Here is a 144,179-nt window from a genome sequence, read left to right as displayed (position 1 = left end):
ATGTAGTCTGTTGACATGACTTCATGTGGACATGTTCCCTTTTAGGCAGTATACATGTGTGTACTCTCAGCCTCGCACACATGTGTTACATGTACTGCAGGGTCGTTGTGCACCTGACTGACAATTGTGGCCATTGGATCTGTGGGTACTCCTCCCTTTTTCTTTCCATGGGCACTGCTGGGGGCCTCTGCACCTACCCCTCCTATGTCTGGGGACTGCTGGGAGTGATAGGCACCCACCCCTCCTGTGTCTGGGCACTGCTGGGGGGACTCTACACCCACCCCTCCTGCGTTTGGGCACTGCTGGGAGGACTCTGCACCCACTCCTCCTGCGTCTGGGCACTGCTGGGAGTGATAGGCACCCACCCCTCCTGTGTCTGGGCACTGCTGGGGGGACTCTACACCCACCCCTCCTGCGTCTGGGCACTGCTGGGAGGACTCTGCACACACCCCTCCTGTGTCTGGGCACTGCTGGGGGGACTCTACACCCACCCCTCCTGCGTCTGGGCACTGCTGGGAGGACTCTGCACACACCCCTCCTGTGTCTGGGCACTGCTGGGAGTGATAGGCACCCACCCCTCCTGTGTCTGGGCACTGCTGGGGGGACTCTACACCCACCCCTCCTGCGTCTGGGCACTGCTGGGAGGACTCTGCACCCACCCCTCCTGCGTCTGGGCACTGCTGGGAGTGATAGGCACCCACCCCTCCTGTATCTGGGCACTGCTGGGGGGACTCTACACCCACCCCTCCTGCGTCTGGGCACTGCTGGGAGGACTCTGCACCCACCCCTCCTGTGTCTGTGCACTGCTGGGGGGACTCTGCACCCAGCCCTCCTGTGTCTGGCCATGTACGCTCCATACATACACGGGTGGGGGTACGGTCCGTACATACACTGTTGGGGTGGGGGTACGCTCCATACATACACTGTTGGGGTGGGGGTACGCTCCATACATACACTGTTGGGGTGGGGGTACGCTCCATACATACACTGTTGGGGTGGGGGTACGCTCCATACATACACTGTTGGGGTGGGGGTACGCTCCATACGTACGCGGGTCTGGGTACGGTCCGTACATACACGGGTGGGGGTACGCTCCGACCATACGCGGGTCTGGGTACGCTCCATGCATACACAGGTGGGGGTACGGTCCGTACATACACTGTTGGGGTGGGGGTACGCTCCATACATACACTGTTGGGGTGGGGGTACGCTCCATACATACACTGTTGGGGTGGGGGTACGCTCCATACGTACGCGGGTCTGGGTACGGTCCGGACATACACGGGTGGGGGTACGCTCCGACCATACGCGGGTCTGGGTACGCTCCATGCATACACAGGTGGGGGTACGGTCCGTACATACACTGTTGGGGTGGGGGTACACTCCATACGTACGCGGGTGTGGGTACGGTCCGTACATACACGGGTGGAGGTACGCTCCGAACATACGCGGGTCTGGGTACGCTCCATGCATACACGGGTGGGGGTACGGTCCGTACATACACTGTTGGGGTGGGGGTACGCTCCATACGTATGCAGGTGTGGGTACGGTCCGTACATACACGGGTGGGGGTACGCTCCGAACATGCGCGGGTCTGGGTACGCTCCATGCATACACGGGTGGGGGTACGGTCCGTACATACACTGTTGGGGTGTGGGTACGCTCCATACATACACTGTTGGGGTGGGGGTACGCTCCATACATACACTGTTGGGGTGGGGGTACGCTCCATACATACACTGTTGGGGTGGGGGTACGCTCCATATGTACGCGGGTGTGGGTACGGTCCGTACATCCACGGGTGGGGTGTTGGTACGCGTCGTACATACACGGGTGGGGGTACGGCCCATACCCAGGCCTTTGGAACATGGGTACGGGCCGTACCGCCATTATTGGGGTGACATATGGGTGGGCATGGTAGGACTCGTACCCACGCTCTTAAGGCGTGGGTACGGTACGTACCGGACTTGTTGTGTTGCCGGTTCGCGTGTACATCCACTTCCGTTGCTGGAAACGCCCCCACCCCCTCAAAGTGACCAGGCCCTAAAGGTCAGGTATGTCCAGGGCATGTATGATTTGTGACTTGGGTGGGGGTTTTGTGTCCTGCCCCTGCCCCCCCTTTGCCCCTGGGTGTTGTTCTGACCTTCTGCGGCATCTGCGTCGGTTCCTGTAGAGCAGGTGGACTGCTATGAGTGCTGGGATGACATGTAGGTTCGGGTCCATGGCTGTCCGTCGCGTACAGGTGCTCCTTGTGCGCGTCGTCCTGATTTCCTGGCAGTTTTTGGCAGGCGGAGAATTTTATCCGTGCGGGGTGACATCGGTGCGGATCGTACTTCCTGGTTCGTGAAACGCAGCCTGCATGCATCTCGACGTCAAGTCGGCGCTTTCCCGGATCACATTTGTATGTATATTTTCGTCGGTCGGTGTTTTTTACTATTCGTAGGGAAATGGTGTTTCAGTGCGAATCGTACTTCCATGTTTGTAATGTTTTTTTCCCGGGTACGAGTCGGACGGAGAAAACGCTCCAACCGACGGTTCGTACCCGGTTTTTCCAGGATCGGAATCGGCACCTATATCTCTGTGGAACGATATTTCTGCACACAATATTCTGATATACAGTCATTTTTTTTTACCCTGAAGTGACTCCACCTTTGCTGGTGGGAAACAATCCCCACCTGAAGGGTGAACACTGCAAAGTGTCACTGCCTGGCTGGTGCAGCCATTGGAGAGGCGTCCACTCAGGCAGCTTCCAGATGCACAACGAGACCATACATCTCACCACACCACTTTCCTTTCCTTAAGGTACTTCCGTTTGCTTTTGCATCTAGAAGGCTGACCAGTTCTTAGCCTTTAGCTAAAATAATAATAATAATAGTAACAATAATAATAAACACGTTCTCACCATGAAATAGATGGTTGAATATCTGAGAATAGAAAATCTAAGTTGTCAGGTGTTCTTTCCTTGATTACTTCACAGAGAAAATCTATTTTTGCCAATGTTATAGGAATCATTCTTATATGCAGACAGTGTTAGTTACATGCTGCATATAGTAGGGGAGTTGTACAGTCATTTGGGCCTGTTAATTTCCCTTCCAGCCTATGTTATGTACCATATGCTGTATTGCAACTTATCTTATAGTAAGGTACGATGATGAGTGTGTCATTACTAACCACTTTTCCTGCCCATATCTCCTGACACAACATATGTGAAATAGCTAATAATAAAAAAAGACTGCCTAAATTAATACACCTCCAGTATAATCATTAGTTTCTGAAAGATGAGAAGTACCTCACAACTAAATAAATATTAGCCTATTTTTTCTCCCTTATATTCATCAGACATCTACTCTGAATCTGTGCATCCCACACTGAACAAATACAAAATATAAATACAGTTAACAGATCATGCAAATCAGAAGAGTGCGGCCGTGGAATGACAGAGGATGGAACCTGTGATTCTTCTGCATGTGTACATGAGTATGCAGCAAGGTAAATCACCCATTAAGTTTATCATAAATGCCCAAAAAGCAAATAGGTTCAAATCTGTTTATGCCAAGACTATGATGGTGCACAGCTTTTTCCATTGTTGTCTACATTTTGAGAACCTCAAGTCATGGCTAGGCTTGGATTACTTTGCAGATTTCCACAGTTTAAATACTATTTTCTTATAATATATGTTCTAAATATGAAAGTGGTCCACCTTTGTGCATTCTTTTTTTTCTTTTTTTTTCTTCTTTACCCAGAGAGGAACACATGATCAAAATACATTATACAGACAATCATGGATAAATACCAGTAGTAAAAGAGCAGTTGACATTGATTAAAAAAAGATAATTTAGGGAATGAATTTCATCAATATTGGCAATGGGATGCTAATTGTTCATGGGGGGGGGGGCGCAGAGCGGCCACCCCTGAGTTTAAACAAATAAGGATTATGGAGAATATACATTAAAATAAGGGTGCAGCCATTTCTATCCATCCGGGAAATTCCAAGCTTAAGTTAGTAAGTTAATTAAAAGATATACATCTGCTATGTACACAAGGCAAGTGGATTTGTGTGGTCGCTGTGGCTGTTCATCCAAGTTGACAATGGGGCCCAGATTTTCTCACCCAGCCTCTTGACCTGCCTGCCCTTGCATGCATAAAGTACGGTCTCTTGGTTATAAATCCCCAGCGATCGGGCAAGCCAGGAACGAGGGGGGCTCTGGATCCTTCTATCTGGCGGCGATCAACAATCTAGAGACCCAACTGATATAAAACCAAAATAAGTCTGAGACATATCTAGCCTGCTGCTGCTATCGTGGCCTAAAACCATCATGGAGGGGCTGAGGTTAATCCTTCGCCCAAGCAGTCTTTCCCAAAATGACTCCAGGTCCTTCTTCAGGGGAGATAGCTTGTCGCAGCTGTAAAACATGTGTACCAAAGCGGCTGGGCCATCCCCACACCTGGGGCTTTTATCATCTATCCTTTGTGCCCACCCAAACAACTTGGCGGGGGTAAAATAGAGATTAAATACAGTTTTATAGTGCTGGGCCTTCAAGCTGGAGGACAAAAAGCTTTTTGGAGCTAGTCCAATTGCCATATCAAATCAATATCAAGATCGCCTAGCCTCCTGGCCCAATCAGTTTTGATCTTTTCCAAAATTGTTCGAAAGGTTGTCAAGCAAGATGCAATAGATATTTCTTATTTTACAGTCAGTGCGGGATTAATGCCTCCAGGAGAGGAATTTTATCCAAAGATATATACGCTCTGCGGTAATTAAAAGATTCCTTAATTTGCACATATTTAAAATATGAGCTATCTGGGATACCAAACCCTTGCTGCAAATATGGAAAGGGAGAAATTTGATCTAGGACATATGGGTCCCCTATTTTTATAAGGCCGTGTTGCGTTCATTGTCTACCCATAACATCATAGAGTAAAGGTGGAAGAATGGGGACTCGCCACAGAGGTGTATATCTACATTATTTTAAAATCTTCATACATTTACGAACCTTGCTCCATAATTTCCAGGCACTGAGTATAATCTTAAATCGGACTTTCTTAAAGTAAGCTATAGTTATCGCAGGAGCAGTCCGTCTGCTTTTTTCCCTAGAGCAAGCTTGTAGATAGTTGGAATAATAGGGCTTTCCGGACCTGTCCTGCCAGTATTTTTGGCAAAGAATAATATACGCATATATTGTAGGAAGGCTGCCCAATACTACAGTGTGATATTAGGAGCCAACCAGCCAACCAGCCACCTCATCCCTGTGGGAGAGAGAGACATTTTAAGGAGTGCCTCACCTTCCCATACTGCCAGATGTAATTTATCAAAATAGAGTCCAATATTTTCAATATTGACTCATCAATAGCTACCGGTAGAGATCGAAATAAGTATAAAATCTTTGGAAGCATTATCATCTTGAGGATGTTAGACCTGCCAATGATTGATAAATGGAACCCATTCATACGCGTAAATCAATAGAGATTTATTTAACCAAAGGGTCAAAAATCAATGTTGCTAATTGTGTCTACCTTAGAGCTGATTCTAACGCCCAAATACTGTGTATCAAAGTAGGCAATATTATCCGTACAGATAATTAGCATTTTCCCTTATTCAGTGTAAACCCAGAACCTGGCCCATACTCCCCGGCAATAGTTTCGATCTCCCTGATTGCCCCTTCGGGATTGGTGGTAAATACGGCGATATCGTCGGCGTATGCTAGCGCCTTGGTTTCATAACCCTTACATATAACCGGCTTTATTTTCTGATTCCTTAAAATTTTCTCAATCAGCAGGTTTATGTAAAGGGTGAACAGGATGGGATGCCTTGTTCCTCTAGACACCTGGATCCTTAACGACTCTTCACTCATTAGTTGTAGCCAGGCGTGTGGATCTAGATACATAGCCTTAAGGCTGTGATCATTCGAGGGCCAAAACCATTTTAATTCTAGTATACCCCATAGAAAATTCCAAGCTACCTGGTCAAAAGCCTTTTTCGGCATCAAGGGGGACCATGGCCATCTGTCCCCCTGTCTCTGCTGTAACGTCAAATAGCGTTATAGCCTGCCTTATGTGGTTAGTTGTTCCTCTACCCATATAAATCCATGCTGCCATTGTGACACCAGATGGGCTATAACCCTCGGCAACCGACCTGCCAAGATTTTCAATGAAATCTTGTCATCTGTATTTATCAGTGGTATTGGCCGGTAGGAGGTAGGCCCGTTCAGGGGCTTGTCCTTCTTAGGGAGGATAATAATATCCGTACCTTTCCATGACTCCGGTGGGAGCCCACTGTATTGAATTCCCGGAAACAAGTCTAATAACAAAGGGGCTAGCTCTGATTGAAGTACTTTGTAGAACTCAAGGGGTATTTTGTCAGGGCCAGCCGCTTTACCCGAGGGTAGCTGGTGTAAAGAAGTTAAGACCTCTGCAAGTGAGATATCAGCCTCTAGCTCATCCCTGGTGGATTGATCGAGAGTGGCCCCGAGGTCCAGCTCTGACACTATTCGAAGGGGGTCCAGAAATGCACCGTTATCTTCATTATATAGTTCCTGATAGAATTCTTGGAACACCTGGACTATGTCATTGACCTCTGTGAAGGTTGACCCATCCTTTTTAATTGCGGCTATCATATTCCTTGTTGTTTTTTGTCTTGTTTGTAGAGCAAGCATTCTACCTACTGATTCTCCATACTTGTAGGTCTCGTTTTTATGTGTCGGGTACTCTTCGGCTGTTCTCTAAGTATAATATATATTTATTTCAGCGTTAAGCATTATAATTCTAAGCTGGGTTTTCACAACTCCTTCCCCCTGAGTGATCATTACCACATGCTCCTGTTCTGCTTCGGCTAGTTCCCCCAAAAGACACACAATTGATGGACGGAATGCAGGACAAATCAAAACAATCACACCCAGTCAAGAGATCTGGGTTAAATCCACCATTCTTTTGCTCACCATGCCTCCCCATTTTAGACCTGGCCATGTGCAAATCAATCTTGACCCTGTGCCTCATGGTAACAGTTCAACCCGAACTGTCAAGCCAGGTCCTCCCTGGACTGGAAACAAGCATCCTATGACCGGTTTCAGACTTTCAACCCTCATCAGCCAGGATATCTGGAATCCAGTGGCACAGTGAGCCTGGGACCCATGTCTGGGCATACCCGGTGCACTTAGGGCAAGAAAGCAAAATACACACAATAATGGATGGAATGCAGAACAAATCAAAACATTCACCCCCAGCCAAGAGATCTGGGATAAATCCATCATTCTTTTGCTCACCATGCCACCCCAGTTTAGACCTGGCCATATGCAAATCATTCTTGACCCTGTGCCTCATGGGAACAGTCCGGCCCAAACTGCCAAGCCTGGTCCTCCCCGGACCGGAAACAAGCATCCTAGGACCAGTTTCGGAAATCCCCCAGCAACCTCTCATTCTCAGCTTTATGCTGCCTCCTAATGTAAGCTACAAAGCTCTTCCCGCAAGCTGGCTTTAAAAGCTTCCCAGGCTATGCCCATTGACACGCTATATCTATTAGTATCTAAATAGCCAAGTGTCCAGTTCTTTATATATTCAACAAAGGCCTCATTCACCAGTATTTTCCTGTCAACGGACCATTTATACTGGCGTTTTGGATTCCTATCCAGTATCACCTCTAAAACCAAGGGATTATGATCTGATATTATCCTTGGAAGCTTCCTGATCCCTGCTTTATCGACCAAGCCTCCCGATATTAAGAAATAACCCAACCGTACATACTTCTTCTGTGGACACGAATAGTAAGTATACCCTGGATCCGCAGGGTGTGGCCATGGCTAGCTACAAAGGAAGACAGGGCCCTATATACTCGTGTTTTTCCCCCTGATATTTCGAAGCTAATGTGCTCCTGACTGCTTGATATATGTTCAAGTCTCCCCAAACAACCAATGGGCAGGGCCAGAATGCTAATTCCATCTCAAGGTCCTGCAATACTTTAGGGTCATCCTGATTTGACCCATATCTGGTACAAACAGTTAATCCTACCTCAAACTCAACCAACACCCACCTTCCTAAGCTGTCTGCTTGTTTACGCCTTATCGCCCGTTTTATGGGCTTAGCTAAAATAGCTACTCCCCTGATGTTCGAGCTCTGGGAGGAGCAGGTCAGCACAATATACCCTCTAAATGATAGCAACTCCCTCCTGTCCCATGGAATATGCACCTCCTGGAAACATTCTATATCAGGGGCAATAGCCCTCATAAACTCAGCTACCCTTGATCGTTTGGTTTTCTCGTTCAGGCCTCCCACATTGACCGAACATATAGTTATTTTTTGCATCTAACAATAGTCAAAATACCATTCCATTCATGCTCTCAGGTCGTCTAATAAAAAATTCGGTATAGTCCTCATTATTCCATATCTAGGTAAAATTTTCATATCCCCCCCTACACCTACCTTCTACCAACGTGACCGGCAGCCCCATCAGATCCACCCCTCCCAGCCTTCCAGCCCCCACACCCCCTAACCCTGAGAAGCTTCTAGATCGAAAGACGGTCTATGATAAGATGAGTGCGGCACCTGTGACCTGTGTGATTTAAACGTATATTTCTTATAACAATACAAAAATAAATAATAAGCCCTAAATCCAGCAGCAGAGCTTTTTTTCTTAGGAAGCACCTAGGAGAGTGGTCAGAGGTACAGGAACCAGAAAATGATGCAGACACAAGTTAACTCTTTATTACCCCCTGTTCATATAATTCTTATAATTTGATACCATCTAGGAACACCTTTGTCGTAATTTAGGATGCAAAAAATCGTGTTTGACCCCACTATATCACTTTCAAGCGTGCTAAATTAAACAAATATGCTGGCGCATTTTTGTTGTTGAAAGGATTAATTAATTGCTGTAGCCGCCACCGTCTTTCGACCGCGGCATGGCAGAAGTCAGGTCAGACAAAAAACAAAATATTGCAATTAGACCGCTTCCCATCAGGTTCTTGCTTTCTCAGAGATCAATCGATTTAAGAGGAAGTTTCTGAAGTAAACTAAAATGGCACGCAGCATGACGTCCTCTCTAGCTGGTTGTCTCAAGACGAAAAGTACTCTATGGGCTCACTGCACCTCTTTGGACCAGTTCCATTCTGTTAGCCCCAGGGAAGGCAGTTTTTACTAGCTCCATCACATAGGTCCAGAAGTCTGTGCCCTCGACTCCTTCTGGAACCTCAACAGGTGGAGGTTATTAAGCCATTCGCAGTTCTCCTGATCTTCAAGCTTCCATTGTATGTCAACGAGCTGGGATTCATGTGCCTCCGACTGTACATGAGCGACTGCCAGGTCTGTTTCTACCGCAGTAGTTCTTGTTTCAAGTTCTGTCAGTTGCTCTCCGATAGTATTACATACTTGAGCCAATTTTCTGACTGCCCCATGTTCTGTGGGTGAGTAGTTCCAAGCTAGGTCTTTACCCTCTAGTATTTGTTGGCCTGTCATCTTAACAATTTTGCGTGCAGTCATGGCACTAGCCCCTTTGCCATCACCTGGATCACTGTCATTCTCGCTAGAAACAGTGGAGGAACCGGACCTGGCCACCGACCATTTAGCTCTACCGAAAAGTGAGAAGAAACAGTTGCTTGGCTCCTTATCCAGGTCGAAGTTCACAATCTCTGCCCCCCCCCCCCCCCCGGCTTAGTCAGTAATTGCTGAGTGTTGTTTAGGGATTGATCACTGGTTACTTGGACTGGCTATACCAGGTCAGGGCTAATAGGGTTATACAGACCGGGTGGGGGGCAGGTCAAAGAAGGGCCGCTCAGGGATGCATTGCTTAAATCCGAGGCTGCCTTCAGCAGACGGACTCCCCCTTATCCGCTGGTTGCCAATTCCCCTCTTTCTCATCGCTATGGTCAATATTGTTAATATTCTCAGCGTGTTCACCGGTGCACTCCCCCAATCCCTTAGCCTGGGGCTGAAAAGAAGAAGGAGCCAGCATACCTTTGTCTAAGGCAGAAGAGGTCCCAGCCTCCAATATCACCTTGTCATCCTGTGTCCTCAGCTTTGGTGCTGCTATCACCATCAAATCTTCTATGGCTGCTGTGTCAGGCCGGTCTGTGTTAGTTACTCCAGGCATTCCCTGTGTTTGCTGATCCCATTGTTTCCCGGCTGCCCCTTTCAGCAGCTCCACCACCGTTGGACCAGCCGGGCGTTGGTTGCTGGCGGTCCCACCTTTACCCTTCCTCTGCGGAGGAGGCTCAGTTTTTGGCACTAAAGGAGCGCATCTCCCTGCATTCTTCTTCTCCAGTGAACCGACTGTAGTAGTCAACGTGGAGGGGTGGGTAGCTCTCCCCTTCTGTACTGCTTTGGCTGCTTTGGGACCCATCCCTGACGTTGGAGGCGTGGGGTGGCAAAAGGTGCAGTCAGAGTGATTCAGAGCAGCAGCTATGAGGCGCTTAAAGACAAGCGGGTTTCCAAGGATCAGCACTATTCGAGAACAGCCTCTGGCAGCTGGGTAAGCATCTGTTGGGGCTTCGAGGGCCATAAGTACTTCTCAGGTCAGTTTTTATTTATCTTTATCCATTCACAGGTCAGGCTGCTTCTACCCGCCGCCTCAAGCGGCCGCCATCTTGCTTCTCCTTGGGAAAAAAAGCGCAACCTTTGTACATTCGAAGAAAGTTCTCAGCCTGACTCACAAGCACTAATTGGACAAATCTCTGAAACCTGTAGCAGATAATAAGTAGTAACATCTATAAAAACTTCCCTGCAGAACAATGTCACTACTCACAATACAAGAATATACAGTAATTATCTTCTGTGTTTGTCACCAGGGGTGTAGCTACCATTGGTGTAGTATGTGTAATGGCGCAGGGGATCAGAAGTCTGAGGAACCCATTGAACCCTGCTAATTGCTGTATATGTTACAGTCAAAGTGTGAAATCCCGCATTCTATAGAATGCCTAGGTAGTGTATAGAATGCCTGAAAATGCCTGAAAATCGAACGTCAAAGTATGAAATGATTGATATTTTATACATTGCCTAGACATTGTATACTTTGCCGGATTGTCTGCCGACAAAGTAGATAAAACGCCTAATCCCGCCATTTTATTCCCGCCCGGCAATGTGTGAAATCCGGTATTCTATAGAATGGCTAGGTAATGTATAGAATGACTGAAAATCGAATGTCAAAGTCTGAAATGATTGATATTTTATACATTGCCTGGGCATTGTATACTTTGCCGGATTGTCTGCCGGCAAAGTATATAATAGACCTAATCCCAGAGACAGCACAAGTTATCAGCAAGCGAGGGGCAGAGACAGCATAAATTATCAGCAAGCGAGGGGCAGAGACAGCACAAGTTGCCTGCAAGCGAGGGGCAGAGACAGCACAAGTTGCCAGCAAGCGAGGGGCAGAGACAGCACAAGTAACCAGGCAAAGAGCAGGTGGCAGCCGTGCGGTGGTATGGGGAGCGACCTGCCTGCAAGCAGGGTCAGAGGTCGTGTATAGCATCCGGACGAGGTTCCACAGATGCTCTGCTGTCATCCGTCCCCGTGGTTCTTGTATCACCATGTCGGAAGGGAGTGTAGTGCCAAGACAGGAATCACGCCATGCTGACATGCAACGACGGTTCTGCGATGAATTATCTCAAGTAAGCGCTAATGCTGCTAAAAACGGTGTTTTCCTAACCGAAACCAGTTGCCAAAAGTTAGTGGATGATGTGAAAAAGGCTAAGACGTCCATTAAGAAGGAACCACGGGGCTGGTGAAACACTATGATGTAATGATGGTCGAGAATACTAACCTGTTAAGAAGTGGAGAAGTGTGGCTCAATAGTTAGAGCGGCAGATCTCGATGCAGAGCACTGGTCCGGGACCAGGGTTCGAATCCCGCCGCGGCAGGGTCTCGGGCTATAAATTACTCGGACCGGATATTCTCGCCTCAGTGCCTATTCTAATCATGGGTCCCACGCTGCAACTCTGGGCAATAGCTTGCTTAATCTCCACAACAGCCCCAACAGTGCTGGGATGCCTGGCTTCACCATGGGGGTGCCCAGGAGTGGACACTTCACAGAGAAATCCAGGAAGGGTTCCTTCAGTGGTATGAGTACAGCGCTGAGATGCCCCTAGGGGTGATTTGGTGCTATATAAGCACATACACATTTAAAGAAGGTACGAGTGCTATTCAGTTTTACGTCGCGGACTCCGAGTTATTTGACGTACTCCATAAGGCTCTATTTGGCTATTGGTCATGGAGGACGGGACAGGATGTTGCAAGAACTTTCACCCAAGTATAAGAACATTACCCGTCATGATATTGAGCTGTACATTCACCTTTGTGAGCCTTGCCAGAAGAAGCAAAAAGGTGTTAAAAAAGGTGTTGTGGTCCAGCCAATGGTTTTTTTCTGAATTCAACTCCCATTGTCAGGTCGATCTCATCGATTTTCAGTCCCATCCTGACAGAGAGTACAAGTTTATAAGATAATCTCACTAAGTTTGTAGTACTCAGGGCTCTGAAATCAAAAATTGCGGAAGGAGTAGCCTACAAGCTCGTCAACATATTTACGTTGCTTGGTGCTCCAACGATTCTACAGTCTAATAACGGCAGGGAATTTGCAAACAATGTGGTAAGCAGCCTAAAGGAGTATTGGCCTACCTTGAAGATCGTCCATGGTAAGTCGCGCCACTCACAAAGTCAGGGGAGCGTTGAAAGAGCTAATCAGGACATTGAAAATATGCTGTGTGCTTGGATGCAAGATGAAAAGACTAGCTGCTGGAGTGAGGGATTGCGGTTCGTCCAACTTATGAAGAACAGAGATTTTCATTCTGGGATTAAGAGGTCACCGTACGAAGCTCTGTTCGGCTGCAAAGCTAGAGTTGGTCTCTCGACGTCGTCCCTGCCTGACGACGTTTTACAAGACGTAGAGACTGAGGAAGAGCTCAAAAAATAATAGAGAGCGTACAAACAACACAACAGCAGGAAGAAAGACGAGATGAATCAATGCAAGAGGTACAGCTCCCTGCAGAAGACATAGCTGAGAATGCAATCCATGATGGAGGAAACCAAAACAGTGATGAAGCCATGGTTATCGAAGAGCCTTCCATTTCCGTGGTTACCGAAAAACCTCCTTCTTCCGCTATCTGTTGCGTCTGCTTAAAAGAAACCAGCGGTGCTCATACATGTCGAAAGTGTGGCCGAAACGTTCATGCCATCTGTGGACATTCTCCTAAAGACGATGACGGTGACGAAGTAGAAGGTTATGGGGTTAGCATTTTGTGCAATGTTTGCTTCAATATTGAGAAAGCTATCCAAAGTAAAATGGAATCGAAATCAAACCTTGAGATTCAGGACAAAAAATGAAAAGGGATTCTGACAAAAAAATTCCTCCTGTGCCTTTGGGTGCCACTGTGCAAGTTCCGATTCCCGACGTCGACAAAGGGCGGGGTGACTCACGCAATCTCTTGGCAGTTGTTATGAACGTGACGGAAGATGGCTTTTACCGACTTGGAACTGCACAAGGAATCTTGAAGCAACTCTACGCCAGATCACAATTTACCATATGTCCAAAGAACTTAATGAGAATTGAAGACGTTCCTGACCACGAAATACCTCTCTGATCTGCAGTTTCTTCTCAGTTCACAGGAAGCGGCCAAGGATTCGTCAGGTGTATGTGCAAGACAAAATGCCAAAATATGAGGTGCCTTTGTGTGAAAAAGAAAATTAAGTTCAATTCAAAATGTCACTCTAGCCTTCCCTGCTGCAACAAGTAGGTCATGCCAGTTCTGCTTTGTGTTTCACCGGTAACAATATTCTGTTCGCATTTTTCTTTAAGTCGTGAAATGTATGTACAAGATCAAAGTGCCAAAATAGAAGGTGTTTTTGTGCTGCAATAAGTAGGTCATGCCAGTTCTGCTTTGTGTTTTACTGGTAACAATATTCTGTTTGCATTCTTCTTTAAGTCGTGAAATGTATGTACAAAATCAAAGTGCCAAAATATAAGGTGTTTTTGTGTGAAGAACAAAAGTGAGTACAATTCCACATGTTACTCCGGCCTTTCTTAGTGTAACAAGTACTTCAATCTCGGTTCTGCTTTCATTGTTTTCCGGTAAGAATATCCTGTGCTTTATTTCGTAGTTTTGTTCTTTCAGCTTCAAATGCGTATTAATTAATAAAGGCTTCTCATCTTGTGCCCTTTTAACACTTTGCGTAAATGGTACTGGTCATTCTGTATAATGCCTAGGAATTGTATAGAATGCCTACGAAAAGTATGTAACATTTTCACCAAAAACGTATATTTCCTAGTTTGCCTCTAAACCATCAGGCATTCTATACACTACCTAGGCATTCTATACAATACCGGGATTTCACACTTTGACTGTAACATATGTATTACCCTAAAAGCAGTCAAAGGGGGCATTTTCCTTGCAAGCACCAGGGAGTTGCGGCCGGTGCAGGTAAGAACGGTGAAGCAGTGGGGCAGTGGGACAGGGTGGGGGCAGGGCAGGACAGGGGGAAGTCAACAAAATAGGTAATAGGTAATAATAAAATAAAAAAGAAATAAAACCACTTACCTTGCGCTCACGATGCGGCGAGCGCAAAGTAAGTGGCTCTCTTTTTTTAAATTTTTCCTATTCCGTCATCTGTTGACTTCCCCCCCCTCACCGCCCTACCGCTCTTACCTGCACCTGCCGCGACTGGCAGCAGGCCCATGGCATCATTACGACGCTACTGTTTATCACAGCCCCACAGTTGCCACTGTATTGGAGTATCACATGTTTCAGTCATTTTGGTATATAGTATTTTTGAAAGATGGCTCTCATGTGAGACCGCAGACTAAGATTAAGAATTGAAGAAGACTAATTGTTCCTAAGAATATTTTGTTGAATATTTTGTCATTGCTGCTCTTCAGTTTGAATTCATAGTTCCTCAGACCAAGTAGTACAAGCTGTCTCGAGAGCACCTTGTGGTGCCTTAAGAGATTTGTAGAAATGACAAACTAAAATTATCGATTTGACAAAAACTTTTTGTGAAGTGGTGCGTTTTCACACTCTCTAGTCATGTCAAACCTGGCGAAATGGTTGTAACCTAATCCACTTATGTGCAAATAAAGGGACATCTTAAAAAAGGATTACGGAACAGATTAGCTATGTCACAAGAACTGTTACATAGTCTTCAGTACTCCAGAAGCACAAGAGTTGCAATATATTGCCTGGGCCTAGGCTTGGGAATATGGCCTTGACACAGCAAAGTCCAATTGCTGCATTTTTTCATCATTTGGTGGGAAATCATTGCCCTGGCCATTGAATTTTAATTTCATTTATTATTAATTGATTAAATAATAGTAATAACGAACAAAGAGAGGTGCTTATATGAGCCATTGATACTGATCTGGACAGCCATCTTATAAAATGGCAATATATGAAAGTGTCTTGAGTGTAATGTTTCTTGTGGATCCAAGTAATCACGATATGCATTTTCTTCAAATGAACTTTTATTCAATCCTTTTAATTCGATTTGTTGAGTGCCAGAATTGTCCAATGAATATTCTTGTTAAAAAATTATGTTATTAAATGATTTTCAACATATCCAATTGAGCAAGATCAGCCAACACGTGTTTCGCCCCTTTAATGATTGGCTCACCTGGAACTTTTTCAAGGGTCCGTCGATTGTAGGAGTCTCTCCTTATTAAAAAATAAACAACCTGGCTATTCCTAGGCTTAATTGTTTAATCCAGTCTCTGAGGTCCATCCTGTAGCCACGAGTCCCGAACATAAATATGTATTATAGAATTAGCTTAACTGTCAATGTCATATTAATCGTAAATAATGTATTAACATTGAAAAGCCTGTTTTCTATATTGAGCTGTTGTTTTGCACAAGATGTTTTTCTCTTTTGCTGAAAATGCTGTAACTTTCCAGAAGCCTTCTTTTAGTTAGTGAATAGGCATTTACTTTGCACTGGACAACTGTTAAAGAGGTTCTCACAGGTAGGGGGGAGGCAACCGGAAGGATGATTCATGGAAAGAACTGCTGAACTGCAATATATGGACTAGGTATCTTTTCAAGGACTTGTGTCTGTAGCTCATTATGCAGGTGTGATCATTTGGAGAGTTTACCAATTCCTAAGTGTTCGTTGAAATCCTATTAGATGAAGAAAGAAACCATCTAGAATATTGTTTGTTTATATTAGTGTGTGTTCCTAGAGCAGGGAGAGGCTTTTCTTTTGAGCTTTTATCTTAAGGGGCTTCACTCACTCGCATTTACTGAGATCCTTCACTGAGTTTCTCTCTTCATGAGAGATTGCCTAGCATATTCTTATTTTATTAGATGTCTGCCGAATAACAGCTGAGAATAATTTCCAGCTTGATCTATTCTTTTACTTGATGGGCTTCATGCCTATGCATTTATTCTCTCATCAGAACTCTTTATTGGGATTTTTGACCGACTCTTTATTCTATTCCATCCAAATTAAATTTGTCATTAGTAAATCACTGTATAGAACACGCTTGTTGTATGGTTACAATATTAACTATTATACTTACAAATGTTGTATTATTTCATATATTGAAATATCGATTATTGGATTATATTCACTTTTGATGCTGATGATTAAAAGACTAATTCTTATATGATAAATAATGAAAACATAAGAAATTGATAATAACACTTTTAACTCACAAACACATCTCTCTATTGTCCGTACTGAAGTGCTTTAGTGATATTTATTGCTTCTATTCTTTGATGTAGGTGACCGCTCCTTTACACTTCTCTTTGTCGATGAGCAAGGGTCCATACAACCACTTTTGGGGTTTATTTCATGATTGCACTCAAGGATTAAGGTTTAGAAAACCTCTCTCCATCAATACATATAAGTCACCCCTAGGTTAGGTCCTAAACAACCCATTGGGCAGTGTTAAAAACTGGTTCACTGGTTGACTGTGGTGTGAGCTCTGGTCCAGTAGCAACCACAATCCTAGTCAGGGTAAGACACAAGCAAACTTAAATTAACCTGTGCTCAACACCCTGGTAGCTTGGCAAAAAGCAGTCAGGCTTAACTTAGAGGCAATGTGTAAAGTATTTGTGCAACACTGCAAACAGTAAAAGAGTGATAAACACCACACAAAAAGGATCGCACACTAGGTTTGAAAAATAGAGTTTAATTTAATTACTAGAAACAAGACAAAAACAGCGAAAATCCAATCAGTAGAACAAGAGTTATGAATTTTTATAGAATAAACTGCAATATAACATCTAAAAGCATAACGCGCCAACCGTGGTTATCTGGTTGTGCTGGACTGGGTCAAAGTCAAATGTTCAGGCTGACAGCGATGGAGTTCTGGTCGGATACCATCCCAGATTAGTCCTGCTGAAGTTTTACCTTCTCAAGTTTTGTTTCAAGAGTCCCATTCACATTGGAGGGGGTCGCGAGGAGCAAGGACAGCATCACAGGTGATGATCGTGTGGTGCAAGGAGCAGGCCAGGCATCGCGGATGGGTGGGCTGGTGCTTTGCGCTGGTTGTCCCCCACGAGCGGTTGATGCTGCTGTGTGAAAAGATGGACTGCTGCCGGCCTGCGCTGATTTTCAGTGCAATTGGCGTAGTTCTCTTGTGAATCGGCCTGTTTGCAGTTGTGAAGAGCCCAGCATATTGAATTTAGGAGCTCAAGAGCCCCACAAATGGTCCAGGACCTGAGAGGCACCACTTGGGGGGTCAGGAACTCACTGCAGATGGGTCCAGGAGCTGTATGCAAGCCTGTTATGCCCCAGAGGCTTGGATCAGGAGGCCAGCAGACTAGCCCTTTAAGTCACTCTGGGGTCCTGGGAACAAGATGGGTTACAGGTCCAGATTTTCCTCCCCAGGTAAGAGGGCAGAAGGTCAGCACAGCAAGGTAGTAGCTCCTTCAGAGTAGCAGTCCAGCAGAGTGGCAGTCCTTTCAGAAGCACTGCATACCTTCTTCCTGGCAGAGTATCCAGAGGCCCAGAAGTTTAGTGAAGTGGTGGTGTCTGAAGCCTTTCTTTTATACACTGGTTCCCTGGTTCTGTAAGGTGGGAGAAGCTTCTAGACAGTGAACTTTGAAGTGTATAGAGTTCCCTGCCCCCCCCCCCCCATCCTGGCACCAAGCTGGGTGAAGTGACAATGCAGGGTTGTTGAGCCCTTTGTGCAGAGACAGGATGCAGCCTATTCAGGTGTAAGTGAGGGTGGGCCCAGCTCTTCCATCCCATTCTGACAGTGATGGCTCATCCAGTCACACCTAAGCTTCTATTGTGTGTGGCTATCTGAGAGGAATACACAAAACCCAACTGCCAACTACATCCAGTCATGTGGCCAGAGCAGCTGTAGAGGGAAGAAAATGCCAACTTCCAAGAAGCATTTTCAGAATTGCAATTTAAAATCTAACTGCACCAAAAGTTAGGTTTTTAAATTAGGATTCCAGAGAAACCAAACATGAAACAATTATCTCTTTCCATTTGGAAATTTCACTTATAAAATGTAATAAGGCAAATCCAATGTTATCCTATGGGAGAGAAAGGCCTTGCAGTTTTGAAAAAAAAAGAATTTAAGAGTTTTTCACTACCAGGAAATGTAAAACTTAAAAGTACAACACTTGAAAACCAGAGTTTATCGAATGCTTCTTTAATCTACTTATACTTACTTCCTTTATGCAGCTATACACCGTCCATGTACTTGGATCAATATATTTATTACTTTCCTCCCCAAAAAAAACATATTCAATGCACTACCCTATTTCTCACCCTACACCTCTATCAATATCTTTAATCTACATATACTTATTTCCTTTATGCATCTATGAACTTTCCATGTACTTATCGATCTATATATTTATTACTTTCTTCTAACTGAGCATATCCAATGCACTACCCTATTTCCCACCCTATATCTCTCTCAATATATCTTCGACCTCAACTCTCTGACTCATCTCAAACCTCTTTCCAATGAACTACCCTATTTCTCACCCTATACCTCTATCAATATATCCTCTACATACACTCTCTCATTCATCTCAAACCCCACACCAGTATTATGATCCCCAAAATAGCCCTTTTTAGACTCTCCCCTACTCTATCCCTCCTTGCACCATCTGACACCTCTTTTAATATACTGCTGCCCCCAAACAAGCCTTTCTAAACTCTTCCCTCTGACACCTCCCCTCCACATCCCTTTTTCCTCATCCCAAGCCTCCCACTACTCCTATGACCTTCAAAAAATGTTTAAAAAAAGAAGTCTAAATCCTTTACTCTTCTATCCCTTCAATATCCTTTTCAATCAAAATAACAGACTAACATGTCCACTTCTCAAATTTCATATTTCACTATCCTACTTCACCACTAATCCTTTATGGGTTCCAGAGTAGTGTGTTACTTGCCGAAAAAAAGCACTTCAACACCTCATTAGGGGTAGCAAGCACTATATAAATGCAAACCTTTTTTCCCTCTTCTATCCCTCCACTATCCTTCTCATTCCAAATAACTGACTATTATCCACCACTCAAATTACTTTCATATTTCACTATACTAATTCGCGACTAATCCTTTATGGGTGCCGGAGTAGCGTGCTACTGCCGAAAAAGCACTTCAGCTCCCCATCAGGGGTAACAAGCAATATATATATATATATATATATACATATTTATATATCACTAAACCAATCCAGCACCGCCTGACTGACAGCCAACAGGCGGGAAGAATGCTGGCTGGGACCTCTACGATGTGCTCACGTTGTTAAACATAGGCAGGAATCCAGAATCGGTGCAAGACTTCATTTATTCAAGCAAAGGCAAGTGTGAGTCCATTACAATCGTCGGACATAGTGTCCACCATGACGCGTTTCGCTCGCATCCGCGAGCTTGATCATATATATATATATATATATAAACCTTTGTCCCTCTGCTACCCTTCTCAATCCAAATAACTGACTAATATCCACAACTCAAATAACTTTCATAATTCACTATAATAATTCACCACTAATCCTTTATGGGTTCCGGAGTAGCGTGCTACTCGCCGAAAAAAGCGATTTAACACCCCATTAGGGGAAACAAGCGCTATATAAATGCAAGACTTTTTCCCTCTTCTATCCCTCAGCTATCCTTCTGAATCCAAATAACTGACTAACCTATCCACCACTCAAATTACTTTCATATTTCACTATACTAATTCAACACTAAACCTTTAATGGATTTCGGAGTAGCGTGCTGCTCACCGAAAAAGTGCTTCAACGCCTCGTCAGGGGTAGTAAACGCTATATAAATGCAATTACAATACAATACGATGTCCTACCTTTTAAATACACTGTACCCTGCCCTCTAAGCTGTCCAGGGCCTACTCTAGAGTTGTCATATATATATAAAAAGGGAAGCTTGGGGCCTGGCAACAGGTTTAATTTGCCAGGTCAACATGGCAGGTTAAACTGCACTTACAGGCTCTGCAGTGTCAGCCTGAGACATGTTTACAGGGCCATTTAATTGAGTTGCACAATCAGTGCTACAAGCCCACTAGTAGCATTTAATTTCAAGCTCTGGGCACATGAAGTACCATGTTACTGGGAACTTATCAGTAAATTAAATATGCCCCCTCAGACCATGCCAAAAACCTCAGCATCGTACTCGACTCATCCCTCAACACGAACTGACAGGTCAACGCCGTCACATCCAGCTGCTTCAACACCCTCCACATCCTCCGCAAGACCTTCTAATGGATGCCCCCTGAATCAAGGAAGACAGTCACCCATGCACTCATTACCAGCAGACTTGACTATGGAAATCCACTCTACGCCGGCATCAACAAGCCCCTACTCTGCAAACTCCAGACAATACAGAACACCGCCGCTAGACTCATCCTCGGTGTCCCCCGGCACGAACACATCAGCCAACACCTACGAAGACTCCACTGGCTCCCCGTGGAGAAACGAGTCATATGCAAGATCCTCACCCATGCCTACAAATGCCTCCACAACAACGGACCCAAATACCTCAAAGACAGAATCAACTTCCACGTACCCAAAAGAAACCTCCGATCTTCCAACCTCGCACTGGCCGAAACCCCGCGCATCCACAGAGCCAGAGCAGGCAGAAGAGCCTTCTCTCACATTGCAGCCAAGACCTGGAACGAGTTATTGGCGGACATCCAACACACCCCCTCCCTGAGCACCTTCAGGAAGACCCTCAAGACCTGGCTCTTCGGCTAACAGATCTGCGGACCCCCCCCCCCCTTCAGCGCCTTGAGACCCTCACGAGTGAGTAATGCGCTTACAATTTCCCTGATTGATTGAAATATGCCAATTGGGTGTAAGCCAATATTACAATGTTTTAAGGAGCGAGCACATGCACTTTAGCACTGGTTAGTCTCAATGCCAGGACAAAGGTAGTTGAGTGACTCTGAGGGTCATCCGACTGGCCTCCTGTTCTGAGCTACAGGTGCACAACCAGTTCCACTTAACCTGCCTGGAGCTGCAACTGGACCTGCCTGAGCTCTGCTGGCCTCTACTGGAGTGCGTTCCTGATTCCCAAGTGGTGCCACCCAGGTCCTTAGCCTTTGCCTGGCATCAGAGAGAGCTTTTTCTTGCCTAGCGTAACGTTCCACCAAATCCATCATGAAGGATACAAAACCTTGCCACACAGCAGCAAGCTTCATCTGAACCATCGCCGAGCAGCGTGAAACCCAGCAAAACTTCACTGCAAAGCTTCCAGACTCATGAGAATAGGCACTGGGTGACTCAAACTCTCGTCGCACAACTTCCAGCTTAATTGCAACCGAGGCCAAGTGATGCAAAGCCCCAGAAAGCCTTGCCGCAAAGACTGCGAACCCACAACAAAAGGTACAATTCTCAGAGAGCCAAACATGGTCCTGCACTCCATCTCGATCAACCTGTACTGGTGACTTTGCCCTCGTCCAGCATGACCAGATACCCTCAATTGGAGATTTGCGCCTTTTGGCACTACTTTGATCTAAAATCTTTAAAATTGGTAGCGCTAGTTCTATTGCTTTGATTTTTTTTTTGCATTGGTCTCACATAATGTATTAAGATTAACTCTATTTTTCTAAATTGGCGTGGAATTTTTTCTTCTGTTGTGTTTCCACTTTATTGCTGTTTGTGCGCTACATAAATAGTTCAAACATTGCCTCTAAATTAAGCCTGAGTGCTTCTGTGCCAAGCTACTAGAGGATTAAGCACAGATGAATTTAGTGACTTTGTGGTGGTTTACCCTGACAAGGATTGTGGCTATTGTTTGAGAAGGGGGTCACTCCCTCAACCAACAGCCCAATGTATCACAGTTCAGCCCTATAAATACTTAATTGTTATGTAGCGAAGTAGAGGTAACAGCAAGTATGTTTAATGTCAAGGAAGCTTGCCATGTGGAGCCATGTTGATGCCAGCTCACCTTGCCCTTGCTTGAGCTATCTCGGTTGTATATGGTGGAATCTCTCACCCAACTTTCTACATACATCATAATCTCCAAGTGGCAAATACATCACCACGCTAGACACAGACAAGGGGCAAACAAAAGCAAGGTACAGAAATCATTCACCCACATGTGTATCTCTGCCCAAATAATGCCTAACAAAACTACGATTGTTCCAATTAAAAAAGAAAATATGAATGCAAAGAATGGGAAAGAAATATCATTCTATTTTTTTATTTCAGTCTATAAAACACAAATGTTGCGACACTATTAAAACAGATCTATTACAATTCAAGCGCTCCAATCCATGGAATGAGCTATTCAATATTTATCTATTTCTGTCCTTTCATTATCTTTATGATTGCTGACTGCTCACTCAGCTCCAGAGGCCTGCTGGGAAGAATGGAACTCAGTGGTAGCATTAACCTCCGACAGGCGGTCAGTCAGTCAGTACATGAGACAGTCTGTCATCACAGCAATAACTGCTGTCAACTCATCTTAACCTCCTAGCAGGCTTTAAATATAGTGACACGGGTCTCGTCAAAAGTTCCCAACTGAAAATGGAAAAAGGAAAATGCAAATCAGCTAATAAAACTAAGAAATTGTATTAATCAGTTCAGTGGCTATGCTGTCACACTGGATGTTTATATTTTAAATGAGCTTCACAATGCAATTGTGCTTATTTTTAAAATTATTTAATCTTCTCTTTGTGAATATTTCAGGGAAATGACATGGCCTAGGGAACTGGCAGCACATGCTTTTTCTCATACCAACTTACTGGCTACAATCACTTGTAAATGGCCTGAAACGTGTGGAGCTCAGCGGAGGGAGGAGAACATTCCGAAAAAAAGACTACTATAGCACTATATATGCAACACATGTACAAATAAGCAAAACAAGGCAAATACCAAATAGTGAAAATTATGTTTTGGACAAACGAAGAAGGGCAAAATATATCAAGCATTATCTAAGTCATCAGATCGGGTTTTAACCCCTTCGCCGCGGCAGGAATTCCGCCGCGGCGCTGGGGGGGTTTGGGGGCAGTTGCGGTGCCGCTGTGCTTGTGATGGAACCACTCCGTCTCGAGTCACGGGTGAGCTGTGCTCATGACGGAGTGGTTCCGTCACGTCTCCGCCCACTGCGCTAATCGCCCGCACAGGCGGGGAATTAGCGCCGCGTGGGCGGAGCGGCCGCCAACGGCCGCAGCATGACGGAACCACTCCGTCATGAGCACAGCGCACCCGTGGCTCATGACGGAGTGGTTCCGTCATGAGCACGGAAAGGGTTAATGCACTAATTCATGCAAACAGTGTTATGCATGTCTGTATTTGCTTTTATTAGCCCACTAAAGCCAGATCTGTAGTGTTTGGCAATGCATGGTTCATGTGGGTGTGGGGTGATGCCACTAAGTATTGTAGAACGAAGAGAGAAGAGTGCAGGGTGTAGTAGAGAGGTAGGAGGGAATGAGCAGGTGTAAGAGTCAATACAAAGTTGCTTATCCTGCTGCTGAGCCTTCTGTCTGGTGGTGGTGATGTGGTGTCTAATCTGTGCTCTCTGCTCCCTGGTGACAGGAGTTGTTGCTAGTGCTATTGGCTGCTGGGATGTGTTGCCCTGGCAGTCTGATGTCCTGGCTGTGACTCTGCCTGCACATACAGCTCTGCCTCTATCAGGTCAAGGCCCTGCTCTTCCCCGTTTTCCTCTTTTGTGCCGTGCACTGGCACAGGTGCATCTATGTGGTACATGTAAAAATAAATAAATTCATGTGTGAGACACTCTGTCAGTTGTCGAACCATGTTCTTCAGCTCATGTCTGAGAGTTACTCCACTGTTTGTGTACCTAACTACATATCCCATGATGCAACGGTTGTGACTTTTGGGGCCTGAAATGGAGTGTCTGGGGGTATCTATGTTACATGCCTATGGACTGCTGGGTATTGGGAGGTATGTTTGAATAATAGGTATTTTGCACTTACCTGAGGTGGTTGCGGAGCTGTGGGCAGTCCCTGAGGCACATGCTGCCTCTGCATCCTGTCCAGGATCCTGTTGTGGCTCCGCAGATGGGGGGAGCATTAGATGGTCCCACTCAGGACCCTTGAGACTGTCCTAGCTCTGTTTCTGTCCTTGGCTTAACACGAGAACGCAGGTCATACCACCTTTTCTTGAGGTCATCAATGGACCTGTCTGGAACTCTCAGGGCATTAATTTGTTGCTGCATCTCCCTCCAGATCTTGCATTGTTCTGATTCTGGAAAATTCTGGAAGGCCCCGCCAAACAGCAGTTCATGGATGTTGCAGCAACCATCTGTGATAATTTAAAATTCTGTTTCTGAAACTTTGATTTTGCGCTTGCACTTCTTTGCTCCCTTCTCGCTCAGCTGGCTGGCCATTGCAGGGCTTGCTTGGTGCCGTGACGCAGTCTGGAGTTTTCTTCTGGCTCCACTGCGTGCTCCTATTGCTATGTGGGCATCACAATAGACACCACTTCCTGTTTTGGGGTCCTTCTGCTGTTCCAGGAAGGGATTGGGCACTTTTTAAAGCCGCTGTGGAAAATTGCAACACTGTTGCAATTTGTAACCCACTCGCAGTCAATTTGCGACCCACTTGCAATTAATTTGCAACACACTCGCAATTTGCTGACACATACAGACTTGCTAAATGCAAGCCCGGTAATTGCGTAGCGACTTGAGGAACTTCGATTTCTGATCGCGATCGAATCGACCCGCCATTTTGTGCTCCGCCGCCATTTTATGTTGCCATCACTCAGGCAGCATGGCGAACAAAGTCTATTCTGCTTTTTCTGCAGCCTGGTGTCGAAATACGCTTTCTGCCTCTATTTACAAAGCTGGTGTTAGGACTAGCCGAGTACACTAATCCCTATCTGGCTTTCCTAATCCCCGTCTCAACTATCTGTTGGTTCACACTATTCTTTCCTGACCTTATCTTATCGTCTGGCCTTCACTGTCTTCTGCTAGCATTCTCTCGTTTCACAACTGTCCTCCAACACACACAAAACGTATCTCGCCACCTGCAAGTTAGTTATGAATCTGTTAATGAATTAGCTTGAGGGAGGGGTGACAAACATAGTTGGAGGAGAGGTTTCTTCGAGTCATCTGACACTTTTGTTTTCCAATTTCTCCCATTGGTTCTATCCTGTTTTCCAGCTTTCCTTATTGGCTCTTTCTTGTGTGTTCTGGGAGTGCTTTTGGTTAATGTATATGAACCCTATATAGTATAAAACCCTGTGCGCCACAGAGTGAAGTGGCAGTCTCCTGAAAACCTACTTTGTGTACTTCTAGGATAACTGTACTAGCTGCAGCTAAATAAATCTGATCTTCTAACGCCGACAGAGTGTCCCGTGTCTCTGTGTAGCTAAGCAGGAGAACTCCGGAGACTTGGGCGTACCCTTCGCCGCCAGGCCCAAAAGGTTCTGGTTCTTCAACTGGCGCCCAACATAGGGCGGCTTCAGTGGTAACGGTTCTGCCCGAAGGTCGTGCGGAACCCCGCAAGAAAATTCCGGAGGGTTCACGAGCCACATTAAGCGACCCAGGTATGTCGAAAGTGGTCCGAAGGTCTTTTGCAGTGCGGTTACTCCTTCCTGACGGCTGCTGACGACCGCTGCCCTGACTGCCGCCCTGCTTTGGCCCTTCCTTTGATGATGTATGGTAAGGCGAGACAATAGACGGGCCTCTGTTGGTGGGAGAAGACGTCCTTAGTTAAGTATTTTCGTGGGTCGCGCCCACAATTTTGTTCTTTGTTGATTCCTTTTGGTTCTTAGATTTGTCTATTGCAATAAACAAAGCCGAGGGTAAGTGCATTTGTGCTGCGTAAACTGAGTTTTACTCCCTGGAAGTTTGTGAACAGTCCGGTGACATCTCGAGATGCCTGGTCTGACTAAGTTTGGAAGAATTTGTTGTCTTGGTTGTAATAGGGATGCCCGACTTGAGGACTCTTGTCCGATTCCTTTGGTTGGAACTCCCACATATGAGCTCTATTCAAAACATGGTATTGGCCCCATTGCCTTTAACGAAACATGGCACCGATACACAAAGAAAGATGGTGTTCTAAAATGGCCAGAAAATGGTAGTTTTGATCCTGATGTGCTAGACAATTTGGAAGCAGCTTTATTCAAAAGAAAAGCCCGGCCGGCAATGTTTGACTCTTTCCACCTTTGGCGTAAGGAAGCCAAACAGAAAGAAATTAAACAAGCAAAACGAGATAGGAAAGCACAGGGTAAGACCATTATACAGGCTGCCCAACAGTTTAAAAAAGCTGAAATCGAAAATGCGACTGAAATCGCAGAAAGACAGCATCGTATGGCGATAGATAAATGCTATCCGGTGTTGCCTGTTTCTCCTTCTGATAATAAGAAAGATATAGAAGAAGATCCCCTAATGTCACATTTATTAAGGTTGCCTCCGCCCTATGCACAAATTGCCAATGCACCTCAGCCTTTACAGCCTGTTCAGCCGCCAGCCATACTTCCGCCTGTTCCGGCTCTTCCGCATTTGCCTCCTCCAGTATTACCGCCCCTGCCGATTTTACCGTTAACTTCAACTTCTTTGCCCTCATCTCCTGATCTTAGATCTCCTTTGCCTTCTGCTCCTCCTTACCAATTATCAGTTCTCCACCTGTCAGTTCTCCTAATACTTTGTCTCCAATTCTTATGTCTAATTCTCCGTCTGTGCGTAAGCGTCTCACAGACACTGTTACTGGTATTCTATCTCCTTTCTTTGAAGCTTTAAATGTGTCTCCGGCTTTTGCTCGAAGACAGTCTCGTAGTCAGTTCCCAGATTTTGAAGAACGAGAGAAGTTGGACTAAAAAGGGTCCACAATACAGTGTGCTTGATATTATGCCTACCTTTTCCCATGGAATGCGCCTACGCAAAGATATGTTTTTAATGTAATGTAATGTGCAACACTCTCATTAAAGAATGGGAAGATGTGAGTTCGAGTCCGATCCCACAAGATCTGTTAAATGTTCAGACTAATTTTGATAAAGGACTTATTGTGGGTTCTAAGGTTGAGAAAGCTGTAAGGACACTTATTTCTTATAGATCCTTATTGTTCTCTCAGGCTTTCCTTGATTCTGATCCGTCGGTTAGACTGACGTTGAAAAATTATCCTATGAGAGAGGTTCCTCCAGTATGGAAGGGAGAGGTTCCAGCAGCAGGCAACGTACCACTTATCCCTGCTCATTTTCAGCGCATATGGGTACATGTCCCTTGGAAGAGATCTGAAGTTTTGGCCCTTAAGCAGACTCTACCGGATCCTTGTAAAAACCCTGCAGGTTATTCTAAAGAATTATCACAGACAGTTGGTGCTTGCATCATGAACCTAGCAGATATTGATATGCTAATGGGAAAAGTAGTCCCACAGACAATATGGGCTAAGATTCGTAGAGAGGATCACGCGCAGGAACTAGGTGCTACTTGGGATGTTATAACTACTACAAATAGAGACCAAGTGGGTGGCTCAAAGCCTGACGCTTTGATTTCGGAACTCCCTGGTAGGATTATTACATTAATGAAAACTATGATGCCTGCATTGAGAGTTAATTGGGATAAACTAGCAGCATGCAAACAAAAGAAAGATGAAAGTGTCTCTGATTTCTTTACTCGTTTGGAGGAGACATTTATCGACCACAGTGGTCAAGACATGGCTACAGAGGGTGGACAGCGATTATTTGTGGACAAATTTGTATTCAATTTGCTTCCCGAGCTGTCACACAAATTAAAAGATTCAGAAAGTTCATGGGCCGTTTCTTCTTCTGCCCAGATATTGGCTACTGCGCAATATTATGAAAACAGAGATAAAGAAGAAAAAGAAAAGCAAGAGAAAAAGACGAAAGAATTAAAAACGAAGGTTCTCTTGCAACAAGCCTATCCTCCACGTTATGTTCAGCCTCAATTTCAACAGCCTCCGCAGTTTCAGAGGTTGTATCAAACACTGAGCCATACATTCCGCGACCTTTGTTAGGTCCTAATCAATGTGCCTATTGTAGAGAGGAAGGTAATTTTAAGAATAGTTGTCCGGTTTTATTGCAGCGCAATGGAGCATTATCTGCTCCACAAGGTCGTGCTGGCCTCCAGTCAGCAAACAGAGGTAGAGGTCGGGGTATGTTGACTCAAGAACAGCGTGCCCTTCCTTCTCCCAATTCTGTGAACTGTTTTGATCAGCAAAATGTTAGGTCTACGCAATATTATAATGAAGATTATTATGTTGAAAACGGAAACGAGAGTCTTCATGCTAACTAGGACAGCCATGGACAAAGTAAAGGAGTTGTGTCGATTCCAGTAGATCAGAATGGACCTTATGTTAACGTCACTACAATGGGTGTTTCAGAGCCATTTCTTCTGGATACTGGGGCAATGAGAAGTTCTATCATTCATTCTAAACTCCCTGGGGCACCTTTGTCTGGCTTAACGAATGTTTCTGTAGGATTTTCTGGCGCCCCTGTTCGCAATCCAGTTTCTTGCCCTTTGCCTATTTCAGATGGTCCTTATGATTTGGAAGCTCCACTTCTGTTGACGAATGGTTGCGGTGAGAATCTGTTGGGTCTAGACCTATTGAAAAGAATGCATGCTACAATATATTGTTCTCCTTCTTGTGTACACATCTTACTTTAGGACAGAAATTGATCTCCCCAATGTATTTGTCCAAAGATCAGTTTCCACCTGAATTACTTTCTCTTCCAGCAGCGCTTTGGGCCACGGGTCCGAACGATGTGGGTTGTCTTGAGATTCCACCTTATGTTGTCACTCTCAAGCCCAATGTTGAATTACCGCGCATCCCACAGTATAGAATTTCTGCTGAAGGTGAGAAAGCGCTTTTGAAAATCATTCATGACTTAATTCAGAAGGGTGTGGTTGAAGAAACAAGAGGTAACACATGCAATAGTCCTATTCTTCCTGTTCTCAAACGCACTGATCCTTCTCAGCCTCCTGTGTATCATTTCGTAATTGATCTGCGGGAGGTAAACAAAATTGTAATCCCACAATTTCCTGTTGTTCCAGATATCACTGCTTTATTGACAATGATACCTTCCACAGCGACTTGGTTCTCTGTTATCGATCTAAAGAATGCCTTCTTTAGTATCCCCATTGCAGAAGAGAGTAGGGAGATTTTTGGCTTCTCTCTTGGAGGCCGAAGCTTCCAGTGTAAGCGCGCACCTCAAGGCTATTGGGAAAGTACCTCTATTTACAGCCAAGCTTTAAAATGTCATCTTGATACTTTTCATTTGCCGTCTGGTGCAGCTCTTATCCAGTATATGGATGACTTGTTAGTCGCCGCTGATTCAAAAGATATCTGCAAAGAGGCCACTGTTGCATTATTATGCCATTTGTTTAATCTGAATCATAAGGTTTCACCTTCCAAACTACAATATGTTTGTCGAGAGGTTACCTACTTGGGTCATCTCCTATCAATGGAGGGACGACGATTGACACCAGAACGAATTCAGGCGATTACACAAATGTCCGTACCGTCCACACAAAGGGAAGTACGTGCCTTTCTGGGTATTACTTCTTATTGTAGACAGTGGATCCCTAACTTCTCTCTAATAGCCAAACCTTTGTTGGCACTCACTTTAAAAGATACGCCTCAGCACCTTCCTTGGACTGATGAGTGCAAAAAGAGTTTCACTGACTTACGTACCGCTCTGTGTTCTGCTCCTGTACTAGGCACCCCAGATTACACTAAGTCTTTTACGCTCTATGTTCATGAGAGAGAAGGTTGTGCATTATCAGTTTTAACACAGCAATTTGGAGACAAACAGCGGCCATGTGCCTATTTTTCGGCTACGTTAGATCCTGTAGCTAAAGCATTGCCCAGTTGTCTCAAAGCGACAGCAGCAGCAGCAATTTCTATTCAACAGTCTGCTGGAGTGGTGTTGGATAACACTCTCATTGTCATGGTGCCACATGCAGTGGATACTTTATTAAACAGAACGAAAACGCAGCATCTTACGAGTGCTCGTCTAACTGGATACGAGCTGACGCTTTTGGCTAGTCACGTACACATCAAACGATGTAATACCCTAAATCCAGCTACTCTGTTGCCCCTTCCAGATGAGGAAAGTGTTGAGGAACAGCATGATTGTTTCTTCCGCACTGAGGAAGAGACAAAAGGAAGAGTTGACCTGAAAGACACACCGCTAGAGAATCCAGATGGAACTCTATGGGTAGACGGTTCTTGTTTCAAAATGCCTAATGGAGATACAGTCTCAGCCTATGCTGTAACTACTTTACATACAGTTGTGGAAACTGCACGCATTAGACCCAATTCAGCGCAAGCAGCAGAATTGATAGCATTAACAAGAGCTTGTGTATTGTCGGAAAGGAAAAGAGTGAACGTGTACACCGACAGCCAATACGCTTTTGGTGTAGCGTTCAACTTTGGGCGCCTCTGGAAGGAAAGGGGTTTTCTCACTTCACACGGCACCAAAATACAACATGGTCAGTTAGTAACTTATCTCCTTGAATCACTTGCCTTACCCACCCAAATAGCAATCGTAAAGTGTAGTGCACACATAAAGATTACGGATGATGTTGGTCGAGGAAATGCATTTGCGGATGAAATAGCGAAAAAGACAGCGAGAGATTCAACAAGTCGAATGTATGTGGCAGGTCCTGCGAATTGGGTCAGAGAGAGAGGAATGTATGAGAATACAGTGGAAAGTATAAAAGCGATTCAGAAAGAGGTTTCAGAGAGGGAGTTGAGCAAATGGAAAGAAAGTACAGGAATGTTGAATGAGATGGGTTGTTGGGTGGAATTATCTGAACATCAACGCTGGCTGTTACCAGATGCCTATGTTCTCCCAGTGGTTACTATGGCACATGGTCCAGCCCACTTAAGTGCAAAGGGTATTTGTAAACTTCTGGCTCCAGTGTGGCAGAATGAAGGTATCCCAAAATGTGCAGACAATGTGGTGAAGCACTGTATTGTTTGTTTAATGTACAACCCGGGAAAGGGAACCCCAACTCCAGCAGGTCATTTTGCTCCTCCGACATATCCATTTGAGGTGTTGCAAATCGATAATATTCATATGGAGCGATGCAACAACCTCAAATACGTTCTGGTGGTAGTATGCGCCTTTTCAAGATGGATAGAAGCATACCCTCTAAAAGATAACACAGCCTTATACACAGCAAAAATCCTTCTAAAAGAATTCTTCCCAGGTTTGGTTTGCCGCGCATTGTCTGGAGTGACAATGGGAGCGAATTGTTGGCCAAGTTATGCAGAAAGTTTGTGCAGGTCTTGGTATCAAGCAAAAGTTCCATGCGGCAAATCATCCACAGTCAGCGGGTTTAGTAGAATGTTACAACGGAACCTTGAAGTTAAAACTAGCAAAGGTTCAAGCGAGTACAGGACTCAATTGGACCGATGCTTTGCCATTAGCCTTGCTATCCACCAGAACTGCAGTACACTCGCGTTTGGGACTTAGCCCTTACGAAGTTGTTTTTGGACGCCCGGCTAACGTATGGGGAGTCCCTCGCCCTAAGAAATACTCAGACTTGCCATATCCAATGCTAATTGACTACTTGCATGATCTTACGACTAAATTGCATGTTCTCCATCAACAGGTTCAGAGTGCTCTGCCGAAGGCTTCCACAGACCCTGGTCATTCCATTCGACCAGGTTACTGGATTTGCGTTAAGAATTTCCAGAGGACAAGCAATTTGGAACCCAGATGGCGAGAGCCCAGGATGGTTTTACTCACAACGAGAACAGCACTTAAAGTCGAAGGAAAGAAAAATTGGATTCACGGTGTGCATTGTAAGAAAGTGCCTTTGCCTTTGCCCTACGATCAATGGGTACGCAGGGGTATTGGTGACTGTGAAGGTGAAAAAGTTCCACAATTCGTGCCTTTCAGTGATGCACACCTGAATGGGACACTGTCTGAGAAAGAGGACGACAACATTTTACAGGAAGCAATACCATTGCATCGCCGATTAGATACAACCAATCCACGAACATTGTTTCAAAATCAGACCATTCCTGGAAGAGTACATTATGATCTGAGACCTAGAAAAAAGAACTTTTAAGGTTTCTCCTCCCTTGTGTAGTATTCTGTCCCAGTTGCAGGGTCACTGTAGGAGTCTGAATCACGACCTGAGTAGTGGCAATAGGCCTGCAGGACTTACAGTGTCATAGGACGGCAGACAATCGTGATTGAGCGATCGAGGAAGATTGCCGTGAGCATCCATTAGAAAGATGGAAACTACACTAGACAAAAGAGAGAGAAAAGATGAAATGAAGAAAGCATCCTGTAAAATAATGTACAGTCGTTTCAGCATAACTTTATGTATCATTGTGTATTGCTTTGGCGTTTATCAGTTGGATTATTTATGTTTTGCAGCCAAAAGTTGTCTCCCCTTCTTCCTCTTCGTTCTCTTCTACTGTCTCTCCACATCTCTTTCATACTCTTCCTCCACATGAACTCATTAGAAGAACTGAATATTATAACAATTCCTTTGTCCAGCTATTACATCAGCACCAGTTAGTGGTCAATACAACTGACTGTTGGGTGTGTGGTCTTATGCCACATACCACAGAGAAAGGAATGCCATATTTAGTTCTCCCGTTCTCTTATGAGGGTTCTGCTTGGGCTTATTTCGTCATCTTCTCCAATGCTTATCAAAGCAAATTCAGACGATCCGTTAGTTCACATGTTAGTGATCCGGATTTTAGTCATAGTTCTTTGATTAAGGGAATGGTAGCTATGGCTAAAATCATGGAAAATAGTAAAATCTCCATTGACGAAAGAAAAGCATACACTAACTGGAACGTTACCCAATATATGTCTAGTCTTAGTGATAAAGTTAAGAAAGGAAATTCCTCACTGATTTGGACTATACCACATCAGGGCAACTTCTGCCTACAGGTAAACGATCGCTCTTCTGACACCAAACAAAGGAATAACTGCTCCTACACGTACGTTTATTCCTCTCAGAACTCGCCTCCTCTAGTGCCATCTCAAGGCACCTATTTCATTTGCTATAATAGGGCTTATACTTGGTTACCAACAGGTTTCTCTGGTACTTATTATATAGCCTTTCTTCTTCCCCCTACTTACACCGCTTCCGCAAATCATCAACCAGATGATACGGCAGAGGGATTATTGATTCGAATGACACAGCAGGACAAGAGGGAGGAGATTTCCTTAAAGGATTTCTTCCCTTCTGGGGTCCAATGGCTAACAGCAGAAATATTAGGCAACTGGTCCGTGTCGTAGAGACCACAATAGACATCACTGTAGGTCCCTTAAGTAACATCACGGCAGAACTACAGGCGGACCGTCTTATGAAATTACAAAATCGAGTTGCCTTAGACTTTGTTCTTGCCGATCGTGGTGGAGTGTGCAAACTGATCGGGTCAAGTTGCTGTATTTTCATACCTAATAACTCTCCGACAGTATACCAAGCTATCTCCAAGTTGCACATAGTCTCTGAGTCGATTCACCAGGACGAAGGAGATTGGTCTTTTACGGAGTGGTTTTGGGGACTACTGTCTAAATGGGGTTGGAAAGCATTGACATTTCTTGGTATAATTCTGACCATTATTTTCTCCTGTTGCCTTTGTATGCACTGTGGTCCCGCTATCTGTGACCTTTGTGCTACTATGTGCATCCCAAAACCCAAACCACAAGTAACAGAAAACATAAGAATGATGTTGCAGCAACAGCTCGATGACCTCATGGCTATCGACATTGACTCAGATTAGCATGAGTCTATCTTGCCTGAGTTCTAGCAAACGGAGGGTCTGAGGAACTTCGATTTCTGATCGCGATCGAATCGACCCGCCATTTTGTGCTCCGCCGCCATTTTATGTTGCCATCACTCAGGCAGCACGGCGAACATAGTCTATTCTGCTTTTTCTGCAGCCTGGTGTCGAAATACGCTTTCTGCCTCTATTTACAAAGCTGGTGTTAGGACTAGCCGAGTACACTAATCCCTGTCTGGCTTTCCTAATCCCCGTCTCAACTATCTGTAAGTTCACACTATTCTTTCCTGACCTTATCTTATCGTCTGGCCTTCACTGTCTTCTGCTAGCATTCTCTCGTTTCACAACTGTTCTCCAACACACACAAAACGTATCTCGCCACCTGCAAGTTAGTTATGAATCTGTTAATGAATTAGCTTGAGGGAGGGGTGGCAAACATAGTTGGAGGAGAGGTTTTTTCGAGTCATCTGACACTTTTGTTTTCCAATTACTTCCATTGGTTCTATCCTGATTTCCAGCTTTCCTTATTGGCTCTTTCTTGTGTGTTCTGGGAGTGCTTTGGTTAATGTATATGAACCCTATATAGTATAAAACCCTGTGCGCAACAGAGTGAAGTGGCAGTCTCCTGAGAGCCTACTTTGTGTACTTCTAGGATAACTGTACTAGCTGCAGCTAAATAAATCTTCTAACGCCGACAGAGTGTCCGGTGTCTCTGTGTAGCTAAGCAGGAGAACTCCGCAGACTTGGGCGTACCCTGCGCTGCCAGGCCCAAAAGGTTCTGGTTCTTCAGACTCAATTGTGAGCCACAAATAAAGGGCCACAATTGGTTGTAAATTCTTTTTAGTGACTCATAATTTTCAAGTCACTATTTATCGCATATTGCGAGTCACAAATTCTCACAGTCGTACATCTGGCCCAAGGTCTTTTTCTGTAGAATTGAGACATTTTGTTCTGTTTCATATTTAATTGTGGTTAGGCTTCTGTCTCAGGACTAAATGTCTCCTGATGCCCAGAAAATGTTAAATCCATGATCCAATGTCATGTTTCACTTTGTGAATGGCAATTCCTAATGTACCAATTCTCCCCTGTCCTTATTTTCACATTACATAAATACAAAGGACTATCCACAAATAGAACACAGCTCAACAGCCTGACCTATTTTCCATCAGGACTAATGGTCTGCAGATTATCTTTCAATTTAATTTGCATTCCAAAGGTGCAGTAGGTGGCAGAGGATGTTAAAAGGCCTTTACTGCACGCATCAGTATCGACGAAAGAATGACCCACAGTTATGGTACAGTTATAGTTACAACTTAAAATAGAAACAAGACGTGAAATTCACCAATTATGGTTAGCCAGCGATCCATAACTGACACCAGACGTGCAATCCATAGCTCCCACATCAAATGCAGTATTCATACAGTATGCATGACCTCACCCATTAAGTTACTAATCACACACCAAATGATCTAACAGGTGGCATGACATACAATGTTACCCTTAACATTAATGATGAGACGTATATGTATAGAGTATGATTTCTTTAATTGGGAATGTGTTTTTAGGTAATAATATTGAGCTGTCAGGATTTCTTACCTAGTAAGTATACATTTTTTAAAGTCATAAGTACTCCATTTGATTTGTGAATTATGGTTCGCATTACTGAGTGCAATTTATAGATTGTGGATTGTGATTTTCGGGAGGGTTTGATTTCAGTTGTAATCATAATTGTACATTAACTTATGTTTTTAGTAAATTTTAGAAGTGTTATTCAGACTTACATTATGGTGCTGTAAGTGAGGTTAAGCATAACTACAATTTTGATGCGTTTTTTTCATTGAATTTCTGTTCTTTTTCTATACTATACCCAGCTTTCAAACCACGCGGGTGGCCAAGTGCACTAGCTCTGTAAGCTGCCAACACCATTAGTGTGGCCAACTCCTGCTGCAAACCAACTTCTGCCATATGCAGCGGTTGTTAGTGCAAGATCGGACCTAAAGCTGGGCCCTGCAACGAACATCGATATGAGTGGAAAACATTTACTGTGCGCAGCCTTAAACTGTAGACTATGGGGGGTTGGCTGCAGGACCTGAACTTCAGATGGCGCCCAATCTAACTCAGAAGGCTTGTAGCTAAGAACAGCCACTTAAAACACATGCAATAGTGGGTGTTAGAATGGCGCAATGAGGAGAAATTATTTTATTTCTCTTCTTTTTTGCTTTTGTTTTATGCAGCACACAAAGAAAGAGCAAAACACCATTAATGATTGTTTATATGCAGGAAGGTGTCCCTTCCTGCACATAAACAATCATGACGATTTGCAAATTCTCTATGCTGCATTCTGCAGCACACATAGAAGTAGCAAATCGTCATGATTGTTTATGTGCAGGAAGGGACACCTTCCTGCGCATAAACAATCATTCCCTGCAACACAGGCACTCTTGCACTACGGTGCAAGGGTGCCTGCATTAGCACTAGGGAGTTACTTTAGTGCCACTGCTGGGGAAAACACAGGGGTGCACCGTACTGTTGTAGATACAGCGTATCCCTGCATTTTGGACATGTCGGAGCGCAGTGCTGCTAAATATGGTGCAGCTCCACACTCTGACATTTTCGTTGTAAATATGCCCCAAAGTGTTTTATATTGATTTTTGGTTTTGGTAGCCATCTTCCAGCATTTTTTCTCACTCCTAGGCAGTATTGTTTCTCAAAGAGGAAACCAAAGTTTATAATGGGAGTTAAACTTTGAAACGATGATGAAAGAGGTTAATGTTTATAGATTTCTCAACATTAAATCATAGAAGTCGTTTAGGTATCAGCAGGGATCTCAGCTGCAACCCCTAGCTTGCCCCTTGTGACTGCACCATTGCCTTTGTGACCCCTGGCCTTGAAGGTGGTGAAATCAATGCCAACAATCCAGAGCAAATAAAAATGCTTTTAAAAGTATGTTATTTGCGTGTTTGAGGTTGACAATGTGTTGGTGTAAGAGTGCCAGTGTGCATATGTGTGAGCGTTGTCTGTATCTGTGTGCATGTGTGTGTGTTACTGAAAGTGAATGAGAGTCAGTGATGGAGCACGGGCCTGGTACAGGACCAAGTTCAGCCTGCTGGGAGTTGTACCTTTGTGTCAATGGTGTTGATAAGTGAGGTCCTGCAGCGGTCTGCGCCGCGCTGTGTCAGGTCTGGTGAAGCTGCTGGTCAGAAGTAGCAAGGTGCTGAGATGCTAGGCCTATGTCGGGTTGTGTCATGCTGTGTCGGTTCCAGTGAAGCCGGCAATCAGGAACTGTGAGGTGCTGCAATGTAAGGTCTTTCATCAGGTTGCTTGGGTCATGCTGAGTCGGTTTCTGTGTTGCTTTCAGTTGGACTGGGAGGAGTATAATCTGACTTCAGCCAATGGTGCAGGCCCTGGTTGTATCTTATGGGGATCAGGACTCACTACAGCAGATGCCAATAGCAGGTTCCCAGGTAAGTCCACTTGGTGTTAGTCAGCTGGGTGGTTGCAGGGTGGCCTCTGGAAGTTTGTTATATCCTTGTAGCTCAAGCAGGAGGTCAGCCAACTCACCCTCGGATTCACTTCTGGGGGCCTAGGATCAAGGCAAGCAGGTGCAATGTTCCTTCTTCAGACAGCAAGGCAGGCCTTCAAGCTGCAGGGCAGTCCTTCTGGCAGCAGGACAGTCCTTTTTCCAAATCTTCCACAGGCCATATAGGTCCAGTAGTGTCCTTATGAGACGTTCTGATCTCTCCCTTAATTATACCTGGTGCCAGTCTTTGTGAAACGCAATCAGGGCAGGCTACAGCTCCTTCCCAGCCATCCTGTTAGAAATACCCTAACCGATACACCATTGTTCACTGTCTGGACCCAATACACATTCTTGATATGGGACCCATTATCAGGCCCAAGCAGCTGAAAGCTCCTAGAAAGGTCTCCAACAATTTTGGCAGGAAAATAAAAACTTTCTCAAAGTGGTATTTTCAAAATTATAATCCAAAATCCAATTTAAACATTAATGAGTACTTTAAATTTAAATTCAATTGAGGGCAAACCTAATTTCTCTGTCTGCTTCCAATCTAAAGTTAGCAGTTATTAATTGGAATAAGTTAACCCAGTGTTAGACTCAGGGAGAAACGACTTTAGGAGTTTTTCACTGTCTGGACATGTAAAACTGAAACACACATGTCCTACTTTTTAAACACTATGGCCGGATTCACAGAACTAACTTAAGGCAAAATCCTAAACTTACTACCATTTTGGTATTCACAGAAGGCACTTACTCATTTTGGTATTCACAGAAGGCACTTACTCATTTCGGCATTCACAGAAGTTAGGAGTCCTAACTTTAGGACTCCTAAATACCTTCTGTGAATACCGAAAGTCTTAAAGTTAGGATTTTTCTCAGTTTAGGAGTAGTAAAGTTAGGACTCCTAACTTTAGGACTCCTAAATACCTTCTGTGAATACCGAAAGTCTTAAAGTTAGGATTTTTCTCAGTTTAGGAGTCCTAAAGTTAGGAGTCCTAACTTTACTACGCCTAAACTGAGAAAAATCCTAACTTTAAGACTTTCGGTATTCACAGAAGGCATTTAGGAGGCCTAAAGTTAGGCGTCCTAACTTCTGTGAATACCGAAATGAGTAAGTGCCCTCTGTGAATACCGAAATGAGTAAGTGGCTTCGGTAAATACCAAAATAGTAGTAAGTTTAGGATTTTCTCTTAAGTTAGTTCTGTGAATCGGGCCCTATGCACCCTGTACTAGGGGTGGTGCCTACCTTAGGGGTGATTCATACACTTTAAAAAGGTAGGTGTAGGCTTGGCAAAGTCTATTTTGCCAGTTGAATATGGCTGTTTAAAACTGCAATGAAGGCAGAAATGTCAAACCTGCGATGTTTTGAAAGGCTACTTTGGTGAGTGGCACAATGAGTGCTGCAGCCCACTAGTTTTAATATACAGGCCCTTGTTACATGGAGTACATTTACCAGGGATTTAGGAGTAAAATAAATATGCCAATTAGGTGTATGACCATTTTACAATTATTTAGGGGGAGAGCACAAGCACTTAAGCACTGGTTAGCAGGTGTACACAGAGTCCTAATGCCAACCAAAAAAGAGTGAAGGCAAAAACGTTTGGAGGACTGGCATACCAAATATGTCAGGTCTAACAAGCAACATGTTCGGCATTGTTTATTAAAAAAGGGCATGAACATAGTGTTCTATTGCCCAGTCAGCCATTGCAAGGGAGGTCTTGCTAATATCAATAAATTCCTTGCCCATTTACAGGGGAGTAGCTACCATTGGTCTAGCATGTGCAGTGGCACCGGCCCCCCAGAACCCTGAAGTGCACATTGAACCCTGATAATTGCTGTATTCTACTACCTCAACAACCGTAAAAGGGGTCATTTGCCCTGTTTGCACTGGGGCCTATTGCATACTTGCTGTACTAATGGTGATTGAGAATTAGAAAATATGGAGTTTTCCATTGTGGCCAGAGTTTGATATATGTCATCAAAGGAAACAGTGCAACATAAACAGTGATTCTGCTACAATTTCATGCTTTGCACTAATAACAAATTGATTGTTCAGACTATATTCCTTGGAAAACCCCACACATATTTGTCAGTGCCAGACTCCAGATGTTCAGGGCAACACTCCATTGGTTAGCATCCCTCGATTTATATTTGTCAATTTAGGAAATGCAACGAAATAGTGAGCACATTTGTTAAACAAAATGAAAATATTTCCACATTCTTCAATGTGTATTTTGGCGGTAAGGAGATGTTGATGCAGAATTTGCAAAAATACCTGGCCTTGGATGGGCAAACAAACAAATAATGTGTACAGGTGCACAAATACACAAAGGAGATACAATTTAATGTTAATTTATTGAAAAAAAGCTCTGGCACTGAGGTGTGCAAACATTCCGGCAGTGAAAGGGTTAAAGTGGGTATTGCTCCTGCTTTTACAGGCTTACATTCCATGATACAGCGATTTCTTAGACAGGTAATAAAATACAGATGATTTTATCTGAATGTTTACATAAGTGCCTTAAAGTGGGTGGGGAATGCTGAATTCTCTTCAGTTCAAAACAATTATAAGTAAAGCAGTTGGCTGGATACAGGTGTAGTGGCTCCCAAAGATTGCCATGAATATGGTCATGTGTTCAGACCCACAGATTCAGAAACGTTCTAACTTCTCAAGATTTTTCTTGGAAAGGCAGTTTCGAGTAGGAAATTGTAAGCTCTGACTGAGAGCGAACAAGATGTACTGAAACAATATAGTCAAGAGAGTCTTTGGAAAATTATTATCCAATCCTCCACCTCTTAGTCTGCTGGAGCCCAACTTTTTTTTTTGAGGAAGAAAGCTAGAAACTTTTGCCCCTGAGACTGTGGAGGATTCCTTACACATGTCCATCCAGGTCAGAAAGATCAACTAAAAATAGGACATGTAAATGCCAGGTGTAAATTACCTATCTCTAGTACTACATTTATGGTCTTTTAGTAGGACAAGATTAAGGTTTATTGGTGGTTTCTTTAATACTTGGAATTGACTCTATTCTCCGTTACAATTACTTTTTAACTAAGGAAAGCAGAGTGGGATCAACGGGAAGAGGAGAAGTGTTCGCAGTTAAGAATCCGATGACAATGCGTCATCTTCTGGTTTCTCATTTTGTTTCTTTTAAGGTTATGGGGTATTCACTCTATCCAACCGCAAACATGATCTGGGTATCTATCAAGAAGGAGTTCCAGCATTTGAGGTGGAGTTTTGCAAATGTATGATTTCCTTGATGGGGTTATATTAAGGGTGGGTGGACAACTCCGTTAAGCCCACGGAATGTGAGGAGATTTGCCCTTCTGCCTTCTGTGATAATAGGCGGAGAAACAAAGCAAATCTCCGCACACTCGGGGCATAATGGAAGTTGTCCGCCTGCCTCCCGCCCGCCTTAAATACATTAGAATAACAATTGTATCCTCAGCAGGAATGCGCATGCGCGGGCTTCCGCGCATGCACAGTTCCCAGAAGAAGACACGCTGGAGAAGGATCAGAGCCCGGGGACACCGCCGATAAGGTAAGGTTACTCTTAACAATTGTTATTCTAATGTATTTAAGGCGGGCGGGTGGGAGGCGGGATGTGCGTAAGGGAACTATGCGGAGAGTGCGGAGATTGGTTTCATCTCTGTGCCTCTCCGCGTAGGTCCCTTACGCACATTACGCCCACCCTTAGGTTAAATCATCACCGCCTGATTTTTGGGCATTTCACTAAATGGGGAGACCAGGGCCGGACTGGTAACCCAAAGCAGCTCTGGCAAATTTGGCAGACCAGCCCCTTATGGTGCATAGCGAAGGAGTGCAGAAAGCAAACCTGACCACTACAAGGCGGCGTGGGGGGGTTCTCTCACAAGAAAATTTGGGAAAAAATGGTGCATTCTACAACACATTTTTCATTATATATTCAATTGCATTCGTTTTTAAAGTTTAGTAAGAGATGGACTCAAACAATGAATGGGATGGTGCACCCGGATATATTGTAGTCCACTGAGATCTGGTATATGTTTCAAAGTATGTTTATTCTTTCTTTAATCCGTATCCATAAAAAAAATTTCTCATACAAAAGAGCATCCAGCCAATGCGTTTAGTTCAAACAGGTTTTAAACTTTGTCAGAGCTCAAATAAATTAGGTTCCTTCTAATCCTGATGCAGAGAACTATTTCTTTTGAAATCATTCCAAATGATTCATAGAGTTTGATGGATAAGTATTGACATCAGAAAGACCACATGGTCATGGAAAGAGTCCATACAGGCAAACATATTCATCCTGACAGATAGTATTCTAAATGGAGTTGCTCCAAGATGATACCTTGATAACCTGGAACATGATACTTATCAGTCCGCCGTTTGTGTGATTTTTGGTTACTTGAACCATAGTAAGAGATGACCTTACATTGCACCAGGATAGCAGTTTTTAATGGGTCTCTTCAATTATTCCCTCACTGCCACCCTCCAACACTGTGTCTCATCTCTCCACAGCCCCTCCACCGCATGTATTTGATTTGTATTATTGAACATTTCTTACCCGTGTAGGTTGTCAGAGCATTTTACATCACACACACATACAGAGACAATGAATCATACATGTGTAAATCAGTGTATAGAAAATGTTACGTTATTCAAAGGGGATTACAAGGTGTAGGATTCACATCATCTATTCTCGTAGGCATTTTTTAAGAGTCCTTGATCTGGGAAAAGCACAACTTCAGGATTTAGAAGGTAACACAGTGGTTATAGTTGACATTACTAATAAGAATGTATTTCTACCCAAACAAATCCTTTTTAGAAAAATTTGGATAATGAAAGACTGGGAAATAAAAACATAACTTTCTGTACTAGATTACGATTGTAGCTTATGAATTTAACAGTAACAGAAAGATCTCTGTGACAAAATCAGTAACCCACAGAGCTTTCTACATAAAATACTGTTCTGTGATCTGCATAGTACATGCTCTATGCAGGAGGCAAATTAATCCTCTGTGCGACCTTAGATGAGTCAAAACTGCCACTAGACAAAACTCCTATCTCTCTCCTGCAGGTACATTAATCACCAGAGTTTTCTTGGAACTTTTATTGTTGCCTGAAAACTGTTCGATATACAAGCTCTCAGTAACAAAAGAGGCCCCTCGCCCTTCCAGCCTTAAGCCTTAAGGGGAAATGCCCGATGCCCCTTCCAACCAGTCCGGTCTTGGAGAGACCAAAAGGAAAATCAGGAAGTATGCTTCTTTTTCAACCACTTGGATACAGGGGGGCTAAACTAAAAGCATATCCTCCCACGCGTAAACAGAGGCCACACAATGGTCTCATTATTCACTAATAGAAATAGAGCAGCAGTCAATCTCCAGATTACAGAACTATCCTGACTCAGTTATAAATTGATCTCATGATTCCTCAATTATTGAAGTAAGCAGATTCACTTGGTAGGGTGTTGTAAGCAAATCACTAGACAGGGCAAGAGTAAGCTGTCTCCGGAGACATTTGAACTTCTGCTAGTTGAGTTGCCTAATTCACAAATCACTGCCTCATCCCACAAGTGGGTAGGCTTCTATAAAAGAAGCTTGAAGGGTATGTGTGATCAATTACCAACTTTCAAGGAAGGGTAGACACACAGAAGAAAAATAAACTCTACTTAGTAGTGGTATACCACAAAGCTACCAGCAGTTATGGAGCTCTTTAGGGCTACAAATTGGAAATGTCAAAATGCTGTGCTAAAGGCTGACAAGGAGGTCGCAGAATCCCTTCTTCAGTGTTATAAACAAGATGTTGAAAAATCTAAGTCCACCTAGTAGGGGCCTTGGCCTGTGTAATAGAAGAGGAGATGATTTATCCTTACCACCCTTGTTCCATTTTCTCATCTCAACTTCTGCCTTCTCTTTAGTTAGGGTTAACCTAGAGGAGGTTGAGGGGATTAATCCAACATAGTTCAGATTGTGAAGTCCAGTGGCAGCCTGTACTATTAGCAGGGAGGGGGCACAAACACACACATAAACACTCACACTCATTCATTCACACATGCACACACACACACATCTATTCATAGAAGAGCTCCTTGTACTGGAAATTGGGAGAGGTTAGAGTCGAAGAAGAGGATAGATATAAATATTTGGGTATGTGGTTTAACAGTAAGCTAAACTGGAGGGATCACATACAGTCACTTAAATCAAAGGCTCTCTCTTCAGTATGGGGCCTTAAACAATTTAAGCAAAAGTATGGAGGCCCCTCTCTGCGGCCAATTCTATCAGCTTTTAATGCATTGGTCCGCCCACAGTTCCAATATGGCGTAGAGGTTTTATTCATGGGAGGTAAATCGGATTGGAACTTAGAGGAGGGCAAATGCGTTAAACAGCTCCTTTCGCTCCCCTCGTCAACTATGATACAGGCTGTATGAGTGGAATGTCATCTTACAGCCTGGAATTTTCGGGGTATGCAAGCGTCATTGAACTTCTGCCACTGAATGAATGGAGAGGGCTCCCCCAAAATAGCAAACCTCTGTAAAAAAGAAATAGAGGATAGCGAATTAAATTGGGCGTCCCAAGCTAGAAATAAGCTAGATAAGTTATGTGTTAAACTTTCCCTAGAACCAGATCAATGGAGTTTGGGGCAGCAGATTCCCAAGTCGGTGTTGCATGCTATTATTAATACGAAGGCCAGAGAAGAAGATTTGGGTTGTTTGAGGAGCAAATCGTCCTCCCAGTTCTTGATAAACGGGTGGGCCAATGATCATATATTCCCCTCTATAGAGGCCATGCCTAACCCAAAGCTTAGAAATATAATCCTGAAATTTAGAGTTGGCTTGAACCCATGCAACACTGACTGGAAGATAAAATCCGCAATGATGAATGAACAGGGTCTGTGCACATGTGGACTACAAGTAAAATGTAATGGCCCACATATTCTGATGGATTATTTGTGTTTCTTAGAAGAACGGAAAAAAAATTAAAAACCCCTTTTTATTGCCCATGAAACTGTTAGTAGGGCTCAAGCTCTCAGTTTATTGATAAATATGAGATTTTTAAATGTGACATGTGCAATGGGAAGATTTATAATTGCAATACAGGAGTCGTTGAAGGAATTGGTTATATAATTTAAAACGGGTGGGGTAGAAACATGATCTTATCCATGATTGGGAATACCCCTGGCTCTTGATAATCAGGGTGGATGCACAAATGTATACCCAATGTATAAGTGATCACTTCCCCTCGTTGATGATGAATTAGGGACTCCTTATGGCCTGGTAGAGTTCCCATTGTTTATTTTACCAGGATTTTATTTCGTTTTATATTGTTTTATAGCCACAGTGTCTGTATAATTCATATTTTAATTGTTTGCATTGTGGTACTTTCTTTTTATGGCTATATATGCCAAATAAAAATATAATAACAACAACACTCACTCCCATATATTTATGCACGCATGCATGCACCAAACATTTTTAAAAAACAACATTTTATTGGCAGCCTTTTCTGTTGTAGTACATTGTGCATTAGTGGAATTCACAGCACAGAATTCCAGTGCTACTAACATCAGCAGTAGGGAATCGGCAAGTGGGCACATGTCAGCCACAAAGTTAAATTCTAAAGCGCCGTCAACAATGACCTCTGCTTGGGATTACATCAGTATGCAGGGGGAGTATGTCATAAGAACAGTAGATAATAAGATACAAACAACCAAACATTACGAGAGCTCTCCGGTTTCCAGTGAGTCCTCCATGGTGAGTGGGTGTGCCTGCAGCCACCTTCTTACTCCAAGTTAGTCCCTATCGCTATGTGATAATGTCATACCTAAGGAAAGAGCCATAATAGTGAGGAGGAGATGGGAGGTCCCCGCCCCTAATGTGCAACCCAGGAGGCAGAGGTAGGAATGTGCGTATTGTGCATTTTTTGCGTCCATACATATCTAAGAATTGGGAGGGTGTGCTTCAAGATAAGTACTCAGGGCCATACTGGGAGAATTCCATACGGGCATGGAGCAACAAGTGTCTCGCCAGCTACTGCAGAGTGACCACAGCGGTGCCCGTCAACCGAGTCCTGAGCAATGTGTAAGACACGACTACCATTCGCGGGGGTCGCTTGTCATTTTTAGCTTCCACCGTAAGAAGGAAGGTTGATCAACATTCACCTCCTGTTTTAGAGTCGCCTCTCATGCGAAGCAGCTTTTGCATATGTGTTTCAGCCCTGGTCCAGGCCAGCAAGCTGCGTAGCCACAGTTATGGATCAGAGGGGGGAAGGCGATTTCTATGCAATGGCCATACTACATTTAAATAATACAAAACCCAGCTCTATGAAACAGTGTGTGTTTTTATCTCCCTTTGTTCTGGGCACAGACCCAGGAGGCACGACTCGGTGTGGGTGTAAGTGTGTGCATTGATATTTTGCCCACCTTTGCAGTTATCTTTGTCCAGGAGGGGTGCAATGATGGGCATGCCCAGACCATATGAAATAATTCAACACTTCTTAGCTTGTGTTGGAATGCGGTGTGGGGAAAGATAAGTGTGGTGTATAAAATTGAATTGTGTGTAAAAAAAACTAGTATTACGGGACACACTTTTTGTCATCTAGAGGGCACAGGACCAAGCCTTATCGGTCAGTTGTTGATGGAGTACTGTAACCCACTGGGCATGTGCTCTCACTGCATGATCTGACAGAGGATTATGAAGTACCGTTTACAATGTCATGATGGCATGACGGGTGCTCGTGGCCGAGAGTAAACCATGTAGTGACGGGGAAATGGGTTGGAGTTGTCTGCATTTCATGTCACCTGAATAATATTCCAGAGTTCTCGTGTGTTAAGAACTGTCCAATGTTTAAGCCATGTGACTCAACTAGGTCCTGAAAGGGCACAAACATGGCCTCATTATAGAGGTCACCCAACAGTGTGAGCTCTGCATCTCGCCAGGGAGCTGGGTCAGGGATGCTGTGCCATCCTGCGCAGTGACAGCAGGTCCCAAATACCAATAGCTGGGGAATATGGAAGCGTGGCTCCCTTGGGATGTACATATCTACACCAACAGGTGCGCACAACCACCATCTGTCTAAACTCATGTCGTGCATGGAATACAGAATCGCTCAGCCAGGTGTAAATGCTCACGTCCTTCAGCAGTGCTCATACCAAGATGGTTTTCGGGTGGTTTGAGTTACATAACCACTGTGGAGCAGCATAATATAATACATATATGGTGGTGCCTCCAAACCTCCCTCAGTGCGTGGGCATTGTATCGTGTTCAAAGCAACCCAACAACGTCCGATGTCCAATATCAGTTCAAGCAGTAACCCATTCAGTTCCCGAAAGAAACTATTGGGGAGCACAAGTGGGAGGGCAACGAAGAAGCAGAACAGACAGGAGAGAACCAACATTTTGTATATTGCCATCCGACCAAGTGGAGGCAGAGGGAGCGAGCACCAAAAAGATAGGGATTGACTTATAGAACAAACTGCATTATCCAGATTTCCTTCCTTAAGGTCTTTCTCAGCATGATAAATTTGTATACTTAGATATTTAAAGGTGTCATAGCATCATTGGAGACAGGTCCCTGGGGGGTCCATCCGATCCGCCAGTGGCCTTCGCACCATAGGAAACACGCAGGACTTGTCCCAATTTATGCGCAGTCCAGAGATCTCACCAAAAAAGGCAGTATTTGCATGAGACCCAGGAGCGACATGTCCACGTTGCTGAGTTAATTTAAGGTGACATTAGCGTAGAGTGATGTAATGTGCTGTGCATCCCGCTCTCTGATACCGCACTCTTCTGCCCACTGACGGAGGTGACAGGTCAGAGTCTTCATAGCCAGGACAAACAGGAGAGGGGACAGCAGACACCCCTGTCTCGTCCCCCTACAGATATCCAGCCTGTCCGAGATAACCTGTCCCTTCTTCACTCTCGCTGTGGGGTTCATGTTGAGGGTGCAGATCCATCCCAGGAATCCCCGTCAGAACCCCTGCTTGGGGAGGACCAGCAATAAATAGTCACACCTCAAGGTGTCAAATGCTTTTTCCACATCCAGTGACACCGCCAGATGTTAATGAAGGTGCTTTGTCCCGGTATAAAACCGGATTGGACGGTGTAGATCAGCACCCTACCAAGGATCTTACAGTCCAGAATGAGCAGTGAAAAGGGATGACAGGAGCGCACGTCCAGTGGATCTCTGCCAGATTTAGGAAAGACTACTATCAGGGTCTCACGTAAGAAGTCCGGGAGGCCCCTGCGCTCTCTAGCCTCCACGAATACACCCAAAAGGCGCTGTGAGGTCTGTGTCACAAAGATGGCATAGTCTCGATTGGCAGTCCATCAGTGTCAGGGTTTTTTTCCGGGCGTGATCTGGGCCACGGCTGCGTGGAACTTCTCCAATTGCAACAGCTCATCCAATTCGGCCTTCTGTAAGGCATTCAGCCGTGCCATCCGGAGGGGCTAAATAAATCATTGCCATGGGATGGAGACGGAGGGATAGGAGCTGCATATAGGTTCCAGCAGTAATCGTGGAAAGCCTTGGCTAACTGCGTGGTGTGCAGCCTGCAGCATATAGCTCCTTTAGGGACACGCCCCTGATCCTCCCGCACTAGCCAGGCAAGCAAACGTCTGGAGCAGCCGCCCTATGTGTGCTTCAAACCCACATGTCGCCTGTAGTCATGTTTACTAAGCGTGCCCTTGGCGTCACTACGCTGCTTCCAACGTATGTGAATCTGCTCAGTTGTGGCTGCATGATTGGCCACCCAATCTCCAGGGAACGGAGATTGCACTCAATATACGAGAGGTCCACCAATAGTCTCTTATGTATTCCCCAGGAGCCTGCCAAGCAGTGGCAATGCATCACTCGGACGTGGTGCTACCCTCATTGAGAGCAAAATACTGTCAGTGCATTGGGCAGGGTCCACAGGAAGGGGAGTTAGACAAGGCCTTCGCCTGGAACCACCAGGTGGGTATTAATGGGCGTTGCTGTCCCCACTGCAGGGTCAGTTGTAAGGGGCAGTGGTGCGATAGGGTGCATGCCAGATACTCCACCCCTGGTATCCGCGCACCAAGTCGGGTCGCACAGAGAAACAAATCAATTCTGGAATGCACATCATGGACCTGTGAGTAATAGGAGTACTTATGGTTTAAATGTTGCAGGTGGCACCATGCATCCGAGAGATGCATGCGTGATAGCCATTGAGTGAAGTGTTGCACTGTCCGTCTTGTTGCCACCGTCCTGAGCGGGGAGTGAAGCGATCGAATGTCACATACAGGACACAATTAAAATCCCTACCTTAAAGTCCCGGGGAATAGGGGTCCCCGAGAAGTGCCGGTGTGAGGGTGATGAAGAAAACACCCTGTTGTGTGTTGGGTGAGTAAATTGCAGCAAGTGTAAGCAGTTCACCATCTAGTTGCCCTCCCAAAATCACAAATCGGCCCCCGAGTCCACCCTCTAAGCAACCACAGTGTAATGCACTCCCAGGGCCACCCAAATTAAGACCCCTTGTGCAAAGGAAGACACTTATGTGCCATGCACCTGCCCCCTCCACTTGACACAGAGGTTATGCAAATCAGTAGTGTTGAGGTGTGTTTCTTGGAGCATGTCTATGTGTTTCTGGTTACATTTAAGAGAGGCGTAAATTCAATATTGCTTGGATGGAGTGGCCATGCTGCATACATTGCAGGTGACTATGAGGTGGGACAGGGGCATCCGATATTACACTTGTCATGTCTTGCACTGTATGAAAAGTGAGGACCGCTTTGCCCTGCAAACCTTCCCCCCGTGGCATGTATGGGTTGGGTAAACACTGTATATATCCATGGAGCATGAGATTGCAGCAAAGACAGTATAACACATTGGTAGACCATCATGAGTAACCAAAGTAACAACAGCAAACAATTTCCCACCTGGGACAGTTGCTGTGAGAAGGCATGTCAGAAAAATATCCCTAAACTAAGCATCAACAGCCATGCAGTAAGAAAAAAGAAGAGAAAAGCACTAATGAAAGTTAAATGTTAAATGCCAAAGTCCACTTGGAAATGATGGGGTAACATGGCACCAGAAACAAAGTCAAGGGCTGTTGTTGGCCCTGGCAAGGTGGTGAGACCGTTGTTCTCATGTGCCCTGCAGTCCCATACACAGCATCTCTTACCTGCCGGCTCCTGGCCCAACAACTGGGATACGTGTTTAATTTGATACCAGAGCAGTGGCAGTTCGACAGCACAGTCACAGATCATCAGCCGACCTGGGGGTGATCTTCGAACCTTGACTGTTGCCGATGATGGAAGGGAGTGATCCACCCGAGTCCAACCCTGACTCTGATGGATGATCACTTCGTAGAGGGTGCAAAGGAGTTTGTGCTGTGGAGGGTGGCCTCCGCCAAAGCCTGAACTCTCCTTAGCGGCCTGGTCTTTGAATGGTTGCGCCCTCTGAGTGCAGTGCCCTCAACTTCTTGGTTTGGGAAGCAACCATTCACCCTCATGCTGTTCCAAGGTCCAAGGTAGTATATCCTTTGCGTGGAGCCATGTCCACACGTCCTCTGCTATTAATGACACAAAGCTTAGCGGGGAACAAAAGTGCATACTTCAAGTTCAGTTCTCGTAGAAGTTGCTTGACACTGGAGTACAACTCTCGTTGTTGATGCACCTCCATGGTGAAATCGGGACACGCATTAATTTGAGCTTTCTCATGGGATATTGGCCCTTGGTGCGAAAGTATTGTAGAAGCAAGTCACGATCACAGTAGTTGAGAAACCGTGTATTGAAAGGGTGTGGAGGGGCATCCGGGAGAGGGGGTCATCCTGTTGTGCGGTGTGGACTATGCTCATCAGCTATTCCTCCAGAAACAGCTCCACACTAGGCCCCTCCAATCATTCAGGGAATTCCAGCAGGCGGATATTATTTCATCTCGACCTGCCCTCGGGGTCTTCTGACCTGGGATGTGTGGCGAGAACCTCAGCTTCCACCTTCTTCAGGCATTCCTGCTCATCCTGCATGGAAGGCTGCATCTTTGTGGGTGTGGACTCAGCTTTGCCCACTCGCCCCACTAGTCTGCGATGATCAGCCCGCAATAAATTGACCTCCACTGTGACAGAGTCTATCTATTTGGGACTCCAAGGAGGTTTTAGTGTCCAGGATGGCTTAGAGAACCATGTCAAACCTGGCAGATTGGGCCAGGAGCATCTCCTCTAAGTGTTGCAGGCTGCTAAGGGTACTGTCCACTGGTGCAGGGTTCATTTCCGGGTCTGTGCCTCCCAGCTGTGGGGGCTTGTTGGACTTTGGTTTCACCATCCTTATTCTGTACTAAAGATGATCTGTGGGGATGCAGTGAGGCTATTCAGGCCCCAATTGCGTCTTCAGGTCCTCTGTTGGGCAGGTCTGTTGAACTCGAGACAGCAGACAGGCACCCGGATCGAAGGATCCAGTGAGTGGCTACTCTTGTCCAGCGTGAGAAGTATCTGGTGCACCACTAAGCAGTGCAGACTCTCCTATGCTCGCCAGGCAGCAGTGCATGCTATCTTGTAATGGAGGAGTAGGGCGCGTTGGCCCCTGTGGGTGTGGATCACCTGTAGCTCAAAGGAATAGCTCAGGAGCGACTAGGGGGACCGCCGCAGCATCCAAGGCAGGCACCCCCCACAATAGGTCATGCTCCCAGGGTGGCCCTCAATGTTATGCGTGAACTGAAGCACCACGACAACAGTGGTGAGTGCAGCAGGCAAACAGCAAGTGTCTGGTTCCAAGGCACCCAGAGAGTCCATGTGGCGCACGACCTATGCGCCAGCTGCGGTGTCGCCCCACTTCAGAGCACCCCAAAGTCAGCAGTTATCCAATCTGCCATCTCCCCTACACATCCTGTTCACGTCCACTACTGTGAAGGCCTTGGTGCAGCACCTCCTGTTCCTGGTGGTATCCTGCAAGCGTTGGCCTGCACGATGCTGAGGAAGTTAATCTAATGAGGAGGCCTTCAGTGTATCGTGGTTAAGTAACCTCCACCTCCTCCAGATCATCCCTCTGTTTCCTGCTACATGTGTGGGGCCCCTGGCGGACTACTCCCCCACGTGCATGGCCCCCTACACCTGGGCCTCCAGGCCATCTGTGCAGGGCCGTTGCGCCTGGTAGATATCAGCAAACAGGCTCCCCAGAAGCAATTACCACCCGGGTGGTGTCAGTGAGGGCCCTTGGGCCGCACAGTCAATCCAACCCACAGCAACACAGCCTGGTCAGGTTAGGGGGGAGTAGGGACCCCATCAATTTCTTACCTCTGCCCGCAACGCCAGTGGTGGAGACCCAGGAGGAGAGAAGGAGTCTGCTAGGCCATCCCACTTCACGGCTGCTTCAGATCAGCTGAGCACCCCCGCAGTCCGTCAGCGCTCCACATAACCCTGTCTAGGTGGGCCTAGAATAAATAAGGATAGGGGTACCCACTTAGAAAGTTTTAAATAACTTAGTTTTCTCTCTGCAATTGGGATCCCTTTCATGAAAATTATTACTATAAAAAATGTGCTCCACCCTGTGCGTTGGTCGGCACCAGGGTGTGTTAGCGACCCTATGGTGAAGCTTGCCACTACTTAGTGGGTGAGGCCAATTTTAACAACCCTATGGGTTTTCCTGTAGGTTTTCCTTCCCTTACTTTCTTTATTCCCCACACTCCAAGTTCCCTATTAGTGTAACTGGGGTCTTTATCCACCTGTTGTCCTTCTCATCTGGTGAGTTTTAAAGTTGTGAGTGCTGCCTAGCTTTCCCCCGGGCTTGAGGTGTTACTCAATAGCCTCCTTGTAGGAAAGAAGAGGCTACATATTTAACATAGTATCCTATATCGGGCTGCCAAGCTTACTGGAGAAACATACTAGGGCCCTATGTGTTAGGGTATGAGTTGAGGTTGCACAATAAGGACTCTAAAAAATAATTCTAAAAAGTTGGTCTGTCGTCCAAGGTATGTGCTGAGACTTACATATATCTTTCTATATGGCATCTTTTTTACCAAGATAAAGTAATAAATAATAAATAGGAGAATCAAATACTACTTCTTCTGTGCTTCACCTAGGACCTTTTACCTATCTCCTGCAAATGCCTCTCACATCCCAGATATCTTTCACTTGCTTCGCTGACACACTCGGCTCTAGTACAGTAACATCGTCCCCTAACTCTCATACCTCACACACTCTTTCTCCCTCTTCTTTCTGTTCACTTTCTTAGATATAAGCTAAGCAATACCCTTTTGACTGCTTCAACCCTCCCCCACTCTCTTGCCTTCCTCTTCTTGAAAACCATGAAATAGAGACAACAGCGCAAATGACTGGCCACAAATAGTGGGGTAATCACTACACTAACTCACTTCCACAAAATAGGTGCACTCTGGACACTCAGCAGTAAACATCAGCAGTTCATAAAATCCAATAGAAGATGTTGACTTGAATGCCTCAGTCTGTGGTGAATGAAGAACTAGTGAGTAAATCTGTCACAGTAGTTGGCCATTCCCAGGAAGCTTCTGACACCCAGGCATTCAGGGAAGGGACAAGATTTTGATGTCTTACACTTTTTGAGGATCGTACAAGCTGCCATCCAAAGGGCAAATGTAGCTAACTGTTACCATTTTGTTCTTGAGGAATTTTCAGTTGTTCTTGTGGAGAGTGGGAAATTTTTGTTTATATCATTCCAGATGGTTTCCAGCCGAGCGTGTTGTACATGCGGCGTGTAAGGTAAATCAGTGTCTCAATTTAATTTAAGAAGTGCTACCAGTGACATTCCACCAGAATATCGACAACAGGATAACTTGGGGTCAAAATATCAATGAAAAATAAAGAGGGCCAAAATATTTTGAACAGAAGGGTATATAGGTTTACTATACTGAAATTCAAGTGCTTGATAGTATATATATCTTCAAGTTATGCAGATGTGGAGGTATAGTAAATCTATACTTACCTTTTTGCACTTATCTTCTCAATATTTTGGTCCTTGATAGTTTTGCCACAATAATGTTGTCCTTGGTATTCTGTCATACAACCACTGCCAGTACAACCCTGATGATGTTCTGCAGCACTTCAGCTGAAGATGATATTCCGAAGCTTAGTCTCTTATAGAGACAGATGTGATGGTGTGTTGAAACCCTGATAAAGGGAGGTACTGAGATGAAGCTCCATTTGGTGGTAGCCTGTTATGAGGTCTAGTTTTGAGAACAACTAAAGTCATTGATGTTCCTACAATTTCCTCCAATTTTCTCCAACGTTGGTGTTGTCTGTTTTTTTCTTCACATTGATTCTGTTCGATATTCTCAATAATTAGAGCTGACAATGGGGTAGGTCCCACACGTGTTTGCTATAACCATCGTATTCCAACTCATATTCAACTTGTAACTCAAAGGTATACTTTTTGAAGACAGAATGCAGTTCATTTGGAATCTGCTAGCAATGGTTAGATTCCCACTTAAAGAAGCACTAGCAAGGCCAATAGGTCTAATCCTTTGACAACAATTGGCTATGTAAATGGTTTTTAGCCCACATATGGCTAATTAAGAAAAAAAGTTTATGAAGCGGACATCTGCATCATTTTGTAGGTGGTGTTGTAAATTGCAACTTCGATGTGATTAAGCATTTACTAAAGACATGAATTCTTCTGCTTACACATGCCCCTTTTGTTATGTTGACTGAAGTCTGGACTCCATTTTGTATTGTCATGTCTCCACGTGCTCAGCACGAGAAGAGTCTTATCTTTGTGTTAGTTGCTCTTGTAATCTGCCTAGTAACAGTCTATAAATAGTTCCTTTGTCCGTCTGGCGCATGCCCAGACTTGACCACATCTGTTATCAGTTAGTCCTTGCTTGACCATGTTTTCGCGGGCTTAAGGAGTATGTCAGCTCCGCCCACATATCGATCTAGTATTGCAAATGTCCATAAAAGGTAACATTCTTCGTCTCATGTCGTATCCTCCCACTTATGAGCCCCTCTGTTGTGTATAAAAGGGGACCGTGTATGCAAGTTCTTTGTGCTACTCTACGCAATGCTGAAGGGTATTGTATGGATTGTAGGACCACCCTTAAGGGTTAATAAACTGTGTCTTTGTACTTTGCAGTTTCCGTGCCAACTTCCTTATAGATTCCTTTACAGGAGAGCGAACCCTTGTGTCCTGCGGGCCTAGCTGGGGCCTGTACTCATCAGTGGGTGCACTAGGCATCCGAGTTGGATTGGCAAATGAATAGAAAAAATATACTAAAGTGTTTTCTGAAGCACGTGTGGGGGTAGCAACTTGGAGGGTGTTGGTGGGAGGAGCAATACAGAGAGATCAAGTGGGGCAGTATAGAGGTTGTGGGTGGGGGAAGCAATGCAAGAGGGGAGGCAAAGCAACAGGCAACAGAGAAGGTAGGAGAAGGGGGAACAGAAGAAGAAGAACATGGAGGTCCTGGGCGTTGAGGAGAAGCAACAGGTGACATAGAAAGATGAAGTGGGTGGGAGAAGCAACACAGGGGAGAGATGGAAGCAGCATGGAGGATGAGGGTCGGGTGGAGAAGCAACAGGTGAAAGAGAACATAGAGCAGATGGGGAGAAGCACACAGACGAAAAAGTAACAGGAGACATAAAAGCAAGAGTTACATGGACCGGATGCAGATGATGGGGCGTAGTTCACAGCCAGTAGTGAGTAACATTGAGTGCAGGGAGAGAGACGTACATGAGGGAGACAGCTGCAAAAGACATGCACTATTGTGGAGTGCTTAACCAAAAAGATAAAAATATTGCTTGTATAACAAACAGTTGAAACATAGAAACCAGCCAATGAAAAGAGATGGCAAAGAGGCTATGCTCAATGGGAGGAACGAACACAAGACATACAAGCTGGGACGCATATATGAAGCAGGCAAACAAGGGTGAAAGGAAAGCCAACCAGTGGTAAGGAATTGGTGGGCTCCAAGCCCTTGTACGTTCTCGGTAAGCCCACAATACGCCTTTCACAACCAGACAGCTACATCTAAAAACAAGCATTGGCATAGCCAATAGGTCTCGCCTTTGGGACCTTATAAGTGTTCAGTTAGAGCTATTGACTTTGCCAATGTCTTTAAGCTACGCTGTAAAGAAGTGTGGCTGCTGTGCAGCATGCTGAAAAGTTATAATAAAAAAGTGTCAGAAGCATTTTGTTACCTTATATATGACCAAGAAATCTTTATGTACAAGTGAACGACCATAATAAGAAAAAATATTCACAATAAAAAATGTCCTCAGTTTTCTTTTGTCCTGATATTGTTCTGTAAGTTGTGTTTGTGGGGGGGGGGGGGTCAGCTACCAACACACCCAGCCAGGCTCAGCAGCCATTACTGTAATGCAGACAAGTGACCTGGAAGGTCCCCTCGTGGAATCACACACCGAGTGCTAATGCATCCCCTCCCCGTCCTCGCGGACAGTCATGGAATCACACACCGAGGCCTGATGGCGCAGATGGGCCTGCGGTCTGGACTTAATGAAATGCAAAAATGAATAGATGTAAGAATCTAAAGGTGAATTGGTGTATATCAGCTATTGGATAGAAGGGTAAAAGGATTAATGTATAGATGCCTGAATGGAAAATATAGGGGAGCTCTTCTAAGGAAGAATCGGCTCACTTGCTTTGTGTCATAAAAGCTTTTATTTCAAAGTGGAGGTACTTTCATTTTTTGCCAACTCCCTTGCACCCATTCCAGACAAATAGCCTCATGTTATGGGGACACAAATGGCTGTCTGTCGCTTCTTATCACAGCAGCAGCCAGCTGCTGGCGCACACTATTGCAGCGTCCCCTCTTATCAGAGCGCCACTGAGCATGGAGGCAAACTGTGCCATAAACGTATTGAGAAGACACTGTTGGGGTGGGGGAGGGGCAGAAGGTCCGACTTTGTTCTGTCGCAACAACAGGACTGTCTGACGCCTATCAGTAGAAATCCATTAGCATATTTATAGACCGCTACTGCTGTTCCCTCATTTGTATGAGGCCGCCCACTGGCCACAAAACATCCAGAAGGTGTGGCCACGTATCCGAGGAGAGATGGTTTAGGAATATTGTGCGTCTGCGACTGGCCTCGGCACCCGGGACAGAGTGGGTCACTTGTCAGGCCTCCAGCGTCCAGCCCCTCTGCCTCTCAGAGAGTATTTGGACAAATATTTCAATCTTTATGTGGCCTGCATGCTAGTGCCGAAATGTCAAGTATAAGCCTTCTCTCATCTGGAATTTGTAAGCCATATATTCAATGTAAAGTTTTCTATCATACCATAGAACAAAAAAAGTTGTTTTATGCAGCCTGTGAGAATGACACTTCAAGGTATAATGGCGCTTTAAAAAATTCAGAACAGGAACAGAAAATCGAGGAGAAGCTTAAAAAATGTACTTTTAAATACTTAGTCAGTGAGAAATGTAGTGAAGTCAACGTTGCTGTTACGACGTGTGATTTTTTTAACTCACGCATTGTATATAAACCAGACAAAACTATCTCCTATCATTCCACAGACATGCCCCCGTAAAATAAATATCAACTTCAGAAGTGATGCGCTCTGCGTATGTGATGGGACTGGGTGCTAGGATCCGTGACCCGTTAAATGAGGAAAGCAGTGCAGCAATGACAAGCTTAATGATTAAAATCGGTGCGTGTTTGTATTTGAGTGCAAAATGATTAAAAGCGGTGTGCGTTTGTACTTGAGTGCAAAACAAGCAATAATAAAAACAAGCATTGGCCCCCGAAAGTCATCGCGATCACGATCGCTGTGAAAGCGAAAGTGATCGCGTTGACGCGCTAAAGGCGTTCCTGAGTGCTGCTGGCTGGCCTAGCGCATGGCGGCTGCGCGCGTGCACGCTCACGTTCACTCAAGCGCTAGGCCGGAAAGCAGCACTTTGAAAACTCAGATATAAAATGTCTCTCCGAGCAGCGCATGCGCGCTGACTCAGCGAGACCTAACAAGACTGACAAGCTGGGACGCATATATGAAGCAGGCAAACGAGGGTGAAAGGAAAGCCAACCAGTGGTAAGGAATTGGTGGGCTCCAAGCCCTTGTACGTTCTCGGTAAGCCCACAATACGTCTTTCACAACCAGACAGATACATCTAAAAATAAGAGATGCTGTGTTATTGCTGAACGACGGCTACGGTTTCCTACCATTTTTAATATATTGAATATAATTATAGCTTCCCCAGGAGCATATCTATGTAGCTAGCAGTTGTATCCTGTGCAAACATGTTACTGCACAGAAAATATTATTTCTTTCTATGGGTTTAATTAAAACGTCATTCTTAAAAGTATAATCATAGTGGCTTATCGTTGCATACTCTCAAAATACATATGCCAACGGACGTGCCCTTCTCTCTTTGTAGATTGTCAGCAACCATGAGCAGTAATTCCATCTGCAGGATAAGAATAGAAATATGATTGGCGCTTATAAGAGCGCATTAAAAAGGAGCCGGTGTTACGACGAACTTGGCGGAAATGAACAGCGCCAGCTATTTATTTTAGTCAAAATTCGCAGCCTACAACACAATGATTGTATTTTTGGATATGTCTATGTCTAGACCTCAATTTAGAAATGTTGCCTACTTTTCTAAATCAATGCAAGCAGGTAGCACGTGTTGTGCGTGACGTTGAGCGTGCATTGCAAACCTTATTTCCCTCTTTCCGCACTTTTGCTTCTTTGAGACGAGTATGTCTTGGGTTATTGTTGATTATCGCCTGTTGTGTGGGCATTGTGTGTGCTGACAGGGGTTTTCAGCTGAAGTGAGTGGTGGCATCAGTGTTGTTTCATGGAAGACTAACCAGGGGCTTAGCTATCAATAGTGCAGCAGGTGCAGTGGCATCTGGCACATGGGTGGGAGAGGCCCATTCAACCATAATTACTCACAGTTTTTTTACTATTAACCGTGAATGGGGCCCCATTTCCTACGGTGCACTAAGCCCTGGCGCCCTGGCGCCCTTGCAACAACACTGATTCCTTACTGTTACAATGATGCCAAAATGAGAAACAATTCCACGAAAAACTTATGTACCACGCTGTGAGTTTTGTATGCCAAGAAGAAGAAATAAGGTTTGGGAACATGATGCAAATCTTGATCCTTACTGTGGGCCTAATTCACAAACTGCACTTTGCAGTACGTTTTGTAGTACTAAAGTAAGACTGCAAATCTTACCACAAAGTGTTATTCACAAACTGCACTTTTGTAGTAACTTACATTTTGCCGAGGGGCAATTGCCAAAGTGGTTATCAATGTGAGCGATGCAAGGGTACACGCCAGGGTTGCCCCCTTTCCCTAGTGTTTTTCATTAATTATATTGAACGACTAGCAATTAGGATGCGCAGCGATACTACAATAAGTCCACCATTCATTGGAATGCCCAACATCAAGCTTTTTGCTGACAACATAATACTATACCATAAACCCGACACAGCAAATATCCAGAATACGTGAAATGAAATCACCGAATTTATCGGAGTGGGGGGGTTATAAGATCGACCAAACACAAACAGAGATATTGCTGTTCAATACATCTCCTAATGATCTCCCCCAAGATCTCCAGTCTCAACATTCACCCCAACTACCTATTAGATATCTAAGCATTTATGCAACACATGATTATTCTCGACTATTTAATATGAACTACAAAGCGACTTTCTATCAAATAAAAACGCTGCTGCATAGATGGAGCTCTCTCCCTTTATCACTTATTGGAAGAGAGGACTGATGAAGATGTCGATCCTTCCATTGGTGCTTTTTTTATTTTCTACACTTTCCATTATAATTAATAGATCGTACTTTATAGAGTTTGATCAACTGTTTCAAAAATTAATCTGGAATAACAGGTAACCTAGTAATAGAATAGTAGTATTGCTGTTAGATAAATTACATGGGGGGCTTGCTTTACTTCACTATCAAACACATTGTCACGCAGTACTTTTAGATAGTGTAGCTCCAATTATGATTAACACCAAAAAACTAGACAATTTTATTCTGCTAGAAATGGTCAAAGAGTCAGTAATTGAACTATCGCCCTTTTCTAAAATTCCTAAACTTTCAAAGAAAACTAGATATAAGTCATTATATACACCGTGATATCACATGAGGGATCCATTTAAAATTTGGGGTGTACCGAATTGCCATGCCTTGATTTCACTATGGGACTGCAGGTCTTTTTGGCATCACCATCCCTAACGCAGTTGTGGAACGCTGGAAGCGTAAGGGTTTCACCAGTCTAGGGGATTTTTATCAGGGTTTCACCAGTCTAGGGGATTTTTATCAGGGTTTCACCAGTCTAGGGGATTTTTATAATGGCGAGAGACGCCTAACATGGGATGAAATAACCCTGTGCTTAACAGAGGAAGCCACAAGCTTGGCATTTAGTGGACAGCAGATCAGTAGCCTACTCTCCTCAACATACTCCATTCTGAGCCCAGAGACACATGTGTTGATGCACCTTTTGTATAGAATTAAGTTGTCGGGCTATACAGAATAACACAAAGAAAGCTTTTGTGGATTCATTTTTTTATTAAAATCAACCATCTTACAGGTTTTCCAATTACCAAAGGAGAATGGTCGAATATTGCTAAATTGGGACATGAGACTTTGAGGGTCGCAAATGTTAAAAGAATGTCTTTCTTGTCAAGGTGGCTGGCCAACTATACTCCCCACAGATTGCATGGATGAGTCCCACAGTTCCAGATCGGTGTTTTCGCTGTCAGTTAGATGGAGCAGGGGACTGGTTACATGTTTCTTTCACATATTCTGCACGCCATGATGTCTGGGAGAGTATTTTTCAGACGCTTATAGATATTATGCACATTCCCATATCCCCAGAACCTGTGGTTGCATTATTTGGCTCCTTGCATGCCACTCGAATGGCCAATAAGAGCGTTCAGGGTCGGCTGTATATTGCCATTACTGTGCATAAAAGTGTGTAGATTTTTTGTATTAAGCTATCTTTTTGCACTGGATTTACTTGCTCCATAGCACGTGAAGGTTCTAAAGCTGCCTGCCTTCAGGCGTTATTCCATATGAGTTTGCACTAGAGAATTGCACATGGCACATTTATGTTAGCGCTTTATATTGAATTTATGGAATATGTGATATGATTCAATGGATATTTATTTATGTATTTTGTATCAGTGCCAAAATATGTGCTCCTCTTTTTTCGTCTTTTTCATGCTATGCCTATGAACTGCTCAATAAAAATAATAATAAAAAAATATAAAATTGTATTGAAAAATTATTGGGAACTTTTGTTTGAATTTGCACAAATTTACAGTTGTGTGGATGTTCACTGCCATTCCAGTGGCCATCACCCTACTCTTCGCCAGGGACCGACCACGATCCTAACTAACCCTAGAGTCACACGTGCAAAATGCCTACTATACATGCAGATGTTCCTGTCGCAAAGTCCATGCACAAGCGTAAACATAGTCAGTTACCGATTCTATCAATCACGATTTGCCGGCTGCAGGGATTCGTTTTTGAAACGTGAGGGCAAAATGTGTTCCGAGTTTCCTCCAATGTGTATTTGCAGGCATTCTTTTAACCTATTTGCGGGGCCTCTGAAGGTACAAGATCCCACACGTCTAGCGCTTTCTGTGCAAATTGGATTTTGGCACATAATCCGCAATTTGTGTGTTTTGACAACAAATTATTTCCATGTCATATAAACCAAACTTTGTTTAAAACTCTGCATTCCCAGTGCAACAGTGTGCCAGATATTTTGTAAAAGTTGTTGATTGATGTTGACGATTGCTGTAATCAGACACTTTCAGAGATGCAGTGACGAATTAGATTGTGGGTTTTAATCTACTGTAGAAACATGAACTTTAGAGACCCATTTAACAAATATAGGAAAGTGCTATGAAAAGATGTCAATTACTCTTGTAATATCTCTGGGTTTCTCCTGGAATTAAGAAGAACAACAACATAAAGTTCACAGAAACATGTGTACTAATTAAAATGTTATTCAAATTTAATGGAAAGAATGATTCCTTCTTTGCCATAAAAATGTTTTGTTTCACTGTCAGAAAATCAGAATCAGAAAACAATAATGATTTTACAGACACTGAAAGGACTAGACAAGTCATTTTGCCATCCTCATATTTTCTCGATGGGCTAAAGCGCAGGTAGTTGTTTTCAGCGTTACATGGGATGCCATGACCCAACCTTGAAAGCCCTCACAGAGCCATTCACATTGGGCAGCCACCAAGGTGGTGCACTGTGGTGCAGATTTTGGCTCCCAGTACGACCGTGGACAAAGTTCTCAGAAATACATTTATTTCAAGAGGGGATTCATCAGCTTAGAAGAATTGTATTGTGTATTGTAATTGCATTTATACTGTTCTTGGTACCCCAGATGAGGCATTGAAGCACTTTATGGAGGGTAGCACACTACTCTGTAACCCAAAGTTAATAGTATTCTAGTGTTTGTTAACTTTTGGTGTAAATGTGTTGGTTATTGAGTTAGTCTTGTGCTCTGAGGAAAACAAGTGATATCATGCAGCGGAAAAAAAGGAATAAGTAAATTAGATATTGTGAGATTGCAAGAGAGGTCACACAAAAGTGGAAATTCTGATTTATGAGACTGAAATAAGGAGATTGGTTAGAAATCAATCAATCAGTCAAACAGGATTTATAAAGCGCTGCTATTCACCTGAGAGGATATCCAGGCGCCGAGAGCCAAGTTGCTCAGGAGGTATCAGATTAACAGTCAGGTTTTGAGTCCCTTGCTGAATTCCTGAAGAGAGGGAGTGTTAGAAATGGGATTCTTGGTTGGCTGAGGTATGCATCCAGGCCAAGCAGGAACCACCTCTCTAGTCATAGTAAGCTAGAGACCCACTAACAGATAATGTGTGTTCACCCTCTGGTAGCCTGGGACAGAGTAGTCAGGCTTATCTAAAGAGGCAATGTGTCAATTATTTTACTGCAATTCACACACACAAAAACACAATGAATACACCACAAAAAGACTACGCACAGGTTTAGAAAAATAGAGGATATGCATCTGAACAAAATGAGATCATACTGACAATAATCCAATCAGTAGAAGACGGGATATGAGTTTTTAAAGATGATATCAAATATAGTGCTTAGAAATATCTAGTGGTCAAAAGGTTACTTGAGGACGCGAGGGACCAATGCAAATCCAAAGTTTAGGCTGACCGCGATCGACGGACGGCAGGCTCGCTACAGGACCCAGAGAGGTCCTGTTGAAGAAATACCTTGATGGAGGTTTTGTGGATGTAGAGACTCTACTGCGCCATCGTCGAGCCATGCAAAGACGGTACCACGTTGGGGTCGAGCTCTATTGAAGTGAATGCATCTTTGAGCTGCACAGAGTGTTGCTATTGAGCCGCGGAGGCTGTGGAACCCCTCTCATCGGACAGCCTTTGCATCGGCATCAAAGAGTGATACAGCGGAATTTCTCTTCCAGTCGATGCAATGTGTCAGTTTTTGATGAAAACAGCTGCAGAACCCACTTCTGAGGCCCAGACCTTGAAGGGGGGACCTTAGATAAGGATAGGACTCTCAGAAGACAGAGTCCAGCAACACCAGCATAATTTTAGGAAGTATTTATTGTCCCTGAAACTTCAGAGAAAAGGAGGGAAGCCAGAATGCCCTCGGACATCACTTGGAGGGATGGCAGAGCCCTTTCAGCAGAATCAGGGAGCAGCAGGCAGGAGGGCAACAAGCAGAAAAGTAGTCCTCCGGAAAAACATTCCAGTTAAGTTTTTTAAGCAGCACAGCAGCCCTTCTGACAAAGGTTCAATTCAAGATCCAGAAGTGTCTGATTGTAGGGGGTCAGAGCCCAAAAATGACTTTGATGTGGGGTGACTTCAAAGGAACTCTCTGTGTACAAGGATCCATTTTACCCCAGTCCTGTCTGCCAGGCTAAACCTGTGGGTAAATCACTCCTTTGTGTGTGGACAGGACACTATCTATTGAAGTGTAAATGGCATCCCCTCCCAATCCTCCCTGCCTAGAAAGACCATTCAGAATGCAAATGAATGCAGATGAGTCCTCAGACTGCAGATGAGACTCACCTACCTTTATTTGTGGCTGTCTAGAGGGAATGTACAAAGTGAAGCTGTCACCCAACTCTGATGTGAAATTGGAGACAGGCTGTCAGGCAGAAAGAACAGTAAGTACAGAGAATGGTCCACTTTTCTAAAAGTACTTTCAGGAACAAATTCAAGAAACAAAATACAACTTAAATGAAAGAAAGAGAGAGAGAGAGCAAGAAAGAGAGAAAAGACATGAAGGTACCCACACCAAAACTTTTTTCAACACCAAAGATTTTGCAATTCAAGGAAACTCTCACATAAATAACAATACAATGCCAATACAAAAACAGACAATTTGTGCTCACAATATTACACTAAATAGATATATTAAAAATACAGTGTAAATAAAATCAATGAAAGGGAAATAATGATCGAACAAGGTTTGTCCCTATTATAATAGGAACATAATGCAGTAAATGTATTTTCCCAATTTGCCAAAGGGAAGCGTTGATGGTGTTTTGACCTTTTAGGTTTCTTAGGTCATCATCAGGACACACAGAAAGCTTTTCGAGCAACCAAAAGAAATGAATCTAAAAGCAAAATATCATATACATCAATAAATATATCAGTATATATATGGGTAGCATAAACAGTTAAAAACAATGACAAACCACAGGCCAGGTCCATATCAAAATTAACACTGAAGGGATATGTAAGAATCATGATGAATATTTCAACCAAATAATCCTGGGGCATGCATATCTAATCAAACAACCTGTTTCAGCACCACCACCATAGTGTTATCTCTGTGTTTAGGTATACTCAACCAAGAATTTAGAACAAAGCCATAGAGGTTTATATTTACCTTAAAACCAGCATATCAACCGAACCAATACGTGGAAAGATTATGAGATTTTACATCTATATTCCTTATGTAATTGTAAAATGTGAACCGGCGGCGTGTAGCTGATGCCATGCATGTTGAAGAGCTCGTATCCAACCATTCCTAAAAGTGGTGTGATTCTGTATACAAATCTGGAGCGGCTGTTCTGTAATAGGTTTTGCTAATGAGATAGTGGAATATTGGATATTAGTTATTTCCGTTGTCTCATTTTTTGTATAATTATTCAACTTTAAGTGGTTTTGAATTTTCAACCATGTGATTGAACATTATTTGGCAAATACTTTAAATTTTGCGCTGATGAATTTTTAATAGGGATGAACTCTGCTTCACTGGCGGAGTTTGCAGACTTTTGATAGTCCACGCTCCGCTTTGAGTGCGGAGGTTGGCAAACTGACTCCGCCAACTGCTGGGGGAGCAGAGTTTACCAGTGACCACCACTCACCAGAGCCATGTTCTTCGAAACACCTCGCATTCCCTGTTAAGGGTGCTACGAATACTGCTCTTCCGTTGCAATGACCACAGCTGTCCCTGCACCTTTGCTGTCACTAACATCCAGCAAGCAGACCTTCATCTGGTGCAGGGCCATGGTGGGTGGTGGCCCCCCTTCCGTTCCCATCTGGTTGACTTGCTTTCTAGTCCAACTCCATGCATCCAATGTATGCTGCCATCAAGAAAGAAGGATGCACAAACGACGTCACGTGACCTCCCCTCATGCTACATAGCGGTTCAATACCTGGCCATTGCCTTGATTATTGAGGAATACGGATTAACAGGAGTCAGTACTTGCCATGGTTGCTACACAATGTGTATGAAGACTATCCATATATGTGATGCAACATGGTGGAAATTGTTTATTAAACAAGTATTTACCAAATATAATTATTTTTATCATTAAGTTTATTACTAACATTTGAAAACTCTGGCGACTCACCCCAGATGGAGTGCAATGTGGGGACGCTGTTTACAGTTCTAACAGCATGCAGTTTAATTACAATTCCACGCCCCCAGATTAGAGGGAGATACCCACCTGCACCCAAAATTTGGTTACACTTGAAAAAACATTTTTATCTACATCAGGATTAACTGTTAAATCAAGAGTGCCACACAATGTACTGTTGTTTGATTTTGAACTCAATGACCTTCTAGTGTGAGCACCTACTGGATCAACATGTCGCATGAAGAAATTGCGAACATCACAGATAACCGGGCAGAAACTTTTGGTTTTTCACTTGAAGAAACGAATCGTATTTACTCTTTGATCCAAGAGACTGACCTCTCGACGAGTTCAGCTTCCACGCAGAGCATGATTAAACAATTATTATACATTGCAAAAAAGGCAATTAATCAACGCTTGCATGCAAGCACCCTAATCAAATATCATAGAGCGCTTGAGAATATCATTGAAGTCCACCCTTTGCAAAACCAATCCGAAGTTCATCAAACGCTGGTATGCTATTCTCAATAAGTGCTCATTACACTTGATTCTATTGATTGTGGAGGAATTAGCAAAAGTAAGTGAGGAATTGGAGAAAGAAATAGCTAACACGAAAAGAGATCTAAACACCAAATTATCTAAGGAAGAGTTAGAAACTGTATTGAATTACATCAACAAACAACTCAACACCTATACCAAGGAAATCAATGAAATAAAAATAAGAAAGTATAAGAGAGATACAATTGATTACAAGCTTGGAGAGGCGTACACTTGGGCAGAAATGTATGCTCAACAGAGACAACAAAGGTCATTCTCCACCAGATCCACAGATGGAGACAGTTCAACATCTAACGAATCAGTAGATAAAGCGGGCTCTAGAAGTGACTGCCAAAAGACAGGTCCACACACACAAAGTGTCACCATCAGTGAACCATCGACCAGTTCTTCTTTCTATTACTATTACTCATAGAATACATGAGGCATTCTTGCCCTGCATGTCCTGCTTTTCAACTTTTGTACAACGCTTTCACTTTGGAATCACTTTTTTCTCGAGGTGGCATATCATTTTTTTCTCTGTTTGAGTCTGGGCTATGCTACATGGATTTACTAAATTCTATGATCTGTAATCTCTTGGAACAATGAGTCTTGATTGTTATTCTTTACAGAATGATTCCCTGAAGAAGGGCTTAGACACGAAATGAATCGGGAATATGGGAACACTTTAAAAAGATTGTGATAAAAGTTTTTGGAAAAATTAAAATTCGATGTGTATGAAGACTATCCATATATGTGAAGCAGCATGGTGGAAATTGTTTATTAAACAAGTATTTACCGAACTTATTAATTTTTCTCATTAAGTTTATTACTAACATTTGAAAACTTGGGCGATTCGCCCCAGATGGAGTGCAATGTGGGGACGCTGTTTACGGTTCTAATAGCACGCAGTTTAATTGCTACACAGCGATAACATCCGCCTTCTTAGAATGGTGCACTGCAACTGTACTGATGATCGTTTGCCTGGCGGTATTGCTTGGTGGCCACCTTTAGTTTAGAACTGATGCTGTTCCAATTCAAATCATGGGTAACTCATCTAGACTTGGAGCTTTCTCTATGTTTGTTGTCGTTCCCTTCTCTCCTTTCAGGAAGTGAGAGGGCAGGGACTGGAGGCTCCGGCCTTGTCACTTCCAAGAAGGCTAGTGAGTTGGGCTTTGCCCCTCTCTTTGTTTAGGGCAGGGAATGATGGGAATATGAGGCAGGGGAAACCTCCTCTACAATTGTGTATATGTTGGTATTATATGACTTGAGTGTAGCCCACACTGTTTTTGGTTGCTGTTTGTTATTAGTTCATCTGGGGTGCTTGTATGGCGGCCATTATGGAATCTCTCTGACTCTCCGCAAGCTGTCTGCTTCTTAGAGTTACATGGCTTTTTCACAGTCTTTTTACGACCCCTTGCTCTTCCTTATATCTTCTGGCCTTTCAGAACTTTTCTGTCACCTGAAGGGTTTCCCATATGCAGCATTTTTGCCTCCCTCCAATAACCTGACCAGTAGTGTCCCTATGTGTCCACATAGCCCCCACTATACTCGCATCGTCCCAAGAACTTGTTTTTCTACAGACTCCTGCAGCCCTACTCCAACTGAGACCTAGATTTCATCTCTGACCTCAAGCCGGGACTGGTGCTTCTTGTACGCACCAACCGCCACTTCACCCTCCTCCCGTGGGCCAAATTGGACCCGGGGTTATGAGGGGCACAGCATCTGCAGCATGACAGCGCTGGCTCTTTGCTCGCTAAGACACACCCTGGCAATGTCTGTCCATCGGCCGAGCAATAAATAGTTACATACTCTGCCCACTTGAGGAACTCCACAGAATATTGCAGAGTTTGCCAGCTACTCTGCGGAAGCCCTATTTATGAGCTCTATGTGCTAGAAGTAGGTGTCAATTCATCCCCTTGTTTGCATTTTTGGATAATTGGGTATGTTGGCATCTTTTACTTTTTTATTTTATTTCGGTATACACTTTTTCTTTTTCCTTTTTCCTTTATTTGATTGGTCTTTCCACTTATTGGTATGGTTGGTATACTGGCATTACGGTACATAATACCTCTATGATAGGTGTCTCCAACCAGCCGATCAAGAGCTACCAGTAGCTCACAAACACCTTCAGAATAGATCACAGCCTTGAGTTCATTTTAAATAAGCACAGGGTCACATTTTCCTTTTCAAGTTAAGAGAAAGCTGTGTTTATTCTACATTATTATCCTCAGGCTGCATATAGAAGGGCCTGGTAATGAGCAGTGCTGGAGTCAGAGTTATGACCCAGGGCACAGAGGTAAAGAACTAAAGTACTGAGGTATATAAATCTTAAATAAAGTCCTTGTCAACTCATTATTGGAGCATGAGAGCAAAACAATGTTTCTTGGATGCGTTTAAATGGGAAAAAACGTAAATGATTAAGTTAACTCTTTATTTTAATTTTACCACATTCTTCTGATTTAGCACTTTGTTGTTCTTAGAGGTCCTGGGGGGTATCTGTCTGTAGGCAGACCATTAGACTGTGCTGACATTTTGTTGAATCACATTAGAAACAATCAGGTCTTAGCCGTCCATCTGAACTCTAAGGGCTCTGTTATGAGTCTGGTGGTCAGAGGACAGCCAGAATCATGGTGGCGCTACGGTGGCGGATCCAGCCACTGCCGCACCGGCGGTCCAACCACCCCATTAGGAGTTTGGACCACCCTGGGACTGCTGGTTCCAGCAGGGAACTGCCGTTCCCTGGCATTCAAATGGAGAAAGTAGAATCATCTATGGTTTTCTTCCTGTAAGCAGTGATTATTATGAATGATGTCAGTCTGGAATGAATGCTCCTGGATTGTGAGCATTTTGAGATTTTTGTTTTGCTTTAAGGAATTTTTATCCTTTGCCATCGATAGCAATCTCAAATGTGCTGCGCTTCTTTTTCAGTCCATGTGGTAACCCTGGAAGTAAATATCAAAATATCAAATGTATTATAGCATGATGCAGTGACTTTTCAAAATACAAAGAAATGCTTCCCACAGTCAGACATTGTAAACACAGGGTAAACCTGAAAGTGAATACAGATTAAAGAAATAACTGAATGCACAGGATTATAAAGGCACACGTTGTATTACAAGTACACTTGTTCTCTACCGAATGCAACCTTATATGTTTACATTATTTTACTGTGGAAGGGAGAAAAGCCAGAGTTGACACAATTGTATTACTGTACATGCAAAGCAAAAGAGGTAATTTACTGTTTGGTAGAGCAGGAAATCTACTTTTAATCTCCAGATCTCCCACTCCACCTGACCTGAGGTTCCTCTACCTCCTTCAGAGATGAGGGTTCCACTGATTTTCATATGGTCGAGCCTCACTGTCTCCACCGGTGGAAACTCTTAGCTGACAGCCCACCTGCCATTGGTCCCCTGGCATGTGAATATCAGGAGGTCCTTCCTTTTTAGGGCAGGCCTTCTGGCTTTCAGTTTTCCTGCCCAAGTGCATAATTTAAGGCATTGGGGATTCATCCAGGAAACACTGTACATATCAGGGGCATTTATCATTTATTTCACTGCGGTGGGGGTTTGTGTCTCTGAAATAAAAAAGGAAATGTCAAGTGGGATGGCATGAATAACAGCCCTCCCAACTTTACTCTTTTTCTGACAATGCTCTGTAAGGAAATGTTCCTTTTTGCATGGTCACCCCCCAACCTTTGGACTGATGCTGCTGGTTTTCTGACTCTGAAAGTGCACTGAGAGCCAGTGCTCTGACCCTTAAAAGGCATATGTCTAAGTTAACTTACTTATAGGTCACCAGTATATGGCACCAGGGGTCCCCATGGCCTGTAAATTAAGTGTCCTTTGTGAACTTCAACACTTGTTGTGCCACTACGAGTGTAACAAAGCAAAGCATGACTTCCAGCCCGCCACTGCAGCCTAACTGAGCGGTTTCAAATTGCTGACCCGACTTTGCCTTTTAGACGAATGGCAAAGCTCAAATCTTCCTAATGAGCCCTAAAGGTAGGGTGCATTATGTTAAAGGTCATGTGTTGTATTAACATATCCTGACAGTTAAAACCTAGTAATGTTGTTTTTACTGTGGAAAGCTTAGGTGCCCCATTGGAGAAGTTAAGTTACACACTGACATCCTTCCAGTGCTAACTTCCAAATGGGAATACTAAATACGGTATTTCAAGATATCAAACAAATCTTTGCATTAAACCCGACTTGTTGCTTAAGTCGAATTTAATGTAACTATTTTACAAATGACAGCTTTAGAGAGTTACCACTTTGTTGCCCAAAGTTATATATTAGCTGTTGATGGTTGAACACAGTTGCTGTCCTCAAGACAGCCTTCTGCCCTCTTGGGAAGAGGCAAGAATGACTCTCAGGAAGAATAGCAAATTATCTGCTGAGGAAAGAAGCATGACCTCATCCTGGTAGGATGTCCAGAGTGGGTTTAACCCCAAAAGGCGAGCTTGAAAGAGGATGCCATCTTTGAAGGGAAAATGGATAGTAGTCATATTAGTAAGGGGCTGCTCTTTTGTCAGGCTGGCAACTCAGACAGTGAGGGAGAAACTTTGTCAAACATGTTTTCCAATGGGAGTGTAGCCCTCAAGTACCCACACCTCTGGGTTGGGCTATAAAGTTCCACACACAAAGAAAATGGTTCTGTAATTTTGGGAGTGTGCTGAATAGATAGTGCATTCTGGGCTAGCTAGATCCTGCAATCCACAGTAAGTCATCATCAGGTGAGAGGGGACCTAGCAAACCATTGGTTGATTAGTTGCCATATCCTCCTTATCTCATAGCTGTATTAGAGTGGCACCTCTGGCACCTAGACCTCTGATCACATCTGCACTAGAGAGAGGACCAAAAAAGGACTGCTCTGCTGTTCCTTAGACTAGCCTAAACTGAGATTGTTTAAGATTCCAAATATTTATTGCATTTAGTGAAAAGCAGTGATTTGCTGTTAAAAATTCATTTCTCCAGCATCCTTCACTGGCTTTTTCCCATTGAGGTGTCAATTGAAAGAAAAAAATACAACCTATTTTTCTAAATTGATGTTGGATGTTTATTTCTTTGTTTTATTTTCTTATTCAACTGTTTTGGTACTTCTTAATGCTTTGCACTTGTTCCTTTGATAGAGGCTGACTGCTCTGAGCCACAGCTACCCAGGACTGAGGTAAGGTATTACAATCAAACCCGACTGATACGGATTTGTGACATTATTACACTGTGAAGTCGCACAACCACACCCTATTGTAATCCACATTTCCTCACATTAGTTCCTAGCTGTGGGATCCAGAACTTGTGTTGTGCAGTTAGTAAGATAGAAAACATATAAATCCTCCAAATAGACACCCAACAAGAAGTATTTTTGATTGCCAATCATATCTGCTTGTGTGACCCAAGTTTTGATGTCTCAAAATGTCTTCTTCCAGGAATTACAGAACTTTAAAAAAGTTTTGATAAGTTTTGAAAATGGTTTGAAAGGGGTTGCAAAGTTTCCAAACATTGTTGAAAAGTTCAGGAAACATGGAGATCGATTTGGCCTCTTTGTCCACACCCGAAATCAATGGGCTGGGGGCTCTGTGTAATGGCGTAAAGATTAATATGGTCTCTTCAGTTAAGAAGAAAATGCATCTGAAGTACCTCAGGGTGTGGAAGGAAGCTCGAAGAGCTCAAGCACTCCTGGAAGGTAAAATTACCCCAGACAGTGGGGAAGAGGATGATGGCAGGAGGGTCCTCAATGAGAAGGATGGGGGAATGATGACACTGACCCATATACATGTGCCAGGGTCCTTTCAATCCCTGGTAGTGAGAGGAGCTCAACATCAGAGATTGGGCATAGAGACCTCAAAGTCCAAAAGACACTCTGTGCTTTGAAGGAAAATAGACTAGCCCTCAAGGAGAAAATGGTAAAGATTTGCTTGCTGTCCAGCAAACATCACGGCAGCAAAACTGTGAGTAGGTTATCTGCAGCGGGTGCCCATGACATAAGGCTGCCCAAAGGTATTGTGCCTAGGTTTGTATAGGGGCATGGCATTAATTAGTTGGTGGCATCCTATGAGAAGTCACTTAGGACGAGGAAGGTAAGTGCCCAGCACTGTGAGTCCCTGTTGTGGGAACCGGAACCAGTGGTGGGCAGAGATACGCTTCTGACTCTAGAGGATGAGGTGACAGAGTCATACCCAAATATGATAGCAACACGTCGCAAGTTATTTAGTCTCACTCCAGAGGAGTATAGACAAAAGTTCAGAAACACACAAAGGGGGGCACAATAAACATTGACTGACTTTGTGGATACTTCTGTAAAGGCACTGGGTGGTTGGATAAAGGGTAACAAAGTAGAAACCTATGAAGGGCTTTACAATTTGGTGTTGAAAGAGCACATTCTAACCAATTATCCTATAGAGAAGTTACACCTGGTAGGCTTTACTCTATCTAGCCCCAAAGAGCTGGGTAATATAGCAAATGAGTTGGTATGCACTAGAGTACTCAAGAAGTCCCATGGAGGTGATCCTAAGAAAGGGGGTCAATAAATACAAAAATAAAGAGTTCTCATAAGGGCCCCAAAAGACTGCCCAGAGAGGGTGACCCGAGACCCATCCCAATCCAAGAGGAGGTGGTATCAAGGCAAGATTTTTGACCCCTTGAAGGCTAAGGTGTGTTTTGTCTGTCATTTGCCAGACCACAAAAGAGGAGATTCTGTGTGCACCAAGAAGCTCCCCACTGATGGGCAAACCCAGTGCATTACCAATGTAGGGATGGGGGTGGAAGTTGTCCCAGAGAATTCCAAGGGGCATACTGAGGTCACCATAGTGTCAGTGGGTGGGGTGGAAATTGGCAATCTGGTCACCTGGACTCTAAGCATAGAAAAGTATAGGCAAAGTCGTAAGATCAATGGGACTGAAGACAAGGCTCAGAAGGATGCAGGTGCAACCACAACAGTGGTCATGGCTAAGCTTGTTTTCCAAGACCAAATCATTCCTGATGATCACACCAAGGGCTCAATGCTGACAATGAAACAAAGTTCCATCCTATAGCAATGGTGAACTCTGAGTGGAGAGGGGCTACTGGCTTAAAGAAGGTAGCTGTATCCCCTTCCATTCCAGTGAAGTGTCCGTTAGAGAGTGAGCTTGAAACGTGTGCTTGATCAGGTGTGGAAAGGAGGGCTCATGCAGCAATGTTGGGCCATCATTAATGGGTGTGTGTAGCAACAAGGGCACAAGCAGCATTGGAGTGGAGTCGAGAGAAAATGGATCCTGGAAGCATTGCCCAAGGCTATGAGACACCGAGAAACAATTACACTTAGGACAATCACTGCCCCAACAGTGGCAAGAGCCTTACTTGCCATGTTCATCAGAATAGGTTTTCCTTAGGAGGTGATTTCAGATAGAGGTGCATATTTAAAAGCTATGTGAGATGAATTTGATGTTGCCCCTCTATCACCCTCAGATTAATGGTGTAGTTGAAATATTCAATAAGACAATGAAAGGCATGATTATGGGTTTGCGAGAGAAACTGAAAAGGAGGTGGGATGTCCTTCTACCATGCCTGTCATTTTCCTTCATGGAGGTGCCACAAAAAGAAATCAACTGCAGCCCATTTCAACCTTTGTTTGACCTCCCTGTGAGGGGTCCACTAGGCTTGGTCAGAGAAAGGTGGGAGAAGCCCATCAAGAAACCAAAGCAGGATTTAGTGGACTATGTACTAGGCCTACATTTTCACGTGGCTGAATACATGAAAAAGGTCAATAAAAATCTGGAAGCCAGCCAGGATCTTGTCAAGCACTGGTATGACCAGAGATCCTCCTTGGTAGGGTGCAAGCCAAGTCAATTGGTGTATGTGTTTCAAGTCTGTGGCTCCTAGTGGCCTCTAAGATAAATAGACGTGGCTCTATCCAGTCTTGGAAAATAAAGGGGAGGGAACCTATTTGGTGGGCATAAATACCACAAAAGATCTTCACAGAGCGATTAATGTGAATAGACTGAAACCACACCATGACATGACCGACATGGCCATTCTCATAGTGACAGATGGAGGAGAGCAAAAAAAGAGTGAACCTCTCCCTGCCTACTATCCAACAATGCCGAAGATGTCTCACTGGATAATGTAGTGCTTTCCGCCACTTTACAAGACTAACAGCAAAAAGCCTACTGTGTGCTGTAATTTTGTTGGAAAACAATATGAATACTAAAAATAACACCTTCACTTTTTATTAAATTTAGCCTGTTATACCTTTGAGGTGCTTCACACCTAATTTGCTTTGAAAATTATCAATATAACGTGCATTTTAATTTCAATTTACATAGGCAGTGTGAAAGCCTGTTTTAGGATATAGAACTTGTGACAGAAGACAGTCACAGGTGTTTCGCTCTAACACTTGAATAACAGCCCTAATCTAAAATGTGCTTTGAAACTTAATAAACATCACTTATTCTAATATTTACTTTTTTTAGTATTTAAGTGTTAATTCTTCCAACATGATTCATTAAATATGATGTCAGTGTTACCAAGGAGATGTTCCCCAAACAAAGGGATGCAGATTTACAAATGTCTTCTGGATCAGTAGGTGTGGAGTCCTTAATTTTCTGAGGCAAAATTACCAGATCTTCAATTATAAATTATAGCACAAATATCTACTGTCGTGTTTGGCAGAGGCCTTTCTATTCAATTTCTTTATGAGTTGACGCTGATTTAAAAAGTTCAAATATTGAGAGCCGGATCTATTATCCCTGTTCTGAAACCAGAGATGTGAAAAGTGCACATTGAGTGGTTGGCAAGCAGGAATGTAATTTGCGATCCAATATATGTAAACATAGGTCACATTGCAAACTGTCCATTAGCTAGTTTTACCAAAGAACCTGTCAAATGTGTACTAATTAGGAAGGTCACATTTTGTGACCCTCTGAGAACAGCTGAGAAATCAGGGACAATGGCGGGAGACATTTTTTTGTTAAAAACTGTGTCCATTAACTCTTTCACTGCCTGTGTCAGCCTCAGTTCATCTGACTGACCCTGAAGAGGGCCTTAAAGAAATCTCAGGTGCTACTACTGATGGATTCCTTTTTTTTATGGGCGGGAGTTAAGCAGAATTGCTTGTGCTTCAGCCAGCACCCCCCTTCCGCCCATCTCCTGAAGTCACTGGTTTCCACCAATGGAGGAGGAGCCAACAGGTGAATGTTCTCCTCACTGATTGGTGTGGTTTTGCAGGGCTGCGATACCTCCCAAGGTTTCAGGAAGCCACTGTTGGAAAGGGGAGAGTCTCCCCATTCCCGCAATGCCTTTCTGAAGTGGTTTCCTGGCTGTAGTTGGGGGTTGAGTCATGATCCTCATCCAGAAACGCACTAGGTCACCAGTGGTAAATAGACCAACCACCCCGAGGGGACAATCAATTCTTGAAAAATGTGTTTTTTAAGCAAAAAAAGAAAAAAGAACAATGAACGGATAATTAGTAGCCCATATGCCAGGGGGAACGACCCCCTTTTGGGGCCAATTGTTTTTTAAATATGTTTTTTCCCGGGGGGGGGGGGGGGGGAGGCATTGTGACCCCTAGATAAAACCACATATTACAAAATAAATATAGGTAGGGCGTCGGCCCTCAGCACCCTCAGCACACAGGTTCACCCTCCTTGGGGGGGCCAAATATATATTTTTTAGAAGTTTGTGTTTTCCCATGGGGGTTGATTGCGCAATGGGGACAGAATATCCTTAGCACCAAGACAATGGTCCTACCGCCCTATTTATATGTGGATGGACCATTGGTGTTAACATGGTGGTGACTACTTCGTCTCTGGCATGGTTACACCCCTCCGATGGCCTGACTGAATAAGGGCTGTCAGTAGATGACCTTGATATCTGGCCACCTAATTTAGATGGGCGAACATATAAGTCAGTTTTCACTGCCCATCACTGCCTGGAAAACCCTGGCAGTTAGGGGCAATAAAAACTGTCTCAAGGCCCCTCTCACCATGGGAGATAACTCCCATGGCAAGAGGGGTATTTTGTTATTTTCAAAAAGAAAAATCCGTCTTCAGGATTTAGTTTTTGAAGATTTGAAAAAAAAAAGATAGATGGCTCCGTCATGTTGATGGCGCTTTCTTCCATGCTTTTGAAATTACCGTCAGCTTGACAGTCATTTCTAAATTTGACGAGCAGAGTAGTCTCAGCATGGGAGACATTAAGGGTCTGATTTAGATTTCGGCAGATGGGTTACTCCATCGCAAAGGCGACTAATATTCTGTCTGCCAAAATATAAAATCCCATTGGATATTATGGGATTTAAATTACCATTGTGACAAAGTAACCCGTCCTCCAAAATCGAAATTAGGCCCTAAATTCTCTGCCAAGCAGACAGAGACTTCTCCGTCTGTGAAAATCAAAATCTGGCCTTTAGTAAAAACTTCTCTGTTTTTTGGAAACTAAATGCCTGGAGGTTTCCAAGGTGGTGTAACTTACATTGATTCTGCTCACTTTCCCATAATGCCCTGCAAAACTTGAAAGTGAGTAAATGTCTAAGATCACTTATTTATTTTGAGTTGGAAATTTCTGTAATCTGTAATCTGTTGAGATTCACAAACTGATAACCACCCAGCTTTTCCCGTGTCTCCACATAGAAATGGACCCAATTTTGCGGGTGGCCCCAGGGCTCACAATTGGAAAATGCAAAAAATGCAACATAAACACATCACATTTTTCCTCTGAAACCAACCTGTTTTCAGAATCTGGATAGCTGTAGAACCCACCAAACCCACACATTTCTAAAAACTAGACAACCGTGGGAGTCTAGCAGTGCATGGCTTGTGCGACTCTCACTACGTAATTTTACCCAGAAGCCATTGCAAACCTCAAACTTTGGCTAAAAGCAAATATTATTATTATATTTCTGTGACACAAAGTTCTGGAATCTCTGAGGAGACACAAGTTCCCACATATCTCCCTATTGGAATGGTATACAACTTGTGTGTGTAGACCAGAGACCGCAACACAAAAGGCCCCTAATCCGCTATTTTGAAAGATAAGCAACACCCATGCAATCCTATGACCAGGGTCGAACTGGGAACTGAAAGCAGGTCTGGCAAATTTGGCAAGACCAACCCCGTCCGGCGTGTCGCGAGCGAGCGCAGGGAGAGATCCTGACCACTACTAGGGGGGGTTTGTGGGGGTTCTCCCCCTAAGAATATGTTTGAAAAAGACAGATCAAAATGGTGTATTTTACAGCACATTTTTCATTACATATTTATTTGTATCAACTTTTAAGGCACAGTAAATAGTAGATGATGACCTTAAAGAGCACTAGGTTACCCACCCAGTCATATGTGTATCCCTAGACATTCTTACAGAGAGCACCAAAATATACACGAGTAGTGAATCAGAGAGAACAAAGTAAAAGTGAGACCAGCCCCCATATGGTGTGTAGCGAAAAAGGGCAGTGAGCAACCATTACTAGGGGGAGTTTGGGGGTTCTCCCCCCAAGAAAGTTTTATAGGCAGGCCAAAACAATGCATTTTTCAACATATTTTTCATTGCATATTATATTGTATTAACTTTTAAAGCATGGTAAATGATTACCTTATGGAGCACCAGGATACCCAGTCATAAATCACAGACATTCTTACGGAGAACACTACAAAATGAAATGTCGAGCACGAAACATGAATTTAAATATAACCAATTTATTCTTAATATAAAATAGTATAAATACATTTAAAAACGCACTTAACTTCAAACAATTGTGCAAAGATTCAGAGCAAGGGTTTTAATTCCAGGGGCCCCAGTCTTTAATCCCTCTGAAAAGGAGTACAAATAGTAAACTCTGACATGCAGAACGCAAAGCCAGCTTTAGCGCTGGTGGCTCCAGGGGCATCAGTCTTTTTTGGCAACACCCTCCAACAGTGCCCTTGTGCTCTGCATAGCCACTCTCACATGCATTTAATTTGTTTTATAGCGCTACTCATACCAGTGTAGGTTGTGTGAACACTTTACAACACACTCACACATCATATATGGAGACAATGAATTATACGTGTGTAAATCAGTCTATAGGAAATAATACATAAGACAATGTGAATAGCAGGGTGTAGGAATCACTTATCATCCATACTGGTAGGCAGTAAATTTTGAGAATGTGTGTTCTGGAGAAGCACAAACTCAGGATTTCAAATGTACCTCAGTGGTTGGGGCAGGCTTTACTATTAAGAATATATTTTTCTACCCAAACAAACCTTTTTTAGCAGCATTTGGATAATGAAAAACTGGGGAAAAAATAATGTTCTAACCTATAGCATGCAGTTTGACTGCAGCTCTTTAATGACAGTTTATTGGTCATTGCGCTATATTAGGATTGTAATTTAGGAACTGCTGGTTACAAAAACATCTCTGTGGCAAAAGCAGTAACCCACTGAGCTATGCACATAAAATACAGTTATGTGATTTGCATGGTACATGTTCTTTGCAGCAGACATATTAACCCTTTGTGCTACTTTATGATGAGTCAAAACTGTCACTAGCACAAACTCTGATCTCTCTCCAGCAGGAACATTAACCACCAGAGTTAAGTTGCCATTTTTATTTCTGCCTGAAAACTGCTGGACACACAAGGTACTTTGCAGCAGGTGCTATTAAACCCATAAGTTATATATTTACACAGCGCCCCCCAGGTCAGCATCAGGTGCGGCTGCGCCAGTCAGATCTCCCCAAAGATGTTGGTACCTGAGGCACAGGGGCAAGGGAAGGAAGTTGGAGGGTATGATGAGGTGGGCATAGCAACATTCACACTGCATTGGTGACAGTGACCCGGCAATGTTTTAGGGGACCCTAAATCAAACAAGGATATGGGCCCCTCTTACTATTGCTTAATCGTCTTTGAAACAATTGCATCCTCCTCATCATTGCCTTGGCCCTAGTCTGCACCGCATTTGTGTGAGTCAAAGCCATAATCCTCAAAAACCCTCACAAGAGATGAGGCTATCAAGAGGCTGTACCTCTGTTAACGGCATGGTTGGTGCAATATTAGGTTAATGACTGGAATTTACCTTGCAACAAAGCTTCACTTTTGCCCGTTAAAGCCTTACTAATAATAATGCTGATTGTCTGGTAGTTGCACTTACCAGCAGAAAGCAAATGAATCCCCAGATGATGATGAGCATAGCTGGTCGCACTCGCATATTTAATGCAGCCCACCCGCAAGTTTCACTATAGCTCATCATCGCAGACCGCGCCCTAGGGAGAGGATGAGTGGTGACGTGACAGTCATCGATTGGGCCTGGACCCTGGTCGGGTCACGAGTTGTTGCTGTGGGCGGCATGGTGCTGAAAGTGAAAGTGCCTGCCCAGTAATTTAATAGTGTGTGTGCGCAGCCAGGGACTCCATGGAGGGTGACTGCGGCCGCGCCCTAGAAGAGGGGATGTTCGGGGGGGTGTGCCAGTGGACACAGTGTAACAAAACTTCAGGGCCCCCCCTGCAAAGCACAGGGGGGGCCCCCCATCAGGCCACCTCGCTCCTCTCACTCACAATCAGGCCTGCAGGCTGGCAATCATCCTCACGGTCGTCTCTCCACTGCTGCGCAGCACAGAACTGGGCCCGGGAACTGTTACTGTATTAATTTATAAATTACCTTCTAGGCTTCTACTCTGCCCGGATGCGGCGCCAGCCCCATGAAGTTCCGCTGCTGCTCACACCCGGGTGGCGGTCGCGTGGCTGCAATGAATAAAAATTTTAATCATGACGATTGTCACGGTCACATTGACAATCATCATGATTAAAAATTTTGATTTATCATCAACGGCCCTCGCACTGCGCAAGCCACCTCACTCCGCTGAGGACGCTCTCACAAACTGGAGGAGCAATCCACACTGCGCAGAACCGAGTGGGGACTTATAATTTGCTTTTAATCCCGGCCTGGCTGCCCGCCCACCTGTGCCCATGAATCATGCTGCCCATTGCCTGGTGCCACCCCGAGTGGACGAACGACACGACGATAGACACTCGCCTGCGGGCGGCAGAGAGGAGACTGAGAGCAGAACTGCAAGCCAAACACAAGGTTTTAATTGCGCGAGCCTCGCCCTCAATGCGCATGACAATTGCAGCCCCACCCTAAGGGTGAAGACTAAGACCGTGCAGACGCGTAGACATCTGCGTGCTGCGCACCTGCACTATCACCTGCCTGCACCCAATGGCACAACTGTGATAAATCAATGCCATGATCAGATAAATGCCACATGGATGCCAATGCAGTTCTGCTTTTTCCCCGCAGTCTAGAGTCACACCACCTGACCCAGAGTCACACCACCTGACCCAGGTCACACCACCTGACCCAGGGTCATGCCATCTCTAGCATGACATATCTGTGGTCCAGGAGCACGAGGCACTTTCCATCTGACCCAAGATCACACCACCTGACTCACGGTCACACCACCTGACCCAGGGTCACACCACCTAACCCAGGGTCACAACATCTGACCCAAGGTCACACCACCTCTATCTTGACACATCTGTGGTCCAGGAGCACAAGGAACATTCCATCTGACCTGCCACCACGATTCCCCAAACCAAGACTTCCAGCAGCCAGAACCACTGTAGATTGGTCCACATCTGCCCTGACACTGGGGTCTGAGCCTCAGTGGGGAGTCCTGACCCAGAAATATAAGACATGCTGCACCACAGACATGGCCACTGCTTGTATTACACAAGACGCAGTCCAAATAGCCTTGACACAGCCGGAATGGGAGCACAAACCTTCTTGGATGGACTGGTTAACACAAGCCTAGTTCCATAGGACTAATTAGTGAGTAGCCCCTAAATCGATATTTCATTAAAGAAACAAACTTGTACCTAAGCATCCGAGGGATGGTGACTCCTGCATCCTTCCTGGCACCTGCAGGCAGTGGTCCCAGGCTCTAGGTCAGACAGACTACCACAGTCTGACTCTGACTCACGAAATCAGTCACGGACCAAAAATCTGCCCCAATCAGAGGGGGCCGGTTTTGCTGGGGCAGCCCCAGCACAACCGGCTTCCTCTGAAAAAAATGGCCCCACACCATCCGGCCTATCGGGGAATTTCCCGGTGCCCGGAATCACCAGTCCGGCCCTGCCTATGACCCACAGACATTTTGAAAACTAGACAACCAGGAGATTCCATGAGGTTGGGCTGCCTACAATGCCCTGCAAGCCACAAATTGTGCCTAAAGTCACGTATTTTCCTTACGTTTCTGTGATGGAAACTTCTGGAATAAGGAGGAATCCACAAAATTCCAACCACACAGCGTTAACCCACTTGTATGGATAAAGACGGCTTGTTACAACACACGCTTTTACTCCGCATGCCATTACCCCGCATTTTTACACCGCAAAAACGTTTACAACGCAGGGCTTTACCACGCAATCCGTTACAACGCATTCCCCATTCCAACGCAATTACTATTCTAACTCCATGGGGGTGTTACTTTGGGGAATGAGTTGTAACAGTTCACGGTGTAAAGCCCTGCGTTGTAAAAGTTTTTGCGGTGTAAAAAATGCATGGTAATGGCATGCGGAGTAATGCATGCATTGTAAAGGTTGTTTCCCATAAAGATGCTGCGTCACCTTTGTGGCTGGGCCTTGTGCCTGCTATAGGAACAGATCAATTGAGGTCAATAGGAGTACCCTCATGAAGGATCTCTTTAACCTTGGTTTAATGCAATGGACGTTTTTTACAACTCATTTTGAATATTTATTTAAAAAATGTGTTTCATTTGTAATCAAAACTGTACAAATGTAATTCTGAAAGCGACAAGTTTCCAAACAATGAATAGTGTTATATTTAAAAAAATGTGTTTCATTGGAAAAGCATTGAGGTTTCTACACATACCACCACTTACTGAATTAAGAATGTTGTCATTTATAGAAATCTATTATTTTCCTGGATCACCCACGGTTTTCACACTAGTTTCCACCACAAACTGTAAGTAGGTTAAAAGCACAAAAAATAGGAAAGATTGGATAGCTCTTTGAATAATGCCAAAACTGTTGCAATTTTTTTTTGGGGGGTGTTCAGCTCCACATGTTTCTGAAAGCTTGGAAGATAGTGACTTTAGCACAGCAAATCTTTTGTTGATGCCTTGTTTAGGAGAAATTAGATGCTTTTTTGAGGAGCACTCTTTTCTTATTATTCCCTAAAAACTCAAAATGTAGCAATATTTTACCTATTTTCTCGGTTCCCTCAAGGGGGATCCACAGACCCTGGGTACATTTAGAATCCTTAGAATGTTGGAGAAAAAAGACACAAATATGGCATGGATACATTATGTGGAAAAAAGTTATAGAGTCCTAAGCGTGAACTACCCCAAATAGCCAACAAGCATTTGCAATGCAATAGGTCTCGCATTTTTTTTATAGTTAGAGCTTCTAGCATTGCAATGAAAATGTTTGTTTTTAGCACTATTAAGTACCCCTAAGTAATGTCTCACAGCTGCCAGATGGGAAGTGAACCATATGTTTGGTTATGCTTTGGTAGAAGTGAGCATCTGGTACTTGAGGATTAATTAATAGATTTGGGGTGAAGTGGTAGAGGGGTTGCCCAATGCCAGGGTGCTCGGACTAGGGGGCGCTAGTACCCTGACAGAGAAATGCTGTATTCTGGGTGGGAGGATGCCACAAATGTAGGGATGATCTGAGTCCGGAGGTTGGCACGTCGTCGGCGGAGATAGATACCCGAGCCAAGGACCGCACTGACAGAGATGGCTTCTCACAAGGACGGCACAAAGACGCGGCCTGGGTGATACATTTACGGAAGTGACAGCACAGCAGCTGGCAGGGTGCTGTGCTGGCATGAGCAGTTTGGCACTGAAGAGACCGCAGTGCAGGACACACTGTCAAAGCTGGACCTCTTCCGTGGTGTGAGGCTTGCTCGGAGGCAGAGATCCGAGGACGGAGAGACACTGTGGTGGCTACACTGCAGCCATTCTTGGGTGGGAGAATGCCAGTGCTATTGGGCTTATCTGGCGCTTTGAGGGCATCGATTTGGGAGTGTGATGGCGGCGCAAGGGCAGAGATCAGGGCGCCGGGTGGCCACAATAAGACAACTGGATGATTCTGGAAATGTGACTGGCACATGGGCAGAGCTGGGCTGATGTGTCGGTTGGCACAAGGGCAGAGCTGGGGGTGATGTGGAAGAGGAGCCGACACAGTGGCTGAGCAGGAGACTAAACTGAGTGGGGAGGGTGAGGGGTGGCTCAAAGGAAGAGCTGAGGGTGTTCTGGCGACTGGGTTGGCACACTGGCGGAACTGGAAGTGGATTTGACACGAAAACTGCCATTATGAGAACCGGGGAGCTAAAAGAGCTTCACAGGTTTGGGGCACCGAGGGGCTTGCACAGTGCTCTGGGTGGGGAGCACCAAGGGGTGTGTGTGTGTGTGTGTGTGTGTGTGGGCGGGGAGGGGGAGGGGTGTTGGGGGTCTGGAAGTGGGGTTGGGAACAATGGAGGCTCCATGCCCTTGAGGCAGTGTCGTTGCAACAGTAGACAAAGCGGTGTATGAGAGACGTAGTAAGCGGTTTATAAGGCGACTGTTGGAGCTGCGGCGCGTAATGGGGCATGGTGCAGACAGAGTACAGCGTACACAGGAATCCATGCACTGGTGCTAAAGGGAGGGGTATATTGGGGCTGCAGAGGGCACAGTATGGGGGCTGGCTGCAGAAAAGGGCGTACATGGGTTACAGTACATTGGAGCTGAAGGGGGGGAGAAAGTGAAAGTGCCAACCCGTGTTGTGCTGAACACGCCAGCCCTACGTGTTACACATCGCCTGGAATGAAGAAAGACGCGAGATGCCGTGCGCGTGCACATCGCCTGTCCGGGCGCATGCCATCTCCTGTCTCCCTTCGTGCACCACACCGACGACTATAGGTTTCGCCAAGGCGACAACGCATGCGCTGCGTCGCTAGGCGAGCCCTAAAAAGGTGCTCAGCACTAGGGAGTGGAGGGTTGGGGAAACTCTCAGATAAATGGTTAAAGGGTTCAGCCGAAAAAATGAAAGGATAACACCTCTATCACATGTGCTCATGCTTGTGATTCAGAAAGGTTTGCGGGATCCTTTTTTAGGAGGGTTTTTTATACACTGTTTTAAAGCGTGTTATGGTCCTAAAGCCTGATTTATAGCCTTTGTGACCACTAAATAATTTATGACATACTCCCTTTCATTTCCCAATATGTTTCGAGTCATTCCTTTAACGAGGCCGCATACAGGACAACTCTTCGCGCAATAATCAGTCCACGCAAGGTACTTTAGCGTAAAAGGCCATTTTATTAGGACAGGGTTGGACAACCATAACCAGAAACATAACACAAAATCCCCAACAATCCCCAACAACAACATTCCTTACTACCCATACTCTCCAGGACTCCAACTACTCCATCCCCACTTCAAACCGCAACCTTCTCACTTCCATTCGCTTCCTCACTTCTCCTCCAAAACTCCACCATCATCTCCATTCGTCGTCCACTGCTCTGACGCACCCCCACGTTTCCCCAGTATCCCCCTCCCCGGAAGGGTGAGTATGCCCGTCATGGACTCCTCCCCCCTCCCCAATCCGCCCCACACACACACAACCCGTCCTAAACTGGCACGCTGAAAAACATGACCTCACCAACTAGTCACGTAATTGCCGGGTAAGCGGGTGGCCAACGATCCACTAACTATCCCTCCCTGAGGCGCTGGGGAAAGGAAGAGGAAGGACTTCCTCTTCCTCCCCCTTTTAATCCCTACCTGCGACCCCACCCCTTATCCCACCCCTTCCTCCCCTGTCCTTCCTTTGCGCGAACTCCCCGGGGGAAGACTAGACCGCTGGTCTTACTTCCCCCGGGGGCCTCCTCGCGCAATAATCAGTCCACGCAAGGTACTTTAGCGTAAAAGGCCATTTTATTAGGACAGGGTTGGACAACCATAACCAGAAACATAACACAAAATCCCCAACAATCCCCAACAACAACATTCCTCACTACCCATACTCTCCAAGACTCCAACTACTCCATCCCCACTTCAAACCGCAACCTTCTCACTTCCATTCGCTTCCTCACTTCTCCTCCAAAACTCCACCATCATCTCCATTCGTCGTCCACTGCTCTGACGCACCCCCACGTTTCCCCAGTATCCCCCTCCCCGGAAGGGTGAGTATGCCCGTCATGGACTCCTCCCCCCTCCCCAATCCGCCAACCAGGGAACCCCCGGAGGGCGGTTACCTGCCCCACCCCACACAAGTGCACCTTTCGCCCTCACCTCCTCATACACCAGATCGACTCATTCCACAGCCCACTGATAAAATCCCTCATCTCCATCATATAGTAAGCGTTTCCCATGTGCGAAAGGTGCACGCCATCGGCCCTAAAAAGCAAGGGCTCTTCGAGCCGCACACCAGGATGCGCCAGCACCTTGATCCCACAGTCCTCACAAAAAACTCTCATCGCCCTATTTAATTTTCTGCGAGCGCGCTCCACCGCAGCGGGCTTCAACGCCCCCCTCCAAACCCTTCTGGGAATTAACTCTGTCCACACAATACAAGCGCCAGCCAGATTGCGTTTGATCGCTGCCAAGTCCCGCTGCATCAAATAAATCAATGACACCGCTGATTGCCGCACCAGATCGTTCTCTCCCAGGTGAATTACAAGCAGATCCGGACATCCTTGCTGCGAGACCTTCTTCGTGAGCCAAGGCAAAAGTTCCCCCCAGCGCATTCCACTCCTACCCCACCAGAACACCTCATGACTGCAGCTTCTCAGGCCCAGGCTACGCCCGTACACCTGCCTGTCAGAAAACTTGGCAGCCCAATGCACAAATGAATGTCCCACTATCCAGGTAACCGTCTTGGCTCCAGGACCCCCAACACAACCTACGAAGAAAAAAGGAGCATTAGAAACGAGAAAGGTCGCGCAAAACGCTCACACAGCCGCCGCGCACCCCTCCGCGCTACTTCCTAACGTACCGCTCGCAGCAGCGCGAACGCCATCTACCAATCTTCCTGATCTTATCCCAGGACCAACCCAGCCGTGCCGCCGCCGTCGCCGCGCCGATCCGAAAGGAATGAGTCCCATACCCCGCCGGGTCCCTACCTAAGCACCGCAACGCCATGCGCATCACCGCCAATAGTTGGTAAGCCGTGACCCTTTTCCCAGAAGCATGACAGAAAATCTCCCCCACCAGACGGCCGCACTGCCCGCAAAAACTGCTCCACTCCTGCACCGGGCACACTGCCAACTCCCCAGACTCACACAGCCACACCCACGTGCCTCTGCCAACCTGATCCGTCTTGGAACGCCCCAACCATATCCCCAGGTGCCCCCAATCCAAACGTACATCCTCGAACCTCATCCCCATCCCCCCCTTACCCCCCAGCAACTCCGAAACCCGGAAAGCCCCAAAGAACATCCACGTCATACATAGGCGGAACAACGCCAACTCATACCGATCGTAACACAGAAAACCCAACTCCCCCAACACATCCACCAACAGGTCAAAAGTGATCGCCTCGCGCAACGGCGCTCCCCCCCGCCCTCCCCGCTCCCTGGTCCAGCCCTTCAGCATCCTGCTCAGCAACTCACCCTTGGCCGGATCAAAACCCAGATAGAGCTTCCCATAGAAGGAAATCCCCGCCAGTTTACCTGCAATCGTCACTGACGACAATCCTCTGTCCATGCAGTGCAACACATAACGCACGACACCCGCCTCACACTCACCCTGAGACATCCGCCACTCACCCCGCGACCAACCCAAGAACACACACAACTCCACCCATGCCATACGATACGTCCGCCGCGTGGACTCGGCAACCGACTGCTCCACCAGATTCACCACTCTCACTCCCCCCAGCTCCAGATACCCTCCGGCACCTTGGTCTTGGCAAAGTCCGCTCCGGGCGCCAACCTTCGGAAACGCTGCCACTGCGAACGAGACAATGCATCCGCGATGTCATTGCTAACGCCCGGCACATGTTTCGCGCGAAACAGCACATTCAAGCGCAAGCACAGCAGCATGAAACTTCGCAGCAAGCGCAGCACCCGCAGGTCCCTCGCCCTCTGATGGTTCACCAAATCCACCACCGTCCTGTTGTCCACATGAAAAAGCACCGATCGGTTCAGGAATTCCTGTCCCCACACCTGCAGCGCCACCAGCAGCGGAAAGAACTCCAGAAACGCAATGCTCCTGCCCTGTGCCAACCAGTGCGCCGGCCACTGCTCCGCACACCACCGACCATCCCAGAAAACTCCAAAGCCGCGCGCCCCAGCCGCATCCGAAAAAATCTGCACCTGCCACACCATGTTGTCATCTGCAAAGTCCAAGGAGACCCCATTGAAGTCACTCAAGAACCCCTGCCACACTCGCAGATCCGCCCGGACACCCACCGAAATCCGCACCCTGTGATGGGGCAACACTGCCCCTGACATGGCCAGCCCCAGTCGCCTGCAAAACGTCCTGCCTGCCCGCACCACTCGGCACGCAAAGTTTAGCAAGCCCAACAAACGCTGGACGGACCTCAAATCGATCTTCCGTTGCACCACAACTTGGCTCAGACAGTCCTGTATCTCCAATACCTTCTGCTGGGGGAGGCGCGCCATCCACTCCACTGAATCCAATTCAATCCCCAGAAACGCCAGACAACAACTGGGCCCAGCCGTCTTCTCCGGCGCCAACGGCACACCAAACTCCCCCGCCATCCTCTGAAAGTGGCCCAAAGCCGCCCCACACTCCCCCGACTGACCTCGGCCTACAAACAAGAAATCATCCAAGTAGTGGGACACCAGCCGGTGCCCCGCCCTGTCAGTGAAGGCCCATTGCAAAAAGGAACTGAAAGTCTCGAAAAGAGCGCAGGAGATCGCGCACCCCATGGGCAAAACCTTGTCCACAAAGATGGCCCCCCCGAACTGCATGCCCAGCAACGAGAAATCCTCCGGGTGAATCGGCAGAAGGCGAAACGCCGACTTGATGTCGCACTTGGCCAATTCCGCCCCCCGCCCACACAGCCTCACCAACCCGATCGCATCATCCACCGACGCATACAGCACCCGGGAATCCTCCTCCGCGATGAAATCATTCACCGACCGTCCCTCAGGCCATGACAAATGGTGAATCAAACGAAACTCGCCAGGTTCCTTTTTTGGAACCACCCCCAAAGGGGATATGATGAGTTCAGGTAGCGGCCACGTGTCAAACGGGCCGGCCACGCGACCTTCCAACACCTCCTTGCGCAATTTAGCCTCCACCACTCCCGGCAACTCCTTCGCCGACCGCAAATTCTCTGCCCACCTGCACTCCCGCGGCCCCTGGTACCCCACTCGAAACCCTTCTGTGAATCCCCAAAACAGCCGCAGCGCCGCCGCCCGATCAGGGTAGCGGGAGAGCCACGGACCCATGGCCTCCACACTAACTGGTGTAGGAGCCCTTTGGCCCAGCCTCCCCCCTTCCTTTTGTGACCCGCCATTGCGGCCAATGTGAAACACTGCGTGACCGGGTGCTTGCCTCCACACTTAGAGCACTCATGTTTAAATCTGCAGGGGTGGCGGGTGCAGAACCCCTTGTTGAAATTCCAACAAGCCCCAGTGGTGGCTCCCCCACTCTTAGCAGGCTGTCCTGTTGCGCCGGCAGCGGCAGCCTGCCCACCCGCTCCCCCAGCTCCACTTGCTCCCCCCCCCGCCCCCCCGAGGCGGGACGGGACTGAAAAGGCCGATAGGCCACCGGAAGGCCACTCGCAGTGTGGGTTGCCGCAGAGGACTGCGTGGAGGCCATCCATTGCACCCACAGCTCCTGATCTACCTCTCCCCAGGGCTTGTCAGTGTTGACGCTGACCCGCGCCCGAAATTCCTCATCGTAACTGAGCCAGGCGAAACCCCCAAAGTGCATCTGCGCTTTTCTGATGATATCCATGTATTTAAACAACGCAATCGCCCTATCCTGATGCTTCTCACAATAAATACTGGCATAAATCAGGAAGGCCGACGTCCAATTTTCCATATTTACCGGCACCCGCGGCCGCCGTGTCAACTCCCACTCCTCCTCTTTAGACCCCTCTTTCGCCTGAATCTCCCGATGCAACAATTTAAATACATCCACATACTCGTGTTTCCAAATCCTGCCCCTCGTCTTTTCAGACAGATGGGACCCCAGTGGCATCGCCAACCCCATATAAGGCAGCTTTTTCTTATGTTTCTCTCCCCCTTCTTCCTTCCCATCTGTCACCTTCTCCGTCTGAACGCCAGCTCCCACCATCCGCTTCTCATCCCCCTCTGGGGCCGCCGCCTTAGCCGGCACCTTCGGCTGCGCCGTCTCTCCATCCACCCTCACTGACCCATCCCCCAGCCCCACAGACCTACAAGACTTCTTACGCCCCTGCCCGATCCCCTCATCCCACGCCCCCCACCATGTGCTCTCACCTGTCAAAGTGCGTGGCACCTCCTGCGCCCATCCGCCGGGACCCGGGGCTGACACCCTCACCGCTGGCGCCTTGCTGCAGCTGGCTTTGTTGTCCTGGAAAACACCAAACTTCCGCGTTGCCACCGGCCCCATCACCTCACGCACTTCGCCTTCTTCCAACTCCTCACTTTCCGACTCGTAATCCAGCTCTTCGACCACCACAGGCTCACTGGGCTCCACGTGCACCTCACGCACTACACGCTTCATTCCTTTTCCTTTCTCTCCTTGGACAAACTCATACTCCGGCGCCGATGATGCGCGCTCCCTCGATGGAGGGCAGGCTGCCGCGGACCCCCCTACTGCTTCGCCCCGGCGTCTGGAGGCCGTCGTGCGCCCCGCTGGCCCACCCCGGCCTCTACCAGCAATCTGCGCTGGCTTGGATCCCCCCCCCCCCTCGTGACCGGCATAGTCCGAGGGGGCCCCAGCGCCACCAGGTCTCTGCAACGTCAAGTCCGTCCCTGCCTCATCCAGCCACACCCAGCGCCCGCGCCCCCGCGCCGGCCCCGCACCTCCCCCGCGCCACAACCCGGTCCGCCGCCCGCTCCCCCTCCCTGGCCGCGCACATCTCCTCCCAACGCCGCTCCTTCTCTTCGATCAGCCGCCGCTGTTCCCGGATACGCTCCTCCAAAGACATCTCCGCCCACCGGTCGTCCCACCGCCCCTCCCCCGCGGCCCGTGCCCCACGACCGCGGCCCGCACCCCCGGAGGGGCCAGGCGTCCCAAGCCCCGACCCCCGTCCCCCCGCTGCCTTCGCCGGGCCTTTGCCCTTACCTCCCCGCCCCCCACCTTTCCCCTTGCCCCCACCCGCCGTGTCCGACGCCTGGTCCCCCCACCCACTGCCATCACCCCCCGCGGACTCACTCCCCGAAAGATACAGGGCGAAATCATCCCCCACCCGCTCCTCTGAGTCCTCATCCAGGTCGCTGTCCCCACTATAGTCCACCAAAAACGAGGCCACCCCTCTGCCCCCAGCCCCGGGCCCCCCCCGGCCCAACCGCGCCTCCACCGCCCCACCCTCGTCACCACAAGCCCCCCCACCACTCCCCGCAGGCACCTCCGCCGACGAACCCATTGCCGGGAGGCTCAGACGCCTATCTCCGGGCTTCCCCCCAGGCCCCGCCTTCCTGCCCCCCCCTCGCGCACCCACCGCGGGCTTCTTAGGAGGCGGTTCCTCCATGCAGGCCATAACGGCCGCCGCCACCCCCGCGGACGCCGAACGCGTAGTTCTGGACATCCCCACCCACGCCTGCTCCAAGACACCCGGCCGCAGAAGGTCCCCCCTCCCCGCACGCCCCAACAACTGTAGCGCCGCCCGCACCGCCGCCTCATCCGGCGCCTGACCCCCTCCCGACTCCATGACAAGCGTGCTCCGCGCCAACCACCGCTCCGCCCCCGCCGACTCCACCCGACACCCGCAGGCCGCCACACGTTGCCAAACGAGGCAGCCCTGAACCCGCTCGCTACCCCACAAACACACTCCGCTCACCGACGCGAGAACACGCCCCACCGATCCGCCGAATCTCCGCAGGCCCCGCTCCGCGAACCAACGATCCACTAACTATCCCTCCCTGAGGCGCTGGGGAAAGGAAGAGGAAGGACTTCCTCTTCCTCCCCCTTTTAATCCCTACCTGCGACCCCACCCCTTATCCCACCCCTTCCTCCCCTGTCCTTCCTTTGCGCGAACTCCCCGGGGGAAGACTAGACCGCTGGTCTTACTTCCCCCGGGGGCCTCCATGCCAGTCCTAAATTTGCCAGACTACTCGAACTTTCCAAAGTGTACTTTCCCTGTACAGAATTGGTTTCCCCTGAACCCCACATTAGGTAGGTATTGGGGTGTTCCTACATCCGGAAAGCCACTTATTCCTTTCTTCGATAGGAGAACAATTGTGCACTCCCTTTCCAGTGTCTAACACTAGGTTTAGGACTGTGAAACATGGCTATTCTTTGAGATTTTCCATCATGTTTAGTGCACTTACATTTGCAATAATAGAGAAATTATGCAGAATTTAACAATACTGTTGCAATAAACAAAGACGAAGTCTTCAGTTCGAATAACTTTATTCCTCAACCAACACTTTGGCTCCAACCGCGGAGCCGGCAGAACATGTGGCGCGTTGCGTGGTCAGCTGTCAACTGTCAAAACAGCCACAGCTGATCACGTCACGGCTGGGGTGTCACAGATGATACGGCGTATCATCTGGGACACAAAGCAAAGTGAATACGGTGTCCACGCAGGGACATATCTAAACACAACACATCCCCTTCCCTAGGGAAAGGTAGAAAAAGGGAAAAAGAACGTCTGAGCATGGAGTGAGTCACTCACACATAAAGTCTCTAAGACTAGCAGGAGGACCTAGGAGTCTACCTGCCCTGCTTGTGGTTGCTGGTAGCGATTTGTCCAGTTCAGGCGTCTTAGGCAACTTCCGTCTAACAATATCTCTGTCCGGACTTGGTTCAGGAATCTGACCCGGTGGAATCACCACAGCTTGGTCAGAACTAGTCATACCGCTATTAGGCATTTCACTCTCTGAATCATAGTCAATTGGATGCTTGTGCATGTCAGTGTTCCTGGGTACAAAGCGTGGATGGTCTGGTCTGAGTGATGCTTCCTCAGTAGACTTGACTGCAGACAATTTCGAAAAATGCCACACCTTCCCGTCACTTAGACGTGCAGAGTTGCAGTACACTTTCTGGACTTGGTACGGTGGTGTATACTTTTCTTGTCCTTTAGTGACGTGTCCACTTTTCTTCACTTTCACATAGTCCCCTTCTTTTAGCGTTACTGCCTTGCATCCATGGATTTTATCATAGTACACCTTTGCCCTTGCTTGAGACTCAGCAAGTTTCTCTTGTACCAACTTCGACGACCAGTCAACCTTCCTTGCCGCCTTGATCCAACCGACATTGTCCTTGGACAAGGGTGTCCTTCCCCTCATCAATTCAAACGGACTGTGACCTGTTGTCTCGCATGGGGTGATCCTATACGCCCATATGGTCTTCATTGTTTCACTCTTCCATGGCAGTTCATTGCTCTTAGCTATTTGTATTATTCCTTTAATAACTCTATTGAACCGCTCAACTGCCCGATTACCAGCTGGATGGTAGACAGACGTGGTTTTGTGGCTGATGTTGTGCCTCCTTATGTACTCTTGGAATATTTCAGAAGTGAATTGGGTACCGTTGTCACTCACAACTACCTTAGGTAAGCCTTCGCGGCAGAAGATACTGTCCATGAACTTCACGATGTTCACTGCCTCCGGATTTTGTGTGAACATTACTTCTGGCCATTTCGAAAAATGGTCAACCATGACACAGATATACCACTTCTCTTGTTCTTCTGTTATTGGTCCCATAATGTCTATGCCAATTCTCTCCCATGGCATGCTGGGGCTAGTCAGGGGATGGAGAGGGGGTCTAAAAGTGACCTGCGTTTTGTCCGCAGACATGCAAAGGACACACCCTCTCACTGTACGTTCAATCTCCAGGCCGATACCTGGCCACCAGTATAGGTTTTTGACCCTCTCTTTTGTTTTGCTGATGCCCAAGTGACCCTCGTGACATACTTTAAGAATTTTGCTCCTAATACTGTGTGGGGGAATGAACTTTCCACCCCTGAGTAGGAAACCTTCTTCAATGGACAATTCGTTTTTCACCTCCCAGTATGCCTTGAGTTGTTCATCTAGCCTCTTTTTATTGCACCAGCCGTCTCTCACAAACGACACTACCTGTCCGATGGTGTCGTCATTTTCTTGTTCCTTGAACCATTCTTCCCTGGTTATGCTGCAAACTTGCTCAAGGACAGCAGCTATGGCATTTTCTTCCTCGTCTTTGGGTGTCTCTTCTTTAGGGCGCTCCACAGGCATCCTACTAAGGAAGTCAGCGACAACATTTTTGACCCCTGGCACATACTCAATCTCGTACATGTAATCAAACAGCCGGACGGAAAGTCTGGCCAAACGAGGGGACGCCGTGTATAAGCCTTTAGTGGTGAAGACTTTGGTCAATGGTTTGTGGTCTGTGCATAGAGTAACTTTTCGACCCCACACAAAATGTCTGAAGTGCTCCAATGCCCACACACACGCCAAAGCTTCTCGCTCTATTACAGAAAAATTTTCTTCAGATGCCGTCAAGGAGCGTGATGCAAAGGCTATGGTGTACTCGCATCCTTCGGAGTTCTTCTGTGTGAGTACCGCCCCCAAACCCTTGTTACTGGCATCCGTTGTTACAAAACTCTTGAGAGCTGTATCAAACCCCTTAAGGGGTAGTGCCGCACACATTTCATCTTTAATGTTTTGGAAGCTTCGGCGACAGTCTTCTGTCCATATAAATTTGTTCTTCATTTTGAGGAGTTGCCGTAACTCATATGTCTTGTGGGAAAAGTTCCTGACAAATCTTGCATAGAACTCCACCATGCCCAGAAATGACCTTAGTTCATCCTTACTTGTGGGAACCGGTGAGTATTTTATTGCATCCATTAGTTCTTTCTTGGGACTAATGCCATCCCCTGTTATCCGATGACCCAGATAATTGACAGAGTTGCAACCGAATTTACATTTTTTAAACTCTGCTGTTAGTCCTTTTTGGTTCAAAATTTCCAGTACATGTCTAACTCTTTTATCATGTTCACTTTTCGTTTTTCCCATGACCAAAATGTCATCTTGAAAGATTAAGATGTTATCAACTCCTTCAAACAAATTGTGCATTAACCTTTGAAACATTGCGGCCGCAGAGGCCAACCCAAATGGTACCCTCGTGAACCGATAGCATCCAAATGGCGTGATGAATGTCGTGAGCTTTTTACTTTCCTTATGGAGTGGCACTTGGTGGTATGCCGACTTAAGGTTCAATTGTTGAAAACCACCGTACACCCTTCGTTGTTGCCAACATTTCATTTATTTTGGGCATAGGATACTGTTCAACCACAATGTTCTTATTAAGATCACGCAGGTCAACACACAATCTCAGTTTACCATTGGGTCGTTTTGCGACAACCAAAGGTGCGACCCACTCTGAAGCCTCCACCTTCTCGATTATCCCTTCCTCCAGCAATTTCTTGAGCTGCTCTTTAACCTCTCCTTTGATGGCGCAGGGTATGTTTCTTACCTTGTGTACTGCTGGGGTGGTGATGGGTTTAAGTCTGATCTTGTGCTGGTATCCCTTAAGTGCACCAATTTCCTGGCTAAAAACTTGTGGGTACTCTCGACATAGGTTTTCACACAAATCTTCCTGCCCCGTCACAACCAGTACCGGATCCGGCATTCTGGGGTCCAGTTTTATTCCCAGTTCGCCTTGGTCCATCCATCCCAAGACCGATGGCCCCACTTTAGCCACATATAGTTTGCACTTTGCTTCCCTACCTTTGTAATTGAACATGAGGGCTCGGTAACCACACACTTCTATGGGTTCACCTGTGAATGATTTTATCACAATGTCAGGTTTGTGTAAGTCATCTCCCAGTTTACTTTTAAATTTAGTCATCCACACTTTTTCATTTACGATGGTGTAGGGTGACCCAGAATCCACCACAATGCTTATGTTTACGCCTCCAATAGTCATATCGCAAATTGGTTTTTTTGTCTTGGTTGCACTCCTACACGGACCATTGCCATTATTACCTTCTTCAATGTTAAGAACGAACATGTTCATTTCATCCTCCTCACCTTCCTCCTGATTAATCTCGTCATCCTCTGCCACTAATCTCACCTGTCTGGTTCTGCGTCTGTTGCATGCCTTCGCAAAATGTCCCTTTAACCCACAATTGGTACATTTTACTTCACGGGCCGGGCACTTCAAGTCATTAGCTAGGTGGTATGTGCTACCACATCTGTAACATCGCCCCCAGACTTTTGTTTCTTGTCTTTGACTGATAGTTTTTTGATCCCCCTTGTTCCATTTTTGTTTCGCTGGAGTTTTATGGTCACGTACTCTGTTTACATTTTCGCTCCTTTTCTTTTCTTTTTCCTCATTGAGGATCGCCTTTGCGCAGCGTCCAGTAAGTTCAGCTTTACGAGCAATGTCAATTATATTTTGTAAAGGGTATTCTCCCTTGGCCCACAGATTGTCTTGGATGTTCTCATTTGATCCCTGCATAACAATCTGGTCACGGATGAATTCATCATGTAGATCGCCAAAACGGCAATTGATGGCAAGTTTTTTCAATGCCGATACGTAATCATCTATTGATTCTTCTTTACCTTGCTCTCTGTGAAAGAACTTGTACCGGTCTACACCTACACATACCGTGGGTTTGTAATAAGTGTTCAAATCATCTATGGCATTGAGAAAAATGTCTCCCTCATTCTCCGCTCTTATCTTTTTATTAATTGAGTTGTACACCTTTATGCCCCCTGCTCCTAGACTGTGCATTAACATTTTGTACTTTCTTTCCAGCTTGACTTCGTCATCCTCCTCTAACGTTGATATGTAGTTCAAAAAATACTCCCTCCATTCTTCCCATTTCAAAGTTGGTTCCCCACCACCGCGCAAGAATGTTTCCGGCGGAGATAGGTTCCAAATGCAACCTGTTGCCATGCTGGGGTTACAATTAAGGTTGAATAGAAGGTAAAAGTGTCGAAGAATACTATCACATTAATAGGGCACTGAAGCAATATTTAGCATGTACCAGTTCAGCAAAATACAGTCCACTAAAAAAAAAAAAAAAAAAAAAAAAAACTCTACGATGAGCCTGTGTGAAACCCCAGGATCCAAAAGTTCTATATTTGTAACTCGCAGATGTTGAATATGGTAATAGATTTTTAACCCTGCATGTAGATATTACCCAACGCGTGTACTGGCACCAGAGTAATACAATATGCCTTTCGAGTTCACAAGTTTTACCGCTAACCGGTTCAGGGATTGATTTGGTACGTACATATGCGCGTAAAGTACAAGCGCGCTTGTGATTTATTACCTCTTTAGTGTAGTCCTTATATTTCAGTGTTCCTTCCGTCACCAAAACACCTTCGCACGTCTAGAGGTAACGCGCGTTAGCGATGAATTACTACGAAACAAAATACAAGTTTCCAAAATGGCCGCCACGTTACGTGCGTTGTCTAGACTGCTGACTTTGACTTCCGTAGTTCTCGTTACGTAGTGACGTAGCAACTTGCGCAAGCGTCAATACCAGTCACTCAGCTGTTGTAGGAATTTGACGGTTGACGAAGGTCGTTGGTCTTTTAGACAGTTGGTGCCGTTGGTCAACGTCAGAAAAGCAAACAGTGCATCAATGGCAATTTTACACAAGTCTTGCATCTGCTTTCAGGTAGTTTCAATAGAACGGAAAACAGCTTACAACTCACTTGCTGTTACTCGGTTTTTAGCGAAAACCATGAAATCCTTCTCTTCCATTCGAACTCCCCTCGGAGAAATTGCTTACATCAGTTGAGTAGCGCGGAAAGTCAATTATTTTTTTAATATTCTTTTCAAACTTCCCAGAAATCGCCACTTTCACTTGAATTCCACGCTTGTGACAATAAGTTCTGCGCCAAAAATAGTCTTAACAGGATACTTGTAGAGTATTATCTTGTAAATTCAATAAAGTTTTCCTCGCGTGGGTTCACGTGTTGGTACTCGTCGCCAAAATTGTTGCAATAAACAAAGACGAAGTCTTCAGTTCGAATAACTTTATTCCTCAACCAACACGTTGGCTCCAACCGCGGAGCCGGCAGAACATGTGGCGCGTTGCGTGGTCAGCTGTCAACTGTCAAAACAGCCACAGCTGATCACGTCACGGCTGGGGTGTCACAGATGATACGGCGTATCATCTGGGACACAAAGCAAAGTGAATACGGTGTCCACGCAGGGACATATCTAAACACAACAAATACACATTGCTTTTCTGTGCAGTAAGTAACACGTAAGTGCGCAAAAACTTTCGTGCTTCATGACTTTAGAAACCACCACAGTTCTCGGGAAATGCAGGAGAGCCGGCAGCTTACCAAATGAGGCACAAAAACACGTGAACTGTAGATTCTAGGGTCAAAGTTCAGAAGGGGAAAGAGCATCCTCTATTCTTGTAGCCCTGCTCTTTAAAGCTTCCCTAAATAAACGGAATATTTATGTTTCTTTTACAAACAAGTGGATGCCAGCTAGCGGTGCCCGCATCCTCTTTCATGTCAGGACATTTGGAATGCAGATGTCACGCGCGCGGGGCGCTCCGCCTGTGAGCCACCATTTGCGTCTCCTCCAATCTGCCACCGCGAATCAAAGGAGCTGACACGCGGCTGCGAGCCTTTCTTCGGATATCACTCATACCATTTCCAGGCTGCCTGGTGACAATAGGCTATAATTAAGGTGTCAGCATATCATTTAGCCTTTTCACTACCGAGCTGGGAGACAGGCTGGGAACCCGCGCGGCTTATTTAATAAGAAATATAGGAAGGGAAAGGGAGACGATGAGATGGGACTTGGCAAGTGAGGAGACAAAGCGCGCCAGTACCCAGTCACTCGCTCTTCGAAAGGGCACCCTCGTGTTACTCTGTGATCAGTCAATGCCATCTTGGGAGTAGGGGGCTGCCATACAGCGGCTGATGGTTTTGTTCTGTCCGGACATTCAAATGAGGGTCTTTCCCTGGCTGTTTATTGTCTTCCTGTCTGAGTGCGCATTTGAATTTATTTTCGGATGGGTGACGGAGATTGTGATGTTGGCCTTTTAAGCATCGCACGTTTCCCCATAGACACAGAATGGGGAAAAAAACCTTTGAGACATCAGGTCCTTTACCTGCACAAGTGGTCAAATACTTCCTGGGGTAACCTAATATCTACTTCAGATGCATGTGTGGGAGTGTGGCCAGGAAACTGTGGGTGGAAGGACATGAACTGCAAAAAATCTTCATAAATAGGCAGCATCCGGTCCATGACCTCACCTGGGAGCAGATTTCCGCATGTTTTGAATTCACAAAGTATGGATACCTACACTTATTATTTGCAAATTACCACATGTGACTGTCTGAGGGCATTTCTGCATGCGCATCTGAAAATATTACTCAAATCAGCAATGACACTTTTTGCACATTGAAAATACTTTTCCCCATGGAGAAACCGCTTCCATTCCACCACTACAAATTTGCGCATATCCCCTCTTATTCTCAATAGGCCTGGGAGCACTTTTAATTACGCCAGAGTAATCGGAGTAATTTTGCTAATTCCACGGTCCTCTTTGGTACACAATTATTAATAATTAAGCAATTACACCCGCTCGTGTAATTAAGAGTGATATGGGTGGAAATTAGCTCAAAAACAACTAATTTAGCCAGTCCATTTTGGAAGAGAGGATGACACTGAATGCAAAATTCTTCTTCTGGCATAATTCCTTGTAAACTCACTGAATTGTTAGGTAATTATGCGAGTAACGCCCTCCCTTAATTCTCACCCTTGAAATGTATTTACTTCTGTCCTTGAAAGTAGTAAATCTCAGACCTCTAAAAGGTTAGAAAAGTTTCCAGTGCACCCCAATCTCGAATGACTTAGTATAGGATTTCTTCAGGCACAATATTACACCATTGTATAGCACTATGGCACATGTGTAAGTTGAGCAAACTAATGGGTTGGATAAAACTCTAGAAATTAAACATGTAATATATATTTTTATTGATTTAGCTGGCCCTCATTTCAATTTGCTGGCCTTGGAAAATTCCCCACCTTGTATAGGCTACAATCAGGGAGATAAAAGTAGTGACGGATGGAAACACAGTATTTAATCATTTTAACTACTGGCAATACCTCTTAGCAGACTTTCATTTTTAGGTCGAGCCTACAACGCTTGCGCTGAGGTGATCTGTTGTATGTACTTTGCAAGGTTAGACTCCTCCCATGGCTTTGGATTTGTCTGTTCCGTTGTCTTGTAAAAATCCTGCCTTGTCAGTGGGTAATTAGGCTGGAGTATTGCCGCAGGATCTGTAGGCTTCCACTTTTTCCACTTACATACTGTTCAGGCACTTTTTTAGTACAGGTTTGGACAGATACATCTGTGCTCTCAGTCATTTCGTATGCAAGCGTGTTTTCAAAGGATTTATGCGTGTCTTAGTACAGCCGCCTCACGGCGAAAACATCATGTGACTCGGCACTTCCTGCAATATTCACACACCTCCGGTCTCGGTGGCACGTGCAATTAATTATTTGCTTTTTGAATTTATTGCCAGTTTTCCTTGCCTCAAACCCCAACCAACACTTCTCTGTGTTTCTGCCGCTGTCCCCATAACCCCCCACCCTCTGCGCTTGCACACACACCCACCCCCATCTTTTTGATTTATTTACCATTGCTTTTTTGTCTACCTTGACCTCCCTGCAACACGCAGACAACTCCAGTCCGGGCACCACACTCAGCGATTAATCTGCATTTATTAATTGAAACAAGAGTTTCCCTGGCTCAGCTCAGTGCCCGGCTTTAACTCAATCCCTCACATGCCCTATTGCTACTTCATCTCGCTCCCCCCACCCTTTCGTCTCGCTTTTAAGGCCCCTTTCCAAACCAGTCCATGCCTGTTGTTCGGGACAAGAGGAGTACGTAGGTGCACATTCCGTGTTCAGTGAGTAATCTGCATTTTGAATGGAATGCCTGTGTGGCTTCTTATAAACCTCAAACAATTCTTCTCTGTGTTTCTGCCCCTCCGTCCCCACAAGCCCCCCACCCTCCGTACTTGCATACGCACCCACCAACATATTTTTTATTTATTTATTGTTGCTTTTTTTGTCTCCCACAACCTCCCTGCAACACGCAAACATCTCCGGTCTGAGTAACCTGAGTAATTTTATATGCGATCCTGTTTTCAAAGGCTCCGGTCTCGGTGCCACACGCAGCAAGTAATATGCATTTATCATATATTACCTGTGTTGCTTTTTTCAAACCCTAACCAACACTTCTCCGTGTTTCCGCCCCCCTGCCCACAAGCCCTCCTCACCTTCCATGCTTGTCTAGCAGCAAAGGGGTTAATTACAGACGGGGATCAATCGTATGCAAAGTTCGTAAGTGCGGCCCAAAAGAAAGCAGCAGTGCAACCGAACTGCTACACCATGTTTACAAGTCTGACATGATCGAGTGTCTTTATGATAGCCCTGCAATGTTTCCTTAGTCAAGGCGTAACTAGCTCTTCAGTCCAGTTGTTTTAATTTGCATTCTGGGACTTGCAGCTTTTTTCATAAACCAAAGCTAAATGTCACAGAATGCAAGGAAAAAGCATGCCTGAGGTTGCTATTGACATAAGTGGAGGACCCGGGAAACTTCCTACAAACATGAAAGATTTTGCCTTCTTGTACCACCCAAAATAATATACTGCATGGCTAAAAACGTAGAAGGTCCCAAACGCGAGACCTATTGCATTGTAAATGCTTGTTGTATTTGAATTCATGTTCTCTTGTTTACACTTGTCTATTTAACACCTTCCATGCTGAGGACGAAATAGTTCCGTCCTCAGCCACAGTGGTCGTGTGCTGAGCACGGAACTGTTCTGTCCTCTGCACACACCAAGAACTCCCTCTGCTGTTTACAGCTGAGGGATTTCTTTTTTTTATGAGCCCTGGAAGCTGGGGAAGAGCTTCCCCTAACTTCCTGAGACATTTTATTTTTCAATGTAATAACGATCGCGCGCATGGTATGTTGATGTCATTACATCGAAAGTGAAACTGAAATGAGCCGATTGGCTCATTTCACTTTCACTGCCTACGTGTTTTCAGGGCTATCTCAGCCCCCGAGCACCTAGGCAGACAAGAGAGGTATCATTAGAATGGGGAGAATCTCCCCTTTCCAATGGTACCCTTCGCTAGTGGATCCCTACTTGCGGATCGCCAAAGGACGGTGATCCCAAAGCAGGGATGCACCCACTAAACACCTAGGAGGGGGGAGCGGCCCCCTGGACAAGGGCTTTTACTCCGCCCTGTAAATTATGGACATAATCAGTTTGTGCATGCAAATATCCATCGTACATCTGGCCCTATGAGTGTTAAACACATATACTGAGATGTACTACAAAGGTTAAAACAGTATACTTTCTGTACTACTAATAAGAGATACTACTTACAACATATATTATGTGAGTGGATGTGTGACTGTGTGTATCTGTGTGTGAGTGGGTGTCTAAGTGCCTGTCTGGGTCTGTGAATGGCAGTATGGGTGTATAAGTAGGTGTGTGAGTAGCTGTGTGGGTGAGTGAGTGGCTGTGTGAGTGACTATTGGTGAGTGAGTGGGTGTGTCAGTGGTTGAATGGATGAATGAGTGGCTGTGTGAATGGTTGTATGGGTGGGTGTGTATGTGACTGTATGGGCGAGTGAGTGGGTGTCTGAATGGCTGCATGAGTGAGTGACTGGCTGTGCAAGTGGTTGTATGAGTGACTTAGTGCCTGTTTGAGTGGATGTTTGGTTAAGTGTGTTGCTGTGTGAGTAGCTGCATTGGAGAATGAGTATGTGTATGAATGGCTGTATGGATGAGTGAGTGGATGTGAGAGTGGTTATATGGATGAGTGAATGGGTATTTAGGTGGTTGTATAGGTATGTGAGTGGTTTTATGGGTAAGAGAGTGGCTGAGTGTGTAAGTGGCTATATGGATGAGTGAGTGGCTGTTCTGAGAGGCTGTATCGGCCATAGAGTAGTGTATTGCTTCGCCCTCCTAAATAATAGAAAATACTGACTCCCCACATGAAGGCTTAAATGTGACAAAGCAATAAAAATAACATACCACATGAAAAGGGATTTCACTCCCATAAAATGAAACACATCAAAGACTGTTCTCAGAATAAGGCATAGGGTTTTATCTATGCAACACTCTCTAGCAAAAAGGCTTTCCCAGATGTCAAATGAACAACATTCACATGTATATATATATATATATATATATATATATTCACTGAAAAAACCATAGGTTTCACACATGTTATAGTTAGCTGTACATTTTACTGATAAAAAACCAATGAAATTCCCCCGTTATAGTTACTGTAGGCAACTATAACTCACGCAACCGCAATCCTCTGCTGATGCTAATACTGTATTTAGACACTTATTTGCCCATGTCTTCTTCCATTAAATTTTAGCTATACATATATTACAAATATTTTTTTTTCATAAAGACACATATGTCATCAGCAGAGCATTACGGTCGCGTGAGTTATAGTTGCCTACAGTAACTATAACGGGGGAATTTCATTGGTTTTTTATCAGTAAAATGTACAGCTAACTATAACATGTGTGAAACCTATGGTTTTTTCAGTGAATTTGCAAGGTTTTTTAAATGCTAATTCCTAACTATAACGTGTGTGAAACCTATGGTTTTTTCAGTGAATTTGTATGGTTTTTTAAATGCTAACTTACTTTACGCCATTCGTGGCGTGCGCGCCCAGTTAACGCAGTTCGTTCCGTGCGCGCACGGTGCGCTTCGCGCACCGTGCGCGCACAGTGAGCACGCGGTGCGCTTCGCGCACCGCGCGCCCACTTTACGCAGTTAGTGCCATGCACGCACGGTGGTCACGCGGTGCGCGCAGCGCACCGCGTGCCCACATTATGCGGGATGGGCCATGTACGCACGATGCGCTTCGCGCACCGTGCGCACATGGGGGACATATTATGCGCATCGTTGTGAAATGTTTTGTTTATTATTTTCGTTTAGTTGTTAAGCCATGCACAAATGGTGCCATTCGGGCACCATTTGAACATGGGGTGGGGAGAGTGTGGATAATTTTTTTTTTTTAAACAAATTTTTACCGTACGCGTACGGTAAGCGTAATCGGCGATTTTTCGGAAAAAAAAAAAAAATTTTTTTGGCCTTGGGGGTTGTTTGGGGGCCCGTATATCACTGCTGGGTGATTATTATCTCAATATACTGCCCCTTTACACATTTTTGGGCTTCATTTATGCTGCCCCACTCAGAGTGCGAGAGAGAAAATGGCGGCCGCCGCTTCCTGGTTTCGGCCGATTCGAATGTTTACTAAGATCTAAGAGCCAATCAGAATCGCGCTCGCGCACGTCACCGTACGCGTACGGTAAGTGCACCGTAAGCGCACCGTAAGCTGGCTCAGATATATATATTGATTTAAAGGCTATTTTCTCAGAATCTACTGAACAGATTTACACCAAACCTACAAAAGGCACTTCCTTGACCTGAGGACTACCTCTCTGCCAAATTTCAAGTAATTCTGTTCAGCCGTTCGGGCTGTAGCTGTGTCTAAAGGTCCTATGGAAAAATGCATGGGAAAAACGCTTTTTGGGACCCCCCTTTTATCTCAGCCCCCGCTTTACGAATCCCCCCGAGACTTTCAGGGTAGGAGCGGAGAGTAGCGCCCCATCTATTTTGAAAAATTTGCGAGGATTCGTCGACCGGCGCCAAAGTTATTCAAAATAGAATGTTGCGGATTTCCTATGGAAACGTGGTCCTAACTATAACTACCTACTGGCGACCGCCAGTAGGTAATATATATATATATATATATATTATCTACTGGCGGTCGCCAGTAGATAGTTATAGTTAGGACCGTGTTTCCATAGGAAATCCGCAACATTCTATTTTGAATAACTTTGGCGCCGATTGACGAATCCTCGCGAAATTTTCAAAATAGGTGGGGCGCTCCGCTCCGCTCCGCTCCTACCCTGAAAGTCTTGGGGGGATTCGTCAAGCGGGGGCTGCGAAAAAGGGGGGGTCCCAAAACGCATTTTCCCATAGGACCTTTAGTCCAAGCTACAGCCCGAATGGCTGAACAGAATTACTTGAAATTTGGCAGAGAGGTAGTCCTCAGGTCAGGGATGTGCCTTTTGCAGGTCTGGTATAAATCTGTTCAGTATTTCCTGAGAAAATAGCATTGAAATCAATATATATATCTATAAGCGCGCTCCGAGCGCGTACGGTAAGCTTACCGTATGCGCACGCTGCCGTGCGCAAGCTTAATTCTGATTGGTGGTTACATGACTGTAAACATTCGAATCGGTCAAAATCAGGAAGTGTCGGCCGCCATTTTGTGTGTCTCACACTGATAAACAAAGGAGGAGAACGTGAAAAGGGGGCAACGAACAGAGTTGCAGACCCCCTAGCGTTTGTCAGGGTGTCCAAGAAGGTCCCAAAAGTATGAAAAATACATTTACATTTTTTTTTTTAAATCGCGGGGTGCGCGTACGCTAAGCTTACCGTACGCGCACGGCAGAAAAAAACAATAAAAAAAATAGAAGTAAAAATCAAATTTAAGTGTTTAGATATTAGGGGGCTCTAAAAAGAGCCGTTGTGTTTATGAAGTGTTTTTTTTGTGGTACCTACAAGTAAGTACCGATGCAGAGTCTAAAGTTCAAGAGGAAGACTCTGTTGCCTTCATCAGTGAAATGTACACCGTCTCCTCTATAAATGCCTTGCATGTTGTAACGCAAGTTGTTGTGGTATATAGAACCCATACCATAGTCTCTGAGGAAAGCAGAAATAGATTTGTTGACGTGCTTTCTTGCTTTGTCAATCTGTGGACAAAATTGGTTGGACCAGTTCCACTTTTGCCTTTGGCATATATTAGAATATACAAAGGCAGATTGAGGAAAAAGCGACATCAATTGCACAAAGGTGTCCTTAACAAGCATTTCCAGACCTACCCCAGTTAAAGTGCCTAGGTCATTTCCACCACAGTGCACAATAATAAGGTTAGGCTGTGGGAGATGTAGAAAAGATTTCACCAAAGGCATTAATTGGTGCCACTTTAACCCTCTCTGACCAATCCATTTAATGCCTACATTTGGCAAAGCAAGGTCTCTCACCATACCTCTTTTTTCTGCATACTTTTCACTCCAGAAGACATAGCTGTGACCTACAATCCACACTGTGAACATCTTTCAAGGATATCTGGATGCACTAAGGAGGTGTCTTTCAGTAGAATGGCAATATGAAATGAAAGACAGTTGTAAAATGGAGGCATACATATTTTTTTTAAATAAAAAGAACTCATTGGCTGATTCATATCATTTTACAGTTAAAACTAGGCTGTATGTGTACATTTTTAGAAGCATGTTTTGTATTGGTTCAGAAAATTGTGTTCCCACAGAAGATTAATTTGGATTTGCTGTTAGGTTTGACAGGTGAAGCACTCTTGCTCTTTGAAATAGAAACATTGTGTGCTGAACTTCTGACCTCTCTGCTCACACCAGTGTTCCATGAGCTGTTGCTATGGTAGCAGGCAGAAGTCAAGTTGGGGGAAGGGTTCATTTGGAAAAGGGTTGAAGTTTTCAACCAATAGAAATGTGTGATTTCATTTGAAAAAATGTGGGAAGCACTGAGATTTGTAATTAACATGTATATGTGTGAAAAAAGAGAGGGAAACATTGCCATTTACTGGTTCGGCTGAGAGGAGAGAGGTGTAGAGCTCTGAGATTCTGACTCTGATAATCTGCTGTTTGAGTGCCACATTTCTTTCTCAACTAACTAATTTTAAAGGTGAGATATGAGTTTGAGAGGGGATGTATGTGGTGATTTTTGATATAAATATTAGAACAAAATTTTTCAGATGATATTTAGTGGAAATAGTTATTGTTCTTAGATGATATTTTTAAAGAATATGTTACATTTCTATAAAGGTATGTTTTAGTGAGAAGAGATTCTGGGGTTTTTTTAAACAATCTTTCAGATTGTTATTTTTTTTTGCCCGCTGTTAAGTAATGAATGCAATTGCTTTCACCATTTACAGTGAAATGCAATATATTCTGAAAACAGCAAAAAAAGGGCAAAAAATTGTTTTTAAATATGAAAATATGTGTACTGTATTCTAAAATCTTTTTTTTCAGATTGAGAAAGAAAAATTAGGAAAAAATAAACCTTTTTTATAGCAATTTAAATAAAGCATTTATTAATAAATACGTTATTTTGTTGGTCAGGTAAGTGTGAAATTTCTGTATTTATCACACATTTAGTTTCATGCTCCCTTTTTTTCACTTCTCCTCTCTCTGCTTTTCTCATTTCCATTGTACTCCCTCAAGGACCTTGTAGGGTAAAAAAAAAAATTTTGTTTAAAAAAAGCGAGTACCGTACGCGCACGGTAAAACATTTTTTTTACAAAATTAATTTAAAAAATTTAAAAAAAGTTGTGAGGTAAGGTTGGCTCTTAAAAGAGCCGTTGTGTTAATACAGGGACAGAGGAAAGAAAGAATGGGAATATTAACAAGGACCACAGATGTGCTGGTCTGTCTTATTGTTTATTAGGGAAACACTGGTCTCCCCATGAACAATTAGACCATAACATCTGGTGCACCTCATTTGTACCCTCTGAAATCGAGGGTTCGTTTCCAGAGGAGCAGAAGAGGGTGATGCTCCCACCGCAGAGGAAGTGCTCGGCTGAGCTGCCGAAGATGTACTCGGCTGAGCTTCTGCGGGTGTGCTCGGGTGACTTACTGAAGGGTTTGCTTCAGTATGTCGAGCAAAAGTCCTGGGATGTACATCCCTAATGTGTCTCACCATAGTGTGATTACCAAAGGAATACTTCTTCCTTGGGTTACCTCTAGATAAGACACGCTCACAAAGTGAGCAGGTGACTAATGGAGCATTTACCTTTTTCTGCCCCTCTGGAAAAGTGAAATACTCCCAAACAAAAGAATTCTTTTGTTTCCTCCTTCTCTGTCTGATGATGCTGCTGCCCTGCTCACTCTCAGAAGAGGTCTGCTGCTCTGCCATTGTATCCCAAAGACAATTCAGCTCCTTCTCCTAGAGAATCACAAGCAGTAATGAGGGGAATGGGTGTGGTGTAGGAAGATTCTGGAACAGAAAGTAGTTTAAACCAATCAAAAGTGTTGTTTCTTGATCACATGACCAACCGTACGCGCACGTTAAGCTTACCGAGCGCGTACGGTAAAAGTACGCATGCGCGTACGAAAGACACGCGCACGCGCGCATGCGCATTACAGGCACGCTCGTACACTTCCGCGGAACGTGCGCGTGCGCGTATGAAGCATGCACTTACGCGTCGCGTAGGAAGTACGGACGCGTACGCAAATTGCGTAAGCATGCGCACACGGAGTATAAATATTACGTACGCTCACCGTAAATAAAGCGAAGCGTGCGCTTACGGTAAGCTTACCGTATGCGCACAGTAAAAAAAATAAAAAAAAAAAAAAAAGATAAAATTTTGTTGAAGATATTAACTGTTATACAACTATATCTAACCATTTATTTGAAAAAGGTGAATCTTTCTATATTGAAGAATGCATTAAAACCATGAATATATACATAGGTAGAATAGTGTTTAAAGGAAAAAAAAAAGAAAAAAATGATGTAAAAAAAAAAAAACTTCAATGAAAAAACCATAGGTATCACACACATTATAGTTAGGAATTAGAATTCAAAAAACCATGCAAAAACACAGAAAAAACATAGGTTTCACACACGTTATATTTAGAAATCAGCTTTTAAAAAACCTTGCAAATTCACTGAAAAAACCATAGGTTTCACACACGTTATAGTTAGGAATTAGCATTTAAAAAACCTTGCAAATTCACTGCAAAAACCATAGGTTTCACACACGTTATAGTTAGCTGGACATTTCTCTCGTAAAAAAACATTGAAATTCCCCTGTTATAGTTAGTTCAGCTTGAGGGTAGAGAATTCAACAGGGCGACCCAGTTTCTGGTCGCCATGGATATCGAAGCCCCTTATACGAATATTCCGCAAAATACCACTCTGGAGGTTATACAATCTATTTTAGAGTCAGAAGATCTAAGAGGGGGCAATAGTGATTTTATCATGTCTTGCCTTTTCTTTATCCTCAAGAATTTTTTTTTCCTATTTAAGGATGAGCTGTATCTTCAAACTAAGGGCACCAGTATGGGGGCTACTTGTGCCCCTAGCCTGGCATGCCTCTATGTTGGCAACTTTGAGGAACTACACATATTTAATGAGATTGCTCCCTTTTATGAAAATATATCCTGCTGGCACCGCTACAAGCAGTGATCTAGAGGAATTTTTAACATGGTTGAACCTGGGTGATCCCAATTTAAAGTTTACAGGTCACTATAGTAATGATAAGGTAGCCTTTTTGGATATTAATATAAAAGAGGAGGATGGTATACTTAAGGTGGAACTTTACACCAAACCCACCGATAAAAATTCACTTCTCCGTTACTCCAGTAATCATCCTCGAGCCCAGAAAGACAATGTGCCTTTTGGCGAATTTCTCAGATTGAGACGAAATTGTTCCAATCTTGATGACTTTTATAAACACGCTGACAATACCAAAAACAAATTACTAACTAGGGGTTACCCAAGAAACTTGTTAAAAATGCACTTAAACGTGCACGTTTTTATGATCGAGACAGTTTATTGGACCAGAACAAACCCAATAAGAGACAAGACGCTACTCTAGATAGACTAGTGTTTGTTACACAGTATACGCATGTCAGCAACCAAATCAAAAATATCATCAACAGAAACTGGAAAATTCTTAATTTTAATATGGATAAACAACTGAATAGGCCCCTCTTTTCTTTCCGCAGAAATAAAACCATCCGGAACAGTCTAGTTCACACTTATAAACCCATCAAGGAAACTCAAACGACCCTCACCGGGGGGCTAGCATCTAGCAACCACAAATGTGGGACTTGTTCGGTATGCCCCAATTGTATCACAGGCAAAAATTTGGAATACAATGGCAAACGCCTAACCCCTACCACCTTTAACAACTGTCGTAGCCAAAATGTGGTATATTTAATCTTATGCCCTTGCAATTTGAGATACGTTGGAGAAACCAGCAGGGAGTTGCGTATCCGTGTCCTGGAACACAAATCTGCAATACGGACAAATAAACCCGATGCCCCACTTACTGAACATTTCCAAGCCTTGAAACATACGTGTGATGACCTCAAGTGGTTCATTTTGGAAAAAATCAGAATCAATAGGAGAGGTGGTGATATTAACAAGACCAGAAAGATAAGGGAACAGTGGTATTTGTGCCACTTAAATACAATCTATCAAGGCTTAAATAGTCGGGAAGATTGGACTAAATGCTTATAGATATTTAGATTACTTGAATTGAGTGGTTTTACCAGCGTAGTAATAGATATAAATCTGTGGTAGTTTTTTTGTGCGAACTTGGTCCTTAAAAACAGGGTTTCCTTGTTCTTCAAAATGTTCTTAAATCCCCTTTTTCTCCCTATCTTTCCATCCCATCCCGTGTTTCATAACACAGGCGTTTTCCCTTGACAACAGACGGTTTTAGGTAATATCCACTTGTCTGTCCCTGATCATTTTCAGCGAGTCACGTAACTCACACGACCGCCATAACTAACTTGAGCTATTTCACCCCTAGAGGGTGCTTTCTTTAGCACAACAACTGTGATATTGGCATGCCAGTTATCTTCCTTGGACGATATCTAGGGAGATTCAAACATGACCGGATTATAACAAGAATTCTGTCTTAGATCGACGGAGTACGCGTATTTTAGCGGTTAATCCTACCACGTGTCCCGCTCCCTTTAGTTCTGCACATTGTTTCCATTTCTTCTAACCTTTAATTTTTATTTTTGCAGTTTAGCGATATTGCTGATTTCAGCTATTTCTGCGGCTGATACTTTTAAGACAGTCACCTGACGCATCAACATATCATGTGCCAGGAGACGTCACAGTCTATCTATGAGCACAATTTCTTTATTTATTTTTCCCTGCACGAAGATTGCTTTGGCCCTTAAAACTCCGAACAATTCCACCTTTGCCACAAATTATATCATTCGGGTTTAGTTTAGGCGTGACCTCCTGAGTATACTCTCACGAGCAAAGGCTTTAAATTCGAACTAAATAGGATACCATGTTTAGGGTCCCTTGATTGGATAGTTAGATCCAAGAGACTCAGTATCCCTTTAAGGAACTCATTAGCATACTCTGTATCCAGTATTCTGTCCCGGATTGGTCGATTCAATATCCAATCAGGTAACAGTCTCACGAGCAGAGGCTTAAACTATGGACCAGAAAGGAAACTAGGTTTCGGGTCCCTCTGCGGTGGGAGCATCACCCTCTTCTGCTCCTCTGGAAACGAACCCTCGATTTCAGAGGGTACAAATGAGGTGCACCAGATGTTATGGTCTAATTGTTCATGGGGAGACCAGTGTTTCCCTAATAAACAATAAGATAGACCAGCACATCTGTGGTCCTTGTTAATATTCCCATTCTTTCTTTCCTCTGTCCCTGTATTAACACAACGGCTCTTTTAAGAGCCAACCTTACCTCACAACTTTTTTTAAATTTTTGTAATTAATTTTGTAAAAAAAATGTTTTACCGTGACCTCCTGAGTATACTCTCACGAGCAAAGGCTTTAAATTCGAACTAAATAGGATACCATGTTTAGGGTCCCTTGATTGGATAGTTAGATCCAATAGACTCAGTATCCTTTTAAGAAACTCATTAGCATACTCAATATCCAGTATCCTGTGCCGGATTGGTCGATTTAATATCCAATCAGGCAACAGTCCCATAGATATAACCGCAAGCAACTTTGCTAGTCCTGACACACGACTCAGACCCTTATAGAGAGCGGAACCCTTATCTACTAACTAGGTGAGTGAACATCCTGACCTTACTTCGATTTCTGAAGGAAATTAGTAGAGACTGTAGGTCTTATTTAAATTCAGTATGGCTCTAATTTTTGACTGCCTGTCTATAATTCATTCACCGGTAGACTCTCATTATATTTGGCCATATATCATAGGTAAGCCAACTTAATTTTCTTACTCAATTGGATTAGTATATCTGGAGAGTAACTTAAAGCTAATAAAACAGCTAAATTACATCTTAAATTGATTTTAGGTTATCTTTGTGAAGCCTAAAAGAGAATTACAACCACAACTTCCTGTAACATAACCCGTCAGAAGTGGAGATTTCGTGATACTTATATTTATACATGGTAACTTCCTTTTAACAGATGCTATTGAGTGCTCGAGTTTTATGTTAAAACTCGCTAGCTAACCCATATTCCTTGGTTTTTCTTTCCTGTCCTATGGTGCAGGCAATTTTGGCCTGATCGTATATAACTCTTATGGTCTACAACACAACCAATTTCCCTTGGTCTTCCATGATCAGGGGGACAACAAAAGATCGCATTTATTCGGAACAGGTAGGCATGAATCTAAACTATCTCTTCTTTCCCTAACAATTTAGCATTATATAAGATATGCATTAATGCAAAACTCCATGTTACCACAGAAACAGAAATATACTTCTACCAGCAGCTTTGTATAAGGCGACTACAGAAGCCCACGCTCCAATTAGAAAACGTGAAGTGATCCCTATAAAGGATCGCCAATATTATTCCAGGGTAAGCTGATATTAATATGACTACCCCATACGTCTATCTTTGAAACTTGGGTGTTCTTTGTTACAATTCTTCTGGTTTAGTGGACCCGTACCCCCTATTTTGTTTCTAGATTAGTGAAATCTGAGGCCCCAAGTGCCTCTTATCTGTGTTTCTAGAACAACATTTTTTTTATATGTGGAACCAAGGTAGTACAATTGGGTTACCTAGGAAAGGTTATTAATACATTTTCCGAATAAATAGCCTTACTTACTGCTTTGTTAGCTCAAGATAAATTGGGAAAATACAGGATATGTTTACAGTAATTTTTATTGTCGATAAACCATGTGGCCACATTTTGAGCGATAAAGTCAATAGCCATTGTCAATTTTACTTCCAGTAAATTGTTTCTATGTTTTTTTAAGGTTTGTCTAATATTTTGAAAAAATGCACATGTTAACCTAGAGAAAAAAATGGTGCTCATTGTAATCAACATAAGTAATAGAGATAACAGAAGACAATGAATAGTGAACATGTTGTGATTTTTTCCACGTATTAACTACAGTAATGCTATAAGTCCACTGAGTTAAAAATGATGCTAATTCTCTGCATGACATTTAATCCTAGGGCGATTTTACATACCCTCTGGTTCTGGCAGACAAATTTTATGTCTTGATAAAGGTGATTATAAGAAGGAGTTATCACCGAAACGCGTCGACGCAACCTAAAGCGTATAATTCAAGTCTCCAACACCATAATAGATACGCTGATTTGGTAGTGATACTACTCTGGTGTCATTAGAGCGGAGAAAGAATATACAAACCTGTATCCAACAAATGTGTGTTGTAACTGTTCTGTCTGCTTGTAATTGTGCAGGTCGCAATTATATATATTGTCTTAATTTTATCTTGTTTTAGTTCAGGGATTTAGTTTAGTTATCCCTATTGACTGTTTTTTAATATATTCAAATAAATGAACTTTTAACTTTTCCATATTTTGTTGTATGTATTTGTTAAGTCATAAGGTACATTATTTCATACCTGTTTTCTATTTGTGCATTAAGGGAACCCTTTCTCTTACCTAGGTTAGTCACAAATGTACCAATGAGATATACATTCAATCCCTAACGCACCCATACATACACTCGCTCAACCATACAGTCCATCACAGATGCACTCTTAAAACCATGCACCCATAGAATCACCCACTCACACATCTATGCACAGAGTCACACACAGCCTACCCACACTAACACTCAGGCACCCATACAGATACTGAGACAAACAATCAATAACTCATATAGACACTCATATAGCTATTCACAAAACCATGCAGCCACTTAAACACCAACATACAGACACATACAGACATTTACACATTTTAGTTACTAGTCTGCAGTAAGATACATTTAATGACTCACTTATAGAGTCAGTTACGCACCACAGAAAATCATCCATTTACACACTTGTACACCCACTCATTCTTCAACAGTCCTTTCCCTATATATATTAAACATATTAAAATTGTTCAGAAACACATACTCAATGGATGACGTCATCAGTGATTTCATCAGTGATGTCATTTGAGATGTCATCAGTGATGTCATGAGTGATGTCACTGACCATGTCATGAGTGATGTAATATGTGACGTCATCAGCAGTGGATTGCGGGTGCGCGAGTTATAGTTAGCTGAACTAACTATAACAGGGGAATTTCAATGGTTTTTTACGAGAGAAATGTCCAGCTAACTATAACGTGTGTGAAACCTATGGTTTTTTCAGTGAATTTGCAAGGTTTTTTAAATGCTAATTCCTAACTATAACGTGTGTGAAACCTATGGTTTTGTCAGTGAATATATATATATATATATATATATATATATATATATATATATATATATATATATATATATATATATATATATATATATATATATATATATTATCTACTGGCAGTCGCCAGTAGATAGTTATAGTTAGGACCGTGTTTCCATAGGAAATCTGCAACATTCTATTTGGCATAACTTTGGCGCCGGTTGACGAATCCTCGCGAAATTTTCAAAATAGGTGGGGCGCTCCGCTCCTACCCTGAAAGTCTCGGGGGGATTCGTCAAGCGGGGGCTGAGAAAAAAGGGGGGCCCCAAAACGCGTTTTCCCCATGCAATTTTCCATAGGGACCTTTAGTCCAAGGTACTGCCCGAACGGCTGAACAGAATCACTTGAAATTTGGCAAAGAGGTAGTCCTCAGGTCAGGCATGTGCCTTTTGCATATATGGTGTCAATCTGTTCAGTAGTTCCCGAGAAAATCAAAAGTAAAATCACATACATATCTGGGCGGAGCCTAACCACACATCTCATCGTGAGATCTGATTGGCTGTCAGTACTCCATCCAAGAAGTGTTGGCAGCCATCTTGGGACCAATATACATGATAGCACCTCATTAAAAAACATTGCAGTTAATAGAAGGTTTTAAGACTTTAGTTACATTATAAATCATTTGTTGATGGTACCATACTCATTTTAGGAATTGTGGTGTGTTCTAAGGTGATTTTACCATGTGAAAAATCCTTCTGCTGTGATATCACGAACCATGTTTGAGAGAAAACTATTTTCTCATACTTTTCCCACAGAGGTTTGGAAGGTGATCTATAAGCTAAACTGAGAGCGTATTTTCTGTAAATTCACATTATCTTTCTCAGTCATGTAAGAATGAAGTCTGACATTCTCAGTAAAACATGTACATCCAACAAGGGCAGAGACTGTCAGTTGATTCCTTTGTGTTCTACTGCAGCTTCCCAGAGTGCTCTAAAGAACAACTAGAGCGCACACAGTCTTACTTATGACAAAAGTATGGCACACCTGAAGCCATCTTGATTGGAATAAAGTGGTAACACTTAAAACATTTAATTTACAAAGGAACAACATGAGGGGGTTCATTTTGCCATATAAATTATGATTAGTGCTGCAGAAAGAAAAACTAGGGCACATTTTGACTTCTGAAATCCTCTTTTATTTCATAAAAACATTCTCACATGCAGACTGAAACATGCACTTTGAATACCAGCAGCAGACTTGCCTGGTGAGCAGTAGCTTTACTACAGTGATCTAATGAGCAACTAGAGTGCTAACATTCAGAATTTATGGAAAATGTGTGACACTTCTGAATGCCTTCTTGATGGAATCAAAGTAAAAAACTGAAAGTATTTCCTACTGAGGAGACTGCAGTAAATGAGGAAATTAGGAAACTTCATAACAAATAAATCTCCCAAGATGGCCACCAGAGACAAAAGAGCCCAAATGTAGCCCAAATATCACCCAGATGTAGCCCAAGTATAGCCCAATGACAGAATGTCCCAGAGTGTTCTTAAGAACAACTAGAGCGCTTACTGTCTTACTTATGACAAAAGTATGGCACACCTGACGCCATCTTGATTGGAATAAACTGGTAACACTTAAAACATTTAATTTAAAAAGGAACACAATGAGGGGGGTCATTTTGCCATAGAAATTATGATTAGTGCTGAAGAAAGAAAAATTAGGGCACATTTTGAGTGACTTCTCAAATCCTCTTCTATTTCATTAAACAATTCTGATATGCAGACTGAAACATGCACTTCTAATACTAGCAGCAGACTTCCGTGGTGAGCAGTAGCTTTACTACAGTGATCTAATGAGCAACTAGAGTGCTAACATTCAGAATTTATGGCAAATGTGTGACATATCTGAATACCTTCTTGATGGAATCAAAGTAAAATACTGAAAGCATTTCCTACTGAGGAGACTGCAGTAAATGAGGAAATTAGGAAACTTCATAACAAATAAATCTCCTAAAATGGCCACCAGAGACAAAAGAGCCCAAATGTAGCCCAAATATCACCCAGATGTAGCCCAAATGTAGCCCAATGACAGAAGTGTGCAAAACACTTATTTTTTGTGAATTTGCAGTTTTATATAGTGCAGACTTGTCAGGTATTGGAGTGCTTTACATGAACATTGGTTACATCACACAAGATCAAATTCATTTTGGTTGTAGACATGGGGAGATTAAGTGATTTGACCAGAATCACAGACTGTTGAGCTGAAGCAGAAACTCCAACCTGGTTCCCCAGTTGCAAAGTCTGCAGCTCTGGAAGTAACACCACACCCTCTCCCCTTGGATGCAACATTTAATCAAGTGGTCAACTGGATAAAAAAACTAAGATTACAAATAATTTAAAAGTTCTTTGTCGCTATTTGAAAACTCAGAAAATATGTCCTCATTTTAGTTTTTTAGAGCACTAACCATAATTTTGATGCAAATAAGACCCTCTCATATATGTAATTTCTAAAGGAAATGCTCTAGGCATTACAGTTTTGATTACATCAAGATGACGTCAGGCATTCCACACTTTTGTAATAAATATAGAACGTTAGCAATCTAGTTGTTCATTGGGATACTGTTGAGAGGCAGAGGCCAGGGGCACGCACTCTGAAAATTGAAGGCAGGTAGGAGAGTGCAGAGGCAACAATTTGACCACACTAGGCAGGCAGGAAGGGCAGTGGCAGCACAACAGACTATGGAGGGCAGTGGAAAGGGGGGCAGGGGCAACAAACCAACAATACAGGACTGGCAAGAGAGGCTGTGGCAATATAATAGACCATTGTGGGCAGAAGGAAGAGGCAGTGGTCATACAACCATACATGCCAACAGACCCGTTTCAGCATGGAAACGTCCAATGTTTTTAAGCTCAAATGGGCTTTACTTGATCTGTTTCCTGTCTACAATCTTCTCTTTTTCAATGTAACTCAAAGGGGAAAATCAATACCCCAGTTTTATTTCAAAATCTCCCTCTTACCAAGTTCAAAATGTTCGCAAGTATGGTACATTGGATCATGGTAGGCAGGAGGAATTGGGGTAGGGACATGGACTCGGATAACAGAGGACAGGAGGGACATTGAGAGGTGCACCAAACTGACCCTACAGGGCAGGCATCAGGGTTTGCAGCAGCACAATACACCACACAGGGCATGCGGGACGGGAGTGCAGCACAACAATACATAGAAAGCAATAGGGAGGGGACACGACCATGCACATGGACAACAGACAACAGAGGAGAAAGAGGCAATGGTAGCTAGCTGACCATAATGGACAGACAGGAGAGAAAGCTGCAGCATAACAGACCATAAAGGGCAGGAGGGACGGATCAGGGGCATTACAATGGAACCGACAAGCCAGGAGGGAGGGAATAGGGGTCTGCACATGGAAACAGAGGGCTGGAGGCAAGGGGGCAGGGCAGGAGCAGCAAGATGACCATGGAGGTCAGGCAGGATGGGCACTAGAAACAAGACACACCATGGAGAGCAGCACAATGGCTATGATGGGCAAGAAGGAGGGTGCAGGGGCATGCACAAAGGACCATGGAGGATAGAAGGGAGGGTCAGGACCTGGGCACAGACAAGAGAGTTCAGGGGAAGGGGCCTCACAACAGACCGCGCGGGGCAGGCAGGAGGAGCAGTTGCAGCACAACAGACCAGGGAGGGCAGAAGGGTGTGGCAGTAAAATGGACCATGGAGGACAGGAGGAAGGGGATAGGGGCATGGCATGTGGACAGGCAGGGTGGAGGTGGCAGGGACAGGTTACAGTCATCTGACAATGCTAGGCAGGTGGTAGGGGAGTGGCAGCTCAACAGAACACTCAGAGTAGATAGGAGTGGCAGGTCCATGGAACATGGTGGTCAAAAAGGATGGAGCAGTTGCATGCACAAAGACATCGGAGGGTAGGGGGAAGGAGAATAGGGGCAGCAAGCAAAGCACAGAGGCTAAGCAGGAGGTCAATGATGGGCCATAGAATTGGGCAATGGAGGGCAGAATGAGTGGACTGGTACATCATGCTAAATACAGGGCAGTGGCAGCACATCAGACCATGCATGGCAGGAGGGAGGAGGCTAGTCCATGGATTCAGACAACAGAGGATAGGGAGGCGGTGGATGGGGCAGCAAGCTAACTGTTCATAGAAGGTGGGTATTAGGAACTTTATTGCTTTTAAAATGTGTGTCTGTGCGAAGTACTTAAAATATGAACAAGTATGCAGCATAATCTCACTTTTATTCAGGAAGAAGAGGACGTTTGGGACTGTGACTCCGGGCTCACTTGGCAGAAACATCCCCTGACCCTCCACCCCCCATCGCAAAATGTAATGCCCGTGAAAAGGGTAGGTGGATGCAGTGTTATATAGAACATAGTCCTGAGAGCACGATTGAAAATGAAAACTAGATATAGTATATGGTATAAACTATGCACCAAAAAGTGTGATATAAGATGAACCGGGGCGTGAAATATAATATGCAATACATTGTGCGCAATGAAAGATTCATTGGAGAGCGCGAGATAGCACAGGCACTAGCGCTTGCTATGTGATATGCGCCTTGGAGTGTAATATGCACAGGGCAGTGTTGTGTAACCTAAGTAGTCTCTAAAGTTGTAATATAAAATATGTGCTGGGTAGTGTAACATTGCATATGCACTGTGACAAAGATATGGATCCCAGATTGTAATATGTATGGCATAGCGCTGTGCTTTCTAACATAGGCATCGAGGAAGGCACGTTAGATGGGGCAATATAACCCGTGCGAAGGCAAGTGTGGCATGACATATTCACGGGGTGGTGTTACAGTGCACATGGGCTAGAGAGTGTCATAGCATACGCACTAGCTGGTGGAATAAAACACAGAGGTGTGTGGCACTCGGCGGGCACTGGTGGGTGTAACACAGCATTGGGCTCAGCCAGGAGCACGCTGTGACTCTCAAGTGAGGTTTGTCTCCTTTCCAGAGAGTAAAATAAAAAGTATTACACATCCGGCGGTGGATGTGTGTTTTATTAACCGTGAGGGGGCTTCTTGCATAGTTTGGTCGAATTTTTGTCGAATCCCCTTTGAATGGCTTGGTGTGCATGTGTATTAAAAGTGCCCGTCAATAGCTACCCATGTTTGTATAAATAAACGACAAGGGTGTCTACTTGGAGAGTACCCACCAGCGGGGGCGCCGGGATTAGGCACGGTAGGGTGTCAGACATGTCAGAGCTTCACTAGCAGTGTGAATACATTCTACGTGGATTCATTGTATGCATAGTCGCCTTTTAATGAATATCACGCAAATCGTCATGGTGATGGGGTCCCCGGGGCCGATTAAGGCCTTGGGAGGGCCAAATTAATTTTTTACAACTAAAAAAATTAGGGTGCAGGCCCTGGGGGATGGGGTCCCCAGGGCTAATACATTAGAAAAAGAAAGGGGGCCACACAGCCCTCCTTCTGAAAAATAAATAAATAAAAGACCGGCATCGCGCCGGAGGCCACGCCCCCTCCTTGCAGCACTCTGCAAACGCGCCCCCTGGCCAGTTGTAAGTTGAGGAATTAATTCCCCTTCAATACTGAGGGTCCCTGAGGGCCAACTAGCCCAACAGGTATCTCCAGTATGTGCCAGGGAGCTGCGTTGCAGACAGGTGTTCTGAGGCCACGCCCCTTTTTACACCTCCATGCAACGCAGCTCTGTGGCGCTTACTGGAGGTACCTAGGGGGCTAGTTTGACCCTAGCGACCGTTAGGATTCAAGGGGACTTAATCTCTCAACTCAGAACGCCCACAGGCCCTGTGGCGCGTTTTTAAGTTGGGGAAATAATTCCCTTTCAATCCTGAGGGACCCTGGGGTCCAACTAGCCCACCAGGTGCTTCCAGTAAGCACCACTGCTCTGCGTTGAAGAGAGGTGGTGCAGGCCGTGCCACTTTTTACACCTCTCTGCAACGCAGCTCTGTGGCGCTTACTGGAGGTACCGAGTGGTCTAGTTGGACCCTAGGGACCCTCAGGATTCAAGGGGACTTAATCTCACAACTTAAAACGGCTACAGGGCGTGTTTACACAGTGGGGAAGGGAGGGGACGGGGCATGAGGTGACGTGTTCAAACACGCCCTGTGGTGCGTTTTAAGAGGTAGTTTTAATCCCCTGCCCTAATATATACTAGGGGCTTACAGAGGAGGTCATGCTAATCACAGGGGGACCCCAACACATAGTGTGCCCTAGAGTATGTAGGTGTTTTCACTGTATTCTGAGTGTCTTTTAACATAGCACTGGCTCTAGGACTGGTTAGTCAGACTCAGTTACCACCAGTATCCGTCTGAAAAAGTTGAGGGTATAGGATGATTTTGCAACAAGGCTTGTTTCTGCTCTTCTGTTTGGTCTTTCTGCACGTTATACTTCTTCCTGCACTTTTCTTCGTCTTTGAGGACTTCTGTTGCTTCTTTCTGCATTTCTTTTTTTTCTTTCTGTGCGTTTTTCCTTCTTTCTTCACATGTCCTATCTCTGTAGGCATAGCTAGAAATTAGCATTTAAAAAACCTTTGAAATTCACTGAAAAAAACATAGTTTCAGGCACGTTATAGCTAGGAATTAGCATTTAAAAAACCTTAGAAATTCACTGAAAAAACCATAGGTTTCAGGGGCGTTATAGTTAGCTGGACTTTTCACTCGTACAAAACCATAGAAATTCCCCCGTTATAGTTAGTTCAGCTAACTATAACTCACGCACCCGCAATGCACTGCTGATGAAATCACATATTACATCACTCATGACATGGTCAGTGACATCACTCATGACATCACTGATGACATCACTGATGACATCATCCTTGTGATAGAGTGGCAGACCTCCTCTCCCCCTAATATAACCTTTGATACACACATTCAAAACTAGAAATTAAAATTTTCAAAACAATAGACATACCAATACCAGTTACAACAACCTATTCAGTAATTGTAAGATCCACATCCACATCCACTCATTCACCAACAGTCCTATACAGTCACTCATACATGTACTCACTCATCATATGTACTCATACACCTATACATCCTGTTACACAACGCCACTCATCAATAAAGTTACTCACACACATAGTCACTCATGCTAATAAAGAATCAAAATCCGTTTACCTGCATATACAGTTATACACACACCACCACACTTACTTCTACAGAAACTTACACATACTTAGTCTTTTTAACAATCACTTATAGAAACACATACTTATTCATACAGGAACTCTTTCAATCTCTCACTCTCACATATACTCACTTATATACACCAATAGTCAAATATACTAGTTTAAAACATATGTAGTTACTCATAGAGACACTATTGAGACAGTCATTCACTCACTAACACACCCATGCACACACTCATCCACCCATACAGTCCTGCACACATGCTTTCTTCAACACATACAAACAGTGAGTCACTCATTCATGCACCTATGCACTACGTAATACCCCCCACCGAACCATACAGACATCAGGCACTTATACTGATACTCAAAAAACCAACTAATAACCTATATAGACACTCATGTAGCTACTCACCAACCCACGCAGCCACTTATACACAAAGTGAGAGACTGATACAGATATTTACATATTTAAACATTACTCACTAAGCCATGTATTCACTAAGATACACTTAATCAGTCAGTTATACAATCAATGTTTCAAAAACAAATCATCCATTTAGACATTTACATACCCATTTATTCTTCCATCGACCTTGAGATATACATATATAAAACATATGTAATTTTCAGAAAAACACACATTCACTGGATGATGTCATCAGTGATGTCATCAGTGATGTCATTTGAGATGTCATCAGTGATGTTATTAGTGATGTCACTGACCATGTCATGAGTGATGTAATATGTGACGTCATCAGCAGTGCATTGCGGGCGCGCGAGTTATAGTTAGCTGAACTAACTATAAAGGGGGAATTTCTATGGTTTTGTACGAGTGAAAAGTCCAGCTAACTATAACGCCCCTGAAACCTATGGTTTTTTCAGTGAATATATATATATATATATATATATATATATATATATATATATATATATATATATATATATATTCACTGAAAAAACCATAGGTTTCAGACATGTTATAGTTAGCGGAAATTTTACTGATAAAAAACCAATGAAATTCCCCCGTTATAGTTAGTGCAGGCAACTATAACTCACGCGACCGCAATCCTCTGCTGATGCTAATACTGTATTTAGACACTTATTTGCCCATGTCTTCTTCCATAAATTTTTAGCTATACATATATTAGAAATATTTTTTTTTCATAAAGACACATATGTCATCAGCAGAAGATTGCGGTCGCGTGAGTTATAGTTGCCTGCACTAACTATAACGGGGGAATTTCATTGGTTTTTTTATCAGTAAAATTTCCGCTAACTATAACATGTCTGAAACCTATGGTTTTTTCAGTGAATTTGCAAGGTTTTTTAAATGCTAATTCCTAACTATAACGTGTGTGAAACCTATGGTTTTTTCAGTGAATTTGTACGGTTTTTTAAATGCTAAGTTACTTTACGCCATTCGTGGCGTGCACGCCCACTTAACGCAGTTCGTTCCGTGCGCGCACGGTGAGCACGCGGTGCGCTTCGCGCACCGCGCGCCCACTTTACGCAGTTAGTGCCATACACGCAAGGTGGGCACGCAGTGCGCTACGCGCACCGCGTGCCCACGTTACGCACCGTGCGCACATGGAGGACATATTATGCGCTTCCTTGTGATAGGTAATCTGTTAAATTTAATTTGTAAGTGATGACAATAATATGCCATGCACAGAGAGTGTTTTTTTTTTTTATTAAAATTTTTAGCGTAAGCGCACCGTACGCGTACGGTAAGCGTAATTGGCGAAATTTTCAAAAAATAAAAATTTACCGTTTTTGGCCTTTGAGGACTCAACTAACATGGCTATGTGCATGGGCGCTGTCTAAACAGCCCCTTTATATGTTTTTTGCCTTTATTTACAGCCCCCCCCCTCAGAGTGCGAGAGAGAAAATGGCGGCCGCCGCTTCCTGGTTTCGACCGATTCGAATGTTTACTTAGATGTAACAGCCAATCAGAATCGCGCTCGCGCACGCCACCGTACGCGTACGGTAAGCTTACGGTAAGCGTACCGTAAGCTGGCTCAGATATATATATTGATTTAAAGGCTATTTTCTCAGAATCTACTGAACAGATTTACACCAAACCTACAAAAGGCACTTCCTTGACCTGAGGACTACCTCTCTGCCAAATTTCTAGTAATTCTGTTCAGCCGTTCGGGCTGTAGCCTTGTCTAAAGGTCCTATGGAAAAATGCATGGGAAAAACGCGTTTTGGGACCCCCCTTTTATCTCAGCCCCCGCTTGACGAATCCCCCCGAGACTTTCAGGGTAGGAGCGGAGCGTAGCGCCCCACCTATTTTGAGAAATTCGCGAGGATTCGTCGACCAGCGCCAAAGTTATTCAAAATAGAATGTTGCGGATTTCCTATGGAAAAGGGGTCCTAACTATAACTACCTACTGGCGACCGCCAGTAGGTAATATATATATATATATATTCCAGATTCCAAAAGTAAAGCGCGCTCTCAGTTTAGGGTATATCAACAGCGATCTTTATTCAGACGTTACGCGTTTCGAGAGTAAACTCCCTTGATCAAGGGAGTTTACTCTCGAAACGCGTAACGTCTGAATAAAGATCGCTGTTGATATACCCTAAACTGAGAGCGCGCTTTACTTTTGGAATCTGGAATCGAAATTACGCCGGCTGTGGCTCTACCGGCCCCGCGCGCCACCAGACAATGGGCGGATATCCCAGGAGGAGCTGAACTTGTTGAAAATATATATATATATATATATATATATATATATATATATATATATATATATATGTGCAAGCAATAATTACACACTTATAAGTAGGCAACTGCAACTGTTAAATGTGTGGATAAAATACATGAGATGAATTACAAGCAGATAATAATATGATGGACATCCACTCCAAGAAATCAGAAAAAGATATACACTAAGAAACATCAGATGATTACAACCACTGAAGAATTGAATGTGCACACAGACACTCACACATCCCAATGATGATTATAGCCACTGGAGACTTGAATGTGCACACAGACACTCTCACATCACAATATCAATAATCAAAAGTAAAACACCTCACTGATCGTTCACTCGACATCTTTGCCAACTCAAGCTGGAGAAGCCCTTTGGCAGCCCAGGCAGGATTCTCGATCGGGACCCAAGTTCCCTTGCGACAACACATCTGCCCTACAAGCGAGCTCCCGTCTGGGTGCCAAGATACCCCGCCTTTAATACCTTTATTCAACCTGAGGCGAAGGTTCTAGAAACCTCGCCTCCTTTCTTCTGTTATGAAAAACCGAGCTGACCGTATTGGTCTGTGTCAAGGTCAAGACAGAAGCTGGCCAGACCCCTGTAATTTTGCTCTGAGACAGACCTGTACATTCCCCACATTTTTCTGGCAACAACAATCTCTGCTCTGAAAGGTACCAAGCACACTTCCCACACATTATCCCAGCAAAGTTTATGAAAGCCTAAAACAACCTTGAATATGAATAGCCTAAACAACTTGAGTAATCTGGGTGCCTGCCTGTGTGCACAAAAGCTCAAGCTAGCTGACAGAATTCAAGATAGCATGAGGGCATGTCAATGCCAATAGTAAGAACTTCATATTACTTCCCAATGTACAACACAATGCACATTTGTTCACCACTGTCTACAGCAGTACACGCTTCATCTTCCAAAGTACAACATAATGTACATTTGAGCACCACTGCTTATAACACTGCACTTCAAGACCAAGAAGTACATTCCATACCTCTTTCTCTCTCTCTCATGCTTTCAAATGCACATCCCACATGTTCTGTTCCTGGCCAGGCTATTCTACTCTCTGAAAGCACAGCTGCAGCTATAAGAAGACACAAAATAAATCTTCAAGGAAAAGTGAACATGCAGGAAAAATGATGTTGTACATTCAGGCTAGGGTAAAGTAAAAAACCAAAAGTGAATTAAGACAATGGTAGTCAAAGGTCATCATATGGTTTCAATACTTAGGAGTGCCTCTAGGCCTACAAGTGAGTGTGTGAGTGGCTGTATAGGTGAATACGAGGGTGTCTGAGTTGCTGTATGGCTGAGTGTGTGGCTGTGTGAGAGACTGTATGGATGAGTGACTGGTTGTATGAGGAGCTGCATGGGTGAGTTAATGGTTGTGTGAGTGACTGTATGAGTGAGTAAATGGATGTGTGAGCAGCTCTGTGGATGAGTGAGCAGTTGTGTGACTAGTTGTATAGGTCTTTGAATGTGTTTTTGAGAGGTTGTGTGGGTGTGTGAATGGGTATATGAGAGGTTGTTTAGGGGTGTGAGTGCTTATATGGATAATGTCAACAGTGATTTCATTTGAGATGTCATCATTGATGTCACTGACCATGTCATGAGTGATGTAATATGTTAGGTGATAAGCAGTGCATTGTGGGTACTTAAGTTATAGTTAGCTCAGGTGCTGCATTTCTCTGGTTTTGTACAAGTAAACTGTGAACCTATAACGTCCCTGTAACATTTGGTCTTTTCAATGAATTTCTAAGGATTTTTTAAATTCTATTTCCTAACTAAAACGTCCTTGCAAACTTTTTTTTTTTAGTGTGTTTGTAAGTTTTTTTTAGGTTATTTGGTAAGTGTAACATCCCTTTATTGTTTGTTTCTGTATTAAATGTATATGGTTTTGCAACATTATTTTCTAACAATAATATTCGTGGACCCTGTGGGTGTGTGCATAAGTATGTAACTTATTCTGTGACTGGTTGCATAAGTGTCTGAATGGGTCTATGACTGAGTGTCTGATTGTTTGTCTGAGTAAGTGCATGAGTATTTGAGTATGTGTGATTGGGTGTGTAAGTGTCTGTGGGTCTGTGAGTTGGTATGTCACTGTCTATCTCTGTGGGCCTCTGAGTGGGTGCATCAGTGTCTCAGTGGGTCTGTCATTTGGAATCTCAGTCACAGAGTGGGTCTGTGAGTAGGTGTGAGTGTCTGAGTGGGTCTGTGAGTGTGTGTCTGGATCTTTTAGTGGGCCTCTGAGTGGGTGTTTCTGTCTCTGAGTGGTATTGTGAGTGGGTGTCTGAGTCGTCTCTGAGCGGGTCTGTGAGAGGGTGCATCAGTGTCAGAGTGGGTTTGTAACTGAGTGTCTGACTCTCTGAGTGGGTCTGTGACTGGGTGCGTAAGTGTCTAAGTGGGTCTGTTAGTGAGTGTCTCAGTGTATGAGTGGGTCTTGTGAGTGAGTGCATTGATGTCTGAGTGGGCCTGTGATTGGTTGCATCAGTGTCTGAGTGGGCCTGAGTGGGTGCATCAGTTTCTGAGTGAATGTGTGAGTCGGTGCATGAGTGTCTGAGTGGGCTTGTGATTGGGTGCATCAGTGTCTGAGGGGGTCAGTGAGTTGGTACGTCACAGACTGAGTGGGCCTGTGAGTGGGTGCATCAGTGTCTGACTGGGTCTGTGAGTGAGTGTCTCAGTCTATGAGTGGGTCTGTGAGTTGGTGTAAGTGTCTGAGTAGGTCCGTGAGTGGGTGTCTGAATCTCTGAGTGAGCTTCTGAGTGGGTTTATGGGTCTCTGAGAGGGTCTGTGAGTTTTTTTATGTTTTCCGCAAGGTCTGCGACTCCAGCGCAACGTTACATGGCAGGGTGTGCTGAGTGCTCACAATGGAATGGTGGCTCCTCATATGCATTTAAAAAACACAATTAGCCATATTTTAATACTCATAATCGGACCCTTACCCAACCCTACAATGCACCATGGGGTAAGGGTACCCCTACCATGACCCCTTCTATAATATCTGCCATCAAATATCATCATTCCCCGACACACGCGCTCGCTCAACAAAATGGCGGGCACAAATTTATTTTCAGAATCTGTACAGTCAATAACGGCATTGCCTCAGGCACGTAGATTCACAAAGCACCGCGTAGGGGGCAGCGAGGGGATGACGTCCCTACATATATAAAAGTCTTTTCTCTTTAATAACTCCAAAACTACTGAACCAATTTACACCAAATAACAAAATGGGTTCTTTCTGGCTCAAGAGCTACCTTTCTGCCAAATTTCCTGTAATTCCGTGCAGCCATTCTGGCTGCAGTTGTGTCTAAAAATCTCTATGGAAATTAATATTGCAAACTCCCTCTTTTCCCCCCACCCATTTTTCTCAGCCCCTGCTTGACGAATTGCCCCGAAACTTTCCACATACAACAAGAATCACTAGGGAACTTTTGGGGGAAAATTTTGTGAAGATTATTCAAACGGCCAAAGATATAGCCAAGTCAAAAAACTCCTTTCCTCTGGAAACAAGGTCCAAGTAGACCACCAGTAGGTAATAACAAAAAATACACTGAATTCACCAGTTATAGATTACTGAGCTAACTATAACTTACAACCTTGCCATGCACTGCTTTACATATTACTATATTACATTACTCATGACATGTTCAATTACATTATTGATTACATCACTCATGATATCTCAACCAATATCATTAATGGAATCACTGGCTACATCAAAGATTGCATCATTCAGTGAGTGTGACAATTTGCTATACGTTCTGAAACTGAAAGGAATTTAGTGAGCTATATCTAGATATCTGCTTAGAAGGGTGTTGGTCACCTAATAGGGCTTTGGTGTCTTGAGGAAGTGGGCTATCCATAAGGAGCTGTGAACAGGGCGAAAGATGTGCGTTTTAGCATCTTTGGCACCTAATGGAGGTAGAGTGTCTGGAGGTATGAGACTCTTCATGAAAACTTGTGCACATGGTGAGCGATGTGCACAGTAGAGGCTTGGCCTCCTAATGGGGTTATCTAGAAGGTTGTCTAGAAGGAGTCAGCTGCAGTACTATTAGTTTATATAAGCATATATGGTTATGTAATTTATGTTTTATAGGATTCTGCACCATTTGGTACTTGTTACATATTTAAAAGACTGTACTGCTTTATAGATTAAATTAAACAGAAGATTATGTGATCAGCGTTGTCATAGATCATTTGAGACTTGAGATGAAAGTGCATAAAATGAAGCACCTGAATTTCAACAAGCATTAGACACTGATGGGGAAAAATATTTGTACTCTCATTCCAGGTCGTCTAATTGAAAAATTATAGACCTTACTTGAAGGTAACTCCAGCATATGGTGCCATCTAATGGTTGCAGCTGTTACTGGCTTCATCATGAATATATCACAAAAGTAGGCAAGACCTGATATGTGTTTGATTATATTAATAAATTAACCAATGGTAGTGCAGTGATCAGAGATGAGCAATGCCTGTGGCAAACAATTCCGGTTGCTCTCCCCTTCTGACGGTGCTGTCTCATTCTCCAACCTGGAGGAAAGTGCATAGGAAATACTGTGCAGTAAAGCAGAATACCCTGCATGTGAGCAGTTGGAATGATGATTTTTATACATTATTCCACATGGCACAGGGCAAAAGATGTAATCAAGCACACATACCAACCTAATGCAATACGCAAACAGTATTCCAGAGGGTGTTTTTTGCATTTGACTCTGAAGTGGCACACAGAATGAGGCCTAAAGACTTCAGATTTAGGGCTGAAGTTAGAATACGCTTATCTAAATGGAAAAACACCATTACTTTAAAGATTACAAATATTTCTGAATGCTCTTACCTTGCCAATACCGAAATTAGCAGTCTTTGGAAAGATGATGAGATTGAAACGTTGGGCATGAGGTGGTTTGTGATAGTGTTTCTCACTTGACACATGTCTTTGTCTGTTTCTTTCAGTTCATGAATTTCTCTTTTTGAAGCAGAGCCAATTGGTAAGATGTATTTGATTATTAGTGGTTACATTTAACTTCAAATTATTCCATTTCCCCCGGTAAGTGCTTCTTTTTTTTATACACGTGTCACAGCAGGATGGATTTTATAGGTAGAGTCTACCAGAGACCACAGCTGTCTGGTTGCAAAACACATATTGCATATTGTGAGCTTACCAGAAATATACAGGGGCTTGGATCCCGCACATTGCTTACCATTTGTTGGCTTTCCTCTCCCTTCCATTTTTTTTTTGCTGTTGCCTCATGTGATTTTGCTGGTGTTAGATGCTTTGGGTCCTGTGCCACTGCTATCCAGTGCCACAGTGGAAGTGCTCCCTATTGTAAAATGATGTATGGATTAGTGATTCCATGATTGGCTGATTTGGGATTGCAGCACTGGTTGTGCCACCCACAGAAGCAGCCTGTTAAAGTGTGTCTAAGGCTTGCCATTGCAGAACCTGTGTGCAGTCTGGTACTGCCATGCTGACTGGGCAAGTGCACCCACTTGCCAGTCCCTAAACCTTCCCTTCTTCATATCAGACACCCCTATGGTATGCCCACGGGCAGGGTGCATTGTAAGTATAAGGTAGGACATGCCCTGGTGTGTGTGGCATGTCCTAATACTGAATTACAGCCATTTTCATTTTTCACTATTGCAAGGCTACGTGTTCCCCATAGGCCAGAATGGACAGTTTGATTATTACAGCTTATAATCCTAACTGACTCAGGGAACATGGAAGAAATTTGAGTTTAGTATGCCTGAACTCAGAATGATAAAATACATCTTTTAGTGAAGTTGGTTTTAACATTCTGTGTTTGAAAATACCACTTTTAGAAAGTAGGTATTTTCTTGTCTAACCATCCAAACCTGCCTCTGCTAGGCTGTGTATTCCTTGTCTGGAGTTTGAGTGACAGGGGCTGGGGGATTCCAGGAGACAGGGTGAGTCAGCACAGGGCTGAATAGAGAGATTTGCATCTAGATGGGTGGGAGGAGTTGCACCTGGGACCTGAATAGGGCTGTGCCTTCCCTCCACAATGCTGGCTCCACCTCCTGTGGTGCGTCTGATGTCTCTGCCCTGTACTCTGAAAGGAAAGAAGGAGTCTTGTCAACAAAGTGCTCCAGGACTGACCAGAACTGGTTTGGACTAGGCAAAGGCCTCTCTGCCTTCAGAGAACAAAGAGAAACTGGGTATAAATATTAGGACCCAAACCCACGAACTTTAGATCACTTTGGGAAACAAGAAGAAACCTTTGCTGAGGAATGGAACCAGAGAGACTAATGAGAGACTATCCCTAAGCTTGAGGGATTGGCCTGCAGTGGTTGCCTGACTCCCAAAGAGAGGAGAAAAGGAACTTTGTGTACTTTATTCAACTTGTGAAGGATCTCCAAGGGCTCTAGAAAACAGCTTGCCTCCTGCTGAAGTCTCAGGGACAACAGACTTCACCCACCAGCACCCCAAGAGTTCTTTGGAAGTGCCTGCTGTTTTGCGAGGCTTTCTGAGGAACTGCGTGTCGCAAGGAGCTGGAAGTGCGACTCACGAGCAAGAATTGTGTCGCGGAACTGCCGCTGCCGCTTCACAACACGAAGCGCCTCGCATCACCGGAGAAGAGGATCGACGTCGCAGCAGATGCCGCCGCATCACCGGGAAGCGTGTCATAGAAGAATCGTTGAGTCATCGCAGGTCCACCGAAGCACCTCTCATCGCCAGGGGAGAGGTTCGACGTCGCAGCAGATGCCGCCGCATCACTGGGAAGCGTGTCGCAGGGCCTGTCGCGGCTCATCGCTGGAGAAGAGGATTGACGTTGCATCAGACGCTGCCACATCTCTGGGAAGCGTGTAGCAGGGGCTGTCGTGGCTCATCGCCAGGGGAGAGGATCGACGTCACAGCAGACGCTGCTGCATCACAGGGAAGCGTGTCGCAGGGCCTGTCGCTGCTCGCATCGTGTGGAAACATCTCGCATCGCCGGAGAAGAAGATCGACGTCGCAGCAGATGCCGCCGCATCACCGGGAAGCGTGTCACATCAAGAAGGAAGCGCCATCTTTGTTACTTTGCACCAGATCCTCAACACATCACCGTCCTTGCAACACTTTTGTTGTCTTGCGTTACGCATCTAAGGTACATAGAACTCTGAGTGTCGCATTTACCATCTGAAAGAGAACTAAGCTAATTCTGCCATTTTAAGTACAGTATTGTGGATTTTTGTCATTTATGGTCTTGTGTTAAATCTATATAAAAAATACTTATTTTTTATATAAAACTTGTGTGGTGTCCATCTGTAGTGTTGTCACTTGGTTACTGTATGTGTTCACAAATGCTTTACACACTGCCTCTGAGATAAGCCTGTCTGCTCGTGCCAAGCTACCAAGGGGGTGAGCAGGGGTTATTCTAGGAGTGTACCACCTTACCCTGACTAGACGCAAGGCCCCCTACTTGGACAAAGGTACCACATCTGCCAGCTAGAGACCCCCAAATCTAACAATCTCATTCTCGTTTGCCTGGTTCTTATTCATGTCCAGCTTGTCAATCTTGTGTTTGTCCCTTCCATGGATCATAGCCACTTTACCATCTGCTTCGACTTGCTAGCTTCTCAGCTCCCACTTCTTGCTTTTCAAGCACTACTATTTTCTTTTTGGTTGAACACTCTATGAGAGTGCATGTGTATTCCAGCTGTCTCTCTCATGTACTGGTCTCCACCGGGACTCCCTGTTCTCCCCAAATTGCTTTTGAGCCTGTGTGCTTCTCCCCTGCCTTCTCCATGTTGCACTTCCACCTGTTGCTTATCCTTCCCACCGTCACCCTCCACTTTCCTTCTGTCCCCACCTTCTGTGATGTTTCCCCTTACCTAGACCTTCCTTCTCTGTGACCTGTTGCTACTTCTACCCACCCGCCCTTCCTGCTTCAACCACCTGTGCCCTCCATGTTGCTCTCTCACTAGTGCCTCACCAGCACTGTCTATTTCGCTCCACTCACCTGTGCCCTCTGTATTGTTCCCACCACCTGTGCTTCAAAAAATCACTTTTGCACATTTTTTTCTTTTTATTTGCCAATTCAACTTGGATCGACAACTAAACAAATAGCCACAGCACTTTGCAGGCACCCGGTGCATGGTGTGTGCCCCTACAAAATGTTGCAGCAGGCCAAGTCATATGCTATGTGGTATAGCTAAAAAACATTGACAAAGTTAATAGTTGTCAAACGGGAGAACTATTGGCTTTGCCAATACTTGTTTTCAATGTGTTTCTTAATATGGTGATATCAGGCAAGCTGGATTATAGTGTATTCAATGTGTAAGTAGTCAGAAACTAGGGAGGCAAGCGCAGTAGAGAAATACTTGGGGCCTGTTTGGCTCCAAGTCTTTGGGGTTTCAATTAATAAGTACAGATTGGTTGGCTTTTCAAATTTGCATTTGGCAAAGCAGATACACTACTACGTTCACTCTGTAGGCCCACTTCCAATCCTCCCCCTTCACACATGACCTGAAAAGCATAATTTTTCTGCCTCTTTCTCCAGTTCCATCGCTCTATTGTTTTGCAGACTCGTTTTACCTTCATTTGCCGCATTTGCTGAATGTGATTATTGGGGAGCCAGATGGGTAAACTGGATATAAACTCTGGCTGACGTATAGGCAATAGAAAGTGCTACTAATAATATTGATTTCTGAGGCGTTAAATCACTGAAGCATGTATGAGTACAGGATTTAGTGCTGTAGGCGTTCTCTTTTGCATTCTCTGGCATGCCTTTTAGAATCAGTTCAACCTCTGATTAGTAAAAGTGCCAAACGGGCACAATCGTTTCTATTTTTACTAATTGCATATGAATATTTCCAATTTATTTCCATTTTAGTTTTTTGGGAACCAATTTACAAAGGCATATATGGAAAAGAGAACCATAGGAGAACTAGTTGTGGTACTCAAAATGCCTTTGTACATGGCCCCCTTAGAGAAGTGTCACTGACAACTGGAGAAAGACTTACCTTGATGTTCTTCATTTCAAACATATAACTACAGGAGGATTACACAGGGGTAGTAGCAGGGGAGGGCAAAGTTGTGAAACATTGACTGCTCCTATTTCAGTAATGTGTGTTTTTACTTAGTGAACTGTAGGGATATAACAATGTTTTTTATTTAAAAAAAGAAAAAGGTGGTTCAAAGGCAAAAAGGGGCTTTGTAAAAACCTGTCCAGAATTATTTTTATTTCTTTTGTCCTCATTCACCTTCTTTGCCTCCGCATGCCAACCCCAGGTCTCCTTGTTCCACCCTCTCATTCTGTCAAGGGTGCCATGAGTTTACTGAGCCTGGAAAGATTATAGCAACCCCTAAAATCCAACCCTTACCAACCCGGGTTTCCATGATGCAGGTCTGGTCATGGGACAATTAGGCAGTGGCTCCTTACCTATCCCAATTCACTCACCCGTGGTGTTCTGCCCATTTCCATGTGATCAAAGGCTGCCATGTCTTAGATCTTTCTGCAGAACTGGTGTGTGTATCCATCTTTAAAATGTGCATTCTAGAATCAAACCACTCCAATTTAGTAGGTGGTACCATTTTCTACAAATTCTTTACTTGCCAACGGCACCAGCTAGAACAACAACTTTCTAAAAATTAATCCATGGCCTACCTTGAGATCTACTCAGAGGATATCACTCATTGTCTTACCCACATCTCCCCAATATTGCTGCATCCTTGGGCACTCCATAAACATATGAATGTTTCCAGTCTTTTCTAAACTGAAGTTTATGCAATATGCAGAATCCATTTTCCCCAACTTCGAAATCTTTTTAGGTGTCCAAAATATTCTGTGAAGGGAGAAAAGATGGTTCCTTCTTAAATAGGCAGGTTTTACCATGCTATAAAGTGTATGCATTGATGCTTGCCATAAGTCTTTGCTCTGCAGCCTTGGCAAGTTTCTTCCCCATAACTCCTCAGGAAGTTCAAAGTCCCACATCCGTGATATCCAGAAAAAAAGTTTTCTTTTTTAGCAAGACTCCTTTCCTCAGGACTGAAGTTGTGTGAAGTTGAGAAACTTTACTTCTTTGGTCATGGTGATACCGTTGTGTGGACTATTACATCAGCACTGGTAATGACATCTCCTGATCCAAGGAGATAGATCCTTGAGACACATTGGGAGATCCTTAGACATTTAATGAAAATGTCAATACAATCACTCTCAGTTGGACATGGTAAAACACGTGTCTCCCTTCTTTACGGGTTAGCAGCACTGCAATCAAGGGCTTGGCCGAGGAGGATTCCCGCACTTTCCTCTCTGTAAGGTGTTCCTGGAAGCAGTTGAGCGGTTGGTCTTTAAACCTGGAGAAGCTATACAGTGTTCCTTGGTAGCTTGCCTGAGTTGGCCCAATGTATGGTTTCACCTTTAATAAAGATATCGAGCACAAGAGGGATGATTCTAAGGAAGCCCTAAAATGTGCTGTTCATCTTTTCAGTAAGGCATGAGCTTCACAAGAAACCATAGTCAACCGGTAGAAAGTTGTCAAAACCCCACACTTTTATGATATGAGAACAGAGAACAAGGCAACAGTCTATCAGTCATAAAGGCACCAAAAAGAAATACAGTTCACCCATGTCCAACTAATTTGGGATTGAAATAGAGAGATGATGAGATGTTCAAAAACCTCCCAAATAGTATCTCCCAACTTAAAGTCACATGAGCAGGCCCTCCCCCTCCAGGGAACGCTGCATGCAGCTTGCCAAATTCTTTAGCAGTACGGTCAGCCATAATTACAATTCCATTGGAGGAGATTCTGATCTTCTTTCAGCAGCCAAGGAGTGTCTATTCGACAGCAAACACACCCCTATTAATTTGACTTTACCCTAGTTAATAGCAATATAATCTGGGAAGCAGCAAACACAGTTAGATCTGGTTCCCCTTTAGATCCAGCCACCATAGACATTTTGCTGAAAGGTGGAGGCACAATCGTATCAGTCCTGACCGTCTTGTTTAATCTTTCGCAGGAAAAGAGACTGTCCCCGGCCACTGGAAGCATGAAGTCCCATAACCTCTTACATCAGACTAAAACTGGCTTTAGACCCAGGTACAGTACTTTCATGGCTCTCTAACTGGCCGCAGAAAATCTTACGACAATATTAGCTCAAGGTGGCTTAGCAGCACTCATCCTTCTGGATTTGAGTGCAGCCTTTGACCCTGTCTCCCATTCTGTCCTTCATCACAGGCTGGAGGCATTAGGAATTACGGGCAATGTGTTAAAGTGGTTTATCTTTTCTGGAAAACAGAAGCTTGCAGGTTAGAGAAGGGCCCTGTCTGTTGGAGGTTTTTCAGCTTAAATGCAGTGTACCCCTGGGCTCATCCCTGAGCCCCACTCTTTTTAATATGTATGTGCATCCGTTAGCTGATATTATTTGCTCAGCTAGGCTCACAATGATGTCATGATATCGTCTTCCTGGCACTCAACATCTGCCATACCGCAGCGAACTTGGCTACCTGCATGGAGCAGGTGAAGAAATGGATGGCCATCAGTCACTTTGAATTAAATGACGAGAAGACAGTGGTTTTCGTGGTTGGGAGCGACCCTCCCTCCCCCCTCCTACCCCCCTTTGGGACCATCTCACTTGTCCTTCATGCCTGGGAATCTATCCCTCCGTCAAGATGGAAATTAAGAGCCTGGTAGTCTTCTTGGACAATGACCTCACTATGGTCTCACACGCAAAGAAATTGTCAAGAGCGTGTTTTAGTCTTCTGAGAGCCCTCAGGAAGACGATTAAATAGCTTTCAATGAAAACTCGAAGAACTGTAACACAAGGGCTTATTCTGTCACAATTAGATTATGGTAACTCGTTCTATCTCGACAGCCCTGGGTATGTCACCAGGAGGCTGCAGGTGATACAGAATGCTGCAGCCAGAGCCTTACTGAATATACCAAAAACCCAATCGGCCCTTTCGGCTCTGGTCAGTCTTCGCTGGTTGCCATGCCGAAAGAGAATAGAATTGAAAACACGTTCCACGGTACATAAAATAAAACACGCTCAGAAACCACATATCTTAAAACAACTTATTGTTCAGTATAATAAAACATACGATCTAAGGTTAAATAACCATTTTCTACTGGTCACCCCCATAATAAAAAGTGCCAGAATGGGATGGCGATCTTGTGCTTATCTGGCATCCAAGTTCTAGAACTCTCTCCTGATCAGTCTCCGAGCTAATGGCAATTTGCTCAGTTTTAGATTGCAGCTAAAGACCAATCTGGTTATATAAACAGCATGCTATCCTCTTACGATTCCTGTTAGCGCTGGGAAGCCCGTTCCTGGGTAGCCATGCGCTCTATAAGAACTAGAAATAAAATTATTCAGAGATTGACTATGCCTGGACCCTTTTGCAAAGCAGTAAAACGCCCTCTATTTTGTGGGACATATGCTGAAAAAACTAAACTGTAAGGGTTTTAGGGGCCAATTATTTTCATTCAGCTGGAGTTGAAAAGACTTCTGGGAGATATATTTCAAAGGGTTAACAAGCAGCATTAATCTTGTCCTGCCTTTGCATGGGGATACTTTGCAACTATGAAGCTGTTTATTAAGGTTACTAGATTGCTATCCTTTATTGAGTTTACAGGAGGAAGTTCTCGCTTTCCAGTTGTCTTTTGTAAAACGACTCTTACCGACTCTTTCACAAGATCATCTATATGGCCATTTTCGTACTTTAGTTGTAGGCAACCTTTCCATATAATTTTCAAATCGGTGATACAGTTTTTACAGTAAAGATGGTTGTTGTTGAAACTCCCCTACTATGAAAGTGGAGTGGTGCAGTCCAAAGACATTACCATTCCTGTTTATTTGTTCATTTGAGCATTTTTATTGAGCACTGCAATGCTGCAAAAGAGGCTCTGCTTACTTTAATTCCGGTCATAAAAATATATTACTACTGTAAAGTACAATACATGAGGGAATTCGCATAAAACTCAATATTTCAGGCATTTAATATGCATTAAAATGCAATACCATAAAAGGACGATGTAGAATCGACAATCATTGCAAATTTACGCAACAAAGTAAGAAGAGGGTAGAAAAAAACTTTGTTGTTTAAAATGCTGTTAAAGATATATGGCGGTTTGAGAATTTCCGTGCAGACATGGCACAAGACATCAACAATGGCCGCCACTTTTAAAACTTTCCTGTGCAAGTCATTTTCAGATTGAATAGCACTGAAAATCTGGTTAAGAATCTGGGGGCATATGTATCAAAATCTCCATTTGCGATTCTCAAATAGCGATTTTTTGAGAAACGCTATTTGAGAATTGCAAAACGGGATGTATCTAAAAATTCGCACAAATTTTGCGAATTCTTAAAATTCCTTACTTGCGATTAGCAAATTGCAAAATCGCAATTAAGGAATACCTTGCCATTCATTCCTATGGGCCAGGAGGCCCATAGCAATGAATGGGAAGTCTTTCTCAAATTGGGAATCACAATTTGCTAATCGCAAATTGAGAATAATTTCAAAGGTGCAAGGGTGTCATGATGACACCCTGGTGCACCCCTGAGGTTAGCATGTGTGCGCATGTATGTGCGCCACATGGCACTTTGAAAAATGCCAAAAAGTGCATTTTTCAAAGAAATCGCAAATTACCACCAACTTGAAGTTGTTGGTAATTTGCGATTTCTTAAGGAGAAATTGCACAACTTGGGTGCGTGTTACATAGCATTTAAGGAATCGCAATTTGCGATTTCTTAAATGCTTATGCAAAATTAAGAAAACGCAAAATTAGCGATTCCTTAAGAATGCGATGCTAAAATGCCTCATACATCTCATTTTGCAATTTTGTATTCGCAAATTCTGTTTTTTTGCGATTCGCAGCGTTTGCGAATACAAAATCGTTTGATACATATCCCCCCTGGTTACATATGAATAACTTGATGACTCAAAATTTGAATGTCTCAAAATGGACCATTTGCATACTCCAGTTATCAATGTATCCAAATTTTAAATAACCCACCACTGCAAAAGACAATGGAGCGTATCTCAATTTTGATGGAAACAGAGGGGCTATCAAAAAATATCTGATCAACTGTCTGCCGCCATGGGCATTGGTCTGTCATCCATACCATGCCTCCCATGTATTTTACTTACTCTCTCAATGGAGGTCACCCAAATCAAGGCGGACGGATGGGCGAAAAGTCTACATTCCATCCGGCTTATCTAGGGTATAATTTCTATCCACTGAAGCATGGCGGGGCATCCTAGACACCTGTGTTGGAGGAAAAGGAACATAAATAGCCAAATCCTGCGCACAACACCAACACAACCACTCAATCAACATTTTCTTGTTACTACAAATCCTTGCACTCTATCTGACATTGGTGGAGGAACAACAACACAATGCACAACAAAATAGAAGGTCAGTACAGTTTCTTTAACTTCCTTAAAAGCACTGCTAACTACCTATGGGGCATATTATCAAGTCAGGCGATAAAATTATCGCCGCTTTAGCGGCAAAATACTGCCGCTAAAACGGCGATAATGGGCTTGATAATATGCTCTATGGAATTCCAATTGAAGCCCATGTCAGATCTAACATGGGCTTCAATTGGAATTCCATAGAGCATATTATCAAGCCCATAATCACCATTTTAGCGGCAATTTTCTGCCGCTAAAGCGGCGATAATTTTATCGCCTGGCTTGATAATATGCCCCTATGTCACTATACTAAACTTTATGTACACTAAAGAAAATCTAATAACAATGATCCTGCCTTCCTGTCTCTCGACATGCCTCACACTACTACTACCCATGTAAAATATTCAGGTAACACGTTTTTGTACCCTTTAGCTCAATAAACCCGTAAGTGAATGAACTTTTTTTTATTGTACGTCGGCAGTCCAACATTTAATGCAAAAATGCTAAAACTAACCTGTTTATATTTGTCACTAAAGTGTATAGAGACTTGTAGTGACTTTAAATAGAAGGTGTTAAATTTAAAAAAACAGACCTAATATAAGACTACCCTTGATCCCTGTCTAGTCACACTACACTATTGTATGAAACAATTTTGTACCTCAATAGATGTTAGCACAACACACTCACTGCTATGTTATGTTGTTAAGTTTTACAAATAATATCAAGGGAAGGATACATAGCCACATACCAGACATTACACTAATATAGGCTATATAAGTGTATGCACACTTTATATATGGCATGAACTCTATGTGAACCCCCAACACCCACAAGATATTTTAACATTTTAGCACCCAAGAAACAATGTAAAACATAGTCATACACACCCCCACTCTGCATGAAACGCACAATATCCCCTCACACTACTACTCCAAGTCCCATTAATACACACAAGACAGTGAATGAACTACATCTCCCGCAATACATCATCACTTCTCGGGCTCAGAAGATGAAAACAGAAAATGCTCACAACGCGCATTGGGGGTGCTGACACCGCACTTTCCACCTGCATCAAAAAGTGCCTTGGCACTTATGAAAAGCGAAGCCCCCCCCCACCTGCTCTTAATCCCAGAGTGCAGAGAAAGCGGGGCGCTCATCAGAACTAGATTTAAAGGGCAAATAAGAGGGAGCGCTCAGCCTGGCGCTACGTCCTAAACGTCCCACAGGGCAGAACTGGGCCCACAGGGTCCTCCAACAGAGGGGTAGTCCTTCGTGGTGGTTCCTCCTGGTGCCCAGCAGTTCTCCAGTAAACACCAGTCCAGTGAGTCCCACTTTACATGGGGTCACAGCCCCAATATTTATACTGCCAATGTCTTTGTTCTCCCCCTGGTATAGGGCTCTGTGCCCAGTCTAAATCAGTTCTGGGGGGCACTTGAAAACATACTTACAGTTCACAACAACCTCCTTTGTTAGTGTAGGCTCTGGCCCCAGACACACCACAGGGTGGTGGAGCCAACATTGTGGAAGGCAGGCACAGTCCTATTCAGGGTCAGGTGCTACTCCTCCCACTGCTCCAAATGCAGATCAGCCCATTCAGCCTAGTGCTGACTCACCCAGCCCCTCTGGAGCCACACACCTCACCGGCCCCTGTCATCCAGAGCCAGACATGCAATACACTACAGGCAGGCACAAAGACACATAGCACACAGAAATGGCCACTTCTAAAAGTGACATTTCTAAAATAGTGCTAATAAATCCGCAAACACCATTACGCAGCATTTATTACCACCATTCCAAATGTATCAAACTTGATCACACCACTGAAACACATATCAGGGAATCCCCCAATGCATTCCTATGAGTGGGCAGCTTCACAGTAGTGAGAAACCAAAATGGCTGTTTGTCACTACCAGGACATGCCACACAATTAAGGCACATGTCCTACCTTTTACCTACAGCCCACTCTCCCCATAGGGCTAGTTAGGGCCTACATTAGGTGTGACTGATATGTAGTAAAAGGGGAGTCACAGACGTGGCACCCACGTTATGTGCCACGTCACAGTGGCAGTCAACAGTGCACGCAGGCCGTACAATGGCAGAGACCTGATGCAAGTTAAAAGGCTACTTTGGTGGGTGGCGAAAGCAGTGCTGCAAGCCCACCAGTAGCATTTAATTTATTGGCCCCGGGTATATTAGATACCACTTTACAAAGGATTGCTAGGTGAATTAAATACGCCAAACAGGTGTAGACCAATCTTACCATGTTTACCATAGAGAGCACATGCAGTGTAACGTTGAACAGCAGTGATAAAGGGCCCAGAGTCCTAAGACCACCAACACCAGGTCGGAAACAATACCAGAAGGAAGGCAAAAAGTTCAGGGATGACCCTGCAAAAAGGGCCAAGTCTAAGTGATCTACTCAACCCCTGGATGCCACAATCCTATGGTACCTCATCATTTGTATGTGTTCATTCATATTATCTACAACTCACTCGCAAGGTTTACGTTATCTATGGTGAGTTGTTTTAAAAAAAAACAAATTAGGTGTTCTAATACTATTTTGATATCCTTAGAGTCAGGCTGCTATTTTGTTTCTACAGATGCAATCATTATATTCCTCGGAGAATCTTCTGTTATTAGGCTTTAAGAAGTAATCTATTAATTAACCTGATGTTCGATCATATTTGATACCTGAAATATAATATAGCCTTTGATATTTAACAGTGAACATTGTCTTTCTCTCTTCTTATGTTTTATTAGGAATCTCACTAAAATTTTGAAACATACATTTCTTAGCCACCTAGAAGCATATAATAAGGGCCACCGGAATTATGCGATTGTGCGACCGTGGTGTTTTTTGCATAGTTTTAGATTTTCCACATAAATCATCGTCAGCTTAAAAAAAAATGTTTCTAGCTCAAGCGGTACAAACACTACTAAAAATGCAGCAACTCATGTTGCAGTGCAGCGGAAGGCCCTTTTTGCAAAGGTTGACTGGTCACTTTTCTGTTGCTTATTGCTATATAATATATGGATGTTAAGTGGTACTAATGAGGTGCCACCAATACCCAGACAGTGTTAACAAGTGTAAAAAGGACAAACTAATGAAGTGAGACTATCACAAAAAGTACCTCATTATGCCACATGATTTGTTTTTTTCTTGCCGCATAATTTACTATAGCCTGCTGCATAAATTAGCCCTATCCTGGCGCATAATTCCAGTGCCTCTAGATATAATCTTATTCAAAAGCTCTCCAAATGACATTATTCTTGTTTGGTACAAATTACTACTTTTCTGTTACGACCCTTCGCTTCGTAAAGCATCATCAAGGAATCTGGTTTTAGATACTATTTTAGACAAATTCAGAGCTCTTCAATCTTTTATAACCGAAACAGATACGAAACTTCAGCAAATTTAAAATAGATGGCTATTTATGGAAAATAGAATTTCGGAAATGGAGTCGTAAACCACTGAATTGCAAGCCATATCAACCAGGATACACAAGGTGGAACAATAGATGATTAAGCCGCAGAAACACTCTAAGAATTTAGAAAATTGCAACAGATGTAACAACATGAAAGGGGGTGACATGCTATCCTTCTCAAAATCCTTGCTTATGCATCTTGGTCCAGAATCGATTTTTCTTATAAACCAAGTGGGATTATAATGGTGCTTCTGAATTATACTGACTTAATGAAAGTGCTCAAAGCCACTAGGCTTAATAGAAAGTTGCCTTGGTCTGACCAAAACGTATATTTTTCTCAAGATTTATATAACGCTACTAACACCAGGAAAAAGCAATCTTTAGACCGTTCTTGAGACGATTAAACAGTCAATATGGTATTTTTCATACCTGCACTGGTAAAATCACCCACAGCAGCATCGAAAAATCTTTTGCCTGCTGACCCTGCGCTGCCTGTGGTCCCTGAGCTGCTTGCTGTCCCTGTGCTGCCTACTGCCCCTGAGCTGCCTGCAGTCCCTAGGCTGCCTGCTGTCCCTGCAATGCCTGCGCTGCCTGCAGTCCCTGTGCTGCCTGCTTTCCCTCCGCTGCCTGCTGTCCCTGTGCTGCCTGCAGTGCTTGTGCTGCCTGCTGTCCCTGCGCCACCTACTGACCCTGCACTGCCTGCTGTACCTGCGCTGCTTGCTGCCCCTGCACTGCCTGCTGTCCTCGTCTCTACGCTGCCTCTGTCCCTGTGCTGCCTGCTGCCCTGATCTGCCTGCTATTCCTGTGCTGCCTGCTGTCCTGTCCATGCTGCCTGCTGTCCCTGTGCTGTCTGCTGTCCCTGCGCCACATACCTCAGATCCTTGCCCTGCACCCTGGTTCACTAGGACCACCTACCAGGACCTCAGATGGAGGCCACCGCAAGGCCAATGCAGCAGACGCATGCAGTGGGCATGCTGCCAGCCCACCACCGGAACGCCCAACGCCCAACGCCAGGAGCTCTGGCACTCCCACCACCTGACAGTACACTGCCAAGGAACTCCTGGACCCCGGATGCCAAAACAACAGCTGCGTCTCCTCCTCCTCACAATCCACCAAAGGACCCTTCACCTGCCAACTCTGCCACTTCTCCTGCAACACAACCTACAAAAGATCCCACACCACGCCTGCACACAAGACCAAGAACACTCTGCAACCGCTCCAGTGTATCCTGCTGACATGCCTCAGAAGTGCCTTTATCATCGAATCCTGGCTCAACCCGTCCTCGAACCTCGACACCACCACTTCCGACGGATACAAGATGATACACCGAGACCGCGCCAACAAGCAAGGTGAGGAATCACCACCGTCTTCAAGGAGATCATCAGATGCACCATCACCAACGACGACCCCATGCCTCTCATGAACACCTCAACTTCCTAATACAAACCAAAGTGAAGACCTCAATAAGAGGTACCCTCGCCTACAGACTCCAAGGACCCCACTCAAGATTGTGCAACCTCATCCCCAACCTCATTGCCGCCTAGCAATCAACTCTCATCACTATGTCCTACTCGGCGACATCAACTTCCACATTGATGACGCCAACTCTATTGCCCTCCTGGGCAACCTGAACAACATCAGCCTCACCCAACTGGTCTCCAAACCCACGCACAAAGCCGGACACACACTCTGCCCCATTTACACCTCCAGTGACAGAATCAAATTCAGTCACACCACAAAATTGACCTGAACTGACCACACCATCGTACACTTCACCATCACCAATGCCCAGCACACCATCATCAGGCATCAGAGCTCCTCCCACCACAGCTGGCGCAAGGTCACCAAAACTGAGTGGTCACAGGCCCTCACCACCTCCCAACACGAGGCCTCAGCAAACTGCCACCAGACCGTCCACAACTTCGACGCCTAGATCACTGGCCACTGAACCCTACAAATCCAACAAGATCTCCAAGCACGCAAGCCGGTACACTCCAGAACTCAGGGCCCCCAAGCACAACTTCCACCAACTGGAGAAACAATGGCACGCCACCAAGAACCCTCCCGACAGAGCAGCTCACAAAACAGTCCCCAGCAACTATCACTGGCACATCAAAGAAGCCAAGAAATCAGCCATGGCCACCCACATCAACTCCACTGCCAACCGCACAAAGGAACTCTTCAAAATAGTCAAAGAATTCTCCAACCCAACCACCATAGAGAACACCATCCACCCATCCCAAGAACGCTGTGACACCCTCTCAGACTACTTTCACCACAAGATCACCAACATCGACAACAATTTTAACCTGCAACCCACCACCCTCAACTCCAACAACCTCAACCAACCAGCAAACATCAGCTAACCATTACCACCTGGTCTCTGCTCACCGCCCTACCCTCTCAGCCATCATGTTTTCCATCCACTCTGGGCTGCCCACCAAACCCTGCCCCCACCACCTCTACAACTTCACAGAGAACCCAATGAGCATAGAACTCACCAGTATCTTCAAAAGCCCCATCTCCACAGCAACTTTACCGAACATATGGAAACATGTAGACGTCAGACCTCTCCTAAAGAAAGCCTCCGCCGGCACCAGCAAAATAAAAAATTGTCGTCCGAGCTCCCTGCTCCTTTACTCAGCCAAAGTACTTGAGAAAGCCATCAACCAGCAGCTCACCAAATTCCTGGAACAAAACCACCTACTGGACGCCTCACAATCAGAATTCCATGCCAACCACAGCACTGAGACCTCACTGATCGCCGCCAGAGACAACATCTGAACACTCCTCGACCATGGAGAAATGGTGGCCCTGATCCTTTCTGCAGTGTTCAATATCATTTCCCACAACACCCTCATCAACAGACTCTACAACATAGGCATACAGCAAGACACCCTCAAGTTGATCACCTCTTTCCATGCAGGATTCACACAAAGCATCCGACAGCCTCCCTTCACTTCCACACCCATAGACATTATATGCGGCATACCACAAGGATCATCACTCAGCCCCACCCTGTTCAACATCTAAATGACCGTCTCGCAGACATCCCACAGACTCAACCTAATCTCCTACGCAGATGACACTCAACTGATCCTCTCGCTCACTGAGAACCCGTCCAACACCAAAATCAACTTCTGCGACCCCATGACTAACGTAGCCGAA

The sequence above is a fragment of the Triturus cristatus genome, chromosome 11, assembly GCF_964204655.1.
Source record: "Triturus cristatus chromosome 11, aTriCri1.1, whole genome shotgun sequence".
In the NCBI taxonomy this organism is placed as follows: Eukaryota; Metazoa; Chordata; class Amphibia; order Caudata; family Salamandridae; genus Triturus; species Triturus cristatus.
The sequence above is the reverse complement of the archived record's forward strand: the minus strand, read 5'-3'. Positions refer to the sequence as shown.